At 43.0% G+C, this 144179-nt stretch overlaps 2 protein-coding genes and 1 pseudogene across 4 annotated transcripts; 2 read left to right on the top strand and 1 right to left on the bottom strand.

Annotated features, from left to right (window-relative positions):
* Window positions 1-1732: 1732 nt before the first annotated feature.
* On the top strand, window positions 1733-2671 carry LOC112135407 (elongin-B-like). Its single transcript, XM_054525443.1, has one exon. The coding sequence runs from the start codon at window positions 1894-1896 to the stop codon at window positions 2371-2373; it is 480 nt and encodes a 159-aa protein (XP_054381418.1). The 5' UTR covers window positions 1733-1893; the 3' UTR covers window positions 2374-2671.
* Window positions 2672-33324: 30653 nt separating this feature from the next.
* PRDM10 (PR/SET domain 10) lies at window positions 33325-137594 on the top strand. Of its 3 annotated transcripts, NM_001132156.1 has the most exon segments (22): window positions 34068-34181; window positions 74448-74562; window positions 74565-74633; window positions 77638-77802; window positions 79992-80051; window positions 89979-90126; window positions 92274-92515; window positions 94676-94879; window positions 99647-99719; window positions 102097-102214; window positions 105085-105214; window positions 106048-106290; window positions 112085-112432; window positions 113889-114044; window positions 118607-118786; window positions 120082-120192; window positions 121462-121662; window positions 122304-122618; window positions 125105-125206; window positions 126669-126849; window positions 131582-131685; window positions 134794-137594. In NM_001132156.1, coding segments are annotated over 20 exon segments (3354 nt in total). In that variant the 5' UTR covers window positions 34068-34181; window positions 74448-74562; the 3' UTR covers window positions 134998-137594.
* A 5610-nt stretch (window positions 137595-143204) lies between these two features.
* LOC112135406 (small ribosomal subunit protein eS24-like) lies at window positions 143205-143650 on the bottom strand (annotated as a pseudogene).
* Window positions 143651-144179: the final 529 nt, after the last annotated feature.

Here is a 144179-nt window from a genome sequence, read left to right as displayed (position 1 = left end):
CATTGCACTCCAGCCTGGGCAACAAGAGTGAAACTCCGTATCGATCGAAAAAAAAAAAAAGGAAAAGAAATTGTACAAACGGCTGTTCCTCAATTAGAAGAAATTAATAAAGAAATAGCAACTGAGTGTTAATTTTCCTAACGTTAGACAATTTAGTGAAATGTAGTTTGAAAAGCTTTAATGGTCATTTAAACTTGAACTGCTAATTATTTTCTTAGAAAGACATAAAAATAAATGAAAGAAAGAAAACATAAATGAAAGATCTCCATAGACTATTAAAGGCTGCCTATTCTTTACAAATATCATGGAGGTCAACATTTAGCAGTTCCGTCAACGCTATTCTGGGAATTGGATGAGTCAAGACTATTAAGAGAATAAAAAAATTACCCAATTTCAAATTAGCATATGCATTTGTAAATTTAATGATATAGTAATGATTTTACAATCATACTGTCCTATGCTATTATATGTATGCCAGCCATATAAGCAAGTTGACAATTTTTATCAGACCCTTTAATTATATACATATAGACATTATTTAAAAATTAAACTAGGTACAAAAAAACTAGGAAAAATATTTGTAGCTAATTTGACAAGAGTTGTTAGTACAGTGTTACATAAAAAAGCTATTAAGATAAAACACCGTCTCCAACAGTGCTGACGGGCAAAAGGCATGAAAAGACAAAGGAGTTAATATGATTAACAGATAACATGGAAAAGTTATTCAATTTCAACTTCACCAGAAATGAGTATACCAGTTTTTGCTAAGCAAATTAGCCAAACTTAAAGAACTAGTGACATCATCCAAAGCTTCTAAGTATGTGATAAAACAAGGAACTGATATATGTTTGGTGGCAATATAAAGTTTGTACAATCCTCCAGTGTGGCAGTAAGTATATGCAAGGATCTTAAAAATGTTCATGCTTTTTGGTAATTTAACTTCTGGAATCTATACTTAGGGAATGATCCTAAGTGAGAAAAAAAATGTACATTATGCAGAAAGACGTTTGTCAAAGTATTATTTATGGTTGCAAACCACCTGAATGTTGAGCAGTAGGAGAACACAAGATAAATTATTATATATTTATTTGAGGATATATTTATATAAATAGATATGATGTTTATTAAATATTTATTTGAGCAAATATGAATCAACATGGACAACTTCCATAATCATAATGCCGAGAAGGAAATAAAAGCAAGTTGTAAAATACTTTATACATTTCAGGATACCAATTATATAAAGCTTGAAACATGCAAATAATATTACATATTACTTAGCAATATATACATATGTGGTAAAAGTATAAAGAGTAGGCTGGGCGTGGTGGCTCGCGCCTGCAATCCTAGCACTTTGGGAGGCGAGGCAGGCGGACTGCCTGAGCTCAGGAGTTCGAGACCAGCCTGGGCAACACGGTGAAACCCCGTCTCTACTAAAATACAAAATAAATTAGCTGGTGTGGCCGTATGCGCCTGTGGTCCCAGCTGCTTGGGAGGCTGAGGCAGGAGAATTGCTTGAACCCAGGAGGCAGAAGTTGCAGTGAGCTGGGATCACGCCACTGCACTCCAACCTGGGCCGCAGAGTGAGACTCCGTCTCTACAAAAAAAAAAAAAAAAAAAAAAAAAGTATAAAGAAATGCATGGGCTGAATAATCACCAAATTTCAGAAAGTCGTTACATATGTTAGAGATGGAGGGAGCTGCAAATGAGGATTACACAGAGGGTATCAGCTGCACTGATAATGTTTTATTTCTTAAGCTCTGTGGGATACATGGATGTTCATTCCATTATTCTTTTTATCTTTTAGTATGTCTTAAATCTTTCATGGTAACCTTACAATATTATGTAGCTATAAGATAGTTCCATAGAAAGCCAATATAATAACGTGGAAAAATGAGTCTTCGCTGGGGCAGGAGGGGCCGCGCGGGGCATGCCGGGCCGCGCGCGGGCTGCAGGGAACGGGGCGGAGCGGAGCGCGGCCGCGCTGGCACATCGAGGGGAGAGGCAGCCGCCGCGATGGACGTGTTCCTCGTGATCCGGCGCCGCAAGACCACCATCTTCACTGACGCCAAGGAGTCCACCACGGTGTTCGAGCTGAAGCGCGTCGTGGAGGGAATCCTCAAGCGGCCGCCCGACGAGCAGCGGCTGTACAAGGACTACCAACTCTTGGATGATGGCAAGACACTGGGCGAGTGTGGCTTCACCAGCCAAACAGCACGGCCGCAGGCCCCCGCCACGGTGGGGCTGGCCTTCCGGGCAGACGACGCCTTTGAGGCCCTGTGCATCGAGCCGTTCTCCAGCCCGCCCGACCTGCTCGACGTGATGAAGCCCCAGGACTCGGGAAGCAGTGCCGGTGAACAAGCTGTGCAGTGAGGACCCCCGAGAGGCCCATTACCCCCAATGAAAGAGATTTGGGAGTCTGAAAAAAAAAAAAAAAACATGGAAAAAGTTTGTACTATGACATTAAGTGAAACAAATTATCTATTCAAAATGATTACAACTACTTGAAAGCCATCCAAAAATCTTGCAAAGAAAATCCCCGAAGTTACTGTTTTTCACATTGGATGGTGATGTTACCTCCTTATTTCTTTAAAACATTTCCTCTATTTTCTCTTGTGATTGACACTACAAATATAATTGAAAAGCAATAAACCTATTTTAAAAATAAGCATGATATATTTATTACTAAGCCATTTGTACTGTTATGTCACATTTGATTTGTAAATTAATGTTCTGCTTAGCTTTGAGTCTAGCATCATGTGTAAGATGTGAAAGGATGGAGAAGACCGGAGAGAGAGGAGGTTGGCAGGGACCTGAGTGTGTTGACAAAGGATGAAAGCAGAAGGGGCTGGACGCAGTGGCTCATGCCTGTCATCCTAGCACTTTGGGAAGCTGAGGAGGGAGGATCACTTGAGCCCAGGAGTTTGAGACCAGCTTGGGCAATGTAATGGGACCCTGTCTCTACAAAAAATAAAAAAATTAGTCTGGCATGGTATTGTGTGCCTATAGGCCTAGCTACTCAGGAGGCTGAGGCAGGACAATTGCTTGGGTGCAGGAGTTTGATGCCGCGGTGCTCATGACATTGCATCACTGCACTCCAGCCTGGGCGACACAGCGAGATCCTGTCTTAAAAAAAAGAAAAGAAAAGAAAGCAAGGTGGGCCAAGGCTTGCGTTACAGATTCCTGAAGTGTTTAAGGAAGATTATTCTGATTGTTACAGGTAATCCAGGTTGGCTTCCAATGAGACTTGAAGTAGCAGCAAGGTTCCTTACATAAAAGTATGGAACATAAAATAAATTCACTTTGTTGAAAGAAAGAATGAATGAATGGAAGAATAAGTCAGAGCTAATATTTGAGGCTCTTAATTCAAGCTTAAATACTGTTATTTCAATGATTTCCCATGGATCTTAGAATTTTAGAACTGACATAGGTCTTTGAGAACATTTGTTTTAACTTATGTTACAGTCAAACTAAATTCCAGAGAAGCTGAATAACACCACCAAGTAAATAAAAGAGGGTATTTGGACTTTTCTTTCATCATATCATTAGCTTTCTTAAAAGAAAGCAGGTGGGCTGCGCTCAGTGGCTCACACCTGTAATCTCAGCACTTTGGGAGGCTGAGGCGGGCAGATCCTTTGAGGTCAGGAGTTCGAGACCAGCCTGGCCAACATGGTGAAACCCCATCTCTACTAGAAATACAAAAATCAGCCAGGCGTGGTGGCAGGTGCGTTTAGTCCCATCTACTCAGGAAGCTGGCCTGTAGTCCCAGCTACCTGGGAGGCTGAGGTAGGAGAATCACTTGAACCTGGGAGGCAGAGATTGCCGTGAGCTGAGATTGCACCACTGCACTCCAGCCTGGGCGACACAGTGAGACTTCACCAAAAAAAAGAAAAAGAAAAAAAAGCAAGTGGGGGCCTAATCTTTTTACAAGAAAATGTACTACAAATTCCTTGGCCTGACCTTTGCCACTTATAGAAAACCCCTGACAATCTGGCTCCAACGTATCTTTCCACCTTATCTCCCACTAATCCTCCAGAAAAGCATGGAATTTCTGGTATCCTCACCAATAAGGCCCTCCACCCTTCTCTCTGCCTATCTAAAACAATTCATCTTTCAAGGTACAACTAGAATACCAATAGTATAATCCAGAGGTAATGTAATGAGTGCGTGAATTTGATTGACGTGTGCGGAAATGAAGTAGAATGGAAAAAGCTTGTGCTTAAGAAAAGGGAGAACAAAGAAGCCATGGGGAATAATAATAATAATAACAGTATTACTAATAATGGCAGTGTTAACTACTAACATTAAATGCATGCTTATGATATGCTAGGCCTGTGTTAACCATTTTTATGTTCATTATCACACTTAATAATGTTCTCAGTAACTCTGAAATGGTATATCAGGATTGCGTTACGTGTAACAGAAAACCCTATCATAAGCAGTCAGGTTTTTTTTTTCTTCCATTCAATAAGGAGGCCAGTCCAGTTTTGTGTGACCTTCATGAGAGGTCACCAAGAACCCAGGCTCATTCTATCTTCTTTCTCCACTATTCTTAGCATATGTCTTTCATTTTCAAGGTCATAATGTAACTTTTCAAGACATTATATCTGCCTTCCAGAGAGAAATGCAGTGGGTATCTCTTTTCAAGGACTTCTGTCAACATCTCTTTGATGAAAGCTATGTTACCTGGCCACTGCTAGTTGCAAGGGAGGCTGGGAGACCACCAAATGAAATTCTGTTAGTAAAGAGGAAGAAGGGATGGATATTTAGGTAGGGAGCCTGCAGTGTTATCCTTAGTTTATAGATGAGGAAAATGAGGCACAAGAATGCTAAGAGCCCAGCGAGGTGGCTCACGCCTATAATCCCAGCACTTTGGGAGGCGGAGGCAGGTGGATCACCTGAGGTCAGGAGTTCCAGACCAGCCTGACCAATATGCTGAAACTCTGTCTCTACTAAAAATACAAAAATTAGCCAGGTGTGATGGCATGTGACTGTAGTCCCAGCTACTAGGGAGGCTGAGACAGGAGAATTGCTTGAACCCAGGAGGCAGAGGTTGCAGTGAGCCGAGATCGCACCACTGCACTCCAGCCTGGGTGACAGACTCCGTCTCTTATAATCCCAGCACTTTGGGAGGCCAAGGCAGGCAAATCACTTGACACCAGGAGTTCGAGACCAGCCTGGCCAACATGGCAAAACCCCATCTCTACTAAAAATACAAAAATTGGCTGGGTGTGGTGGCGCACGCCTGTAATCCCAGATACTCTGGAGACTGAGGCAAGAGAATCGCTTGAACCTGGGAGGTGGAGGTTGCAGTGAGCTGATATCATGCCATTGCACGGCTGATATCCAGCCTGGGTGACAGAGTGAGACTGGGTCTCAAAAAAAACAATGCTAAGAAACAATGGGACAAGTAGATCTGACAGCATGGCCCATGTCCCCAACAGTTTGCATTATATGGCACAATTTTTTTTTTTTTTGAGACGGAGTCTCGCTCTGTCATCTAGACTGGAGGGCAGTGACACAATCTCAGCTCACTGCAACCTCCACCTCCCGGGTTCAAGTGATTCTCCTGTATATGGCACAATTTTTTAAATGGCTTGGTCCTACTCTCTACTTAAGGTGTGGTATAAACAATATCAGAACACATTTTATACTACTGTTTCCCTTCTTTGGTAGCTTCTCTTCCTTTCCCCTGCTGTCTTTTTCTTTCAGATCTCAGAGGGGAGGCTGCAAGTTTTGGTTAGAGCTGAAAGGAAAGAAACTAGTGTCAGTCTTTTGTTTCCCATTTGAAATAGTGGCTAACTCTAGGAAACAACAGACAGGATGGTTTCATAAGACTTGGTAAATGATTAAGTGTGGAGCTTGATGTAAAGTCAAACAAAATAATAAGGTTTTGACCACAAAGTTGTTATATGGACAATGGAAGATACATATTAGTAAGAAAGGAGAATTGTTGGTTTACTTTTCTGTGTTAAGTTTCAGATGTTGGCAAAAATTCCTGATAGGTATCACTAAATCTTGTGTAAGTCAATCATAATGAGCAAGTGAGAAGAAAAATAAGGCAGACATACTTTTAAAAAAACATGATGATCCTGTCCCTACTAGAATAATAAAATGTATTTGTTTTACCTATTTTGATACCTGTTTATAATAAGGCTTTGCATACCTAAAGATGAAAGAAAAGGCCGGGTGCGGTGGCTCACGCCTGTAATCCCAGCACTTTTGGGAGGCCGAGGTGGGCAGATCACAAAGTCAGGAGATCGAGACCATCCTGGCTAACATGGTGAAACCCCGTCTCTACTAAAAATACAAAAAATTAGCCAGTGTGGTGGCGGGCCCCTGTAGTTCCAGCTACTCAGGAGGCTGAGGCAGGAGAATAGCGTGAACCCGGGAGACGGAGCTTGCAGTGAGCCAAGATGGCACCACTGCACTCCAGCCTGGGCAACAGAGCAAGACTCTGTCTCAAAAAAAAAAAAAAGCAGTATTTCACAGTTTTGAAGATAAGGCAACAATGACATTAAAAAAAAATGACCAGGTTGGGCACGGTGGCTCAGGCCTGTAATCCCAGCACTTTGGGAGGCCAAGATGGGCGGATCACGAGGTCAGGAGATTGAGACCATCCTGGCTAACATGGTGAAACCCCGTCTCTACTAAAAGTACAAAAAAATTAGCCAGGCATAGTGGCACGTGCTTGTAGTCCCAGCTACTCGGGAGGCTGAGGCAGGAGAATGGCATGAACCTGGGAGGCGGAGGTTGCAGTGAACAAAGATTGCGCCACTGCACTCCAGCCTAGGCGACAGAGCAAGACTCCGTTGCAAAAAAAAAGCAGAAGCATCATCAGTTTCTATCTATGTCTGCACTTGGGGGACAGATGGCATTTTATTGAATTCCCACAAATGAAGTCTATAAATTGGGTGGATGGAATAAACACAAAAAGTTGGGAATTCAGAGAGCCTCCATGATGTATGACATTGGCAAAAATCAGCTTCAGACCTCTAAATAGTGGTGAGTGCTGTAACTTTTCATCTCATGGATACACTGTTTATTTGAAGTGTGGCAGGCCGGGCACAGTGGCTCAAGCCTATAATCTCAGCACTTTGGGAGGCCGAGGCGGGTAGATCACGAGGTCAGGAGTTCGAGACCAGCCTGCTCTATATGGTAAAACCCCGTCTCTACTAAAAATATAAAAATTAGCCGGGCGTGGTGACACACGCCTGTAGTCCCAGCTACTCGGGAGGCTGAGGCAGAAGAATCGCTTGAACCTGGGAGGCAGAGATTGCAGTGAGCTGAGATCGTGCCACTGCACTCCAGCCTGGAAGACAGAGCGAGATTCCATCTCAAAAAAAAAGTGTGGCAAAAGCCAATGCCAGTAAATGTTTAATCTTGTCTTTGCTGAACGTTAGGGTGTATTGACAAATATGGTATTAGAATCTTGTTAATGGGTGGAATGTTCTGAACTCTGCATACCCTCTTTGGGTGTGTGATATATTTTTTCCTATGACTTAAAGTGTGGTCCATGGACCAGTAGCAACATCACCTTGGAATCTGTTACAAATGGAAAGTCTCAAACCCTATCCCAGAACCTCTGAATTATGATCTACATTTTAAACAGAATCCCCAGATGATTTGTATTCGAATTACAATTTGGGAAGCACTTATATAGCCAATTAAGGAAGTTTATGGCTGTAATCCCTGCATTTTAGGAGGCCAAGGAGGGAGGATTGCTTGAGGCCAGGAGTTAGAGACCGACTTGGGCAACATAGCGAGACACCTCCCTAGCCTCCTCACCTACAAAAATAAAAAAAAATAAAAAAAAACCATTTAAATTATCCAGGCGTGGTGGCACATGTATCTAGTCCTAGCTACTTGGGAGGCTGAGGTGGGAGGATTGCTTGAGGCCAGGAGATCAAGGCTGTAGTTAGCTGTGATTGTGCCACTGCATTTCACCCTGGGCAACAGAGCAAGGCCCTGTCCCTAAAAAATAAAAAGTTTTTAAAACTCCTATGTAATTAACATAAAAGTCCCTTGGTTTTCAGTAATTATGAGGCAATGATTCTTTTCTTTTTTCTTTTTTTGAAACTGGGTCTGGCTCTGTCACTCAGGCTTGAGTGCAGTGGCAAGATCTCGGCTCATGGCAACCTCTGCCTCCTGGGCTCAAGCCATCCCTCCACCTTAGCCTTCCAAGTGGCTGGGACTACAGGCACGTGCTATCACACCCGACTAATTTTTGCATTTTTTATAGAGATAGGGTTGCACCCTGCTGCCCAGGCTGGTCTCGAACTCCTGGGCTCAAGTGATTCTCCCTCCTTGGCCTCCGAAGGTGCTGGGATTACAGGCGTGAGCCACTGCACTGGCCAAGGCAATGATTTCTAGTTTTTTTGTTTTGGTTTGTTTCTGTTTTTGTTTTTGTTTTGAGATGGAGTCTTGCTCTGTCACCAGGCTGGAATGCAGTGGCGCGATACAGGCTCACTGCAACCTCTGCCTCCCTGGTTCAAGCGATTCCCCTGCCTTAGCCTCCAGAGTAGCTGGGATTACAGGCGCACACCACCATGCCTGGCTAATTTTTGTATTTTTAGTAGAGACGGGGTTTCACCATATTGGCCAAGATGGTCTTGATCTCCTGACTTCGCCCACCTTGCCCTCCCAAAGTGCTAGGATTATAGGCGTGAGCCTGTAATTCCTAGTTTTTATGGGGTCTTGGACTCTTCAAGGAGAATGTGCTAGAAATTATTATCTCTCCTCAGAAGAAATGCACATATGAATTTGAACACAGCACTTTGCATACACTTTAGAGGGATTCAATGTTAAAAACTAGGGTCTTATTTTATTCTCTAACCTGGGGGAACACTTAAACAAATCACACGTGGATGAACTGAACAAGTAGGTCATGAACACAACATGAATAGTTGAGATGTTCGTGTGCGTATGTGACTTTTGTGTGAAGAAACAAAATTTAAAAATATTTCTTCTAGGCCGGGCGTGGTGGCTCATGCCTGTAATCCCAGTACTTTGGGAGGCCAAGGTGAGTGGATCACAAGGTCAGGAGTTTGAGACCAGCCTGACCAACATGGTGAAACCCCGTCTCTATTAAAAATACAAAAATTAGCCGGGTGTGGTGGCACGTGCCTGTAATCCCAGCTACTCAGGAGGCTGAGGCAGGAGAATTGCTTGAACCTAGGAGGCGGAGGTTGCAGTGAGCCAAGATCATGCAACTGTGCTCTAGCTTGGATGACAGAGCAAGACTACATCTCAAAAAAAAAAAATTTCTTCTAGAAACCTAGTCACCAGCAATGATTGCATTTTTAGGTATCAGTGATTAATGCTTCTTCCTGGTGAGGAAATAAAATATGTAAACTTAAAAAAATTTGATTGTGTCTTGACTACAATGAAAAGCAATTGGGTGCCATATTGAAATTTGAAGAGAAGACTTGAAAGGGAAGACTCTTAGTTCTCAAGCTCTCTGCTGGTTTTTTTAATATGGTAAGAAAGAACAGTTAAGAGAACATTTACATTCCATGACCACATGAGTAGAGTAAATAAAAAACACTGCTAAGGAGGAGAAAACGTCTTAAGATGAAATCCATGCAGGACCAGTCTGTCTCTTGCTGTTTGCTGAGAGGGAGCAACAAGCTCAAGCAACTTAAAATCTAAACATGAAGTATCAGCCGGGCTCAGTGGCTCACACCTGTAATCCCAGCACTTTGGGAGGCAGAGGCAGGCAGATCACCTGAGGTCAGGAGTTTGAGACCCAGCCTGGGCAACATGGTGAAACCCCGTCTCTACTAAAAATACAAAAATTAGCTGGGCGTGGTGGCGGGTGCCTATAGTCCCAGCTACTCAGGAGTCTGAGGCAGGAGAATCACTTGAACCTGGGAGGCAGAGGTTGCAGTGAGCCGAGATCATGCCACTGCACTCCAGCCTGGGTGACAGAGTGAGACTCCGTCTCAAAACAAACAAACAAACAAAACCATGAAGTATTATGGTATGTATCAGGGTACAGTGGAGTTTCTCCTCATTTCTTGCTGTCTGTTTTAATGAAGTGTGGTTTTACTAACAGAGAAGGATTATTTTTCTAACCAATAGCACTTAGTTTCCTCTCAGTCTTTAAAACTTTGCATCCATGTCCCTCAAGAATGTCACTGTTGGCTGGGCACTGTGGCTCACACCTGTAATCCCAGCACTTTGGGAGGCGGAGGCAGGCGGATCACCTGAGGTCAGGAGTTTGAGACCAGCCTGGGCAACATGGTGAAACCCCGTCTCTACTAAAAATACAAAAATTAGCCGGACGTGGTGATGGGCACTTGTAGTCCCAGCTACTGAGGAGACTGAGGCAGGAGAATTGCTTGAACCCAGGAGGCAGAGGTTGCAGTAAACTGAGATTGCACCATTGCACTCTAGCCTGGGCGACAGAGCGAGACTCCATCTCAACAACAACAAAAAAAGAATGTCACTGTCTTTTTAGTCTTCTCATAGGCTTTATTGCCATATGTGCTGGAAAAATCCATCCAAATTTTTTTCATCTGATTTGCATGAGCAATATCTATTTCTGAGGATTATTCATGGATTACCCATAAATATTCAGAACAATGTTCCTGTAGATCTTAATCTTTGCTATATTTGGCTTAGGGTTTTGTTTTCTAAAAAATTTTCCATTTCCTTCCTCCCATTCATCATAAGATTCTCCCTAGTTTACCATTTGGTCAGCCACGATATTTGCAATCTCACTTGGATCAAATGGGACCATGCATGTGGAAGGCTCTGTGTGTTATAGAACACTATACAAAAAGAAGGGTTTTACTCAAGATAGAAATATTTTGCCCTGTATTGAGTTTTTAAAATTAAGCTTTAAGTAAACAACAAAAAAGATGTCTGAATGTTTCATCAGTGAAAATTCTTAGAAAGTATTTTCTATACTGGCTGGGCACTGTGGCTCAAACCTGTAATCCCAGCACTTTGGGAGGCCGAGGCGGGCAGGTCACGAGGTCAGGAGATCGAGACCATCCTAGCTAACACGGTGAAAACCCGTCTCTACTAAAAATACAAAAAAAAAATTAGCCAGGCGTGGTGGTGGTTGCCTGTATTCCCAGCTACTCTGGAGGCTAAGGCAGGAGAATGGCATGAACCCGGGAGGCGGAGCTTGCAGTGAGCCACTGCACTCCAGCTTGGGTGACAGAGCAAGACTTCATCTCAAAAAAAAAAAGAAAATATTTTCTATGTTTTTGGGGAGCTGTCATTTGAAACACGAATCATTCATATCTTCTTAGCCTACTCTACTAAAGGTTTTGTGCTTGTTTTTGTTTTTCTCTTTCCATTTTCCTTCCCAGTACTACTTCTCTGTTCCTGTTTGTAAGGAAAGCAAGCAAACCACTGGCCCAAAATCTACAACTGTTTTTCTCTTCCATCCCTATTATGTTCTTTTATCATTTTCCCTATTATTGTTCAGCTAGCCATCAAGCCGAATTATAAACAAGGTGGAAGAAGATGGCAAAAGGCCACCGTTTGTTTAAAATAGCCTGGAAAGCAACCTTCTCCAACAAACAGGTAGCAATCCAACACAGGTGAAAGCACACAAAGGGGCTGCTGGGCTGCGACCCATGAACTCCCTTGGGACCAACTGGTGTGATCAGAGGAAAGAGAATCACAGATTGCTCAGTTGTGTTTCCTGCTGTCAGTGAGGAGTAGAGAGAATCAAAACTAGGCTTGGCAAGTGAACAGACCATAGGCAAAGTGGTGGAGCCAGTCAAGCGTGTCTGGGGCAGAAGCCTTGATCTCAGGCATTCCAGAAATCATTTCTAACAATTGAGTCATCTCACACATCTCATTTTTTTAAGGATCAAGTTAAGTGCATAGTAGGTTCACCATAAACTTGTATTTTTCTTTGGCATTTCCTGTAATTTTTGTTACTATTTATGGAAAACTATTAATTTGTATTTTGTGTCTAGTCGCCAAACTCTCTTGTAGACTTAATTGTATACTCTGCAAGTAACGATAATTTTGTTTTCTCTTTTCTAATAATTATCTCTTATTTTTGTTCTATATTTTATTGCATTGGTTGAACGTCCAAGGCAGTGCTGTTTGTTTGTTTGTAGAGACAGGGTTTCACTCTGTTGCCCAGGCTGAATGCAGTAGTATAACCACACCTCACGGCAGTCTCACACTCATAGGCTCAAGCAACCCCAGCCTCAGCCTCCAGGGCAGATACTACTACAGCTATGTGTTACCATGCCTGCCTAATTTTTCAGTGTTTTGTAGAGAGTGGGGTATAGCTATGTGTCCGGAATTGGTGGGTTCTTGGTCTCACTAAGAATGAAGCAGCGGACCCTCGAGGTGAGCATTACAGTTCTTAAAGGAGGTGTGTCCGAAGTTTGTTCCTTCTGATGTTCGGATGTGTTCGGAGTTTCTTCCTTCTGGTGGGTTCGTGGTCTCGCTGGTTCAGGAGTGAAGATGCAGACCGTCGCGGTGAGGGTTACAGCTCTTAAGGCAGTGTGTCTGGAGTTGTTCGTTTCTCCCGGTGGGTTCGTGGTCTCGCTGGCTTCAGGAGTGAAGCTGCAGACCTTCCCAGTGAGTGTTACAGCTCTTAAGGCAGTCTGGACCCAAAGAGTGTGCAGCAGCAAGATTTATTGCAAAGACAGAAAGAACAAAGCTCCCACAGTGCGGAAAGGGACCCACCGACTCGCCACTGCTGGCTCGGGCAGCCTGCTTTTATTCTCTTATCTGGCCCCACCCACATCCTGCTGATTGGTAGAGCCGAGTGGTCTGTTTTGACAGGGCGCTGATTGGTGCGTTTACAATCCCTGAGCTAGACACAAAGGTTCTCCACGTCCCCACCAGATTAGCTAGATACAGAGTATCCACATAAAGGTTCTCCAAGTCCCCACCAGGGTAGCTAGATACAGAGTATCCACACAAAGGTTCTCCAAGTCCCCACCAGGGTAGCTAGATACAGAGTATCGACTGGTGCATTCACAAACACTGAGCTAGACACAGGGTGCTGATTGGTGTGTTCACAAACCTTGAGCTAGATACAGAGTGCCGATTGGTGTATCCACAATCCCTGAGCTAGACATAAAGGTTCTCCAAGTCCCCACCAGACTCAGGAGCCCAGCTGGCTTCACCCAGTGGATCCCGCACCAGGGCTGCGCGCAGTGCACCCGCACTCCTCAGCCCTTGGGTGGTCGATGGGACTGGGCACTGTGGAGCAGGGGGCGGCACTCGTCGGGGAGGCTCGGGCCGCACAGGAGCCCACGGAGGGGGTGGGAGGCTCAGGCATGGCTGGCTACAGGTCCCGAGCCCCGCCCTCCGGGAAGGCAGCTAAGGCCCAGCGAGAAATTGAGCACAGCAGCTGCTGGCCCAGGTGGTAAGCCCCTCAATGCCCGGAGCCGGTGGGGCCGGCCGCTCCGAGTGCGGGGTCCGCCGAGCCCACAACCACCTGGAACTCGCGCTGGCCCGCAAGCGCCACGCGCAGCCCCGGTTCCCGCCGGCGCCTCTCCCTCCACACCTCCCCGCAAGCTGAGGGAGCCGGCTCCGGCCTTGGCCAGCCCAGAAAGGGGCTCCTACAGTGCAGCGGCAGGCTGAAGGGCTCCTCAAGTGCCGCCAAAGTGGGAGCCCAGGCAGAGGAGGCGCCGAGAGCAAGCGAGGGCTGTGAGGACTGCCAGCACGCTCTCACCTCTCAGCTATATTGCCTTGAATATAGAGTCTTGCTCTGTGGCCCAGGCTGGAGTGCAGTGGCACCATCTCTGCTCACTGCAAGCTTCGCCTCCCGGGTTCACGCCATTCTCCTGCCTCAGCCTCCTGAGTAGCTGGGACTACAGGCGCCCACCACCACGCCCGGCTAATTTGTTTGTATTTTTAGTAGAGACGGGGTTTCACCGTGTTAGCCAGGATGGTCTTGATCTCCTGACCTCGTGATCCGCCCTCCTCGGCCTCCCAAAGTGCTGGGATTACAGGCGTGAGCCACTGCACCTGGCCTTCACCTCCTTTAAAAAAAAAAACAAATAGAGACGAGGTTTGTTGCCCTCGCTATGTTGCCCAGGTTGGTCTCGAACTCCTGCACTCAAGTGATCCTCCCGCCTCAGCCTACCACAGTGCTGAGATTACAGATGTGAGCCACCATGCTTGGCTCTATTTTTCTTTTTATCTCTTTTTTATAGGAATGCTTCAGTTGATTATCATAAGTAGGATATTGTAGAGGGTTGAATTTTATCCCCCTAAAAAGATATTCAAGGTCTAATCCCCCTCCTCCTCCTCATACCTGTGAATGCAACCTTCTTCAGGAATAGGGCCTTTGTAGGTGTAATAAATTAAGATGAGTTTATACTTGATAAGGGTGGACCCTATATACAAGGATTGTTGTCCTTGTAGGGAGAGGGAGATATGGAAATGAATACAGTTCAGGAAAGACGGGCAGGTGAAGGCAGAAGCAGAAAGTGAAGTGATGGAACTGCAAGTCAAGGAATTCCAAGGATTGCTGGCGAACACAGGAATTTACGAAGAGGCAGGAAATAATTCCTTCCCAGAGACTTCTGAGGGAATACAGCCTTGCCGATAGCTTATTTCAGCCTTCTAGATTTCAGAGCTGGAAGAGAATGAATGTCTGTTGTTTCAATCTTCCAGTTTATGGTAGTTTGTTCCTAGGAAACTAATACATATATTGTTTATCTTTGAAAATAGGTATTTAAGAACATTTCTACTTCTCTTTGACTAGGATATTTTGTAAAATTAATAAGGAATAAGCACTCTTTAATCAAATGAGTTTTTAGCATCTTGCTTGCTAAAATGTATGCATTTTTTAAAAAGCATGTATTTTAGTTTTAAAATTGTCTGTATATGTATATGCACATAAATTTAATATTTTATATAAATCCATAAATGCAATCATGTTATATATCTTGGATTTTATGTTTTTCATATTGTGGTCTTTTTCTTCTCGTTTCCTTCTTGTTTGGCTTTGCACTCTGCTCTTCTCCTGCCCGTCTGCCTGCTTCACCCTAATCCACATACCCAGGTAACTGTATATTCACAGATGTTTATATATTTGCATACACACACACACACACACACAGATTTCTTTTTTCGTCATTTGTTTTACAAAATGAAATATCACACATGTGATGGTCAATTTTATGTGTCAATTTGGTTATTCCCTCAGTTACTAATCTAGCTATTGCTGTGATTAAAGTCCATAATCAATGACTTTTAGTAAAGGAGAATATCTCAGACAATCTGGTTGGGCCTCATCTGATCAGTTGAAAGGCCTTAAGAGTAGAACTGAGGTTTCTGGAAAGAAGAAATTCCACCTGCGGGTAGCAGCCTCAGCCCATGCCAGAGAGTGCCACCTGCCCTTTCTTGTGGCTTGCTCTATGGATTCAGACTTGCCTAGCTAGACCCAATGATTAATCGATCAATTGTGTAATTGAATTTCCTTCAACAAATCCCTTATGATGTCGCCTGCTGTTTCTGTTTTCCTAATTGAGCCCTGACTGATATAATAGACTTTTTCTCATTTTGCCTTTTTCATTCAGCAATATATCTTGGAAATTATTCTAAATCCACTGACATAGCTATTGTTCATCCATCTTAATTGCTGCATACTATTTTATGGTGTAGATGTGCCTTTATTTTTTGACTGTTTCCAGTTTCATGCTATTATGGAAAACACTGAATTAAATGCCTTATATTGGTTCTTGTCTTTCTTTAAGATAGAATCCCAGAATGGAGAACTTTTGAGTTAAACAGTTATACAAATATCTCCTATAATATGTATATAGTCATAGTCATCCCTTGGTATCCTTGAGGATGGGTTCCAGGACACCTGTGGGTACCAAAATCCACAGATGCTCAAGTCCCTTATATAAAATGGCATAGTATTTGCATATAATCCACACACATCCTGCCATATACTTTAAATCCTTTCTAGATTACATATTACAATACAACATAAAAGTGGTGGTCAATTTTATGTGTCAACTGGTTATTCCATTGACTACTAATCTATGTGTTGTTGTGATGAAAATCTATAATCAATGACTTTTAGTAAAGGAGTATATCTTAGATAATCTGGGTGGGCCTCATCCAATCAGTTGAAAAAAGTGAAGGGAAGAACTGAAATTTCTGGGAAGAAGAAATTCCACCTGTGGATAGTAGCTGCAGACCATCGGCCTCAACAACAATACAATGTAAATGCTGTGTAAATGGTTGTTATATTGTATTGATTCTTTTTTTTTTTTTTTTTTTTTTTTTTTGAGACAGAGTCTTGTTCTGTCACCCAGACTGAAGTGCAGTGGAACAATCTCCACTCATTGCAACCTCCGCCTCCTGGGTTCAAGCAATTCTCTTGCCTCAACCTCCCAAGTATTTGGGATTACAGGCGTGCACCACTACGCCCAGCTAACTTTTGTATTTTTAGTAGAGATGGGGTTTCACCTTGTTGGCCAGGCTGGTCTCAAACTCCTGACCTCAGGTGATCTGCCAGCCCTGGCCTCCCAAAGGACTGGGATTACAGGTGTGAGCCACTGCACCCGGCCTTGGGTGGGGACACAACCAAACCATATCACCACTCTATACTTGATTCTTATTTGTATTATTTTTTATTTTAGTATTATTATTTTTAATTGCTTTTTTCCAAATATTTTCAAATATTTGCTTGGCTGAATCCATGGATGGGGAACCTACAGATACAGAGGGTGGACTGTATACTTTTATACATATTTAATTTTAATTGATGTTACTACCTCCCTTCCTAAAAAGCTGAAACAATTCATAACACCACTAATACTGTATGAAAATACAAAATCATAGGTGCTACTGTTCTTTTTACCTTTTTTCTGTCTGATGAACATAAAGTGATATTTATAATAATAATTAATTTCCATAATTCCTGATATGTAGTTTGAGCATTTTAAATACAGCTTCTGGCATTTGGATTTGTTTTCCCTAAAATTTTCATGATATTCTGTGTCTATTTTATCATTGGGTTGTTTGCCTTTTCTTATAAATTTGTGAGAAATTCCTCTTTGTTCTCTGGCCTTGCTCGGTGGCTCATGCCTGTAATCTCAGTATTTTGGGAGGCCAAGACTGGTGTATTACTTGAGCCCAGGAGTTCAAGACCAGCCTGGGCAACATAGCAAAATCCTCTCTCTACAAAAAACAGGCCTGGCTCAGTGGCTCATGCCTGTAATCTCAGCAATTGGGAGGCCACGACAGGTGGATCACTTGAGCCCAGGAGTGTGAGAACAGCCTGGGCAATATGGCAAAACCCTACAAAATAAAAGATAATAAAATTAGCCAAGCATGGCAGCTGCACCTGTAGTCTCAGTTACTTGGGAGGCTGAGATGGGAGGATTGCTTGAGCCTGGGGTGTCAAGGCTACAGTGAGCTGTGACTGTGCTACTGCACTCCAGCCTGAACAGCAGAATGAGACCTTGTCTCAATTAAAAAATAAATAAATAAAAAGAAATTGCTCTTTGTTCTATCGCAAAAATTTTAATGTACTGTTTATTGAATTTATTTATGGTATGTATAGCTAAAGTTTTTGTTTAGCTGTATGTAAATATGCCTATTGTCTTCATTATAGTTTTCGTTTGTTTGTTTGTTTTTACAATTACAGTTTCTCGGCTTCAAAAGTTGGGTAAAGAAGGTCACCATTGACCCTAGAAGAGATGGTATGGGTAGTATCTTACATTGTCTTGCAAGATGTTTATTTATTTATTTATTTTATTTTTTTTGAGATGGAGTCTCACTCTGTCACCAAGGTTGGAGTGCAGTGGCGGGACCTCGGCTCACTGCAAGCTCCGCCTCTTGGGTTCACGCCATTCTCCTGCCTCAGCCTCCCGAGTAGCTGGGACTACAGGCGCCTGCCACCGCGCCCGGCTGATTTTTTGTATTTTTAGTAGAGGCGGGGTTTCGCCGTGTTAGCCAGGATGCTCTCAATCTCCTGACCTTGTGATCTGCCTGCCTCGGCCTCCCAAAGTGCTGGGATTACAGGCGTGAGCCACCGTGCCTGGCCTTGATGTTTATTGCTTTATTGTTGTATTTGTCTTTAATTTAGTCTTTTTAAAATTATATATTCACCAAAAAAACCCAAGAGACCATAATAAATCTTAATCATATTTTAAACAAAGGGAGAAGTAAATTCTCCTTTTCAAATTCTTAGCCAACTTAAAAATGTTCTTCGATTATTATAATTTTCAGAAATTCCAAAGCAATTTTAATAGCACTATTGAGTTATAATTGACATATAATTTCAAAATGTTGCCTTTGGAACTTTTGCAATCCCTCCCCTGCCAACCTCTCTTCACTCCCCAGGCAATCCCTGATCTGCTTCCTATCACCGCAGATTAGTTTGCATTTCTAGGATTTAATGTAAATGGAATCATGCAGTAAATACTCTTTTGGGGAGTCTGGTTTATTTTACTTAGGATAATTATTTTGAGATCATGTTGTTGCACATGTAACTAGTTCATTTCTTTTTATTGCTGAATAGTACTAGATTGTATGTATATACCACTTGTATTGGTCCATTTTCATGCTGCTGATAAAGACATACCTGAGAGTGGGCAATTTACAAAAGAAAGAGGTTTAATTGGACTTAACAGTTCCACGTGGCTGGGGAAGCCACACAATCATGGCGGAAGGCAAGGAGGAGCAAGTCACGTCTTACATGGATGGCAGCATGCAGAGAGAGAGAGAGAGAGAGCTTGTGCAGGGAAACTCCCCCTTATAATACCATCAGAGCTTGTGAGACCCACTCACCATTGCAAGAACACCATGGGAAAGACCTGCCTCCATGATCCAGTTATCTCCCACTGGGTCCCTCCCACAACACATGGGAATTCAAGATGAGATGTAGGTGGGGATACAACCAAACCATATCACCACTATATACTTACCCATTCAAATGTTAATGAACAATCTAGTTTTTGGCTATTACCAAATACAAACATTCATATACAAGGCTTTTGTTTTTTTTGTAAGATAGGGTCTTATTCTGTCATCTAGGCTGGAGTGCAGTGGTGCAATCATGACTCATTGCAGCCTCAACCTCCTGGGCTCAAGCAATCCTCCCAACTCAGCCTCCTGAGTAGCTGGGACTACGTATGCATACCACTATGCCCAGCTAATTTTGTATTTCTTTGTAGAGATGAGGTTTTACCATGTTGCCTAGGCTGGTCTTGAACCCCTGGGCTCAAGGAATCCACCTGCCTCAGCCTCCGAAATTGGGATAGCAAGCATGAACCTCATATACAAATTTTTATATGGACATATGCTTTCATTTTCTCTTTGGTGAATACCTAGGAGTAGAAGGACCAAGGCATATGATAGGTATATGTTTAATGTTTTAAGAAACTGCCAAGCTTTTCCCAAATTGCTCATACCCTTTATATTTCCACTAACAGTTATGACAGTTCCAGTTTCTCCACATTTTGTCAATTCTTTTTTTTTTTACATCTATTGTGCACTTTATTTCTATTATTACTACATTGTAATACATAATGAAATAATTACACAACTCATCATAATGTAGAATCAATGGGAGTCCTGAGCTTGTTTTTCTGCAACTAGATGCTCCCATCTTGAAGAGATAGGAGACAATGACATATCATCAGGCATTAGAGTCTCATAAGGAGCATGTGACCTAGATCCCTTGAACGTGCAGTTCACAATAGGGTTTTCACTCCTACGAGAATCTACTGCCTTTGCTGATCTGACAGGAGGCAGAGTTCAGGTGGTAATGTGAGCAACGGGGAGTGGCTGGAAATACAGATGAAGCTTCACTCGCTTGCCTGCCACTCACCTCCTGCTGTGCAGCCTGGTTCCTAACAGGTCATGGACCTGTCCGTGGTTTGCGGGCTGGGGACCCCTGCAAGGATCCAGATTTAAATTCAGAAGAAGCTTCATCTACTTCTGTAGTTCCATTTGCTTGCAACACCTGCTGCAGCAAACTTGAACATTGCAGGATTTTCTCAAGCCGCTCAATTTGGTCATCTTGCTTTTTTATAGTTTTTCTTATCTTGGCATTTTCTACTTCAAGCCTTATTTTGTGTGCTGCTTCACATTGTATTTTTGTGCATGGCCTTCCGTCTCCATAGTACATCTTATAGTTGCTGTAAGTTGATCCTGTATTTCTTGAAATGAAGGACATTTTCCGGGGTGTCCATGGCCAGAGGACGCTGGCCGGCAGCGGCCAAACTTGAACCCATTTTGTCAGTTCTTGATGTGGTCAGTCTTTTTATTTTTGGACATTCTATTAATAATAGGTACACACCTATTAGTGGTATTGCATGTGGTTTTTTTTTGTTTTGTTTTGTTTTTTTGTGAGACGAGTCTCGGTCTGTTGCCCAGGCTGGAGTGCAGTAGCACAATCTCAACTCACTGCAACCTCCGCCTCCTGGGTTCAAGCAATTCTCTTGCCTCAGCCTTCTGAGTAGCTGGGATTACAGATGTCCGCCACCATGCCCGGCTAATTTTGTATTTTTAGTAGAGACAGGGTTTTTCCATGTTGGCCAGGCTGGTCTTGAACTCCTGACCTCGTGATCCACCCACTTTGGCCTCCCAAAGTGCTGGGATTACAGCTGTGAGCCACCGTGCTCAGCCTGCGTGTGATTTTAATTTGCATTTCCCTAATGACTGATGATGTACAGCATCTTTTCATGTGATTGTTCACCATGCATATATCTCCTTTGGTGAGGGGTCTATTTGTTTTGTTTCCAGTGAGAAGCCTGCTGTGGTTCTTACTTTTGTTTCCCTATATGTAGTTTGATCACTGCTCTGCTGAATATTCAAGGGGGCCTTCTGTACATCTCCAGAGCTCTCTTTCTCTCTGTGTAGCTCTCTTCTGACACTGTGCCCTGCAAACTCGAGTCTCCCTGGAAGCCCAGTCCTGTCTCCTCAATTCAGAGAAATTGCCAAGCTCCTCTGGGGTTTTTCACCCTGCACTGCAGTGTGTCATTTTCTGCAGGAAGCTTATGAGAGTTTCCAGAGCTTACTGCAGAGAGCAAAGCGTACGTACTGCAGCTCTAGTTAGCTGGAGCTCTAGTTAGCTGTGGCGCAGGTCTCCTCTCTTTGGTTTCTATCCTTTGTTCCCTTATGTTCACTTTCTTAAACATTGTAATTTTAAGTACTTTGTCTGATTTTTTTTTCTTAGTTGTTTTAGGTGAGAGAATAAATACAGTCCCATTTTTCCGTCTTGGCTGAAAGCAGAAGTTCTTTACCAAAATGTTTCTGAATTTATATAAAAATAGTACAAAACAGTGTATATGTTTTCTCATGAATTAAAAACTTTTTTATCTTTCTGTAGTGGCCCGATTTATCTCTGGCAGTGCTTTCTGTCTTAAGATCTATTTTGTCTGACAGTAATTCTAGTTTTCCTTCAGTTAGTGTTTGCCTGGTGTCTTTTTCTATATTTTAACTTTCAGCCCTTGCTGTGTCTTTTTTTTTCCTTTATTTTTATTTTTTAAAGTTTTTTTTACCCATGACAACTACCCAGGAGGTCCTGAAAACATGTGCCCCTGTGTCTTTATTTTTTAGGTGTCTTTTTAAAAACAGCTTGTAGGTGTGTGTGTTTGTATATACATTATTTGTGACTATCTTTTTCTTTTTGTCGTATTGTTTAGTTGCTTTACATTTATTATGATCTGGATTTATTATTATTATTATTATTGAGACAGACTCTCACTCTGTCGCCCATGCTGGAGTGCAGTGGCGCCATCTCGGCTCACTGCAACCTCCGCCACCTGGGTTTAAGTGATTCTCCTGCCTCAGCCTCCCGAGTAGTTGGGATTACAGGTGGACGCCACCATGCCTGGCTATTTTGTATTTTTAGTAGAGATGGGGTTTCACTATGTTGGCCAGGCTGGTCTCGAACTCCTGAGCTCAAGAGATCCACCTGCCTCGGCCTCCCAAAGTGCTGGGATTACAGGCGTGAGCCACTGCGCCCGGCCTCTATTATTATTTTTAGACCGGTTTCACTTCTGTCGCCCAGGCTGGAGTGCAGTAGCGCGATCTCGGCTCATTGCATCCTCTACCTCCTGGGCTCAGGTGATTCTCCCACCTCAGCCCCCTAAGTAGCTGGGACTACAGGCATGTGCCACCACGCCCAGTTAATTGTTGCATTTTTTGTAGGGATGAGGTTTCACCATGTTGCCCAGGCTGGTCTTGGACTCCTGACCTCAAATGACCTGCCTGCCTTGGCCTCCCAAAGTGTTGGGATTACAGGCATGAGCCACCATGCCTGGCCTCTAATATATCTTTTAGTTTAATTTTTTAAATATTAAAAATTGTTTTAGAGACAGGATCTCACTGTGTTGCTCAGGCTGGAGTACAGTGGCTATTTACAGGTATGATCACAGGATACTGTGGCCTGGAACTCCTGGGTTCAAGTGATCCTTCTGCCTCAGACTCCGGAGAAGCTGGGACTACAAGTGTGAGCCACCACACCTGGATATTTCTACAATTACATGCTGTTCTTTTGCTCTACATTTTTTTCTCTTCCGTGTCTTGCCTTTTTTGGATTGACATTTTTAATTTTTCTCTTCAATTCTATTTTTACTGTACTGTATTAGAAGTTGTGCCTCTGTTTATTTGCTTGCCAGTCTCCCAATTAAACATGTATTACTAATAAAATAGAAAATGAAGTATTTACCCTTCTCTCAAATACTTCAAGACTTTTAGGATACTTTACTTCTGATCAGCCCCCTCTGTAAGTGTGTGCTATTCTGTCTAGTATCTTAGTTCTATCGTGTCATTAATGCTACAGATAGACATTATTGTTTTATATATTCAGTATTGGTTTAGAATTACCTACATATTTTCTAATGTTCTGCCTTACAATTCCTTTTTAATTTTAATTTTAATTTTAATTTTTTTTTTAAGACAGAGTCTCATTCTGTCACCCAGGCTGGAGTGCAGTGGCGTGATCTCGGCTCATTGCAACCTCCACCTCCTGGGTTGAAGTGATTCTCATGCCTCAACCTCCCAAGCAGCTGGGACTGCAGGTGTGCACCACCACACCTGGCTAATTTTTTTTGTATTTGTAGCAGAGATGGGGTTTCGCCATGTTGGCCAGGCTGGTCTTAAACTCCTGGCCTCAAGTGATCTTCCCACCTCCGCCTCCCAAAGTGTTGGGATTACTGGCTTAAGCCACTGCACCCACCCTAAAATAATAATAATCTTTTAAAGAATTTAGGCTGGGGCTGGGCACGGTGGCTCACACCTGTAATCCCAGCACTTTGGGAGGCTGAGGCAGGCAGATCACGAGGTCAGGAGTTCAAGACCAGCTTGACCAACATGATGAAACCCCATCTCTACTAAAAATGCAAAAATTAGCCGGGTGTGGTGACACGCACCTGTAATGTAATCCCACCTACTAAGGAAGCTGAGGCAGGAGAATCGCTTGAACCCAGGAGGCGGAGGTTGCAGTAAGCCGAGATCACGTCACTGCATCCCAGCATGGGCAATAGAACGAGACTCTGTCTCAAAGAAAAGAATTTAGGCCGGGAGTGGTAGGGTCACACCTGTAATCCCAGCACTTTGGGAGGCTGAAGCGGGGAGATCCACCTGAGGTCAGGAGTTTGAGACCAGCCTGGCCAACATGGTGAAACCCCATCTCTACAAAAAATAAAAAATTAGCCTGGCGTGGTGGCATGTGCCTGTAATCCCAGCTACTTGGGAGGCTGAGGCAGGAGGATCACTTGAGCCCGGCAGGCAGAGGTTGCAGTGAGCTGAGATCTCGCCCCTGCAGACCAGGCTAGGAGAGACACAGTGAGACTCCATCTGGCAAAAAAGAAAAAATAAATAAATAAATAAATAAATAAAAAATGTTGTGTTAATTTTGGTAAAACATACATAAAATTTAGTATTTTAACCATTTTAAAGGTCTCACTCAGTGGCATTAGTATATTTACATTATTGTGCAGTCATCACCACTACCCATCCTCAGAACTTACTCTGTAAAACTGAAATCACAATTCCTCCTTGCATTTTAAATCTTCCACCTGTGATTGTATTTGTTTTGCCTCATTTAGTACCAATTCTAGTATAAAATATTTTGGTAGTCAATTCTTTTAACTCTCATTTGTCTGAAAATGTTTTTATTTTGCCCTTGGTTGAGAGAAGCAAGTTTCTCTGATGGATCTCTCTTTAAGGCCAGTTTACTTTTTATTCACCCTTACACTTATTATATCATTCAACTTGATGAAAGTATCTTCTCTTAGGCTTTATATTTTGAGTGGGCCCAAGACTATCACTGTCTCCTACCTATACCCTGTATATCCTTAAAATAGAAACTCAAGGTGTTAGTGTTCTGCAGAATCCCTTGATGAAAGCCAGCTTTGATGCAGGTTCATCTCCCAGGAGTTCCACTTTGGCTTTAAATTATTATTATTATTTTTTGAGACAAAATCTTGCTCTTGTCCCCCAGGCTGGAGTGCAATGGCACGATCTCATCTCACTGCAACCTCCGCCTCCTGGGTGCAAGCGATTCTCCTGCCTCAGCCTCCCGAGTAGCTGGGATTACAGGCGCCTGCCATCACGCCCAGCTAATCTTTGTATTTTTAGTAGAGACCGGGTTTCTCCATGTTGGCCAGGCTGGTCTCGAACTCCTGACTTCAGATGATCTGCCTTCCTCGGCCTCCCAAAGTGTTGGGATTACAGGCCTGAGCCACTGCGCCTGACCAATTTTTTTTTTTAATGATCATAGCTTTATAATATATGTTAGCAGATCATATCCTCAGAAACCTACAAGCTTGTTTCTTCTTTCCTAATCCTTGTGTTCTTTTTCTTTGTCTTATTTGCATTGGTTAATCTCTCAGGACCATGTTAATTAGGAGTAGGGGAACAGCATCCATCACTTGTTCCTGACATTCAACTGGAATGCTTTTAAAAGTTTAGCAGTAATTGGCTGGGTGCGGTGGCTCACACCAGTAATCCCCCCACTTTGGGAGGCCGAGGCAGGCGGATCATGAGGTCAGGAAATCGAGACCATCCTGGCTAACATGGTGAAACCCCATCTCTACTAAACATACAAAAAAGTTAGCCGGGCGTGGTGGTGAGCGCCTGTAGTCCCAGCTACTTGGGAGGCTGAGGCAGGAGAATGGCATGAACCCAGGAGGCGGAGCTTGCAGTGAGCCGAGACCATGCCAATGCACTCCAGCCTGGGCGACCGAGCGAGACTCCATCTCAAAAAAACAAAACAAAACCAAAAAAAGTTAGCATTAATTATATTTGTTGTGATGGCTTTTTGGACCCAGTTTTTCCTTTTCCTTCTCCTTCTCTTTCTTCCTCTCCCTTTCCGTCTCCCTCTCCCCCTCCCCCCCCCCCACCTTCCCCTTTCTCTTCCTGTTCTTCTCTTTTGAGTCAGGGTCTCGCTGTGTTGCCCAGACTGGAGTGTAGTGGTACGATCTCTGTTCACTGCAACCTCCACCTCCCAGGCTCAAGTGATTCTTGTGCCTCAGCCTCCTGAGTAGCTGGTATTACAGGTGTGTGCCACCAGGCCCGGCTAATATTTGTATTTTAAGTAGAGATGGGGTTTCCCCATGTTGGCCAGGCTGGTTTTGAACTCCTGACCTGAAGTGATCTGCCTGCCTTTTCCTCCCAAATTGCTGGGATTATAGACATGATCCACCACGCCTGGCCTTTGGACCCAATTTCTATTATACTGATGAAATATCTCCTTATTAAAAATCTCTAATATCATAAAATTTGGGTTTCTGCTTAAGGCTTTCTCATATTAATTGAATTTTACTCTAAAATTTAATTATCTGATGTGCTATGAAATATGAATTCCTGCTAAAGCCTTTCCTAAATCCAAGGTATTCATAAGGTTTTAATGAGTATGAATTCTTTGGTGTCAAATGTGGCATGACTTCTGTTTGAGATATTTCATTAGTTTTTTTCATTGGTATTGGTTCTCTTATGTAGAGCATTGGGTAAAAATGGACAGAAGGCTTTTCCACACATTTTACGTTCATACTTACGGGTTCTTACATGTACAATAAGCAGTATGATTACAGAGAAAACTTTTGCACCCTTAGTATAGGGTGTCTCCCTCGTCATGAATATTGTAATATTTAATGATGAATAGCTCCTGCCCGAAGATTGTTGCACTTTCATTATCTTTACAGGGCACCCCTCAGATCTGAATTTTCTTTTCTTCTCTTTTTATTTTTTGAGACAGGGTGTCACTCTGTCACCCAGGCTGGAATGCAGTGGCGCGATTACGGCTCACTGCAGTCTCCGCCTCCCCAGGCTCAGGTGATCTTCCCACCTCAGTTTTTGTATTTTATTTTTAGTAGAGACGGGGTTTCGCCATGTTGCCCAGGCTGGTCTTGAACTCCTGTGCTCAAGTGATCCACCCACGTTGGCCTCTCAAAGTGCAGGGATTACAGGCATGAGCCACTGCGCCTGGCCTCAAATCTGAATTTTCTCATGCCCAGTGGAATTTGATTTGCCACTGAGTGCTTTCTCACCTTCCCTACTTGCGTAGGGTTTATCTCCAGTATGACCTCTCTGGTATGAAGTTTGACTTCTGAATAAAAGCTTTTTTATACCTACTACATTTATAAGATTTTTTATATGGATTATCGATGAATAATGAAGTTTTCCTTTTGGCTGAAGATTTTCCACATTTCTTACATTCATACAGTTCTCATTCTTTACAGTGTGAATGTTCTGATCTTTAATGAAGTATTTCTTCTAGCTAAGACACTTCCACATTGATTCCATTCCAGGCTTTCTTTCCTGGATGAATTTTTCTCATTCTCTGTGAGATGTGATTTGCGACTGAAGGCTTTCCCACCTTCCTTATGTGCATAGGAAGGACAGTCTCTCCAGCATGTCTTCTTTGGTGTCTAATGAGACTTGACATTTTAATAGCAGCTTTTCCACATTTATCGTTGTTATATGATTTCTTCCCTGTATGGTTTTCCTTTTCTCTCTCTTTCTCTCTCTTTCTCTCCCTTTCTTTCTTTTTCCTTCCTTCCTTCTTCTTTCTCTCTCTCTTTCTCCCTTTCTTCTCCTTCTCTTTCTTCTTTTTTTCTTTTTTTCTTTTTGAAATGAGGTCTCACTCTGTCATCCAGGCTGAAGTGCAGTGGCACAATCATGGCTCACTGCAATCTCAAACCTTCTGGGCTCAGATGATCCTCCCACCTCAGCCTCCCAAGTATCTAGTATTACAGGCATGCGCCACCACGCCAGGCTACTTTTTTCTTTCTCTCTCTTTCTTTTCTTTTCTTTCTTTTTTTTTCTTTTAAATAGAGACGGGGTTTCACCATATTGCCCACGCTGCTCTCAAACTCCTGGGCTCAAGTGATCCACTTCGGCCTCCCAAAGTGCTGGGATTAACAGGTGTGAGTCACTGTGCCACCTGGCCCCAGCTAGTTTTTCATTCAAATCTTTTAAAAACAAAAACACCCAAAACTGTTGCTATCTTATAAATACTCATCATCCCAGCTATCCACATTCAGATAATTCCTCACTCTCTGCCCTTCTCCCCCACAACCCCAAACAATCTTGTACCACATAATTTCTTACTTAATAATGTTAATTAGTTTCCCATGGCTGTCATAACAAAGTATCACAAACAGGTAGCTTAAAACCTTAGAGATGTATTCTCTCTTGGCTCTGGAGGCTAGAGGTCTGAAATCAAGGTGCCAGCCCTGTTCCCTCTGAAGCCTCTAGGGAAGAACCCTTCCCATCTCCTTCCAGCTTCTGGAGGTTGCTGGCAACCTTCAGCATTCCTTGGCTGGTGGACGCATCACTCTCTGTTGCTGTTTTTAGCCTTCCTATTCCCTCCCCTGTGGATCTATGTCTTTGTTTTCTCGTCTTAAAAGAACACCAGTTATAGGTTTTTAGGGCCTACTTTATCCAGTATAACCTCATCTTAATTAATTATATCTGCAAAGGCCCTATTTTCTTTTCTTTTCTTTTTTTTTTTTTTTTTTTTGAGAGGGAGTCTCACTCTGTCACCGAGGCTGGAGTGCAGTGGCGCGATCTTGGCTCACTGCAACCTCTGCTTCCCAGGTTCAAGCGATTCTCCTGCCTTGGCCTCCTAAGTAGCTGGGATTACAGGTGCGCACCACCACACCTGGCTAATTTTTTAGTATTTTTAGTAGAGACATCTTGGCCAGGCTGGTCTCGAACTCCTGACCTCAGGTGATCCATCTGCCTTGGCCTCCCAAAGTGCTGGGATTACAGGCATGAGCCACCATGCATGGCCCCTATTTTCAAATAAGGTCACATTTATAGGTTCTAGATATGAATGTTGGGGACACTATTCAACCCAAGACAAATGTCAAACACCCAGTTACACTCTTGGTCAAGCACACCCGGACCCTTATCTTAGTCTGTTTTGTGCTGCTATCACAGAATATCTGAGACTGGATAATTTATAATAAACAGAAATTTACAGCTCGTGGAGGCTGAGAAGTCCAAGATCACGAGGCTGGCGTCTGGTGAGGGCCTTCCTGCCGCATTATCCCATGGCAGAGGGGCAAAGAAAGCACAAGAGAGAGCAAGAGACTGAACTTGAAACCTCAAGCCCTTTTATCATTGCCATTAATCTATTCATGAGGGTGGAACCCTCCTGGCCTAAACACCTCTCATTAGGCCCCACCTCACGGTGCAATTGCATTGGGGATTAAGTTTCCAGTGTATGCTTTTTGGGGGACACATGCAAACCAGAACAACCTTCTTTGGCTTCTTCCTCAGCCACCTGTACCTAGGCTTGAAGCTCTGAATAACTCTGGCTGGGTCACAAACTCCTTGATTCTTTGTCTGCAGCCTACAGAGTTCTCATATCAGACCTTCACTTCTGTCATCTCCTTTCTTCATGGTGCAGAGGCCTGAAGACAAATGGCTGACCTTTTTTGGTTTTGTTTTCACTACTATCTTGTTTTATTATTTTGACCTCGCAGAAAAGTTGCAAAAGTTAATACAAAAATTCCCATACACCTATCACAGAGGATCCCCATATGTTAACATTTTAACAATGTTTGGTTTTTCATTTTCTCTCTTTGCGTTTGTGTGTGTATATATATATTTTTTCTTTTTTTGAACTGTTTGAGTGTAAATTGCAGATCTATTTCCCCTTTACTCAGTGTGTTTTTCCTAAAAGCAAGGACATAGTTCTATAAATTCATAATACAATGACCATAATCAGGAAATTAACATTTATGCATTATCACAGTATCATCTAATCCACAGACCTTACTCCCACGTGACCAGTTAGTTGATCTACTAACATCCTTTATATCTGTAAGAAATGCTTTTTACTGATCTAGGATCAAATCCAGGGCATATACTTCATTTAGGACTTTTTTTTTCTGGGACAGGGTCTTGCTCTGTCACCCAGGCTGGAGTGAAGTGGTGTAAACATGGCTCACCGCAGCCTCCAACTCCCAGACACAAGTGATCCTCCCACCTCAGCCTCCCAAGTAGCTAGGACTACAGGTAACATGCCACCACATCTGGCTAATTTTAAATTTTTTTGTAGAGACAGGGTCTTACCATGTTGCCCAGGCTGGTCTCCAACTCCTGGTCTCAAGCTCCTGCCTCAGCCTCCCAAAGTGTTGGGATTATAGGCATGAGCCACCATGCCTGGCCTAGTTCTGTCTTTTTATTCTCCTTTAATCTGGAACAGTTTTTCAGGCTTTCTTTGCCTTTCATGACATACTTTTTTTTTTTTCTTTTTGAGACGGGGTCTTGCTTTGTCATCTGGGCTTCAGTGCAGTGGTATGATCATAGCTCACTGCAGCACATTAGTTGTTTTCATTGGCCTATCTTATCTGCTATACTGTTGACAACAGATGTGACTCTTCACCTCCTATGCTTTCTTCAGGCGACTCCCAGTAAACTTCGTAGCTCTCCCTTGAAGCTACTATTGTCAAAGTTACCAGCGATTTCCACCTCTGTCTTTCCAGATCCACAGGTTAACTGTCGTTATCATCAGCTCTCAGCAACATTTGCTGCAGCTGGCCACTACATCCTTCTTGAAACCCTGTCTTCCCTTGGCTTCTCAGAGACCATCCTCTCCAGGTTCTCCTCTTGTGTTATTTCCTTCTCAGCCTTTTGGATGGCTGCCTTCCTATTATCCACCTCTAAATTCAGCAGCTCCCATGAGCTGAGTCCTGGATACACTTGTCTTCTCTATATACACACTCTCTCTCATCTCATCCTAATTAGATGACCCCACCTAATTCTATGTATTTAGATACAATGTATAATCTGATGAACTCTATTTCTATAATTATATTTCCAGCCCTGATCTCTCTTTTGGATTCCAGCTGCCTACCTGGGGTGTCTAGTTGGATTTTCCAAAAGATATTTCCAATTTAACATGGCTACAATACAAGTCTTGATTTTCTAACCATTTATCTCCCAGTGTTCCTAATCTCAGTTAAGGCATCAACATTCATTGGCCACTCAGTTTTTAACCTTAGAAGTCATTCTCGATTACTCCCTTGTCACCAGGAGCAACTTACACTCTGTCCCATATCTTACTCATTTGCAAGTTCTGTGGCTTCACCTCCAAAATATATCTGGTGTCATACACTTCTCCCCATTTAAGCTACTTCTATTTTAGTCAAGATGGGCCATCGTTTCTTATTTAGAGCATATTGGCACAGACTCCTTGTCTCTTGCCCTGTCCCCAAACAAAATAAGCACCTAGAGCAGCCAGAGGTATTTTGAAAGAAAAAACTGTGTTACTCCCTTACTTAAAACCTCCAACTAGTTTAAGCTGCGCTTTTTTCTTTCTTTTTTTAAAATTACCACACTTAGTCAATGCTCCTATTAAGTTGCACTTTCTATAATAATTCCAATACCATAGCCTTCAAAGCCTTATGTGGTCTGTCCCAGACATATTGCTCCAAGTTTTCTTGTTATCACTGTATCCTTGTATCACTACACTCTTTCTTGTATCACTCTGTCCTGTGTTCCAACAACTCTGGCCTTCTTACTGTTTCTCAGTGTATTAGACTGAAAGCTCAGTCAAGGCATGGATTTTTGTGTTGTGTTTTTCCTTTTGTCTATAGTGTTAACTGACAAATCACAGAGCATCTAAGACAGTGCCTGGCATTTGGGAAGCATTCAATGAATATCTATTCAATCGAAGAATGAATATGTGCATGCCATATTAATTTTTTTGTTGTTCACCTCATGGTCTTTACTTTTGCCATTCTCTTAGACTGGAATGTTCTCCAAGATCTTAACATGGCTGACTTTTTTTTTCCCCCCCATAACTCAAGGCTCAGCTCAAATGTTAATATCTTAGAGAAAACTTCTTTGGCACCCTATTTAAACTGCCAGCGTTCTCTGCCTTTGCATTTTCCTGGTTTACTTTATAGCACTTATCATGACCTGGAGTTATTTATTTTCTTCTTGTTACCTACACTAGAATAAAGCTGCATGACAGCAGGGCCTTTTTTGGTTGCTGTTGTTCCCTATTCTATCTTTATTGTTTAGAAAAGTGAGTGGCACACAGTACGTATTCAATAAATACTTCTTGTACACCCCAGTGAGTGAATTTTACAGTGTAAACTTTAAAAATCATTTAAAAATCCACATGTCCACATGAAAAGCAAATTCCTGAGGTTCACTCCAGACCCTCTGAATAAAAACTCTGTGGGGAGGAATCTCCTTGCACATATTTATGTACTTAGAAGTTTTAGAACATTAAAGCCATGAGAGTAACTCAGGCTCTCCAGTTTGAATAGCCCCATTCCCCATGGTGCGTTCTCTTTTGGGTTCTGTGGTGTTGTTTCTGGTCAGTGGACCTCAGTTGGGACCATCTCAGTTCATCAGCAAGGATGTAATGATGTTAAATCTAAAAGTGAGCAGTTCTTACTGAGGCCAGGGGTATGTGGAGTGGCAGTTTTTGCAAGGACACAGAAGGACCTGTCCAACCTGCGGCACTGTTCATCTACTCACAACATTAAAAGGGAGCATTCAAGTGACTCTCTTAGCCAATGTGATCTTTCCTTAGGCAACTGACTTCCATGTCTATGTTGCCAGAGAAGGGCTACTAGTGTCTCTCACTAGCTATGTTAAGGTCGGCCTCATCTAAGCCCAGTGCCACCTGTACAGTGGTTTAAGGAAGAGCAACACAGGGCCTAGATGCGAAGTTGTTTACAAGGTGGTTAAATGTCTGAAGTTTCTTGTTGTTGTTGTTTTGTTTTTTAAAGACAGAGACTTGCTCTATCACCCAGGTTGTAGCGCAGTGGCACGATCACAGCTCACTGCAGCCTTGACTTCCTGGGCTCAAGCAACCCTCCTGCGCAGCCTGACGGTAACTGGAACCACAGATGTGCACCGCCATGCCTGGCTAATCTTTTTGGTTTTTGTACAGAGTCTCACTGTGTTGCCCAGGCTGGTCTCGAACTCCTGTGCTCAAGCGATCCACCCGCCTCGGCCTCCCAAAATTCTGGGATTACAGGCGTGAGCCACCGCACCCTGCCACGAAGTTTAAAAAAAAAAAAAAAAGCTCTCTTTTCTTTCCACGTTGTTTCCAGCTATTTAAAGAAACAAAATGGTAGACTAGGAGCGGTGGCTCACATCCGTAATCCCAGCACTTTGGAAGGCCAAGGCGGGAGAATCACTTGACGTTAGAGTTTGAGACCAGCTGGCCAACATGGGGAAACCCCATCTCTACTGAAAATACAAAAATTAGCCGGGCGTGGTGGTGCATGCCTGTAATCTCAGCTACTAGGGAGGCTGAGGCAGGAGAATCGCTTGAACCCGGGAGGCAGAGGTTGCAGTGAGCCCAGATCTCACCACTGCACTCCAGCCTGGGCAACAGAGCGAGACTCCGTTATCAAAAAACAAACAAAACAACAAAACAAAACAAAAAAACAGTAAAGAGAATACTATTGAGTTAATTTTACAGTTTTTCCCGCTGTGGGTGTTTTCTATTCTCGTCTTTTGCTTAGCTGTCCTGTCTCCCTCTTTTTCTCAGGTAGGCAATAGTTTAGGATTTTTGTAGATTATATTGTCAGTACTTCTCATTTAAGTTCCAGACAGTGTGCTAAGCAAAGCACTTTACTCGGTAAAGTAAGAGCTCACTTAATCTTCAAAATAACGTAGCAAGGTAGATATCACGAACGTAGCAAGGTAGATATCACGGAAGGGAAAACCGCTCCCTGAAGGTCCGAAGGTCCAAGGTCTCTCTGCCATCTAGCTGTCATGCGTATTGCCTGCCAGTGGGTAGTCGGAGCTGGGTATTTCTCCAAAGCTGGGCTCTTGGCTGCCCTTTGTGAAGGCAATTTTAAGGGACAACAGGATGTGGAAGCCTGCGGTTAAGGAGTGAGCTGAGTCATTGGGTAACCAGTGTTGAATAATGTTTCTCAGTGTTTGAAATGACACTCACTTCCTTTCCAGATTGGTAGAGGAGAAAAAAGAGGCGCAGTGAAAGCGCTCTCAAGGTGCGGTGAGTCAGGGTGATAGGCGGTGCCCGGCCGCTCCCTGGGGGTCTTGAGGGCGAGACCCCGGCAGGCTCCCGAGTCCGGGAGCCGGGCAGGAGTTCGGTTTTCGCCGGCGCTCCGCGGCCAGGCCACTTCGGAGGCAATCTGTGGCGGGGCAGGCGGACGCGAGGGCCGCCTCACCCCCGCGAGCCTTCCGGGACCCCGGGCCCTCGGGCTCAGCACGGGCGCAGGCTGCCCTCGGCGCACGAGACACCCAGGCACAGCTGGAAGCTTCCTCCCCGTCAGCTTGCGGGCCGCAGCGGGGGCTTGACCCCAATGCGAAGAGTCGGGTTTTCTGATTGGCTGAGAGTAGAAACGCAGGCGAGCGCCGCCTGAGACCCGCTCTACGATTGGGTTTTACACGAACAGCAGAGCACGAAATAAAGAGGCCTTCAGTCATTGGGCCATTGTGTGAATCTCCTTTTGGCTTCTCTGCAGACTGAATAAGCGTCTCAGGATCTTCGTCATGACTCCTAAATCTGGGCCTGTCAGTTCGCCCCAGCGTTTCTCGTCTCTAGGCACGGCATGGGGCTTACAGAGTTTAACCAATCATATAACGTCGAGATCAGGTTGCCAGGCAGATTATGCTAATAAGACCCCGCCTTTTATGCTGCTCCCACTCTGCGGCGGGAAGAACCACCTGGAGGTGGCGGGGGGGTTTGATTTCTATCACCCCTAGGGAGAGAGGATCGGGGACCCGCTGATCTTCCAGCTCCCCTCACCCAACGTCGTGTAAGTACCTAAAGGATTAAGGGAACCAGATAAGCCAGGGTCCGGACTACCCCATAGACTGGGAGGGTGTTTCGTCTTTGCTTAGTCCCACCCAAAATGGCGCCCAGCTCTTTCCGCGTCTCAGAGCCCGGCCGGGGCCAACCGACCGCGGACCCGGGTGGGGGGGGAAATTGATGGTGGTGGTGGGGGGGAGAAATCCCGGCGGCACCGCCCGATGGTACAGTCCAGCCGGGGCTGGGACGAGGCACCTCACTCGGGGTGGGGGGTCAAACCATCTGCACCTTCCAAGGGGAAAGGGGCAAAGCCCCCTCCAGCAGGCCCTCCTGGCGCCGCGTTCAGCGCCGGCCTCGGCGTCTCCTCGCCCCTGCCTTCGCCGCGCGCAGCCTCCCCCTGCGACCCCCGAGTGGCTCGCACGCTCCGCCGGCCGCGCGCACCTCTCCTCCCCTGCCCGCGTTGGTTGGGCCGGGACGGTGGTTGGGCGGCCTGCGCGCTCCGGCGGCGGCGGTTGCGCGGGCGCTCCGGGCGCGGCGGGCAGGTCTCCACCGGCCGGGAGCCGAGCACCGGGCGCCGGGGGCAGGGGGCCGGGGGCTGGGCGCCGGGCTGGGGATGGCGGCGCGGGCCGGGCTCCGGGGCTGGCCGGTTGCGGGCGCGTGGGGCAGAGGGTCCTGTTCGATGGGGCGCCCAGCTTTGTCTGCGGAGGCTGCGCCGCCTACCTGCCATCGATGCCTGGGCCCCCGGCCTGCCTTCCCAAGCTAGCGTCCGGGACCGGGGCGGGGGGCCGGCCCGCAGGGGTGTGGGGTGGCCCCTGCGGGTCTGTCCCGTGGCATCGTGTCGGGGCTGGCCGGGCGGAGGCCGAGGCCGGGGTCGCGGCCCTGCCCCAGTCGGCCTGCATTCGGGGTGCAGCGCAGAGGCAGGGTGAGGCAGGTCGGCGCTCGGGAGAGGGCTGATGGTGTGCACCTCTCTAGCCCCTCGCAAGCTTTTGTTAAGCAGGTTTAACCCTGCAGCTAGGTGTTGATACTCTACTAAGTAAAATGGAATATTCACCGTCTGCCCTCCAGCCACGCGAACGCAGCGCTGTTGAGTTTGTGTGCGCGCCTTTAGCCCTTGCTTGGTGGATGAGTTGGATTTCAGTGCATTTTCAATGTACGTGTACACTTAAGCACAAGGAGAGAGGTGGCTTTGTGCTGTCATCGAGGATTAGATGTGTGATGAGACCCACCCAGCTCTGCCCTGTGCCCTAATTCTGCTGCTTTGCCTGTTGAAACCCTGCCTGTCTTGTCACCCCAAATTCTCCAAAGTCAATAGTGCTTAACCTTTATTAAAAACAGCAGAATTACTCATGACTGTTTTGTGGCCTCTTTTTCTGACCTGTTCTCTTTGTTTCTATCACTCCACCATTGCTGTAAGGCAAGAAGGTGTATTATTACATTGTATTTTTTTTGTATCTTCCTACCATTCTAGCATCACAATAGCTTCCACTTTAATGAGCAGTATTTATTGGTTGTTCTAGAATAGAGTAAACAAGATTTTTTTTTTTTTTTTAAATTAGGATTGGTTGGGGGCAAAGCAGCGTTTAAACAGTGTTTATTCAGTATGGGGTATTTAGAAAGGAACTTTGCTAGGTTTATTTATTTAGGAGACAGGGTCTCTGGTTGCCCAGGTTGGAGTGCAGTGGCGCGATCTTGGTTCACTGCTGACTCGACCTCCCGGGCTCAAGGGATCCTCCTGCTTCAGCCTCCCTAGTAGCTGGGACTACAGGCGTGCACCACCACGCCTGGCTAATGTTTCTACTTTTTGTAGAAACAGGGTTTCATAATGTTGCCCAGGATGGCTTCGAACTCCTGAGCTCAAGCAGTCCTACCGCCGCAGCATCCCTAAGTGCTGGGATTGTAGGCGTGAGCCCCCGCGCTCGGCCTTTAGGTTTACTTTTACAATAAATTGAGGTGAAGTTGACACAGAATGAACCATTTTAAAGTGAACAGGGGCGTTTAGTGAAAGGATTACATTTTTGTTTGTTTTGGATCAAGACAAATGCCTTGTGCCTTCTACCTCGTAAGCTCCCACTCTGCTGTTCCTCGTTTTGCAAGGCAAAATTGTTTTGCTTTTTCAAAGTATTCATATTTAGTTTTTCTAATATTTTGTAGCATGCTCCACCACATATTAATCATATATTGTATATCTGAATGTAATTGAGTATATATTTTAGAAAAAGGAAGGTTCCTGTCTTCAAGGGCTCTGAATGGTTTTTACTTAGAAGTTATGGAGGTATAAAGGGTAGCACAACTCAATATAATCCCAAATCGATTGGCACTACCTAAGTTTCTGCTTGCCTGTTTTGTTTTTCCTTCTAGTTTTAAGAATAATGCGTGATCATTGGAGAAAACATAAAATTTAAGCCGGGCGCTGTGGCTCATGCCTGTAATCCCAGCACTTTGGGAGGCGAGGCGGGCAGATCACCTGAGGTCAGGAGTTCGAGACTAGCCTGGCCAATATGGTGAAAGCCCGTTTCTACTAAAAATACAAAATTAGACGGAAATGATGGCAGGCGCCTGTAATCCCCGCTACTCGGGAGGCTGAGGCAGGAGAATCACTTGAACCTGGGAGGCAGAGTTTACAGTGAGCTGAGATTGGGCCATTGCACTCCAGCCTGGGCAACAAGAGCGAAACTCCGTCTCAAAAAAAAAAAGAAAAAAATTTAGAAGCAGAGTGAAAAAAAACAAAACCCATAATTACCCAGAGATAATCTTTGCTGATACTTTGGTGTATTTCAAGTTGGTTTTGTGTGTGTATAAAATATTTGTACAAATGACATAATCTTGGTTTAATATCTAGTTTTTAAAACAAAACGTAAATAGGTGTCTAAAGACTTTGCTGATGATTGGGCACTTTCATTACTTCCATTATTTGAAGGGGCATCATGAAGTCCGCCGAACTAAAAGAATTATAATATTTTGATTTCTTGTAACTTTTTAAAAGCGTAATCTAATTGATAGGGATAGGTTTCTGGATAACAAACATAATTCATCAAAGGGCTGAGAACTACTGCGCTATAATTTTGGTTTCCTCAATTTTTCATTTTAAGCACTGGTAAACACCTCGTAACCGCGTAATTATATCTGGGAAAAAGAAACTGTTAAACATCCTGTTGTTGCAGTGTTTGAGTTGTTCAGTTTGTTTTAAACTTGAACGCTGATGTACTTTGACCTATTGCCACTAAAATACATAGTCTTCTCCCATCACATCCCACCCCAGATAGTGTAGCCACACCCAGTCCAGCAATTTGTTTTTCACAAGCAGAATTTATTGTCTACTATTTTAACTTATTATAGGTACTTTAATAGATCAATGAAGGAGAATTCTATTTGGTGTCTAGAAAGAGCCGAAAAGAAATGTTTGCTACAACCAAATCTTTGGAGAATGATCCCACTCAGATTCTCCTGGGGGATGGGGTAGAGGCGGGAGGGTGAAAGGGGAACTTTTCATTACTTATTTTGGCCCACATTGGTGACACTTATCTCTTCCCTGTTCAGTCATTAAACTGTTCTCATGGTTTAGTTGAATCACTGCTTAGGAATATCTGGCCTCTTTTCTTTTTTATTCTTAATGTTATAACACAGCTGGGTGTGGTGGCTCACACTTGTAATCCCAGTACTCTGGGAGGCCAAGGCAGGCAGATTGCTTGAGTCCAGGAGTTCGAGAACAGTCTGGCCAACATAGCAAAACTCTGCCTCTACTAAAAACAAAAAAGTTAGCCAGGTGTGGTGGCCCACAGCTGTAGTCTCAAGCTACTCAGGAGGATGAGGTGGAGAATCACCTGAGCCTGGGATGTCGCGGCTACAGTGAGCTGAGATCACACCACTGCACTCCAGCCTGGGCAACCAGAGTGAGACCCTGTCTCCAGAAAAAAAAAAAAAAAAAGTTATTACACCATTTTAAGACTTGTGTGGAGCACTCTGGACATATCTGTCCACCTTCCAAAATTTTTCTGTACCTTTCCACTGACCATCCCTGTGTAGATTTTAAATTTGTGTTGTAGAAAGCACCTGAAGGTAGATTCTTCATCTGTAACTTGGAATAGTTCAGGGAATGGGGAGCGGGTGAGGAAGTGGCGTGGAAAGAGTGAAGATATGGGTAACCCTAAGTATAGTTACAGCAAGACTAGTTAAAATGTGGTGAAAACAATTATAAAATCAATAGTGCACAATAGTTTTAGAACCTTGTATAGATTGCTAAAAGGTTACTGTCTGCTAACATAGTCTGTTGTTTGCTATTCATTTTTTAGTTAAACTCTCGTTTATTGCAAACATGAGAATATTGGAGTCAAATGCTCCTCCTCCTCCCTTTGTTTTTTTTCTTTTTTTTTTTTAACCCATGTGCTTCACTTTCACTGATGGTAAAGTTGTACTCCACAGCTTCTTTCCTGCTGTGATTTCTAGAAATCAGATCCCTTAGACCTGTGCTGTCCTATCCAGTAGCCACCTGTGGCTTTGAGCACTTGAAATATGGCTAGTGCTGTGAAGTGTGAAATACATATACTCAGATTTTGAGATTTAGTAGAAAAAAATAATATCTTTCAATTTATAAAATATTGATTAAATGTTGAAATGACAATATGTTGGATAGACTGGGTAAAATGCAATATACTATTATAATTAATTTCACCTGCTTCTACTTTTAAACAATATATATACTAGAACATTTTAAATTATGTATGTGGCTTGCATATTTGAACAGTGCAGCCTTAGTCAGCTAGGGGTAGGGTGTTCCCAGGTGGCATTAAGATGTAATGTATTATTTTTTGGTTTCTATAATTTGAATGAAAAGATACTGCTGATATGTAGATGTCTGTTTTTTTAGTGCTTATGATAGCTCTCACAAAAGCATGATTATTATTTTGAAGAATATCTTAATCTCAAAACCACTTCCAGATAATTGAGTTAACTGTTACTGAATTAATGTATTCAATGGATCATTTGAACTTAAAATAATAAAATGACATCAGTAAGCACATAATCCATTAAAAAAAGTTGAGCTAAGCATAATCAGCTAAATTTTCCCAAACTTGGTCTGTTACTTATACATTAATTTTTATAATTTACCATTTTTCAAATGTTTAAGAGAAAGCTGAAATTGAGAACATTGAACTTACATTTTTTTCTCCTGTGATTTAGAAAAAGACCACAATACTTTGATTCTAAAGGTGGAAGGAACCGTTTGGGCCAGCTCGTGAAAGAACTGTCTTTTTTTTTTTTTCTTTTCTGTTTTTTTGAGACAGGCCCTCATTCTGTCACCCATGCAGGAATGCGGTGGCACCATCATAGCTCACTGCAGCCTTGACCTCCCAGGCTCAAGTGATCCTCCCACCTCGGCCTCCCAAGTAGCTGGCAGTACAGGTGTGTACCACCATGCCTGGCTAATTTTTGTATTTTTTGTAGAGACAGAGTCTTGCCACGTTGCCCAGGCTGGTCTGGAACTCCTGTGGCTCAAGCGATCCACCCATCTCTGCCTCCCAAAGTGCTGGGATTACAGGTGTGAGCCACCGCGCCCAGTCAGGAGAACTGTCCTTTTAAACACAGTTGGAGAAACATAACCTACACGTAAAATCCGTATTTTTTTACTTCCATGTTTGCAAACATTGACAGTTTTGCCCTAACCTGCCTTTGTTGATGCCTTTCCTTTTACTGCTCTGTGTGGAGGTTTGATATGGTGTAGTATTCACAGCGTTGCCTCAGGGGCAAAGAGGTTCACTGCGGTGCTCAGCTTGCTGGCTGTGATCTTGGGCAAGTTACTTCTGTAAGCCTTGGTTTTCTTATCAAATCTTTCAGCTAGTTTCTTAATTATTACTAGGGATAATAACAGTAATCAACCTCATAGATTCCAAGTGAGGATGCCTGTTAATCACTCACCACAATTGTATAAATGGCTCAATAACAAAGCACACAGTTCTAAATGGTTCAAAAATTTGTTTATCTCTTTTGGAACTGCCACTTCAGCCAAACTGGTCTTCCCACCGTTCCTTAAATATTCGGGATTTTCTCTCTGTGCTGTCACACCTTCGTTTCCCAAGTGGAATGTTTCTTCCTCTCTGCTCTCCTTCCCCTCCTCTCCTAGTTCTGCCCGCCAGAATCCTATCCATCCTTCTTGAGCAGTGGCTGGAAAACTGTTTTTAAAGGACCAGGTAGTAAATTTTTTTTTGCTTTGTGGGCCATATGGTCTCTGTCAAAACGATTCCCCTCTGCCGTGCAATGTGAAAGCATGGCTGTGTTCGAAGAAACTATTCTGGACCTTGAAATTTCAATTAATATAACTTTCCTGTGCCAGGAAATATTCTTCTTTTGAGTCTTTTCAAATATTTTAAAATGTAACAACCATTCTTAGCTCACAGGCTGCACAAAAACAGGTGTCTGCCGCCCGCGGGCTGAGGCTCGCCATCCCCTGTACCAGAGCAAGCTGAACCCACACCGCCCTTGTTGAAGTGTCAAGACCATCTCATTTGAAAGTAATCCTTTTTGTCTCTGAAGGTCCTGCAGGATTTTGTACTGCTTTATAACAGTAACATTCAGTGCTTACGTTGTATTGTACTCCAATTATTTGTGCTTATTTCTTGCTTCCCAAACAGATTCTAAATTTCTGGAAGCTACAGGTGATTTTTAGCCCCCTCACGTAGAATGCAGTATAAATGAGTGCCATTTACTTACTGGCTTCTAAAATGTTTTGAGGGATACCTGAGTGAATTAAAATACTTGAAGTTGTTTGTAAAGTTTTCCTCCCTTTTTTTTTTTCTTTTTTTTGTTTTTGAGACAGAGTCCTGCTCTGTTGCCCAGGCTGGAGTGCAGTGGCATGATCTCAGCTCACAGCAACCTCTGCCTCCTGGGTTCAAGCGATTCTCCTGCCTCAGCCTCCTAAGTAGCTGGGATTACAGGAGCCCGCCACCACACCCAGCTAATTTTTGTATTTTTAGTAGAGATGGGGTTTCATCGTGTTGGCCAGGCTGATCTTGAACTCCTGACCTCAGGTGATCGGCCTGCCTCGGCCTCCCAAAGTGCTGGAGTTACAGGCCTGCGCTATGGCCCCTGCCTCTCTCCTCCGCCTTTTTTTTCCTCAAGATTCTTATTTTTGTGTGCAAATTCTACCATTTTCTTAGAATTGCTTGAAGATTTTGAGGCCAGTTTATTGGGGGTTATTTTCAGTCTTTCCACAAAACATGATTACAGGCAGTCTTAATAAAATGTCCATCTAATAGGGACTAGCTATCACTCCTTTAACTAATTATTGCTCTTTGTTTGACTTTTTAACTGTCCTCTCCAAGACACTTGTTTGCATTTAGTCCTCAACACAGAATATTGACAGAACCGTGCCCAGTTTTGCAAAGGAGAGAAGGTAGCTAGAGGGTCAGGGAATTATGTAAGTATGGGAGAGGGGTCAGAGCGCACGGGAGAAAAGGGTCTGGATCCTCAGCCCCAGGCAGGGGATGTGTATTAATAAGGTTTCAGTCTCTTCCATCATGTATTCATCTTCTTCATTCTTTTTCTCTTGAAGCTGATGAATTGAAAATTATTCCAGACTGTGTAAGTACTTCATCACTGGATAAATATAAGGACCCATGAATGGTAATATTTGGACACCACTTTATGTGACATGCAAGTTCTCTCAAGTACTTTAGTACTGAGGAAGTGTGAGATATTACTACAAAACAGTAATTCTGGAATTAAAATGAAATTATGTCATAGTAATTGGACTTTGATGAACTTTGTTTCATTTATACATTTTAAGAAAGTTTATGTTGGCCGGGCGCGGTGGCTCACGCCTGTAATCCCAGCACTTTGGGAGGCCGAGGCGGGCAGATCACGAGGTCAGGAGATCAAGACCATCCTGGCTAACACGGTGAAGCCCTGTCTCTACTAAAAATACAAAAAAAATTAGCCGGGCATGGTGGTGGGCTCCTGTGATCCCAGCTACTCGGGAGGATGAGGTAGGAGAATGGCATGAACCCAGGAGGCGGAGATTGTAGCGAGCTGAGATTGTGCCACTGCACTCCAGCCTGGGCGTCAGAGCGAGGCTCTGTCTCAAAAAAAAGAAAAAGAAAAAAAGAAAAATTTATGTTAACTTTTTAATATTTTTTTATTTTTTTAGAGACATGGTCTCACTGTGTTGCCAAGGCTGGTCTCTAACTCCTGGGTTCAAGCCATCCTCCTGTCTCAGCCAGCCGAGTAGCTGGGGTTACAGGTGCAAACCACCACCACCAGTTTCGTTTCGTTTTTTTTTTTTTTTTTGAGGCGGAGTTGCGCTGCGTCACCTAGGCTGGAGTGCAGTGGTGCGATCTCAGCTCACTGCAACCTCTGCCTTCTGGGTTCAAGCAATTCTCCCTGCCCCAGCCTCCTGAGTAGCTGGGATTATAGGCACCCACCACCACGCCCGGCTAATTTTTGTACTTCTTTTTAGTAGAGATGGGGTTTTGCCATGTTGGCCAGGCTGGTCTCAAACTCCTGACCTCAGGTCTCAAGACCAGGCTGATCTTGAACTCCTGACCACCCGCCTCGGCCTCCCAAAGTGCTGGGATTACAGGTGTGAGCCACAGCACCCAGCCTCAGTTTATTTTCATACTTATGTATACTTATCCCAAGCTCTAGGTATCTCACCAAAAACTTATGCATCATTTACAAAATATATTTTTTCAGATTCATGGTTTTAAATGGTTATAAACTATAACAGATATAGAAAATTCTAAAACCTTATTGAGTGGCTTTAAATAAAACCTAAATAAATGAAGAGCTCAGTGGCTCAAGGAGTGGAAGATTCAATATTGTAAATGTGTCAATTTTCTGGAAACTGATTTATAGATCTAATGTAATCCCACATTTAAAAAAATTAGACAAGCTGATTCTAAAACATTTGCCAAGGCCCAAGAAAAGGCAAAACACTTTGAAAAAGAAAAGTTAGGAAAACTTCTCTATTAGATATCAAGAAGAGTTATAATAATTAAGATAGTGTTGGGCCAGGCGTGGTGGCTCACGCCTGTAATCCCAGCACTTTGGGAGGCCGAGGCAGGCAGATCACGAGGTCAGGAGATCAAGACCATCCTGGCTAACATGGTGAAACCCCGTCTCTACTAAAAATACAAAAAATTAGCCAGGCGTGGTGGTGGGCGCCTGTAGTTCCAGCTACTCGGGAGGCTGAGGCAGGAGAGTGGTGTGAACCCGGGAAGCAGAGCTTGCAGTGAGCCGAGATCGCACCACTGCACTCCAGCCTGGGCGACACAACGAGATTCCGTCTCAAAAAAAAAAAAAAGATAGTGTAATATTGGCACTGGGTAGGCTAATAATGATGGACCAATAGAACACCATATGGAGTCCAGAAACAGTATCATGCATAGCCAGACACTTGATTTATGACCTGGAGGCATGGCAGAAAGGCAGGCAAAACAATAACACTTTTAGAATTAATATAGGAAGATACTCATGACCTCAGTATAGAGAAACATTTCTTAAACAAGATGCTACAGGCACTAATACAATAATGGGCAAAAGTCTTGAACAGGCACTTCAGAAAATGAGAAATCCAAATGTCTAATAAACATGAAAAAGTGTTCAACCATGTTAATGAAGGAAATGCAAATTTCAGCCACAGTGCCAGAACACTGTATACCTAAATTAAAGTTGGACGTTGAACAGTAGGGACTTTCATAGATGGCTGGTACAGATATAAATTCATATGACTACCTTGGAAAACAGTATTATCAAGAAAGTCCAAAACATGCACATTCTAATGCCCAGCAGTTCCAGTATTAGAGAAATGCATATGCCTGAGAGAACTAGAAAAAGTATTTGGAGTAATTTATTTTCATAATACTGATTCAATTAATATTTCAGGACTGCTATGTCGTGTTCTGAACACAGGTAGCTTTGTTTCTAGAACAATGGTGAATAAATGTTATTTATATTTTCCTTCTGTGCTGAATGTTTAAATAGTCCATCCAATGTCTTCTTCAATTCCTAAAACAATGCTGGAAACAGAATAGGCATTTAATAAGTATTCTTGTGTTTTAAAAAATTATTTGCATTTTTACAATGGGAGCCCTTCATCACGGCTTTGTAGTTACCTCAACTCTGGCTGTTGAGTAATTTGCTCAGTTAAATCTGTTTGTGGGTGTAGTGAATTACAACCTCCTCTGGTTCCCTCGAGATCAAGTCTAACCTGGTGATTGCGTCATCTGGTGGGAGAGCAAGGCTACAACAGCAGGTGGAAACCATGCTCGGGTCCTGGCCACTTTGCCTAGGATGAAAGCTATTGCGGCAAAGAGGGGAAAGAGCTTCAAGCTTTGTAGTAAAAGGAATCTGGGCTTAAATTCCACTTATCAGCACTGTGACCTTGGAGCAGTAATCATTCTTGGTTGTGGTGAGGGTTAATTGAGATCAGGTATTTAAAGGACATCTGACAGTGCCTGGCACAGGATAGGTGCTCCATAAATGCCTGTAGCTATAATTATTACTGTTCCACTAGCTGTTTACTTAAGTAACATTGAATTTCCACAGAATGCATTTCAAATCAGGTGGACTATGATTATACTGATTTTTAAAATAAAGAGCTGCATCTGTTAAAGGATTCTATTTTTGTGGTCTTTACTTCCTTCAGGGAATTTGCAAATGAAGCTAACATGTTGTAGGTACACCTGAGTGAAATAGTCTGGTTAAGCATTTACAAAGAATAGTTATGGCTAAGATTTCTAAACAGGAATGCTTCTATTTTGTGTCTCCTGTGGAAGAAAATGCTAATCACATAGTTTTTATTTTTGTATTTTTATGTTTTTGAGACAGAGTCTTACTCTGTCACCCAGGCTGGAGTGCAGTGGCGTGATCTTGGCTCACTGCAACCTCTGCCTCCTGGGTTCAAGCGATTCTCTGATTCTCCTGTCTCAACTCCCCGAGTAGCTGGGATTACAGACACCTGCTACCAGGCTGGTTACTTTTTTTTTTTTTTGAGATGGAGTCTCGCTCTGTCACTAGGCTGGAGTGCAGCGGCGCAATATCGGATCACTGCAACCTCCACCTCCCAGGTTCAAGCGATTCTCCTGCCTCAGCCTCCCGAGTAGCTGGGATTGCAGGCACGTGCCAGTGTGCCCAGCTAATTTTTGTATTTTTAGCAGAGATGGGGTTTCACCATGTTGGCCAGGCTGGTCTCGAACTCCTGACCTCAGGTGATCTGCCCTCCTGGGCCTCCCAAAGTGGTGGGATTACAGGTGTGAGCCACTGCGCCCAGCTGCTAATCACATAGTTTTAAAATTTTTGTCAATTTGAAGTTGAACTTTACATATTTTCTGGTGAAATACATCGGTTAAGAGAGAACCCAAGCCTGCAGTTAAGAGTGATCTATTCCCAAAACAATTGTTTAATAATGAAAATGTATTAAAATGTCTTTTAATTGAGAATAATTCTTTTTTGGATGAGACACCTTCATGATCTAAAACAGCCTGTGGTCCTCACAATTTAAATAATTGTTAGCATTTGCATTACACTCTATACTATTGAGCTATATTGTAACAGACATTATCCCACATTATGTTAGCAGTGAGCCTGTGATTTGCTTGCCTTCAAATCCTTTTTCCACTTCAAGAAATGCCTCAGCTAGCGGAAGGTGCCTTTGAATCCTAGACCAGTGAACATAGTCCTACGGTGGTGGTTTTATCAAGATGGAGGAGGTTGAAATTTGGTAGCTTGTAGGTCTTAATTATATGCCAGTGAGACAGAGTTTTTATGAAAGCAATAAAATGTCAATATGTTGTCTATCTGAGCTCACTGTCTTTAATAAAATACTTATTTTTCTACCATCTGTGTTTCATATTTAAAGGTATGAGAAATTGAAAATGAACAAAAAGTGAGGACCCGGGCATAGTGGCTCATGCCTATAAATCCCAGCACTTTGGGGGGCCAAAGTGGGAGGATCACTTTGAGGCCAGGAGTTAGAGACCAGCCTAGGCAACATAGCTAGACCCCCGTCTCTACAAAATAATAATAATAAAAACAGGTGAGGACCACATTAACATGTTTATAGGGAGTGTGAATTGGATATAAAGGGAATTACTTCAAACCGGTACGGTATCAATTTGCTTTTTTTTTTTTTTTTTTTTTGGAGACAAAGTCTCACTTTGTTGCCCCAGGCTGGAATGCAATGGTGCCATCTCTGCTCACTGCGACTTCTACCTCCCAGGTTCAAGTGATTCTTATGCCTCACCCTCCTGAATAGCTGGGATTACAGGTGTGCGCCACCACGCCCGGCTAATTTTTGGAATTTTTTTTTTTTTTTTGTGGTGTCTCGCTCTGTCACCCAGGCTGGAGTGCAGTGGCTTGATCTCAGCTCACTGCAAGCTCCGCCTCCCGGGTTCATGCCATTCTTCTGCCTCAGCCTCCTGAGTAGCTGGGACTACAGGCGCCCGCCGCCACGCCCGGCTAATTTTTTGTATTTTTAGTAGAGACGGAGTTTCACCATGTTAGCCAGGATGGTCTTGATCTCCTGACCTTGTGATCCACCTGCCTCGGCCTCCCAAAGTACTGGGATTACAGGTGTGAGCCACCACACCCCACGCCCAGCCAGTTTTTGGAATTTTTAATAGAGATGGGGTTTCGCCATATTGCTGAGGCTGGTCTTGAACTCCTGATGTCAGGTGATCCACCTACCTCAGCCTTCCAAGGTGCTGGGATTACAGGCATAAGCCACCATGCCCGGACTGAGTTTTCTTCTTAATCTTGTGTCTGAGTCATGGTTCAGTCTATTTGAACTAAAGACTGTATGTTTCAGGAGTCGTAGAGTGAACGAGTAGTTACACTGTTTTATATTACATATTGTAGTGTTAAATTATGAAAATTATGCTCTAGAATGATTTTCCTCTAAGCAATTTTAATAAGTTAAAAAGTTTTCCCTAGTTAAAACATTTTAAAGCACATGGGTTTATTGAGGAAACAGCTTACTACTTAAGATTGTGCCTCTATACATTAACCAGGAGTTTATCCTAACAACTTGGGTTTGTGATTTGTTGAGTCATAGGTACCACCCAGAACCATCTGGAAGGAAAGCTTTTCAGGCCGTGTAAGACCCACCTGAAAGTCTCCTACTTAATTACTGCACTGGCTAATTCAATAAAAGAGCTTGAGATATGGGGGCTAAATAGTGTTGGGTGCATGGGTGAAATAGGGTTTTACATTGTATCTGTATCCCCCACCAGCTGTCTTGTGACCGAATACTGCTGTTCAGAAGGGAGCTGGAGGATGTTTGAAGCTTTCTCAATTCATTATTCATCGCTGAGAAACATTCATGCTCAATGACTTTTTTTTCCCTCCCAGAGGCAGGGTCTTGCTGTTGCCCAGGCTAGAGTGCAGTGGTATGATCACGGCTCACTGCGAACTCGAACTCCTGGGCTTAAAGCCATCATTCGCCCTCAGCCTCCCAAAGTGCTGGGATTACAGACGTGAGCCACTGTGCTGGCGTGGAATTTGTCTTTCACCTAGCTTTCTAGGTTGCTCTGGTGCAACCAGTTCATGAAATGTGGGAACTGTAGACCAATTGAATAAAGTTTAAATTCTTCTACTTCGCCTGTGGTCTTTTATAGCCCCATCCTTACTACTGTTTGAGGCTTGTCTCTCATAGTTATTGGTCCCTAAGCATGCCCTCAATTTCTCTTGCCTCTGGAACTTTCTAGAAAGTTTGCATTGACTTGGCCGGGCGCGGTGGCTCACGCCTGTAATCCCAGCACTTTGGGAGGCCAAGGCGGGCGGATCACGAGGTCAGGAGATCGAGACCATCCTGGCTAACACGGTGAAACCCCGTCTCTACTAAAAATACAAAAAATTAGCCGGATGTGGTGGCGGGCGCCTGTAGTCCCAGCTACTCGGGAGGCTGAGGAAGGAGAATGGCGTGAACCCGGGAGGCAGAGCTTGCAGTGAGCCCAGATCTCGCCACTGCACTCCAGCCTGGGCAACAGAGCGAGATTCCGTCTCAAAAAAAAAAGTTTGCATTGACTTAACATCTCCTCTTTTTTTTTTTTCTAAGAACAGCTTTATTGAAATAAAATTTACATACCATACAATTCGCTTATTTAAGATGTATATGGTTCAGCCAAGTGCGGTGATTCATGGCTGTAATCCCAGCACTGTGGGAGGCCGAGGCAGGTGAATCGCTTGAGCCCAGGAGTTCGAGACCAGCCTGGGCAACATGGCGAAACCCCGTCTCTACCCACAATACAAAAATTGCCAGTCTCATAACCCGGTCTTATATAAATAAATAGATAAAAATTTAAAAATAAAGTGTACAATTCAATGGCTTTAATACATTCAAAGAGTTATGCAGCTGTCACTGTCACCACAATCAATTTTAGAACATTTTTATAACCTCCAAAAGAAACCCTGAACCATTTAGCTGTCACCATTAATTTTTCTATCTCCTCATAAGCCCTAGGCAACCACTGTTTATTTTTTGTTTCTATTAATTTGCCTATTCTGCAAATTAATATTTCATATAATATTTTACATAAATGGAATCGTTCAATGTGTATTTCTTGTGACTAGCTTCTTTCACTTAGCATAATGTTTTCAGGGTTCATCCATGTTGTATGTAGCATGTACCAGTTCTTCATTCCTTTTTTTTTTTTCTGACGGAGTCTTACTCTTTCGCCCAGGCCGGACTGCAGTGGCGCTATCTCGGCTCACTGCAAGCTCCACCTCCCAGGTTCAGGCCATTCTCCTGCCTCAGCCTCCCGAGTAGCTGGAACTGCAGGTGCCCGCCACTGCACCCAGTTAATTTTTTGTATTTTTTAGTAGAGACGGAGTTTCACCGTGTTAGCCAGGATGGTCTTGATCTCCTGACCTCGTGATCCGCCTGCCTCGGCCTCCCAAAGTGCTGGGATTACAGGCGTGAGCCACGGCGCTTGGCGTCTTCATTACTTTTTATGGTCAAATAATATATCATTATATGGATATACCATATTTTATTCATTTATCAGTTGATGAGTATTTGGATCTTTCCATTTTTTAGCTATTATGAATAATGCCACTGTGAGCATTCATGTACAAGTCTTTTAGGGACATATGCTTTTATTTCTCTTGGGTTTATTACACCTTGATGAGGAATTGCTGAGTCATTTGGTGTGTCTATGTTTAGCCTTCTGTGGAATTGCCGGGCTGTTTTCCACATTGGCAGCAGTGTTTTACATTCTCACCAGTAGTGTATGAGGGTTCCAGTTTCTCCTCATCCTTACCCACAGTGGTTATTATCTGTTGCCATATCAGAATTTTGAATGAAATTGAAAAGATGAAAATGCACTACAAAAATAAGCATAATAGAAACCAGAGTATCATTAATAAAGGCAGTTTTGTGTGGTTTGTTGACATGGCATGAAAGCTGTTGCCTTTATTGTTTAGAGCTCTCCAAACAATAAAGGATATAGATTAATATTTTGCTGAAATTGAGGCCAATAAAAGTATTATTCTGAAGCTACAATATGCTGTAATTTTTCTTAGCTGGACAAACCTTCCCTATTAGTGGAGAGTTTATAATCTGTGTGATGTGAATTTCAGGTATATTTTGACTACAGAATAGCAGACAAGAACTTGAGGTGCTTATTTTCATTTGGCTATTCTCATTCCTTTTAACCCTGGGAATGAACATGAATTGATAGGGAGAATTAATAAGTATATATTAATAAATACAAAAACCACAACAATGAGCACTGTTGAGTGTTCCTATGGGCCAGGTATAGGTTTTCATTTGCACAGTGTATTTCATTTATTTCATAGTTCTGCCTTAGGGAACTGGAACTATTGGTCCTGCTGTAACCATGTTATAGATGAAGTCTTGATGCCTTGAGAAGTAACTTCCCTCACCTGGGTCATGGAGCTGGAGCTGGCAGTTGAGGAGTCTCAATCTAGGCCCCCGACCCTAGAGCTTTGTTGCCCTCCACTCAAAGTCATGCAGCAGGCTTGGTGCGGTGGCTCACGCACTTTGGGAGACCTAGGCAGGTGGATCGCTTGAGCCCAGGAGTTCGAGACCAGCCTGGCCAACATGGCAAAATCCCATTTCTACTAAAAATACAAAAAAATTAGCCGGGTGTGGTGCTGCACGCCTGTGGTCCCAGCTACTCGTGTTTCTGAGGTTCAGTTGCTTGAACCTGGGAGGCAGAGGTTGAAAGTGAGCCAAGATTGTGTCACTGCACTCCAGCCTGGGCGACAGAGTGAGACCCTGTCTCAAAAAAAAAAAAAAAAAAAACAACAAAGCAAACCAAATTCATGCAACAGTGCTAGAGGTAGGGAGGAGGAAGTTTGGTCAGTAGCAGGCTGCTAGAAGGTCATGTTGAGGCACCTGCTATGACATGAGGACTTGCCACAGCCCGCTACACAAGGGAGCACTATGTGTGATTTCCAACCATTCTTGTTGCCATCCTAAGCCTCTGCCCCCTCCATTAACTAATATGGGTTGGAGGCACCGGGCGAGGAGGAGATCTACATTCTTGTCCTAGAACCACACACCCCAGACTCTGCCACACCGCCATGAGCCTGATGAGCCTGCTGTTAATCCACCACGAGCCCAACACCTCTGTGTACACTAAGAACGGAAGCATTGGGACTACTCTTGCAGCAATGGTATGGGAGGGCCACAGCTCATGAATATGAAAATATTCAGAGACTATATATCAACCTCAGGATCTATACCTTGGGTTATAAGAATTGGACTTCTTAAAGGATTTCTTTTATTACTATATATATATTTTTTTGTTTGTTTGTTTGTTTGTTTTTTTGGACAGGGTTTGTCTGTCACCCAGGCTGGAGTGCAGTGGCACAATCTTGGCTCACGGCAAACTGTCTCCCAGGCTCAAGTGATCCTCCTACCTCAGCCTCCTGAGTAGCTGGAACTACAGATGCATGCCACCACACCTGGCTAATTTTTTGTAGAGACAGGGTTTTGCCCTATTGACCAGGCTGATCTCAAATGCCTGAGCTCAAGCAATCCTCCCGCTTCGGCCTCCCAAAGTGCTGGGGTTACAGGCATGAGCCACTGTGTCCTGCCCAATACCATATTTGACTTACAGTGCGTTCTTTGCATTCACAAAGACTGGTTTTGATTTTATGTGGCTTGGGAGCAGCTGAGTTCCATGTACCTTGACAGTTGTATTGTACGAGATCATGTCATCTATCAATTGCATTTCCCCCCATAGTGTTGTTCTTTTCAGCTCATTAAAATTCAGTTATAAACATTGATATATATATATACATATCTATATATATGTATACACACACACACACTTTCTTAGCTGTGGAAGCAGTTAAATACCATTATTTTTAATGGCAATACTGTTGTTTGTTTATGAGAGTTCATCCTAAGAGGGTTTTGGGAAGTAACAAATTACCTCCTAAGCAGAAGACTGCACTATATTCATTCCATATGGCCTCCTGGGCCAGTCATGGTTGCAGGTGCTGGGGACACTCCCTCATCAGCTCCAGTGAGGTGATGCTCCTGCAGCGTCCTTCCAGCGAGAGGACAGGTAGTGCACACATACTGAACCGCCTAACTGACGGTAAATGCTTTGCAGAGTATTACAGCAGAATCCCATGAGAAAGGATGATCAAAAAAGCCTACTGAGGAGGTAGCATTGACCCTGAGATCTGGATAATGAGAAGGAGGTAGGTGGTGGACAGTGGCGGAGAAAGCATCCCCACAGAGGAGACGGCTGTTGCCACCCTAAAGGCTGGATGAGCAGAAGGAGAGTATGAAGCCAAAAACAAGAAAGAGGACCCAAGAGAGCCCAGCAGCATGACCTGTGGAGGTGAAGCCACCAGAAGAGGTTGCGGAGGCGTTGCCGGGGAGATGGGAGAAAAATCAGGAAGGCGTAGTATCAGGAATGAAGGGAAGAGATTTGCAGAGGGTGTGAGTGCCTTGTGAGGTCAGGGAGGATGAGAGCTGTGGGGGCGCGCTGGATTTTGCAGTAGACACTCTAGAATGTGCCGTCTCAGGGAGTGGTGGGGATGGAAGCCCGAGTTGGGTGGGCCGAGGCCGAGGCAGGGAGGGGACAGTGAGGCCGTGGGGCTGGACTGCAGGCCGCGCTGCAGAGCTTCAGTGTGTGTGGGGAAGAGCAGACAGATGGCGGGTAGGTGAGCAGGAACGTGGGCTCAAGGGAAGGTTTTGTTTAATGTAAAGATTTTGTTGAAATATAAGTCTAGAAAAGTGCACAGTTTTTTATTCTAATAAAGATAAATTCTAGCACATGCTAGCTGGTGCGCAGAGAAGGCCTGGAGGGTCCCAGAAGGCCTGGTGCCAGCCACCCAGGTGGAAAGGCCACCTCCGTTGAGTGAGTGCGGTGAGGACAGGGTGCTGATGTGGGAGCTGAGGGAATACCTGCCTGAGGGGCTCTCTTTTCCCGGGGAAGCGTGAGGCATCAGCTGGAGTCAGGATGGTGGAGGGGGAGCCTAAGGGGAAAGAGGAGGGAAAGGAGTAGTCCTTTTTGGAGACAAGAATCCAAAGTTCATTCCAAGGTGGAATAGGCGTGGGAGCCAATGTTGAGTGCTGCTTTGAGATCAGTGGTCCTGAGTTTAACGGGAGGCCCGGCAGCATCCATGTAGGGTTCCCTCCGGTGTGGATGTGGCAGAGAGTCGGTGAGAGGAAAATGGTCACATGAGGGTCACACAATGGCGGACTTCAGAATCTGATTCAATAACAATGTTCATGTTGCTTTCCTCTAGGCTACCTTGAGGAGTATGTTGTTCTTATAGTTTAGTCTAGCGCCACACTCAGGAAGTGGGAACGAAGGTCTCTTCAGTTTCACTCCTTTCAGTTAGTCTATTCCATCCTAAACCTTCTCCTGTCCTGTATACACTAAGCTAACTCTGGAAAAATCACCTCACTAGGAGTGAACCATTACAGTGTAATATTTTGTCAAAATAAAAATAGATTTTTAGGTCGGGCGCTGTGGCTCACGCCTGTAATCCCAGCACTTTGGGAGGCCGAAGTGGGCGGATCACAAGGTCAGGAGATCGAGAGCATCCTGGCTAACATGGTGAAACCCCGTCTCTACTAAAAATACAAAAACAAAATTAGCCGGGCGTAGTGGTGGGCACCTGTAGTCCCAGCTATTCGGAAGGCTGAGGCAGGAGAATGGCGTGAACCTGGGAGGCAGAGCTTGCAGTGATCTGAGATCGTGCCACTGCACTCCAGCCTGGGTGACAAGCAAGACTCTGTCTAAAAAAAGAAAAAAAAAAAGTAAAAAAAAGATTTTTAGACCAGGCGTGGTGGCTCATGCTTGTAATCCCAGCCCTTTGGGAGGCAGAGGCAGGTGGATCACTAGAGGTCAGGAGTTCGAGACCAGTCTGGCCAACATGGCGAAACCTCGTCCCTATTAAAAATACAAAAAATTAGCTGGGCATGGTGGTGCGCATCTGTAATCCCAGCTATTCCGGAGGGTGAGGCAGGAGAATCGCTTGAACCACAGGGGTGGAGGTTGCAGTGAGCTGAGATCACGCCACTGCACTCCAGCCTGGACAACAGAATGAGACACTGTCTCAAAGAAAAAAAAGTTTTTTAAAAGACTTATTTTGAGACAAGGTCTTGCTTGTTGCCCCGGCTGGAGTGCAGTGGTGCCATCTGAGCTCACTGCAACTTCTGCCTATGAGGCACAAGTGATCCTCCCACCCCAGCCTCCTGAGTAGCTTGGACCACTAGGTGTGCACCACCATGCCCAGCTAATTTTTGTATTTCTTGTAGAGATGGTTGGGGGGAGGTCTTGCCGTGTTGCCCAGGCTGATCTTGAACTCCTGAGCTCAAGTGATCCTCCCACCTTGGCCTCCCAAAGTTCTGGGATTATAGGCGTGAACCACCGCTCCTGGCTAAAAATAGCTTTTTGGGCCGGGCACGGTGGCTCATGCCTGTAATCCCAGCACTTTGGGAGGCCGAGGCGGGTGGATCACGAGGTCAGGAGATCAAGATCATCCTGGCTAACACGGTGAAACCCCGTCTCTACTAAAAATACAAAAACAAAGTAGCCAGGTGTGGTGGCGGGTGCCTGTAGTCCAGCTACTCGGGAGGCTGAGGCAGGAGAATGGTGTGAACCCGGGAGGCGGAGCTTGCAGTGAGCCGAGATCACGCCACTGCACTCCAGCCTGGGTGACAGAGCAAGACTCCATCTCAAAAAAAAAAAAAAAAATAGCTTTTTGATTATTAAAAAAATACAGCTTGAATACCATTGAAAAGTATTCAGAAAACATCAAAAGTTATAAAGATGTAAATTTACTTAAATTTAACTTTTCAAATGTAACCATGGTTAACATTTTGGTGACTCTTCCCTAAGACATTTCTTTATGTGTAAATGTATATGTATCTTTCTACATCATAAATAATTAAATTGGCGAAACCTCATCTCTACTAAAAATACAAAAAATTAGCTAGGCGAGGTGGTGGGCACCTGTAATCCCAGCTACTCGGGAGGCTGAGGCAGGAGAATTGCTTGAGCCTGGGAGGCAGTGGTTGCAGTGAGCTGAGATTGCACCACTGCATTCCAGTCTGTGTATACACACACACACACACACACACACAGACACACACAGACACACACATTTTTTTGAGACAGGGTCTTGCTCTGTTGCTCAGGGTGAGTGCAGTGGCACCATCACAGCTCACTGCAACCTTGACCTCCCAGGCTCAAGCAGTCCTCCCATCTCAGCCTCCGGAGTAGCTGGGATCACAGGCACATGCCACCACATCCAGCTAAATTTTTGTATTTTTTGTAGAGACGGAGTTTTGTTATCTTGTCCAGTCTGGTTTCAAACTCCTAAGCTCAAGTGATCCACCAGCCTCGGCCTCCAAAAGTGTTGGAATTATAGCTGTGAGCCACTGCACCTGGCCATATTTTATAATTTTTTTATGAGGATAAAAAAGAAAATTTCCATCAGGGGAATATTTATTTATTTATTATACTTTTTTTGAAATGGAGTTTAGCTTTTGTTGCTTAGGCTAGAGTGCAATGATGTGATCTCGGCTCACTGCAACCTTCACCTCCCAGTTTCAAGCAATTCTCTTGGCTCAGCCTCCTGAGTAGCTGGGATTACAGGCACACGCCACCATGCCCGGCTAATTTTTGTATTTTTAGTAGAGACGGAGTTTCGCCATGTTGACCAGGCTGGTCTTGAACTCCTGACCTCAGGTGATCTACCCACCTCGGCCTCCCAAAGTGCTGGGATTGCAGTCATGAGGCACCGCACCTGGCCCATCAGGGGAGTATTTAAATAAATGATTGGCACATCTGTCACATTGAAAGCAATGAGATTACTGCAGAGACTTTCAGTGTCTGAAAAGGTGTCCACAGCAAACTGTTAAGTTAAAGTATATTTCTATATATAAGATAATGGAAAAAAAAGTATGGTTACATTTCTCCATGAGTACATTATATATAAGATAATGGAAAAAAAAGTATGATTACATTTCTCCATGAGTACATTATATATAAGATAATGGGAAAAAAAAGTATGATTACATTTCTCCATGAGTACATTTGTATATAAAGACAGCTAGTTTATGTGTGTTGTATTTATATATGATAGATCAGTGGAAAGACAGACACTAAAACATCAGCAATGGCAATATCTAGGGAATGGGTTGGGGTGGGAGAGAGGGTAACTTTTACTTTTTATTTCAAATAATTCTGTACTGTCAGAATTTTTCCCCGATTCACTGTTTTTTTTAGCATACTTACAGATATGTACGACCATCATCACAAACAATTTTGACACATTTTTATCACCTGAAAAAGGAACATCATAGCCCGGGCACGGTGGCTCACGCCTGTCATTCCAGCACTTTGGGAGGCCCAGGCAGGTGGATCACCTGAGGTCAGGAGTTCGAGACCAGCCTGACCCATATGGTGAAACCACATCTGCACTAAAAATACAAAATTAGCTGGGCCTAGTGGTGTGTGCCTGTAATCCCAGCTACTCGGGAGGCTGAGGCAGGAGAATCAATTGAACCTGGGAGGCGGAGGTTGCAATGAGCCAAGGTCGTGCCACTGCACTTCAGCCTGGGCAACAAGAGTGAAACTCTGTCTCAAAAAAAAAACAAAACCAGAAATGTCATACCCTTTAGCCATCTCTCCATCTTCCCATCCTCTCCTGACCGTAAGAAATCACTAATCTACTCCTGGCTTTATAGATTTCCCTGGTTTGGACTTTAAAAATATAGTATGTGGTCTTTTATGACTGGCTTCTTTCACTTAGCATAATGTTTCAAAGTTCAGTTATGTTGTAGCATGGATCAATACTTTGTTCCTTGTTGTGGTCAAATAATAAATATTCCATTATATGGATATACCACATTTCGTTTATGCATTTGTCCACTAATGCCGCGGTCCCCAACTAGGACTTGTTTTGTGGGAGACAATTTTTCCATGGACAAGGGGTTGGGATGGTTTTGGGATGAAGCTGAGAATCTAACTAATGCCTCAGATCATCAGGCATTAGTTAGATTCTCAAAAGGAGTGAGCATCTTGATCCCTCACATGCGCGGTTCACAACAGGGTTCCTGCTCCTATGAGAGTCCAACGCTGCCGTTGTCCTAACAGGCCACAGGACTGGTACCTGTGTACGGCCCGGGGGTTGGGGTCGGAGACTCCTGCATTAATGCACACGTGGGTTGTTTCCCCCTTTTGGCTATGATGAATAACACTGCTATAAACTCTGTGTCTAAGTCTTTGTGTGGATTCATGTTTTCCTTTCTCTAGGGTCTGTACCTAGCAGTGGAATTGCTTGGTCGTATGGTAACTATGATGTTTAATTGTTCCAGGAACTGCCAGGTTGTTTTCCAAAGTGGTTGCACCCTTTACATTCCCACCAGCAGCCTGTGAGGGCTCTGATCTCAGCACATCCTGGCCACACTTACGTGACTTTTTGATTCAAGCCATCCTAGTGCGTGTAAAGTGGCATCTCATTGTGGCTTTAATTTACATTTTCCTGGCAACTAAATTCCATTTGGAAGTAAAATCAACACACTTTTAGTTAGGGGACATATGCCTAAGGAACTGAAGGTCGGAAGGGGCTGCTGAGAGGCAGAGAAGCCTGCAGAGCTCCAGGTGATCTCCTGGGGCAGAGGAGGTAAAGGATGGGGCCTGAAGGGCTGTGAAGGCAGTTAGAACAGGAGGGGCAGAATCCGAGGCTGGGAAGGGTTGGGGACCTGAGCCTCAAGTCCAGCACTGGTTTCTCCTTAAGGGCTTTGCTTACCAGACTGTGCTGGTCAAAAAAAGAAGTCAAAACACAGCCGGATAGAAGAGCGGGGTTTTCAGTAGTTTCAAGTTGCTGGGGAGACAGAAACTGGAGTAGAAGACCTGCCAAGGAGAGGGACCTCTAGGATGCACCTCACAGTCTCCCTTGCAACCCTGGAAGGTCACACCCTGGAGCTGACTGAGTCTTACAGTCAGAAAGACTGCAAACCAGCCTCAGGTGAGCTCCAGACTGCGCTGCTCTGCCCTCTGCAGCCCACCAGAGGCTGGGTGGATCCTGGGGAGGATGGTGGGTATCCTGGGGAGAGGGCACAGGAGCTTCTGGGTGCTAGTGGAGTTCTGCTCCTCGAGCCAGAGGCATTTCCTCTGAGAGCGGCTCTCAGGTTGGACGCTTAGGATTTGTGCGGTTTTTTTGCAGGCACGTGATGCACTCCGGTGCTTTGACGTTCCCACCTACTATCTTGTGAGGATAGAACAGAGGACCCCTGACAGATTTCTTTGTGAAATTGCCTTCACATTTTACCAGCCAACAAGCTGCTACTCTTTATAAAAAGAAAAAGGCAAACATCAAGGTTTATCATTCTTTAGAACTCTCACTGAATGTTGGTTCCTTTTGAACTCTCAAGGATTTTCATGTAGGATTGTCGGGCTAGGACCCCCAACAAGTGTCTCAGCCTCATGTTTCTTCTGTCTGAGTGAATGGCAGGAGCCCCTTTGAAGCACCTGATGGGGCTCTGATGCATCACTAACAAGCTCTCAGATGGGATGGGAGGATCGGGCTTTGTTTTTTGGGACATGAAAAGTTCTTAATTGAATTACGGAAAAGTCCACATTTCTTGGGTGAACACGAAGAAAGATTTGCTTGCGTGCCTCCTTTGAGGCATAAAGAAAGGTGTGCCACACCCTGATGGGAAACCTGAGCTGATAGTCTCTGTAGCCCTTTGTGCACAAGGAAAGTAGGAGGCGTTACTGCCTGGTGTGAAGATTTCTGCATGGGAAGTGGCAGGGCAAAGGGACACCTCATGGAGAGGGAGAAGCAGACGGAGGTCACTGTCTCAGACCTGCCCGATGGGCTTCACTGCTGGGCTTGTTTCTGTCATCCTGTGTTTTCTCACCCGGTTGGTTTGGTTTGAAGCCTCAAAACCTTAGTTCAGTTCTCTTCTGGTTATACAGTATCTTCCTTGATGACAGCCAGAGACAAGTCAGGAACATTTCTTTAGGACATGCTACACACTAGGTTTTAGATTGTAACACATAGCTCAGTCTCATATCAGAAGCATGACTTTCTCTGAAATGTATCTGCCATTGCTCACCCAGTTTATGAAGGCTTTTTTGGAGTTTTTTCCCAGTGGCATAAACTCACATCATCTGGAGGAGTCCTGCACCTTGGAGCTTCCAGAGCTCCATCATGTGCCTCACGGTCCACACTTGAAACAACTGGTCAATGTGAGTGGCCCCTAGACACGCCTGGAGTGTCCCAGCATTATCACAGCCTCGTTTCTTTTATCTTTATCTTCAGACCTCTCTGTTTATGTAGAAATACCCCACATCCATAATGGCTTAACCGAAAGGCAAAACAATTTTATTTGCAACCTAATCAAAGGCTTACTAACTTTTCTTAAAAAAAAAAATTGTTGAAATCCTTTATGAAAACCTGGTTTCCCTGCTTTCTTTCTTTCTTTTTTCTTTTCTTTCTTTCTTTCTTTTTTTTTTTTTAAAGACAGGGTCTCTCGCTCTGTCGCCCAGGCTGGAGTGCAGTGGTGTGATCTCACTGCACTCACTGGAACCCCAACTTTCCGGGCTCAAACGATCCTCCCACTTCAGCCTCCCCACTTAGCTGGGACAACAGGTGCACACCAGCATGCCTGCCTAGTTTTTTGCATTTTTTTGTAGAAGTGGTTTCGAACTCCTGGGCTCAAGTCATCCACCCTCTTCATGCTCCCAAAGTGGTGGGATTATGGGCATGAGCTACCACGCCTGGCCTCCCTGCTTCTTTACTTCAGTTCCTCAGGCGTATTTCCCCTAACTAAAGGTATGTTTAGTTTACTTCCTAGGGGAATTAAAAAAACATGTTAGGCTGGGCGCAGTGGCTCACGCCTGTAATCCCAGCACTTTGGGAGGCCAAGGCGGGCAGATCATGAGGTCAGGAGATCAAGCCCATCCTGGCCAACATGGTGAAACCCAGTCTCTACTAAAAATACAAAAATCAGCGGGGCATGGTGGTGGGTGCCTGTAATCCCAGCTACTGGGGAGGCTGAGGCAGGATAATCGCTTGAACCAGGGAGTCGGAGATTGCAGTGAGCCGAGATCGCGCCACTGCATTCCAGCCTGGCGACAGAGTGAGACTGCATCTCAGTGTGTGTGTGTGTGTGTGTGTGTGTGTGTGTGTGTGTGTTTATTTTAGTCATGTTATTCTGCTCCAGTTTCTAGGCTTTAGTAGCTCTTTAGCTGGGGTCAGAGTGGTACGATAAGAGGGGCACTGTGCTCTGTCTGCTGGAGGGACTCAGGCTGGCCAGACCCTGGACAGCGGAATGAGCAAGTGGCGTTGCTGTCTTCTTTCTCTGTAAGATGTAGAGAAGGAGGCCACCTTGGCTGTGTCACGTGGTGGGGGTGACGGGCATGTGAAACAGCATCTGGGAGGGCTCTTGGAACGAACCTTGCCAGGCAAGGTGAAGGGAGTTGTGTTTTTCATAGCTAGTCATTTTTATCTTTTCTCAGGAGTGCTAATGGTTGGTTGGTAATCTTTTAAAATTTGAGAAACATGTGATGGAGGATTTGGGCTTCCCCATCTCATATGGGGAATTTGTGCTGGAATTTGTATTATTTTGTTCTTTGTTCATGACTAATTCTGCTGCCAGTTTCTATTCACCATTTAGAACTAAGTCCATTATTTTTTCTTTTCTGAGTTCTAAAATTATTTGTTCCAGAAATCAGTTAAATGGAAACTCTTTCCTTCTATTATGTTCCTTCCTTCCAAGTGAATGAACATAATAGAAGCTCTTTATTTTCATTCTTCTTGATCTGATTTTGTAGCTCTGTGATTTAATGTGACACCTCTCAGTCATGTGGTCGTCAGCAGCTGCTCGGAGTAGAGCACTGGCTTATTGTTCTGTACTGTCATCTGTTTTCTGAACATAAGTTTTAAACAACTTTATTGAGTTGTCGTGACCATTAAATGGACTGAACTGATGAATGTTAGCTACTTAGACCAGGGCCTAGCACGCGGTAAGCACTCAGTTCATGTTGGCTGTCCTCACATCCCGTCCCTCTGATGGGTCCTGTACCCACTCTCTTCCATGCTTGGGGCCATGCTTGGGGACACAGTGCCAGAGCGACAGCTTTTGCTTGATGGTGGGTTCTAGTTGGCCAGTGGGGTACGGAGTTTCACAAATCTTGTATAAAGAGCATGGAGCGACACCCAAGGTGAATCTGGTCAGAGATCCAAGAAGTAAACCTAGAATCAGAGCCTCAGAATTTATGGCTCAGGAAACCAGGGGATGGGGAAAAAGAGGAGCAGCTGGAATAGGTCCACGGGATGGCCTGTGCTGATCAGGCCTTTAACAGGAAAGGACCCATCGGTGAACTGGACAGGACCTTCCATGTCACTCTCTAGTTGCTCTGCTTCCCTTTACCCTGAGAAGCCTTAGAGATACCATGTGTGGATGAGATACTGTAGGAGACCAAATATCATTGCCTCTTCCCCATGACTCCACCTTTAGTACAACTAAATACACCAGCTTAGGAAGTGGGATAGTGAGACTGGGGTTTGATAGCACGTTGGCAATAACAGCAGTCACTGCTATTGATTGTTCACCTCCTATGTGCCAGGCACCTTGGAAGACACTTGGTGTAGCCACCCTGTTCCAGGAGCAGTGACTGGCTCCCAGCAATTCCAGAGGGGGGTGGGTTGGAGACCAGCTCCTCTGACCTGAGCTGGGAGAGAGTGCAGTGGTGGCAGGAAGGGAATGGTGTCAGTGTGGCTGGGCAGAGGAAGGGCCAGTGGGAGGCAGGGTTTGCCTTGAATGTGGGCAGTAGTGGCCCTGGGGTGGCAAGGGTTTATTCATTGTCCTGATGGGAAAGGTGCCAGTGAAGTCTCATTCCCACCATGGGGGAGTGGGATGGTCATTACTACCAGGGCCATCTCCAGTAGTTTTTAATTACATTTTTTATAGCAGTAAAATATATACAGAAAGTGAAATTTACCGTTTAACTATTTTTAGGTGTAAATTTTTTTTTTTTTTTTGAGATGGAGATTCACGCCTGTTATCCAGGCTGGAGTGCAATGGCATGATCTTAGCTCACTGCAACCTCCGCCTCCCCAGGTTCAAGCAATTCTCCTGCCTCAGCCTCCCGAGTAGTTGGGACTACAGGTGCCTGCCACCACACCCGGCTAATTTTTGTATTTTTAGTAGACATGGGGTTTCACTGTGTTTGCCAGGCTGGTCTCGAACTCCTGACCTCAGGTGATTCACCTGCCTCGGCCTCCCAAAGTGCTGGGATTACAGGCGTGAGCCACTATGCCCGGCCTAGGTGTAAAATTTAGTGGCATTAAGTACATTCACATTGTTGTGCATCCATCACCATCACCCATTTTCTGAAGTCTTTTACCCCAAGGAAACTCCATCCTCATTGAACAATAACTCCCTGTTCCCCTGCCCTGGCCCCTGGCAACCACTGTTCTACGTTCTGTCTCTGGAGTTGCCTATTCCAGTTACCTCATATAGGTGGAGCCATACATTACTTGCCCTTTTATGTCTGGCTTATCTCACTTTGCGTAATGTCCTCAAGGTTCCTCCCTGTTGAAGCATGTGCCAGAATTCCCTTCCTTTTTAAGGCTGAATAATATTCCGCTGTATGTACAGACCACATTTTGTTGACCCATTCCTCAATGGATGGGCACCGTTGGCATTTTGAAGAGCAGCATATCAGGCACTTTATTGAGGTGCCGTTTGTGTCTTCAGGCGTCTGAGAATGGTGGGCGCCCAGCAAGTGTCCGCATATCCTCGTCCTCAGATGTAACTGTGGAGTGGATTTCAACTCAGGAGGTCTTGCTCACATGGGAATGATCTTTTAGACTGTTCCACTGTCACTTCTAATTCCTATCTAGTTAGCTCAGAACAATCTGATTCATGTTTTCTCTTTTCTTTAGTTTTTCTTTCTCTCCCTCCCCCTCACCTTCTACTTACTCTGTTCACTGTTTATCCAGTTCTTTCTTTCTTAGACTCCTCCCCACTCCCACTCCATTTATTCCTCTTGTCCTTTCATGTCATTTCCTCTAGATGTTATCGCTGTCTTCTGGAATACTCTCTTTTCCTTCTGTTTTTCCATTGCTTTTTTCTCTTTTCTTCTCTTTCCTTTTGTATTCCTTTCTTTCCACTAGTTAGTTTCTTTGTGCTCTACCATTTAAAATTTGTGTCTCAGAAATGACCCTGGTCATTATTTCTTTCATGTAACATATATAAGTGCTTACCATAGTCTAGCCTCTGTTCTCAGCACTTTGCAAATATTGTATAATTTAGTCCTCTTTACACCTCTATGAGGGAGATACTGTTCTTGTCTCCATATTACAGGTGATAGAGTTGAGTCACAGAGAGGCTGGGCAATTCGTACCAGGTCAGCTGCTGGTGAGCTGGAGGCGGAGCTGGAAGCCGGGCTGGGTGGCTCCAGTGGGTGCCTGGCCCCTCCACTCTGCACTGCTGAGCGCGCTGGGAGTGCAGAATGCCGGAATGCCTTGCGCTAGGCTCGAGGCAGAGGAATGTTGTAGTTCAAAGTCAAATCAAACATAGTGAGTTCTTGTCCTACCTAGCTCCAAAATGTTTAGAATTTTGGATGCAAGTCTTCTGGATACAAGTCTCATCTTTATATCTACATAAGAGTCTTCATCGATGTTTTATCTTACACTGTTCTGTTTCTTCAAGTACCATGATTTTTTAAAGAAATCGTTTCATGTCAATTACAGAGCTGAAAAGGTACTTTGATGAGCTTATTTCACAAAGGGGTAACTGGTTTGTCTAAATGCATTTAGTTTTGTTTCCTTGCTTTTTTAAATCACTGACATTGTAACAGATGGTTGCTTAAATTTTTATTTTATTTCAGCATAATTTATTTCAATTTAATTATGAGTAAATGCTTTTCTATTTTTCTGGGAATCAAAAGATGGTGTGTAACATAGTTTTAAAGGGCGTATACATTCAAAATGTCATCAAATAAATTAAAATCTGCATTTGGAATTTAATTCATATCTAAGTTGTCTTTTGTCTTGTGCCAGTTCTCGCTGGGAAGGTTCTAGCTTGGTACCTCTTACCTCATTGGTTTCCTTAGCTCAGTTATGCAGGTCCTCATTCATTGCCAACTAGCTTAACTTAATTCACTGTTTGTGGTTCACAGACCTTGAACATTTGCATAGAACTGTTAACAGACATTGCTTAATTTTCACCACTTTTTAACCTAGCAGGTTGCTAATTTGGGCCTTCCTATGACACTACTTTTCTCCTTCATTACTCTGCATCAAGCTTTTCTTTGATGTGTGGTTGTTATTCGGAGCTCTTATAATCTCATAGGATTATTCTAAAATTTTCAAAGTGGGTATTTTGTAATGAGCTAATTTGTATCCTAGAACTTTTATCCTAGACAAAAAGAAAGAAAGAAAAAATAGAAATAAAGGAAGAAAGAGAAAGGCGCTAAAAAAGTGAAAAACATTTTTGTAACAAGGAGGGAGGGCTCGTCTCTTGCCAGGGGACCATCTTCAAAGGCCTTGCATGAGTTTTATGTCCAGATCACTGCCCTCTCGAATCTCATTGGCTCTTAAACAGAGGTTGCTGACTTTGCTGGACTATTGTGATGGCTGGTAAAGCACTTTTCCTTGACTTGGGCTACAGAGTGCAAGACTGTTTCTCTAAGCGGGCAGTCAAGGGCCACAAGCTTAAAGAAAGAAAGACAAAGCTAAGATAAACAGTGTTATGCAGAATCAGGAATCTCTTGTTGAAGACTCCTCTAAATCCTTTCCATGATCAGTCCTGTGGCCACACTCTGACCTGGGGTAAGAGTGTTAGAAGTCTCAGCCTCTGATTCTGGTGTTGCCTTTTGCTTGCTGTGAACTTGACGTGATTCTATAAAATAGAAGTTGTTCTAGATGATCTGTCCTCAAACTATCCTCCCTAAAACCCTAGTGTTCTAGAGCTGGACAGAGGTGTCTTTCATTTAATAGAAATCACGGATAGAATTTGTTTAATTTTGAATTTTCAGTCTCACAAAATTTTGTTAACTCTTTGTTGCTATTGTTGCCAGTCATTTTAGCCAGCATTAGGATGTGACAAGTGAACAACTGGCAAAAAAGTTGGTGGAAAACTTAGGAATACTTAATCTTCCTTCATTTAACACTTAAAAAAAAAAATAAGTGGGCCGGGTGCAGTGATTCATGCCTGTAATCCTAGCACTTTGGGAGGCCAAGGTGGGTGGATCACCTGAGGTCAGGAGTTCGAGACCAGCCTGGCCAACATGGTGAAACCCCGTCTCTACTAAAAATACAAAAAATTAGCCAGGCATGGTGGTGGACACCTGTAATCCCAGCTACTCAGGAGGCTGAGGCAGGAGAGTCGCTTGAACCCAAGAGGCGGAGGTTGCAGTGAGCTGAGATCACGCCACTGCACTCCAGCCTGGGCAGCAAGAGCGAAACTCCATCTCAGAAAAAAAAAAAAAAAAAGTAAAGTGAGGTTGGATATGATTGTTACATGGCTCATTAGTGGAGTCATTTATACTGGAATCATCATGCAGGTCCAGTGTCCTTAGTTTGTGGGAAGAGAAGCAGTGTAGATTTGTGGCTGAGCATGTGGGCTAGACAGCCTCGTGCCCAGGTTGCTTTGTAGCTCCTCTGCTTCCTAGCTCTGTTACCCTGGGCAAGTCACTTCGTCTCTTTCTGTCTCCATCCATCACCTATAAAGTAGAGATACAATGTACCTACTTCAGAAGTTATTGTGAGGATTAAATGAACCAATATGTGTGGTTAGTATAATGTCCTCAAGATTCCTCCCTGTTGAAGCATGTGCCGGAATTCCCTTCCTTTTTAGGGAGCATGCCTGGTTCACAACAAATGCTGTTCATGTCAGCTGTTAATATTTCATGGTGCTTTGTCTTCAGGGTCCCTGTCATCTGAACATATTTCAGAACTGTGGGCCTAGAATTTCTCTTCTAATTCTGAAAGTAGTTTCGTTATTCTATGCCATAGAATTTGATTTCCTATTATCTTCCCCCTTTTTATAACTCAGTATCTTAAGATGCGTTTTCTCTATACACAGAGTAAAATCACTTATTTTTTTAGTTACCAGGTGGAATCTAATCCTAAGTATGAGTTTAGAAGGTGTGTTTTCTGTTTCTTGACATAGAGATGTTTTGTGTTACGTAAAATTTACCATTGTTTTCTATTTGTTTTTTGTTTTTGTTTTTGTTTTTTGAGACAGGGTCTCACTCTGTCACCCAGGCTGGAGTGTGGTGGCACAATCTCAGCTCACTGCAACCTCTGCCTTCCAGGTTCAAGTGATTCTTGTGTCTCAGCCTCCTGGGTAGCTGGGATTACAGGCACACACCACCACGCCCGGCTAATTTTTTTTTTTGTATTTTTAGTAGAGATGGGGTTTCACTATGTTGGCCAGGCTGGTCTCGAACTCCTGACCTCAGGTGATCCACCCACCTTGGCCTCCCAAAGTGCTGGGATTACAGACATGAGCCACTGTGCCAGGCCTTCCTATTTGTTAAATATTTAATATTCTTAGTTCTTTATCTTTATATATGAAGAAGGTGGAGCGCAGAGAGATTAAGCAAATTGCCAAAAGCTGCAAGTGGCAAATCCAAGCTTTGAAGCTAGGCTGTCTGATTCCAAAGACGACTCTAATACAAATATGTGCGAATCCAGCCCAAGGCCTGTAGTATTTATGGTAACTCACTTAAACCAAGCCCAAGTATCATTTCTTTAAATGGAGACTAATTGCTATATAAATATTCCTGAAGAATGCTCTTTTTATGCTTGGCAGCAAAAATCACCATATAGCTAGTGCATATTCGTTGAAAGAAAGGTGAAATATTAAATTTTTAAAAATGAGCGATTGCTTGTATATCAGGCCAGAGTCTCTGGGTCAGCCACTCCTTTTCCCCTAGAGGAACTTTCCTGTCGGAACATATGTTTTTGCTAGCTCTGCAGTGGGGGAGTGTGTGGCAGGAGAGTGCCCAGCACCTTGCCAGCCTCCTGGCACCTGCTATTTACACCCTACCCAGCCTTTTTTGCTGCCTTGAGGTTTTCCCACTGCCAGGCAGCACAGAGCTGGCTGCTGTGTTAATTTTGTTGTTGTTATTATGATTTGATTTTTTGCACTCATCTTTTGCCGTGTTTCTATATTGCAGTGTTGATGGGTGCATCAGCAGATACTGCTTAATTTTTGCCACATTTTACCCCAGCAGGTTGCTATTTTGGGCTCCTGAGTCTTACGTCCTGGGGAGTTCTGGATGTTGGCTTTCGCTGAGAAGGGCTTAGTGATGTTAGGAATGAGGCTGGTGGGTAGTGAGGGCTAGGATTGCGGGGTGGGTGGCAGGAGCTCAGGGTAATGTCAGAGAGAGAACAACAGAAAAATTCTGCCTCCGCCCCCCAATCTCTTCTGTGGAATCTGGTCCCCGTCTGTCTAGGCTGTTTCCTGGGCCCATCCACAACTCCCTCCCCAGACTGGCACTCACCCTCCTCCGTTTTTGTCCTCACAGTTTTTATGTTCATCTTGCAGGCTCATCAATCTCCCTATAACTTCTTTCCGTAGCATGTCTACAGTTGGATTTCAGGGAGAGAGCCCACAGTTTGTGCTAGTTAGTTCATAATGAGCCGGAAAAGTTTATTTGTAAGTGCATTGTCTGGAATGTGGTACACTTCTTGCCTTATCAATAATGACGTGTCTGGCATTTGAGGTGCAAGGCCAGTACAGAAACCTTTGTTGCTTCTTAATGTGTCTGAGGTTAATAATGTACCAGCAGTGCTGTGGAACTTAACCACTGTGTGTCACAACATTTTAAGTGAAATTGTATTTGTAGTTCAGCCTGGGATTCCAGGTACTCATCTACCTTTGAAGGTGAATCTGGGCCTCTTCCTCCACCTCTGTTGCAGATGATGAAGACAGGAGCTCCTGCATCCTAAGTCCCTGGGAGTTCTGGATGTCGGGTTTAGCTGAGAAGGGCTTAGTGATGTTGGGGGCGGGGGAGGCTGGTGGATGGTGAGTGGGTAGGGCTGTGGGGTGAACGGCACAATGGGAACTCAGGGCTCCTAGGAGGGCAGGTGATGGTGGAGGCTGGCACACCAGGATACTCCATTGTCTGGTGCCTGCCCAGCCTTATTGCTGAACTAGCTGGAAAAGTAGGAGTTTATCCTTCCTTTCTACTTCCCCTCACTCTTCATCACTGTCACTCTCACCCTGCAAGTGTCGCCATGGGGTGAGCTGCAAAGTGGGGTGTTGTCTTTCCAACTAGATTGTGAGTTCTCTGGGAGCAGAGTTTTTTGCTCACCTTTTTCTCCCCAGTGCTTGCCATGTACTAAAAAATGTGTTTGATGTTCACCAAGCATGAAAAAAATTGCTACCCTTTCTTGAATGTTCATCACTGTTATGTGATCACAAATATTGCCATATTTTATTGAGTCTAAGATGTTGATGGTAAGATACACAGTGAGTTTACACATTAGTAAGAAAGAAAAAAATCTTGCCAATTGTACTTCTGACACAAGTGTTTTTTTTGTTTGTTTTTTTGTTTTTTGTTTTTTGAGATGGAGTCTCACTCTGTCACCCAGGCTGGAGTGCAGTGGCGTGAACTCAGCTCACTGCAACCTCCGCCTCCCTGGTTCAAGCAGTTCTCTGGCCTCAGCCTCCCGAGTAGCTGGGATTACACGTGCACGCCACCACGCCAGCTAATTTTTGTATTTTTTTTTAGTAGAGATGGGGTTTCACCATGTTGGCCAGGCTGGTCTCGAACTCCTGACCTCGTTATCCACCCGCCTCGGCCTCCCAAAGTGCTGGGATTACAGGCATGAGCCAGCGCGCCCGGCTTCACAAGTGCTTTCTGTCATTTAGTATTTTAATTATATACTTACTGAAAGAGCTCTTCTGGATTTGTTTAGACATTGATTTTTATCATATCACTCTTCAGCATACAAAAGAATGAAAATATAAAGAGAAATAGATTGACTAAGATATTCCTAAAATTTCTCCAAGAGTCTGATTCTTCAGAATCTTTTTTGACTTGGAGTTCTTGATGTGGGTGGTTTTCCACACAGTATCATTCTCTGTGCCACCAAGAGCATTGTTGATGTGGCGTTTCTTAAAAGAGGGCACACCACTGTCTCCAGGAATCTTCTCTAAGCATCTATTACCTGTTCTGCAAGTTTTAATCCTGCTGTTTTCTCACTCAACCTCAGGCCATTTTTTTCCCGTGAATCTCAGTAATAACAACACATCATGCAGCTTCATCCACTTGGGCTGTCTTTTATACCTAGGTTCTGTAAGGACTTCGGTGGTTAAGGTCATTTTTCCAATGGTAGATATTTGCTTCTCTAATAAAATTTGTGCCCTGCTACTGTTCCCATGTCTTTTGGTTTTAATACCAAGTTATTGGGTAATCTTTTTGAAGACATTTGAAGTGGCAGTTAGGCTCAGTATGTCAACAGTGCACATGACTCAGTCGAAGTGAGATCACACATGAGTGGGCAGTGACCCTATGTCCTGACTGCCACCTGGATGACAGTAACTGCAAGATGCCACTGATTGTGAAATAGATCCCTGTTTCAGAAATGTTAAAACATGGGGGGAAAGTGCTTTATAGACTCGATGAAATACATAACATGTAGTTAATTTTTACAGCAACCATGCAGGGCAGGTAATTTGGATTTTTTTGTTTGTTTGTTTGTTTTGAGATGGAGTCTCCCTCTTGTTGCCTAGGCTGGAGTGCAGTAGCTCGATCTTGGCTCACTGCAACATCCACCTCCCAGGTTCAGGCGATTCTCCTGCCTCAGCGTCCTGAGCAGCTGGGACTACAGGCACACACCACCAAGCCTGGCTAATTTTTGTATTTTTAGTAGAGATGGGGTTTCACCATGTTGCCCAGGCTGGTCTCGAACTCCTGACCTCAAGTGATCTGCCCGCCTCGGCCTCTCAAAGTGCTGGGATTACAGGTATGAGTCACTGCGCCCGGCTGGTAATTTGGATTTTTAAGTGAGGATACTGAAGATCAGAGTGTTTGGCTGACTAATGCCCCAACTAAGTACATGGAAGATTTGGGAGCTCAGAACCCAGATTTGTCTGATTGTAAAGTTCACACTTTAGATACTGTACAACACTGTTCAGGAAAAAAAGAACTAGAGTAGAAGCTGCAAGAAGCCAGGGATTTTTTTTTTTTTTTTTTTTTTTTTTTTGGTAAACGTGTTTCTTAAGGACCTAGAACAGTGCCTGGCACATACCAAATACTAATAAATACTTGTTGAATAAAGTCAATCATTAGAGAGAAAATAGAAATGCAACCATATCATTCTCTTCCTGGAAATGAAATCTGTAACTCTTTTAGGACAAGGGGAAAAGGACAGAAGATGGCTGCTGTTTTCTAGACAAGGTATAGTTGTGGCTGTCCATTCCGTCAGGTCTGTAGGAGACTCAAGAAGGTGAGGGGTGAGAGTCTATCCCTTGTTACCGGAGCCATCAGCACCTGCCAGCCGGACAGCGGTAACATGGCTCCTGCCCCTGGGATTCTTCTTCTGTCTCCTGTAAATCAAAATCAACAGGGTTATAAACATTGTGGAGTTAAAAAGAAAATTAATAAAGGAAAATCAATATGACAAGTCTTACTAGCAAAGATATTCATGTACAGGGAATATATTGTTAGATTTCTTTTCTTTCTTTCCTTTTTTTTTTTTTCTTTGAGACAGGGTCTTGCTCTGTCGCCCAGGCTGGAGTGCAGTGGCACGATCTGGGCTCTCTGCAACCTCTTCCTTTTGGGTTCAAGCAATTCCTGTCTTGCTGACAAAATCTTCAGCCTCCTGACTTGCTGACAAATCCTCAGGCTGACCTCAGGCTGATTTGCCCGCCTCGGCCTCTCAGAGTGCTGGGATTACAGGCGTGAGCCACCTTGCCCAGCCAAATTGTTAGATTTTTAAAGAGTATAAAGTGTTTTGAAAATTCTGAAGCTCTGTATGGCTCGTTTGTGAAATATGAAAATTGATATATTTAATCACCTACTATGTACTAGACCTTGTGCCTAGAGTTGTTACATACATCATTTAACCCTCACAATAAAATTATCTCCATTTTACATATGATAATCACTTTAACTGCACTAGTATCTTCCCTCAGAGATTCCAAAAAATGTGGGATACTAACACATAAAATGCAAGATACATTGTAAAGCAATGTATGTCCAAAGTTCTCATCATAGTGCCACATGTAATAGCAAAATATTAGAAATAACCTAAGCGTTTATGAATGCAAGATTAAAAATATGCAGCTGTAATGAAGAATGAAGAATGTCTGCATATATATGGAATAATATGAAAGGTATGATATTACATGGGACAAACAAGATAAAGAAGAAATGCTACCTTGTATGGAATCAGTAGTATGCATCTATTTGTGGTTGGAGAGGGAGAGAGTATGTATATGCTTGTGTGTATGTACACAAAATAATTTTTGGAAGAAAATACAATAAATTGATAATATAGGTTGCTTCTGAGGAATGGCTAGGGCATTCCAGGTAGAGAGATTGTCCACTGTATACCTTTTTGTGCCTTTTGAATTTTGAGCCAGCTGCATTTACTACCTATTAAAAGAGATACAAATAAAATTAAAATAGAAGAAATAAAGTATACCTTTCTAGAAATGAAAACAAAGACAAAAAGACTCTCTGGGCTGTGTGCATTTTGTGAGGGCATGGGCTGTACCTGCCGATCCCCGCAGCACCCCAGTGCCTAGCATAGTACACACCTGAGCATTTGTGCTATCAGTGAGCCAAGCTGAAGGAAACAAGCCACTCAAATTCCTCTATCGGAAGGACACCACATCTCTTCTGTGGTGTCTCTGCTAAAAATACATATCCTGAATCTAACCATGAAGAAACATCAGACAAACTTAAATTGAGGAGCATTCTGAAAAATAAATGACCTGTGCATTTCACAAATGTCAAGGTCACGGCAGACCAAGAAAGAGCAGGGAACCATTTGGGATTGAAGGAGACTGAAGGGCAGGACAGCTGAGTGTGCTGTATGCAATACCGGATTGCATCCCAGGCCAGGAGGAAAAATGTTGTATTCTTTTTAAAGGACATTCATTAGAGTTGACAAAACTTGAATAAGGTCTGTGAATTAGGTAACAGTACTGTTTCCATGTTAACAGCCTCATTTTGATAGTAGTACTGTGGTTATAAGAAAATCTTCTTGTTTTTAAGAATTAGGCACTTAGGAATTTAGGGGGAAAGGGGCATTGTGTTGGCAACTTACTCTCAAATGGTTCAGGTGAGAAAAGGGAGGGAAAGAAAGAGAAAAAGGGGAAATAGTAAACATGGTACAATGTTAACATTCAGGGAATTGGAGTGAAGAAACACAGGAATTCTTTGTACTATTTTGACAACTTTTATGTCTGAAGTTATTTCAAAATAACTTAAAAAAAAAGTTTCCTACATGGAACATGTTATGACTTCTTTCTTCTCTTCTCTTCTCTTCTTCTCTCTTTTTTCTTTCAGCAGGGTCTCTCTGTGTTGCCTTGGCTAACCTTGAACTGGGCTCAAGTGGTCCTCCCCCTCAGCCTCTTGAGTAGCTGGGACCACAGGTGTGTGCCACCACGCCTGGCTCTGATTTTGTAATTACTGAGCCTCTTATGTCCTTTTGTGCAATTTTGTAGTTTTCTTCTTATAGATCTTTAGATGATTGGTGACATTTATTATTGCTTTCTTTTTTTTTTTTTTTTTTGAGATAGAGTCTCACTCTGTCACCCATGCAGGAGTACAGTGGCGTGATCTAGGCTCACTGTAACATCCGCCTCCCAGACTCAAGCGATCCTTCCACCTCAGACTCCCAAGAAGCTGGGACCACAGGTGCACACCACCGCACCTGGCTAATTTTTGTATTTTTCGTAGAGATAGGGTTTCATCATGTTGCCCAGACTGGTCTTGCACTCCTGGCCTCAAGTGATCTGTCGTCCTTGGCCTCTCAAAGTGCTGGGATTACAGGTGTGAACCACTGTACCCAGCCTATCCCTTTCTTAATACTTTTTGTTTCTTTAAATAATGGCTTTGTTGAGATATAATTTATATACCATATGAAACTCACCCTGAATATCTTTGTATATATTTTTAAATAGTACTGCTATGTAAGGAAGGTATGCTTTAAAAAAATCAACTTTATTAGGGTATAATTTAAATGTAATAAAATTCACATATCTTAATAGGTTGATGGCTTTTGACACACATATTCCTTATGTAACCACCACCTCAATTCAGATACAAGATACAGGATATTCCCGTTTCTCCATGAAGTTACCTTGTGTTCCTTTCTTGTTACATTCACCTGTTGGTGGACGTGGCATACTTTCAAGTCCCCCCCAAATGGGGATTGGAAGAATAGGGTGCATGCAGGGTGAGTAAGTGTGGTGGGGGGCCCTACAGGGTGGGGATGAGAATGATGATGATGAGGCGAAGCAGGAACAGGCACCTGGATGGCTCAGAAGATGGACATGGCATCCCCTCTTTTCCAGAGTTGGGCACAGACTTTCGAAGTTCACGTACCTTCTCTTTCTTTCTTCTTTGGTCTTTATTCTGGCGTTGTGGCTGCTGCCCTGTTCACACAGCAAATGTCAAGTGGACTTTTAAAATACCAACATTTTATCATCATCAAAAGGGAAGACTGACTACCTTAAAAAGCCTATTTTGGGAAGGAATAAGACTTTGAGGTGCAGATATTGTGCATGTTGAAGTTTAGTAAGGCTTTTTATTTGGCCGCTAATCACTCCAACACTGACCATGTGAGAAAAAAAGTTTGTATTTGCATTCACCAAATTTTTTACGCAGAAAATGTAGCTCCCTCCACTTGCCACTTTCCTCTCATCTTGAGACTTATTATTCTGCTGTTCATTTTGAGTAAAGGTGGTATGGGAAGTTAGTGTCTACAAGGAAAGAGCCTGCATTTGGCATCTGAGAAACTCATTCTCCTCATGAGAACTAAGATTACCTTCAGTATTTTTAATGAGGATTGCATTATACAAACATGCACACATTTATGTATACACAAATATATATGCAAATATATATAATTTTATAAGATATTATATATACACACACACCCCCCCAGTGAGTGTTTAGAACATAGCAAGCATGCAATACATTATATTATTATTTTTTTAAATTTCTTTTTCTTAAATAGAGATGGGGTCTTGCCGTGTTAACCAGGCTGGTCTCAAACTCCTGGCCTCAAGTGATCCTCCCATCTTGGCTTCCCAAAGAGCTGGGATTGGCCAGGTGTGGTGGCTCATGCATGTAATCCCAGCGCTTTGGGAGACCAAGGCAGGTGGATCACTTGAGCTCAGGAGTTTGAGACCAGCCTGGGCAACATGGTGTAAACACATCTCTACTAAAAATATAAAAAATTAGCTGGGTATGGTTGCTCATGCCCATAGTCCCAGCTGCTCAGGAGGCTGAGGCACGAGAATTGCTTAAACCTAGGAGGCAGAGGTTGCAGTGAGCCTAGATCGTGCCACTGCACTCCAGCCTGGGCAACAGAGCGAGACTCCATCTCAAAAACAAAAACAACTCCCCCCACCCCCCCAAAAAAAACCCAAAGAGCTGCGATTACAGGTGTGAGTCACTGTACCTGGCCTATATTATTATTACAAATAATGTCTTCATTTTTACGTTTTTTTGCCCAGGTGTGCTGCTTTTTGACAAAGCTTTTTTTTTATTATTTGTGGTTGAAATTATAATCTACTAAAATGTATTTATCTACTGAAAGTCTTGGTTTCTTTTCTGTGTTTTCTCAGGCACGCTGCAGACAGAACTTTCCGTCCTTCATGAACACACGTGTGGTAGACAGATGACTGTCCTGTACCCTGTGCTGCTCTAGGTGTGCCAGACGTGGAGCTGTCCAGCTGGGAGAAATGGATTCCAAAGATGAAAGCTCGCATGTGTGGTCGACATCTGCAGAGCATGAACAGAATGCTGCACAGGTGAAGACTGGTCTTTTACAGCTTGGTATTGAGAGGTTTTCAGCTGGACACAGTTTGCTTACAGCAAAGAAATACAGCTGCTATCTAGTAGTGACTAGTTGTTAGAAGCCGACATGAAAAACTCGTACACAAGGAATAGGGGCTGTTTTGGCCCCTTGAATGCCCCATCGATGTGGCTCACCATGACTTAGGAGAGCTAGACCACCAGCTATAGGCTTCTCTGCCTTGTCTGCAATTTACTGTCATAATCTGTTTTACTACCCCACTTTATTTATGTTATTGGTGCTGAAAACCTCAAACTATAGTTTGTTTCTTTTATGTTATCCATAGGAGTTTGGTCCTTTGTGTGTAATGAGTACAGGTATGTCTATAAAGTGAGTGGCCTTTTCTTTTCTTTTTAAATTCAGAATGTAAACCTCTAAGTGAAAGTTGTTCCATTATGAGTCAGCCACTTTAGAGGTTAGTCACTTGACCAAATGCTGCTGTCATCGATGAGCTTTGCCTTTCAGATTGCTGCTAGAACCAACCACATGTTATTTTGACTGTTCTTAGTGAAGGCAAATCTCTGCATTTTTGGTATGGAGCTGAATTTTGGGATGATTAGCAGTCATATGGAGCCATGTTTTATATGTGACCAAAGTATAAAACTTAATTTTTAAACATTGTAGTAAACATGCACATGTAATATTTCATTAAATTACATAACCATAGTACTAGTATCAAAATCAAGAAGTTATATTGAAACACTTAAGTATGCAGATTCTATTCAATTTAAGCAATATAATAAATATACAATAAATAAAATTGGTCATCTGGTATGATTAAAAAGTCTCAGTATGGGCCAAAGATGGTGGTTCATGCCTTTCCAAGCAGTTTGGGAGGCCAAGGCAGGAGGATCGATTCAGTCCAGGAGTTTAAGACCAGCCTAGGCCACAAAGTGAGGCCCTGACTCTACAAAAAAAAAAAAAGAAAAAAAAAATTAGCCAGACATGGTGGTGCATGCCCGTAGTGGTGCAGTCATGTCTCCAGGAGGTGGAGGCTGCAGTGAGCCATGACTGCACCGCTACACTCTAGCCTGGGTGACAGAATGAGACCCTGTCTCTAAAAATAAAAATAAATAAAGGCTTAGTCTGATTGCTTAAAAAAGTTCCACCGATGTTTTCAGCAGAGTATATGAGAATTCTGTTTTGTTTCTCCTGGAAATCATTTTGAGGTCACTTCCATGCAGCTATGTATTTTGGTATATTTTATTTATAAACAAAATTGTAGTTCATTGAAAAGCAAAACAAAAGAAAATCTGGTTGTGACACTGCATGACCAGGGCCGTGTCTGTGGGTAACCAGATAGTAGATAGCCAAGGTCAGGGTCCCCGTGGCACTCCTTCCTCTCAACTGGTTCTTCCGCCAGCTGGGAATTCTGATTTAATGAGTGATGAAGACCAAGCAGAAAAGCTTGGATAGCTTGTCTGGAGGAAACATGTTTTCCCTTCTTAAGCACTGAAACTAGTTCAAGGCTTTGATGTTAATGAACAAATCTAAAGTCACGAAATTGTCTTATAGCAATTAAGGCTGCTCAAATATGAGGCTAATTTTTCCAATAGACAAACTTTATCTTCCCAGACAAATCAAATTTATGTAGAAGCCAGACTAATCATTTAGCGTAGAGGTCGAGGTTTGTTGTATTTCTGTGGTGTTTGATTACATTTTGTCTCTTAGGTTTCCTTCTGGGGATTAAATTAGTTTATGTTATCTTTGGGATCTACTATCCTTCACTAGAGAAAACTGACATAAAAAAGTTAGGTCCAAAGCCAAGGCAGTATAAGAGCAAGGATTCCACCCTAAGAGTGCCTGACTTCGATAGCAACACATGCGTTATTTCTCTCCCAAATGTGTGCTTGGGCCATCTGCTTGCAGACCTTCAATATCAGGCATCAGGCCATGTGCCAAGCTCAGGCCTTCAAGAATTCAATCCTCCAAAGCTGACCACTCAGAAAATGTTTTACAAAACTTGATTTCTGCTTTAGTTCTTTAGGTCTTGGGAGAAAATTATTTACCCTGGTGAGAGCTGAAATAGTTGTCAAGAACCCCTTAAAAGTTCTTTATTAGAATTTTCTGTGTCTTCACCTACCTGGCAAGGAAGAGTTCTATTCCATTCATTGATTCAGCAAGCATTTACTGATATGCCTCCAGTATGTCCTTTGTGTATGAAACAACTTGCAGGAAAGAAAGTGACCTTATATTATTTTATTTTATTTTATTTTTGAGATGGAGTTTCACTCTTCTCGCCCAGGCTGGAGTGCAATGGCGCGATCTCGGCTCACTGCAACCTCTGCCTCCCGGGTTCAAGCAATTCTCCTGTCTCAGCCTCCTGAGTAGCTGGGATTACAGGCGCCCCCCCACCACACACCCGGCTAATTTTTGTATTTTTTTAGTAGAGACGGGGTTTCACCATGTTGGCCAGGCTGGTCCTGAACTCCTGACCTCAGGTAATCCACCCGCCTCGGCTTCCCAAAGTGCTGGGATTACAGGTGTGAGCCACCACGCCTGGCCAAAAGTGACCTTATTTTAATGTGTCTGCTGAAAGACACTATTAGTTATAAAATAGAATTCTTACGATGTGTTGACAGCAATTGGCTTTTGAGTCTTGACGTATTTTTTCACACCACAGAGTAATTTCCATGTTTTATTCTGATAGTGTTGTCAAGCAGGAATCTTCAGTGTCATTTCCAGGATCAATTAACCATGCCCTTATTACTCCCCAAAAGAGTTATCTGCATTGGACATTTGAGGCAAAGGGGAATTTAAGTTGGTTACCTAACATTTAGCAGTAAATCAATGACAAGGTCCTTGGATCCTCCCCTAGTCACCACCTCGGTGTAGACAAAGGTGTATCCATCCCCATTCTCCTGTCACTGGGGATGTTTTAGAAACCCAGGTGTGCTTGTTGATCACTTACCTTCCCGAGACTGATTTTGTTCTTTGTACTTGTCTCCTTTTTATGCCAGGTGCACTTTGTTCCGGACACCGGAACAGTGGCTCAGATCGTCTATACCGATGACCAGGTTCGCCCACCCCAGCAGGTGGTGTACACGGCAGATGGTGCCTCCTACACATCAGTGGATGGTCCAGAGCACACGCTGGTGTACATCCACCCGGTGGAAGCCGCACAGGCATGTGAAGGATTATCTGTTTATAATTTGTTAATTAACTAATTAACCAATTACTTGTGTTTACTTTCTGTCAGTCATTGTGCTAGGTACTGGTGATGCAGAATGTATTCAGATAAGATTTGTGCTCTCAGCCAGGCGCAGTGGCTCATGCCTGTAATCCCAGCACTTTGGGAGGCCGAGGCAGGTGGATCACGAGGTCAGGAGTTCAAGACCAGCCTGGCCAAGATGGTGAAACCCTGTCTCTACTAAAAATACAAAAAAGTAGCCGGGCGTGGTGGTGGGCACCTGTAATCCCAGCTACTCGGGAGGCTGAGGCAGAGAATTGCTTGAACCTGGGAGGCGGAGGTTGCAGTGAGCCGAGATTGTGCCACTGTACTCCAGCCTGGGTGACAGAGCAAAACTCTGTCTCAAAAAAAAAAAAAAAAGATCTGTGCTCTCAAGGAGCTTGTAACCAACTTGGCAGAGGAAGATGTGATTTATTTCTTGACACTAAATGCAATAAGGAGTTACAGCATGGGTTCGTATATAGCTCTTCTCTCCAGTTGACTAGGTTATGAATTTGTTATTATTCCTGCGTGTCAAGAACCAGGCCAAAAATGGCTCTGTGAAAACATACAGATTATTTCAGCTCAATGTGTAAGAAAGCGTCCTGCTAAGCTTATTAGCTACCACTTCTTAATAACTTACTGATTTGCAAGGCTGTACTAGAAGCAAAGATGTTTACTGGTAAAATCTGTACAATTATAGCTGCTTTTATTTTATTTCTTTGCCAGTGACTTGCAGTATAGCTTCCAAATGAGTGACGCCAATATCCCCCAACATATAAATGTTAATTTACATTGTTAGCACTTTACAATGTATAAAGTACTTTGAAACGTATATCTTTAACATCTAAATTGCATACTTTTTTAGTAGCATCTTCGTAATAAAAATTTGCCCTCACTTGATATTTAATAAAGAGGCTCAGATCACTCCCAAAAAGAAATGAGGCCTGCCTAATCAGTGCCTTTCAAATCTACATAAGTATGAAATCACTGAAGGCTTAGTGGTACTTTTGGAATACCCCTGCCTATATTAAAATAAGATTAGTTTATGTAAGAATGTCCTGTGACCAGCTTTCAGTTTGTTACAATGTTACTAAATGTCTGAATTTGGATAATTTTTATTTTGTTTGCTTATTTTTTATTTTTTTTGAGACAGAGTCTTGCTCTGTCTCCTAAGCTGGAATACAGTGGCGCAATCTCAGCTCACTGCAACCTCTACCTCCCGGGTTCAAGTGATTCTCCTGTCTCAGCCTCCCAAGCAACTGGGATTACAGGCACCCACCACCACAACCAGCTAATTTTCATATTTTTAGTAGAGATGGGGTTTTGCCATGTTGGCCAGGCTGGTCTCGAACTCCTGACCTCAGGTGATCCGCCTGCCTTGGCCTCCCAAAGTGCTGGGATTACAGGCGTGAGTCACCACGCCCAGCCAGATTTTTAAAAACTTTAGAAGAAAGGACGTTTTGACATTTTTCTGGATTAGAGATATTAACTGTGGTGCCCTGGCTACAATAGTTTCGAAGAATTTTCTCTAGTTAGCTTTGCTGCATCATGAGCCAACTTAGTTTATGATGATTAATTTTTTTTTTAAATTATGACTTTACTGACTATCCAGAAAAGAACTCATGGAACATTAAGTTCAATTTATTTTCCTTCTACTTCTCTTCTGATAATAAACATGCACTTACATTTGAAATAGCTGGAATCCTTGAGTATGTAATCCTCTTCTGGATGCCTGTCTATCCCCATCCATTTTCATTTAATCACAAGTCTACTCCTGTGAGCAGTGTTGTGTGTGAACCTGTGAACCCTTGTTCATGTCATGTCTCTTTTGTTTTCATGAGATGCCTTTTTAATTACCTGTGATATTCAGTCCCAAGAGAGGCTTTGTTTAGGAGTGAAATTGTGAAGTATGTTAGCCATTGGGATGGTTAGCTTATACAATCTCTTTGGAGCAATGTGAATGAAAGGCTTTAGCTAAATTTAAGATTACTCTCTTTATTTTCTGTATTAATGAAAGATTATTACTGGCTAAAATGGGAGTTAACTTTTCTAAAAATTGGTGCTTAGCAGTAGGATAATTTTTCTGTGTAGGCAGGCTATCCAAAGAGCTGCTGATAATTTTTTGTTTGTTTGTTTGTTTAGACTCTGTTTACAGACCCCGGCCAGGTAGCTTATGTCCAACAGGATGCTACAGCTCAGCAGGTAAGGAATTGCCTTTTTCTTGTTTGGGGATAACACTGTGAATGCCACTGCACCTGGAATGTCCCCATCCCTTTGCACTGCACCATCTCTGGATGTTTGTTATGTACTAAGAGTGTTCTCCAGCTCCTTTAATGAAAACAAAGCAAAATGCAACATAATATTGACGTATTTCGATAAGTATATACTGGAATAATCTGGTAATAGAAAGTGACTTGTCAGAGAAATTTTTTAAAATAAGCATATAAACAGGGTATTTGTTCAAGTACCAAAGAATAATCATGAGGTTTAAAAGTGTCTCTTTTTTTGGAAATTGATATAGCTTTTGTACTTGCTCTACTTCTAAATACTGAAAAAAAAATTCTTGCTTAAATTACATATAAATTTGGTTCCAGTTTTCCTCGTGCCAGCTTCTAAAAAGTCGAGTTCTTCTTGGTGTTCTTTTAAAACATTTCTTTCCCATTACCTTCATTCCTGATATATCCTACTTGGCTTTGATGACTTCCTCCTTATTTTCTGCAAGAATGTGAAAGTGATAAAGAAGGTGTGGGAGCAGCTGGGCACAGAGGCTCATGCCTATAATCCCAGCACTTTGGGAGGCTGAGGTGGGAGAATCGTTTGAGACCAGACTGGGCAATATAGCGAGACCCCATCTCTGCAAAAAATTTAAAAATTAGCCAGGTGTGGTGGCACACACCTGTGGTTCCAGCTACTTGGGAGGCTAAGGTGGGAGGATCCCTTAAACCCAGAAGTTCGAGGCTGCAGTGAGCTTTGATTGCACTCCTGCACTCCAGCCTGGGTGGCAGAGTAAGACCCTGTCTCAAAAATAAATAAACAAAAACCAAATAAGTTTACTTTCATGTCAGGTAGTGTGACTGTAATTTGTCTGTATTACTGAGTGCCATGACTGATTAATAATTAAATTATTCTCATTAAGAAGCACTTTCTGGCCAGGCGTGGTGGCTCACACGTGTAATCCCAGCACTTTCAGAGGCTGAGGTGGGCGGATCACTTGAGGTCAGGAGTTCGAGACCAGCCTGGCCCACATGGTGAAACCCCGTCTCTACTAAAAATACAAAAAACTTAGCCGGGCATGGTGGCGGGTGCCTGTAATCCCAGTTACTTGGGAGCCTGAGGCACAAGAATCACTTCAACCTGGGAGGTGGAGGTTGCAGTGAGCCAAGATTGTGCCACTGCACTCCAGCCTGGATGATAGAGCAAGACTCCATCTCAAAAAAAAAAAAAAAAATTAAATTAAAATTTAAAAGAAGAAGCACTTTCTGCTTTTTTATTTCTTGGTAGAAGATTTGTATACTTCTATTTTAAAATTTAGAAAATGAACAATAGTTATATTCATATCATCTGAAATATAGAGAGGGTTGTTAGGAGCCTTTGTTGTATAAGTTGGGGTTAAATTCATTCATGACTGGCAGTGAACAGCAATGTAGTGGGGTCTTTGAACTTAAATAAGAATTGTTATTTAATAATTTTTTGTAATAATTAGGTATATTCTTGACCCAAACCAACCAACTTATTGATTCCATCAAGCAAGCAATGGATTATATATATATATAATATATATATTTATATATATTAGGATATACTATTATATACTTCATTTATTATTTTACATGTAGATTATTTCCTTTTTTTTTCCTACTATAAAGAATGCTGTCATGGATATCATATCAGATTATTTCCTTAGGATAAATACCCCAAAGACAAATGGTAGAGACAGAAGATATTTGTATTTTAAGTTAAGAACCAAACTTTTTGTAAAAGTGGAAAAAGATACAAATATAAAAACCAAACCAATGAAATAAAAACCCAGAATTCTAAATTTGAATTGGAATATGAATATGGACTTATAATATGTTTTCTCTTAAAAAACATGTTTTCTGGCCAGGCACCTGTAATCCCAACACTTTGGGAGGCTGAGGCAGGCAGATCACTTGAGGCCAGGAGTTCGAGACCAGCCTGGGCAACAGGGCAAAACCCTGTCGCTACAAGAAATACAAAAATTACCTGGGTGTGGTGGCTCATGCCTGTAATCCCAGCTACTCTGGAGGCTGAGTCTGTAGAATCACTTGAACCTGGGAGGCGGAGATTGCATTGGGCTGAGATCGTGCTACTGCACTCCAGCCTGGGTGACAGAGCAAGACTCTGTCTCAAAAAAATAAAAAACAGTGTGGGCATGGTGGCTCACGCCCATAATACCAGCACTTTGGGAAGCCAAGGCAGGTGGATCACCTGAGGTTAGGAGTTCGAGACCACCCTGGCCAATATGGCGAAAACCCGTCTCTACTAAAAATACAAAAATTAGCTGGGAGTGGTGGCTCATGCCTGCAGTCCCAGCTACTTGGGAGGCTGAGGCAGGAGAATCGCTTGAACCCAGGAGGTAGAGGTTGCAGTGAGCTGACATCACACCACTGTACTTCAGCCTGGGTGACAGAGAGAGACTGTCTCAAAAACAAAGCAAAAAACAAAAAAAGGAAAAAGACCCATGTTTTCTAGTTCTGGCCATTGAAGTAATTTAGACATGATGATCAACCCAGCAGCGGTGAGTATCCCTAATGCTGCGATGTGGTCTCTTAAATACAATTCACCAGCAAAAGGAGTTAGGGCTTTTTGGAGAAAAGACAGATTCTAGCTCTGGGGCAGGGAATGTACCGATGAACTTGGAGCATCTTGTCTTCTTAGAATGCAGGGTTGCTATTAAAAACTTCTGGTTTCCTATGGCAAGAACTTGAAGGGGCCAAAATGGGTCAAATTGACCTGTAAAAAAGGATAACATCTACAATAGATTGAAGTACCTAAATATACATAAAGTCCACAAGTTCATAGTGATACTAAAAGAAATAACTTATTGGATTGGTCACTTTTTGAGGATGCTAGAATTTACCATATTATTCTAAAAACTGGCAAATGGAGAAAAAGAATCCGGCCTTTCTCCTTGAAGGTACTCAGGTAACCAATTACTTGATGAGGGAAATTTCTTTATAGAAGCATTCCTACTAATAAATAAAGAGGGGATGATTGACTTAGAATATCACCATTTTGCAGCCCCTAATGACATACAGACCTAGGCAATGATTATCAATGGTAGCCTGAAACCATCAGGAAAAAGCTGATGAGGAACGGTATAATGGATAGATCCGAGTGATACTATCACCAACAGTGAGACAGCCATTCATGATATGCCTCCTGATATTGTGTACTTCCTATTGCGTTATATCATATATGAAGTATTCTTCCCCAGAAATCAAACTGGAACCTGATTGAGTGTCTAGATTCAAGTACTAGATTGAGTGTCTAGATTCAAGCATGGTAGACAAAATGGAACAAATTAAAAGATACACACAAATGCAGTCCGCAAAACCCAGCCTGTGGGAGATTCTCTAGGACAAATAGTTTAGTTTCTTTTCCAAATAAATTGCAAGAGAAAAGAAGAGGAAGGGGAGCTTACGTATTAAAGGAGACTTCAGAGGCATATCAGTCATATCTGACTGATATGTGCAATATGTGGACCTTGTTTGGATCCTGATTTGAGCAAGCCAACTGTAAAAAAAATATGAGGCAATTGGGGAAATCATAACACTAAGTCGTATTTTATAGTGTTAAGAAATGACGGTTGGGGCCGGGCGTGGTGGTTCACGCCTGTAATCCCAACACTTTGGGAGGCCGAGGTGGGCAGATCACGAGGTCAGGAGATCAAGACCATCTTGGCCAACATGGTGAAACCCTGTCTCTACTAAAAATACAAAAATTAGCTGGGCGTGGTGGCGCATGCCTGTAATCCCAGCTACTCGGGAGGCTGAGGCAGGAGAATCGTTTGAACCAGGGAGTTGGAGGTTGCAGTGAGCCGAGATCACATCACTGCACTCCAGCCTGGTGACACAGCAAGATTCCATGTAAAACAACAACAACAACAAAAATACACAGAAATGATGGCTGGATGCAGTGGATCATACCTGTAATCCCAGCACTTTGGGAAGCCGAGGTGGGCGGATCACCTGAGATCAGAAGTTTGATACCAGCCTGGCCAACATAGTGAAATTCCATCTCAACTAAAAATACAAAAATTAGTTGGGCGTGGTGGTGGGCACCTGTAATCCTAGCTACTCAGGAGGCTGAGGCAGGAGAATCACTTGAACTTGGGAGGCGGAGGTTGCAGTGAGCTGAGATCATGCCATTGCACTCCAGCCTGGGTGATAAGAGTGAGACTTTGTCTCAAAAAAAAAAAAAAAGACTAATTTTAATATTTTAGGTATGATAAGATATGCAATCTAAAAGTCATTTCATTGTACTCAACTATTTACAGATGAAAATGTATAATGTCTTGGTTTTGCTTCTCCCAGTGAGGGAGGAAGTAGGTAGGAGATGAGTTGAAATAAGATTGGCCATGAATTGGACAGGCACGGTGAATCACATCTATAATCCCAGCACTTTGGGATCCCCGAGACAGGAGGACCACTTGAGCCCAGGAGTTAAAGACCAGCCTAGGCAACATAGTGAAGACCCCTGTCTGTACAAAAACTAAAAAAATTAGCCAGGCATGGTGGCACGTGTCTGTAATCTCAGCTACTCAGGAGGCTGAGGTGGGAAGATCACTTGAGCCTGGGAGGTTGAGGCTGCAGTGAGCTGTGATTAAGCCACTCTGCACTCCAGACAGACATTTTGTCTCTTAAAAAAAAAGATGTTGATTGGCTATGAATTGATAATTGTTGAGCTGAGTTATGGGTACATGAGGTTTATTATACTACTCTATTTGATATTTGTGTGAAATTATTTTGATAATTGATTTTCTAAATTGCTTTTCAGACACTGAAAATATTTGTATTCCCACCAACAGTATAGTATACAAGAGTGCCCCATTTCCACACACCCTTGCCACACTGAGTATTTGCATTCTTTTCAAATTTTGCCAATCCGATAGGCAAATTTTTGTTGTTTTAATATTAAGGGATAGTTTTAATTAAAGGCTTCGTTGCCATTTGCACTTCAAAGGGCCCTTCATCTTTTCCAATCTCCAGAAACAATCTGCTTGTTTCATGTTTTGCTCAAAAGGAAAGTTGTACTCAGCTCCACAAACCCTGACATTACAAGACAGTGTAACTATTGGCTTAGCATCTTTCTTCATTGCAGTTTCCTTTCAACCAGCACAGTTTTTATTTCTGGTTATAACACCTCAGCGGTTGTCAGTTTATCTGGTGACCTGGAAATTCTGGATAGAAAGTTAGATTGAGGGTTTAACACAGATGATGGTTTTTTTTTGGTTTTTGTTTTTTTCTTAGCCAAAAGGTTCCTATTATATTTGCAGTTGTTTTTAGTGGGGGCAGAATGTGCTTTGAAGCCTTTTTCATGTATGCATTCCCTCGTCGTTAAGAAAGGCATCAGTGGTCTCCAGGCATAGTCTCCTCTTTGTTTTTGAAAATGAACATGTGTGACTCCCCACACGCTGAGAGGAAAATATGCTGCCCTGATAATTGGTCTCAGTAGGAATCAAGAAGCATTCTGTTGTGTGTGCTGCTGTCCAGCGTGGTCGTTTCATGTTTCACTTCTCAGATAAATTGTATCCTGAAATGCATTATGTCCTTTCAGAAATAATTACAGAGAGTGGTATTAAGTGGGAAGGAGAAAGTATACCATAAGTTTATAGATTCTTTTTGCTTTTACTGTATTTTATTGTACATGACAAAATGCACGGGATTAAAATGGTTTTGCTTCGTACTCTTTTCCTCTAAGTGAAACAGACACACACTGCTTGCCAACCTACTGCCTGGCTATGACCCCAGGAACGTGTGGTTGGTTACTTTGTTGCCCAGGTATTCAAAGCGTGGGTGACGTTTACCGCTTACCGCTTCTGCCTCCCTCCTTGAATAGACTGAATTCCATAGGGCCATTGTGATGCAGTGGAAAAGGCAGTGCAGAGTCAGAATTTAGACTTCATCTCTGCCACTTAGGAGCGTTGTAACATCACCTGGCCTCAAAGGAATTCAAATACGTGCCTAGCACTCAGTAAACACCAGCTGAATGTGGTTCATTAAATTTGTAATGCATGCCTGTTGTGTTTTAAGGTTTGTGTTGTGTAGAAGTGTACAGTTCTTATCTAGAAACGATGGTCACCAGCTCTTTCCGTCCCTTTTCAGCAGCAGTTTGCATGTTTCTGGTAAATATCCAAACTCCGCTTTTAGCGTCAGCCCTTAAAGATGATGCTGGAGTGTTTAAGCATTTCCTTTTGCCACAGTCTGTTAGGAGAGAGGTCCAGCATGGGGAAGTGAAGGCTGGTTTCATCTTGATGTCAGCTTTCTCAGCAGTGGCAAGAAGCCAGTCACGTTGCCAAACCAGTGTCTTTCTGACAGCATCTGTTGGGAAAAAAAATACATCGCGGTTTTACTAGAATAACTGAATTGCTGAATTCATTCTTTCAGGTTGGCTCTGCAGAGCGAGTTTATGAGGAGTAGAGGTGTACATATGCTTTGGTTTGTTCAATATGTGATAACATTTATCACTAACCCTGGCATAATGCTTAAGCGCTTAGGACAAGGGGCAGTATTGTAAGCTGTGCTCTGAGATGGGGAGCAGGAATACAGTCACTTCCTTGCAGGTTCTGGTGAGGAGGTTAAGGGGGAGGTGGCCACAGCAGCTGCACTGCTAGAAGTTCTCTGTGGAGTCCTCACCCTCACAGGGCATTTTATGCTCTTTTTATTGAAGCTGAGGCAGAAGTGTCTTCCCGAATTTTGGCCTCCCACGTAAAACTTCCTAAAACACCCTGAGTTGCAGAAGTGGAATGTCAGGCAAAAGTTAAATGAGCATGTGTTAAGTGTGCAGATGAAGTTTGAGATAACCGGTTTGATCTGCTTTCTGGAGACCGAGTGTTTCAAATGTTGGGCAATGCTCTTACACTGCCGTTGCAGGTCAGGCCCTCAATAAACACACTCAGGACCGTTTCTTTAGAGTTCTTTTTTTATTATTCTTTGAGACAGGGCCTTGCTCTGTCACCCAGGCTGGAGTGCAGTGGCACCATCACAGCTCCCTGCAGCCTCAACCTCCTGGGCTCAAACGATTCTCCCATGTCAGTCTCCTGAGTAGCTGGGACCACAGGCACATGCCACCACTGCCCAGCTAAATTTTGTATTTTTTGTAGAGACAGGGTTTCACCATGTTGCCCAGGCTGGTCTCAAACTCCTGGGCTCAAGCAATCCTCCTGCCTCAGCCTCTCAGAGTGCTGGGATTACAGGCATGAGCCATCACGCCTGGACTCTTTTTTTTTTTTTTTTTTTTTTTTTGAGATGGAGTTTCGCTCTTGTCGCCCAGGCTTGGAGTGCAATGGCGTGATCTCGGCTCACTGCAACCTCCGCCTCCTGGGTTCAAGTGATTCTCCTGCCTCAGCCTCCTGAGTAGCTGGGATTACAGGCACCCGCTACCATGCCCAGCTACTTTTTTTTGTATTTTTAGTAGAGACAGGATTTCACCATGTTGGCTAGGCTGGTCTTAAACTCCTGATCTCAGGTGATCTGCCCACCTTGGCCTCCCAAAGTGCTGGGATTACAGGCATGAGCCACCATGCCCAGCCACACCTGGCCTCTTTTTAGAGTTTGATAAGTTCTTCCATTAAGATGCACAGCATAAAAAGGATGTTTCTGTGAGTACCGCAAAGACTTCCTCTAGAAGCCTGAAGGGATTGGTATTATTTCCCAAAAGGCCAAATATATTTCAACAAATTAATCTTCATTGAACACCTACTTTATGCTCAGTGATCTTTTAAATTTGAGGAGGAAGTATATGATATCATCGTGGTCCTTAAAGAATTTAGGATAATAATGATTAATACTAAGCACTTACTAAATGCTATACACTCTGCTACTGGCCTTATATACGTATTGTTTCACTTAATACAACAACCTGAGGCGTGTATTACTGTGTCCATTTTACAGACAAAGAAACTGAGGTTCAGAGAAGTGCAGTAACTTGCTAAGTGGCGAGGCAAGGATTTTACTCTAAATGCCTGACTCCAAAGCCCATAGTCTATTTCCCTGAGGTGCAGTTGGAGAGGCAAGATGGACTCATGTGAAAACGCATACTCATCACCAAAATAGATGGTGTTTGGCAATGGATGCAAAGCTGTAGGGATAGTTAATGTGTGAGATGTCTGGATCTAGAGTCTAAAGATCTTGGCAGATGGGAAGAACAGATAAAAGTAGTGAAATGAAATTTACTGGAGATAAATGCAAAATCCCCTGTTTAAGTAAAAATCAGCTCTTGAAGTCCTGAGGGGAAAAATGGTTTAATAGCACTCTATGAGGGGAAAAGAAGACTTAGAGATTTTAGTTATCTGCAAGTTCAAGATGGATCTGCAGTAGAACAACGTGGCCAACGTAAACACTAATGCACCCTGATGTTGTATTAATAAAAATATGGAATCCACTGCGAAATAAATGAAGACAACAAGATGATCAGGGAGCTGGGAGTTTGGTCACGTGAGAAATGACTGAATGAATTAGGGTTTTTTGGCCTTCAAATATTTGATTCTTGTGGCGGAAGGGTTACACTTATTCTAGCTACCTCCAGAGGAAAGTCCTGGGCCCTAACCAAAGCATGGAAGATCTGGGCTCCACAGAAATTGTCATAGAACTATTCCAGAATGATTCAGGCTGCCTGGTGAGGTCGTGACATGTGGAAGCAGATGCTGAGTGCTGCTGTGGAGTGGGATTCTATGGCTCCAAGGGCTGCAGGAGTTCAGAGCAGAGGAGACTCAGGGAGGGCTGGAGGCATCAAAGGCGGTTCACTGGGAAACCGGAATGTGGTAGGATTTAGAAGGTAGCTGAGGAAAGAGTATTTTAGGTGAGGAAAACAACATATGAGAAGATAAAGGGAGTGGCATTTTTAAAAACTTGCTTTATGTATTGAATAGGACATGGCTTGAGTATGACCTTGTGCTAATCGCGCAGGAGGAGCAAGATTGCATAAAGGGATTCTAGGCCAGTGTATAATCCCATAACACTTAGATTGCAGGCAGGATAACTTTTTAAGGTACCATTGTTATTTTCTGCCAGGATATCTGATAAGATAGCATTAACCTAATACATGACCCAAACTGTGTCTTGTTTGCAGGAGACTGACTTCAGCATCATGAAACAAACAGGCATCTCATCTCTTTCATTCTTACTTAAAAACCTCAGCCTGCCCGAGCTGTTTAAAAGGAGAGCTGTGAGCTATTAAACTTTGTTAACCATGTGTTGCACGACGTGTTTAGTTTTAAAAGACAAGTGGTTGAGGATAGGTCAACTCATTTACCCCCTCCAGTGTGGTATGGCTACTCTGGAAAGGCAAGAGGGACCCCCACCCCAGGTTTAGTTCAGATGTGGAAACTGATGATACTTCACATGTGCACACATCGAAACGGTCTGTTGCTTACCTATTTGAAGTCTCTGGGAGACAGGGCAGGCCTCTTCAGCAGTGTGAAACGGCTGAATGAGCCAGGAAGAGGCCAGGTTTTATTAAGTTTTAGGGGTGGGGTCAGGACGCAGGTGGTCAGGGCCTTGCCAGTTTTGAATCTCCCACTGCTGCCAAAAGAGGGAGCACCTGAGCCTTCTTAGCAGCCTGCCCAGGTGTGGGACAGAAGGGGCAGAGGGAGGGCAGAGGTTTAAAGGCTGTGAGCAGTCAGATCAAAAATGAAGCCAGCTCTTCCTCACAGCCTGTAGATGGAAGTCATTTTTCCAGGGCCTGGAAGGAGTTGGTATGAAGACTAGATTTCACCCAGCCCTTGCGCCCTGTTTGTGCCAGCAGGCACCAGCGAACCGAAAGCAGGTGTCCGTGTCTGCTTACTCTGTGCCTTCAAATTTTGCCCAGGCCTCATTGCCAGTGCATAACCAGGTGCTGCCTTCCATCGAGAGTGTGGATGGGTCCGACCCTTTGGCAACTCTGCAGACCCCTCTAGGTAGACTGGAGGCCAAAGAGGAAGAGGATGAGGATGAGGACGAGGACACTGAGGAAGATGAGGAAGAAGACGGTGAGGACACAGATCTGGATGACTGGGAGCCAGACCCACCCCGGCCCTTCGACCCACACGACTTATGTAAGTGTGGGCACTGGTCTCCCCCAGGGAAGCTGTGTCCATCTTGTGTGTGTGTGTGTGTGTGTGTGTGCGTGTGTGTGTGAACATAGCTCCTGTGCATCAGGTCCTTCCACGTGCAGCCAACTGTGCTATATTCTCTGCTTGCTTCATCCCACCCGGCCTTCACTGCAGCCCTTTGAGAGACACTGTCCTTCGTTTTCTGATTGTACTGAGGAGTAAACAAGCTCAGAAGATTGGGAAGCTCACTCGGCGTCACATAGGGATGAAGGGGCATCAGGCAGCCGAGCCCAGGTCTCTCACACCAGAGCTTCAGCTACCAAACCACCATGGTAGATTTGCCCGATCCTGCGCTCTTCAGCCACTTCAGCTTTAACAAGTTTGCCTTGCTGCTTTGCCTCTTCCATGATAGCCTTTTAAGAATGCTGTTCTATCCCAGGCATGAGTGCCCTGTGTCTACTACCTCCTTTTTGCCCTCCATGGCCCTACCATGAGGTGGGTAGCTTTCCCAGGGCTGTGCCAATAATTTGAGGGTCAGGACTCCAGCTCAGGCAGTCTAGCCCCTCGGCAGTGCCCTTGGTCATTCACCCCACCCTACTGCTTGCTGGGGGTTCAGATTCCACCACCAAGAAACCATCTTTCTGTGGATTTTCTTGCTTATGTGGCAAAGTGCTTACTCATTGATTTGCATCACCGAGGCTCTTCAGAGCTTTGTGCTTTCATCCTGTTTCTCCTGATCCTTCTGTATGGTGGTGGTAAAATCTGTCTGCTTGGGCCCAGTGTTCAAGCTCTGCATCTAATCCCAGTTCAACAGAGAACTTGCTCGTTTTGGTTTTCCTTGAATTCATACGTTTTCTTTTCTTTTCTTTTTTTTTTTTTTTGTTTGTTTTTGTTTTTTTTGTTTGTTTGTTTTGAGACAGGGTCTTGTTCAGTCTCCCAAGCTGGAGTGCAGTGGTTCAAGCTCGGTTCACTGCAGCACTCTGCCTCCCAGCTTCAAGCAATTCTCAAGCCTCAGCCTCCGGAGTAGAGTAGTTGGGACTACAGGTGTGCACCACCACTCCCAGCTAATTTTTTTTTGTATTTTTAGTAGAGATGGAGTTTCACCATGTTGGCGAGACTGGTCTCGAACTCCTGACCTCAAGTGATCTGCCCACCTCAGCCTCCCAAAGTGCTGGGATTACAGGCTGAACCACTGCACCTGGGAAAAATTCATACATTTTTGAGGCAACTCCTAAGTCAAATGCACAGAAAATCACTTTATCTTTAAAATATTAATACAAAGTAGCTCTGTTATTTGAGAATTGTAGAAATTAAAAGTAACTATTTCCTAAACCAGGTCACCATGCAGCCAGAGTAAGGTAAAGCATGTTAAGTGTGTTAAGGGTTGTGGGCATGGTCTGTGTGGTCCATTTGCTCTCCTCCGTTTTGGGGCTGTACCTGTCTCGTTCTGGCGGTTAGCTTACAGGTGGGTGCTCCTGGCAAAGAGGCAGTGCGTGTGGCCAGACTGGTGCAAACTGAGTGCTCTTGGAATGGGCAGAAAGTGTTGTGTCATCCCAGTGAATGAAGGAAGGGATTCTAAATTTGTTTATTTTAGCATTATCTAATCAGACAGTATGCACTGAACTCTCAGACTGCACAACCCTTTTTCCGTTTGAGTTAGGCTGAGATATAAGACTTCTGTAACTCCCTTTGAGAAAATTGATTCAATAGTATTGTCAGGGTTCCTCCCCGGCCCCAGAATAGTTTTATTGAGATAATTGGCATACTATAAAATTCACCTATTTTGCCTCATCAGATAGTGCAACATTTAGCCTGATAAGCTCTTTTTACTCTTCAGACATGTTGTTGTAATTGATTTGTAAATTTAGTGGCCACTATTCAAAGGACTCTCCAGCAAAGAAGTCAGTCATGGCCTGCTAGTTGTTTTTGGCAGGCATAAGCAAATTCTGTCTGATTTTAGAGGAGAATTACAGGATTTTTACTGGTCTACCAGAGAGAATGTATTGCCGTTGAATGGGTAGCGCCATTAGGAGTTCATTGAATTTTGGCTTGAAAATGCAGACGGGGATTTTTCAGGTCAGAATTTTTTACCTCACATCAAGTCACACTGAGGAATTGGACTTTTCTTCAAGACTCTCTCTCTTTTGCAGGGTGTGAGGAGTGCAATAACGCGCATTCTTCAGTGTGTCCAAAGCACGGCCCCTTGCACCCAATTCCCAACCGGCCGGTGCTCACCCGGGCAAGGGCGAGCCTCCCCCTGGTGCTCTACATAGACAGGTTTCTGGGCGGCGTGTTCTCCAAGCGGCGCATCCCCAAGCGCACCCAGTTTGGCCCCGTGGAGGGGCCGCTCGTCAGGGGCTCGGAGCTGAAAGACTGTTATATTCACCTCAAGGTAATTTATGCTTTATCACACTTCACTCCTGTTCTTTACCAGTGTTTCAAGGAGCACTGCGTTGTCTACTGAGCCTCTTATTCCTGTTTCTTAGCAGTTGTTTGCTAGTATTCTTCTTTCTATCTTAACTTGGTTAAATGGAAACTCACTAATAAGATGGAGATTGCAAAGATTGCAATTTTTTTTATTTTTTATTTATTTATTTTTTTCAGACGGAGTCTCACTCTGTCGCCCAGGCTGGAGTGCAGTGGCGCGATCTCGGCTCACTGCAAGCTCCGCCTTCCGGGTTCACGCCATTCTCCTGCCTCAGCTTCCGGAGTAGTAGCTGGGACTACAGGTGCCCGCCACTGCACCCAGCTAATTTTTTTTTTGTATTTTTAGTAGAGACGGGGTTTCACCGTGGTCTCGATCTCCCGACCTCGTGATCCGCCCACCTCGGCCTCCCAAAGTGCTGGGATTACAGACGTGAGCCACCGCGCCCGGCCGAGATTGCAATTTTAGTCCCTGAAGGCGTTATATGAATTATTCTGAGGGGCTGCAGTAGTTTTCTAGGGTTGCCATAGTAAAATACGACAGACTGGGAGGCTCAAACGACAGACATTTAGTTTCTCACTGTTCCGGAAGCTGGAAGTTTGAGATCATGGCGTTGGCAGGGTTGGTTTCCTCTGAGGCCTCTCTCCTTGGCTTGCAGAAAGCCACCTTCTCACTGTCCTCACAGGGTCTTTCCTCGGTGCTTGCGTGTGTCCACGTCCTAATCGCCCCTTCTTATTTGTTTATAATGTTTGTATTTTATTTTATTTATTTTTTGAGATGGAGCCTCGCTCTGTCGCCAGGCTGGAGTGCAGTGGCGCAATCTCAGCTCACTGCAACCTCTGCCTCCCAGATTCAAGCGATTCTCCTGCCTCAGCCTCCCGAGTAGCTGGGACTACAGGTGCCTGCCATCACTCCCAGCTAATTTTTGTATTTTTAGTGGAGACGGGGTTTCACCATGTTAGCCAGGATGGTCTCAATCTCTTGACCCACCCACCTCAGCCTCCCAAAGTGCTGGGATTACAGGCATGAGCCACTGCATCTGGCTAATTTTTGTATTTTTTATGGATACAGGGTCTCACCATATTGCCCAGGTTGGTCTTGAACTCCTGAGCTCAAGTGATCTTCCTGCGTTGGACTCTCAAAGTGCTAGGATTACAGGCGTGAGCCACCTCTCCTGGCCCATCTTCCCTTCTTATAAGGACCAGTCCTGTTGGACTAGGGCCCACCCTAATGACCTCATTTTAACTTAATTACCCCTTTAAAAGTCCTGTCTCCAAATGCAGTCACGTCTGAGGTACTGGGTGTTAGGGCTTCAACATGGATTTTGAGGAAGACACAGTTCAGCCCATAACAGGGGCTTGCTTTCTTTATTTAAAATAATTTTGACTGGAATGCAAAGAGAATTATGTAGGCTTAATGTAATCTGCTGTGTGCCAGTAACGCTTGCAAGAAAACCACTTTCCAGTTTTGAAACAGGTCTGACCTGTAGACTCTGGTTAAAGAATAGCTCCCTGTATGATGAAGTATGTTTATAGTCATCTCTTTACAGCTGACCCTTTTGTTTCTGTCCAGCCCTCTCTGCTACTTGCTTCGTGGATAACCACTCCAGAGAACTAGGAAAGGGCAGTGGGAAGTGGTGAATACTTGGGATGTGTGTTTTGACAGCTCATCTGCTGTCACGGGGAGGTTTTCTTTGCGTTCTCAAAATCTCCAAGCAAGAATATTACTTTGTAAAGAGAAATGCCTATCCCTGGGCTGCCTATTATAAATGAATGCAATGAAACCCCAAAAGAAGGCAAATTGTAATGAGCTAGAGAGTATTTTGCTTGCATTTTCTGGCATATTTATAGCATTTTTATCATGTTTTGTGAAATATTAACTAAAGCCATGCAATTAGATTAACTTTCAGATTTTGCCAGCTAATTTTCCTACAGCTGAGGCTTCAGAAAGTATCTTTTCCCTTTGACATTTGGCAAGTCATAGGTCTAGGATTTTTGCAGATACAAAGGAAAGAGGCAGGATGTATGGTTAATTTTAGGAGCAATATTTTGCATATTGTGACATTATAAAATGTGTCTCATATTGAAGGTTTGGTTTTGTTTTTGGTGTGGCTTTTTTTTCGTGCAGGTTTCTCTTGATAAAGGGGACAGAAAAGACAGGGATTTACATGAAGACCTATGGTTTGAGTTGTCTGATGAGACGCTTTGTAACTGGATGATGTTTGTACGGCCAGCCCAGAATCACCTGGAGCAGAACCTGGTGGCTTACCAGTATGGCCACCACGTGTATTATACAACCATAAAAAATGTGGAGCCCAAGCAGGAACTGAAGGTACGGTGCTGCCAGACCCGTGCTGCTATTTGCTAGCAAGAGTGATTGTTTAGGGATTTTTGCAACTTTATTTTCCTAAAGTGGGTTTGTTTAAAAAAAAAAAGGGGGGGGGGTCATTTTCTGGTTATTCACATACTTATTGAGTAGCTACCATGTAGTATACACTGTCATAATCCTATAAATAGAATGAAAAGTATATAGCTTTTATGCTTATCAAAGGGCCTATGTGAGGCCGGGCTTGGTGGCTCACACTTGTAATCCCAGCACTTTAGGAGGCTGAGGCGGTTGGATCACTTCAGGTCTGGAGTTCAAGACCAGCCTGGTCAACATTGCAAAACCCCGTCTCTACTAAAAATACAAAAACTAGCCGAGTGTGGTGGCGGGTACCTGTAATCCCAGCTACTTGTGAGGCTGAGGCAGGAGAACTGCTTGAACCAGGAAACTGCGCAGAGCCAACGTGAAAGCATGAGGCCCGGGGTAAGGAGGTGGTGGTTTTGGGGAGTAGACTGGTACAGATGCTCTTCTACCTATGATGGAGTTAGATCCCAATAAGCCCCATTGTAATTGAAAATATTGTAAACTGAAAATGTACTTAATACACTCAACCTACGAATATCATACCTCAGCCTGGCCTGCCTTAAATGTGATCAGAACACTTGCATTAACCTACAGTTGGGCAAAATTATCTAACACGGTGCCTATTTTATAGTAAAATATTGACTATCTCATGTAATGTATTGAATACTGTACTGAAAGTGAAAAGCAGAATGGCTGTGTGAGCACTCAGACGATTTCTACTGAACACGTCTCACTTTCGCACCATTGTAATGTCAAAAAATTGTAAGTCAAACCATTGACAGGAATGCGTCTATATCTGTGACGGAGTGATTAAAGATGTTGGTTAACTTCATTTACACACTCCGTAGTTGGGAAACAGATGTTTAGATGTATGGGCAAGATGTTTAGATGTATGAGCAAGATTTTTTTCTTTGTATGAATGTTTTACTCAAAGAATCCTATGTGCTGACTTCTGATTTCATAAATATATTTTGGGGTAATAACTATTGAAATTTATCTAAATAATAATTCTTGATGACATAATAAAATTTTGCTATGATTCTAAATGAAAATTCCTTTTTTAAAATAAAGCTTATATTAAGAACATCCCAAAAGAGGGGATCAAAATACTCTTTAGCTTCTTGATATAAATGAAAAATAGGCAAGAAATGATCATATAAGTACACAAACACTGAATTGCACAGTGCCTCCATATGGTACAAATTAGAAATGGATACCTCTTTTGATGGAGAAAGAATCCTGGATTTTGTTCAAAAGGTATGCAGAACCTCTGTTTTTGAAACCATCAGCTAGAGAATCCATAAACCCCAAAGAAAACATGTAAAAGGAGATTCGTATCTCATACCATGTATCCCAATAAATTCCTGATTTAAAAAAAAACTGAGGTGAATATTTTTTAACTGTGAAGGGCAGATTCTCTTTTAAACCAGTAGATAGAACTATAAAGTTGGAGAGAAACAAATAAGAATATAATAGTTCAGTCTAATGAACAACCATAAAACAAACAAAAAGGAAACAACAGAACGGGGGAAATATTTAAAAGGTTCAACTTTGAAAACTGACAGACTTCACTACACCCAGATGGACAAATGAACAAATGTCAGGAATTGACTTTATCTGGAGGAGGAAACAAATAGTAAAAAAAGAGTTTTAAAACAGAAAATAGCGAATGCATTCTGGGCTTAATACCTACATGATGTGTTGACAGGTCCAGCAAATCACCATGGCACATGTTTACCATGTAATAAATCTGCACATTCTGCACATATACCCTGGAACTTCAAAAAGTTAAAAAAAGTTTCAACATTAATAATTTAAAAAATCCTCAAAATAACTATGAGCTACTATTTAAATTAGCAGAAATAAATGGATACAGTACAATGAATGTGAATGTTTAAAAAAATAGGAATGTTAATTATAGAATTGCATTTCATAAAACATTTCTGGACGTATATAGCAAAAATGTTCTTGGCTGAGTAAATCTAATCATCGAACGTTAATCAGAGGAAACAGTTATAAAAAGAAGACAGTACTAGACTCTACTGCATTTCACTGACCCTGATACCAATGACTGCAGGATGCATTATTATTTTATGCACCATTAAGAAAAAAATGCTACCTATTAAATTATAGTGCTTTTTAAAAATAAAAAATGGTTAGAAGGAGCTATTTTAGATTTATTTTGACATAATTTTAAAATTACATCATACTTGTGCATTCATAAAAAGACACATTGAAGCAAAATAAATTGGTTGAGGTATAAACCACTTTGTGTGCAGAGCCTGAATTCTTTTTTCTGCATCACTGTTTGACTTCACTGTGGATGTTTGTGCTTTTCTGTATGCTGTCATCTTCTGTGCCATTGAGAGTGTTGATGCAGCTGCAATATTTTAAAAATAAGTGTTCTGCTGTTGCCCCTGGCATGTTCCCTCAAGCCACTGATCACCTTCCTGCAAGTTTTGATACTGTGCTTTCCCATTTGATTGAACTCATCTGTGTCTTTTCCTCAATTGAATCACGTATCCTTGGAAGTGGAGAGGCTTTGGATCAAGCCTGTAGGAAGTTTCTGACAGCTGATGCCTTGCTGAGAAACCCTGCAGGACGCACGCCAGCCTTGCATGGCTTTCAGATTTCTTGTGTTCTGAGGGAAATGGCAGATCTTTTTGGCTGTCATTTGCATTGCTTGGCAAGTGTTCACTCATGGGGTGTCAGTGGGCTTATAGCTGAATGAGGTGAGAACAGTACAAAGAGCTTGACCAGGTTTGTGCAGGAGCAGTGAGCAGGTAGCAAGAGCTCCATCGTGGCCATGACTGTAGAAGCCCCTAGAGTGTGAAACACATCCTGACTTCTGACCTGTGAAAATATTTAAAAATATACCTTGGAATTGATTAGGGTAGGATTTATAATAGTAAAATGATAATCCATCTTAAAGTACAACTACAGGGGCATAGTTAATTAAATTATAGAATACAGACTATGTAGACTATTATTCCACAGTAAAAAATAAAGTGTCTTTATAAACATTTCCATATATTTAAAATAATCCATAAAAATTATATATGATTAATTCATTTAGTAATTGATATATTAAACTCTTACTGTGTCTGAGACCTTAGAAAACATAGACCAGCTCCCTATGTTCAGGGAACCTGTATTCTAGAGCAGACATGGACAGAAAGATGTAAACAAGCAAATAATAACTCATGGGGTAAGTTCCATGAAGGAAACAGATGGTGCAGAAAGAGCAGGTAACAAGAAAGGGACCGATTTTGATGTGATGGTTAGGGAAGGCCCTGCTGATGAGGCTGTACTGAGGCTGAGAACTATGGAATGGGGCCAGCACTACAGAGGGTTAGGGCAGGGGTGAGGGCAAAGAGCCCAGCACTCGTGGGGGTAAAACAGCAGGGCTGAAGGCTTGGGGTGGTGAAGCACTTGGCATGTTTGAGCAGCTGAACGCAGGCCCTGTTGACTGAAGCGTGTGTCAGGGAGATTGACAAGGACTGAGGTTGCTTTTCCAGGTTGGGGAGATTGTGGAGCCCTTTGGAGATTATCATCAAGCATTTCAGGTTTACTATGAGACGAGAAGCCGTTGACTGCATGACAAGATCTGATTGTGTGTTCTTTTTATTGATACATATTGGTTGTACATATTTTTGGGATAAATGTGATATTTTGATGCCGGTATATGATGTGTAGTGATCCACCTGGGGTAACTGGGATTTCAGGAGGCCACTCTGACTACTGTGTAGATTGCAGAGCAAAGAAGAGGCCAGTCAGAAGGCCAAGTGGTCATCCAGGCAAGAAATGGTCTTGGCATATGCATCAGGGTGGCAAAAGCAGGGATGGAGAACAATTGAGGGAGCGGTAGTCCTTGCTAAAGGCATATAGAAGCAAGCAGAGGAATCAAAGGCACCTTTCAGATTTCAAGTCTGAGCAACTGGGTGGAAGGTATTCATCAAGATGGGGAAGATGGGTGGAGGTGTGAGTTGGAAAGCATTGAGAATTCCATTCTGGACATGCTAAGTTTGATCTGTTTATGAGACATCCAAAACATCCAGTCAAACACACTCAGAGGGAACAGAGAAAGAGGGTCTCGGATGGAGATATTGATTTGGGATTCATTAGCATAGAGTTGGTTGGAAATGACTGTGGCCACCTGAGGTCAAAACAAGAAGGCCCTACACTCTGACTAAGCTTTGAGCCACACCAATATTTAGAAGTTAGGGAGAAAAAAAAAGAGACAAACAGAGCGAGCAGAAGTAGCCAGTGAGTGGGCGGGAGAAGGTGGTTGCCTTTGAAGTTGTCATTGGTGACCCCAGTAGGGGTTGTTTGGTGGCAACCACTATGACTACGACCCTGTAAAAACCGGTGTTTAAATATAGATAAGAAATCAGAGGAGGCTGTTTTATTTAGTTGAAGAGACTATGATTATAATTCTTGTGAAGTTATTCTAGTAACAGAAACTATTTTCTGAAAAAGAAAACAGGCAGTGCGTCTTGGCAAATGAACTTCCTGACTGATCTGCTGGAAAGGTATTGCAAAGGGAGCTCACAGCATGATCTTTTTTTCCTTTGTTAATGGGCTGTGGAAAAGCCTGAATTGTTTCCTGTAAGCAGGAGAAATAATTTAAGCATGCAAAGAACATCTGGTGATGTCCCCAGTTCTTGATGATATACTTGCTTCTTGCAGGTGTGGTATGCCGCATCCTATGCTGAGTTCGTGAACCAGAAAATTCATGACATTTCTGAGGAAGAAAGGAAAGGTGGTTAGACGTTTATGTTTTACATTTTCTATATGAATTCTAAATTGTATATATCACATCTTTATGAAACCTCTAATTCTTTTTGTCTCAGTATATTTCAGAAGCTATTCCAGTAGGTTTTTTAGAGACACACATCTCCATCTAATTCAGTGTCAAATTACAATGACATTTACATTTCTTTCATGTGTGCTGGAAAATAATATTGAATATAATGAAAACTTCCAAATACCAAATTAGAACCTAGATCAGAGGATGATTCCTATCCAGATTTTATCATCTCTGAGGATATACCAAGGGAGGCATTGGCTTTGTTTTTAATGCAAATGTCACTGAAGTACAATCTACATGCAGAAAGCTGCACACATCATAAGTATACGGCTTAAATTTTCACAAAGTGAACACACCCATATAACCTGCACCCAGATCAAGAAACAGAGCATTACTGTGCCCCAGAAGTTTCTTTGTGCTGCCTTCTAATTCCTACTCCCAAGTGTAACTCTCTCCTGACTTCCAGTGCCACACATAAGATATGCTTGTTATCGAATTGTGCATAATAGAATTACCTGATGTGTACACTTTTGGTGCCTGGGCATCTTTTGCTCAACATGGTATTTGTGAGATTCATCCACATTGGTGTATATAATTTATTTATTCTCATTGTTATTTGGTATTCTAGTGTATAAATGTAAAACAATTGATTTATCCATTTTACTGTAGATTTGGTTGTGAAATGCAATTCTGACACTAACTGTCCAGAGTTAGGTCAAGTTTCACAGGCTCAGGGCAGTCAAGACACCCCTGACTTCAGACACCAGCTGGAGGCTCTGGAGCTCCCAAGCCCCAGACCAATTAGCTACAGGTTAGGAGCTTCCCAGTAGCTCCTCAGGTTTGATAATTCACAAGAATGACTCACAGAACTCGGAAAAGCACTACTCTTTTTTTTTTTTTTGAAACGGAGTCTTGCTCTGTCACCGAGGCTGGAGTGCAGTGGCGTGATCTCGGCTCACTGCAAGCTCCGCCTCCCGGGTTCACGCCATTCTCCTGCCTCAGCCTCCCGAGTAGCTGGGACTACAGGTGCCTGCCACCATGCCTGGCTAATTTTTTGTGTATTTAGTAAAGACAGGGTTTCACCGTGTTAGCCAGGATGGTCTCAATCTCCTGACTTCATGATCTGCCCGCCTCAGCCTCCCAAAGTGCTGGGATTATAGGCGTGAGCCACCTCGCCCGGCTGAAAAAGCACTATTCTTAACGATGGCCATTTTGTTATAATCCTTTATATTTATTATAATATATAGATCTATATATCTAATATATAAAAATGTATGATTTTTATATATTAGGGCCAGCCAAATGAAGAGATGCATATGGTGAGGTCTGGGAGGCCCCAAAATGTCCTCAGGACATGCCACCCTCCTGGTACATTGATGTATGATTCCCAACCGTAGAAGCTCACCCGAGCTTCAGTGTCCAGCATTTTTATTGAGACATCATTACATAGGCATGACTGATTCAATCATTGGCCGGGTGATCAAGCTTGACTGCCAGCTCCCCCTTCTCTCCCTCCTTCCATGAGGTCAGGCTGATAACCCCTGGCTCGAAGCCCCACATTTCCAATTACATGGTTGAGCTTTCCTGCATGGCCTGTCCCTGCTCTGAAGCATCTCATTAGAATAAATTTGGGTATGTTTGTGGGGTGGGACACCGTGAATAACAAAGACACTCCTATTACTCAGGAAATTCCAGTGACTTAAAGGTTACCAACTAGGGACAAAGACCAGGCAGATTCTTTATTACACGATGAGATTGTTTCTAGTTTTTGGCTATTTTGAAGAGTGCTGCTGTGAGCATTCTTATGTGTCTTTTAGTGAACATATGTGCACATTTCTGTTGGGTATGTATCTAGGAGTGGAGTGGCTGGGTCATGGAGTATGCCTATATTCAACTTAGGGGATGCTTCTGAACATTTTGCTAAAGTAATTATACTGGGCATTGACTTTTAAGTTATTTGTGCTAAAATATACCCTCAGATTATGAAACTTGGATCTGAATCGCTAGGTTATCTGAATACAGATCTTTGTAACATCTTACGTGTTTTCGGTGCGGTGAAGTCGTGTGTGTATTTTGAGGGCTGTGAGAGGGTGAGGGTACTTGTTCCTTTGATGTCTTGCATGGATGCATTAGAAAATAAGATCCTAAAAAGCAACTCTCTGCCAAATTTTAGCTTTTGATTTGATAAAGCAGTAATGCAAATAGCAGATACTGTATACTTATGAACTCTTTGGGCTGCAGCAAGATAAGCATGGTGGGGATCACAGGCATTTGAGTTTTATTGGTGTCTATTGATCATCAGCCTTTATGATTTCTCTCCTGTGACTAGTTCTTCGAGAGCAAGAGAAGAATTGGCCCTGCTATGAATGTAACCGCCGATTTATAAGCTCGGAGCAGTTGCAACAGCATCTCAATTCTCATGATGAGAAACTAGATGTGTTTAGCAGGTATGTATGAGGGAGAAAGGCTCACAGACTGAGTTTATAAAGGTTCAGAATCATTTCTATATTGTCCACTAGCTAATGAGTGTCTCCGACTGTCATGTATAGATAGGTAACCAGGTGGGCTACTGAGGGAACAGTGTTACCTGTCCTCTCCTTTTCCCTCTGCTCCTCATTTACTATTATCCATCTTTTCCAGCATAACCAATACCCAGCAATGGGAGATCCTTTCACCTTTGGTAAATCTCCCTTAATTGGAGATTCCGAAATAGGAATTTTTGAGATAGCACATACCTTTAAAATAATCTGCATCTGTGATTTTCAGACTTTTTTCAGCAGTACAATTACTTAATCAAACCAAATCATATGTTTATTTCCACTATATAAAAAAGACAGATGAGGGGAGAATCATATGGGATGAAGTGGGCAGGGGCCAGATCAGGTAGGGCCTTATGGGAAATGGTAAGAAATTTAGATTTTATTCCAAGTGTGATGAGAAGTCTTTAGAGGGTTTTGTTCGGGGAGTATTGTGATGTTGATTGTATTTTTTTTTTTAAACCATTTTGGATAAAAATAACACCTGGAAAAAAATAATCACTAGCTTATATTGGAGTAAGAGTGAAGACAAGGAGTCCTGTTAGCATCTATCACAATAGTTTGGGGGAGGAATGAGGGTGGTTTGGAGTAGGGTTGTGCCAGGGGGACAGATGTAGGGTTGCCAGCTTTTCCAGGGTTTGGAAAGAGAGGAGATGTGTGAGATGGTAGTTGGGTAAGTGGGAAAGCAAATGTTCTAGGGAAGTACCATACAATTGCCCACTCTATTAAATGCCCACTTGGGGTTCATGGTTATGAAATGAAAGTGAGCCCACTAGCATGGCTGTGCATTGTTCTCCAGCTTCATTCAGCTGCAGGGATGCTGGTGCAGAGCAGGCAGGGAATTGAATTACACAGGGCTGTGGCTTTGCCAAGTGCTCATAACACACATTGAGAAAACAGAGCAGCCGTGGGATGGGAACTGAGAGCACGCACAAGGGAGTGGTTCCAGTGGATGACCTTGCAGTGTGTGCTGTGGAGGAAGGGGAGAGAACATCAAGGCAGTGATGCAGAGCTGCACAAAAGCACCAGAAGGATTGGATTGGAGATGCTCGCATGGCTGAAGGGTTGTTGAGTGCTGGGTACTAGAAGGAGTAAACTACAGAGCCAGGATAGTGTCCGAGTGGGCAGTGCATGGGACTGGTGTGAAGAGGCTTACAAGGGTGACAGGGTCTAGAATGTGACCACAGGGGTAAATGTCTAAGCGGGGGTGGACACAGTGAGATTTGAGTCACTCCTGGGAATCTCCAAAACTCTGTTCGTGGCTCTATGGTAGCATTTTTTTATTTTATATTGTGATTTTTGGTTTATATGCCAGCTCCCTCTTCTAGACCCCTGAGGGTAAAATCTGTTGCCTGTAATCTGATGTCCTTAGTGCCTAGCACAGTATGTGATACACAGTAGGTTATACGTTTGTTAGCCAACTGTTAAGAGAAACCTGGGACAACTAGGAAGATTTGAACTTTGACTTGATATAATAATACTCAGCAACTCTCAGATATTTCTCAGGTGTGATAATGGTATTGTGGTCATATATATATATATAAAGAGTTCTTATGATTCAGAGACACATGCCAAGATATCTAGAGATGAAAAGATATCTGGGATTTGCTTCCAAATCATCTACTGGGTATGTGTGTGGGCAAGTGGTGGGGATATAGATGGAAAATGTTGGCCATGGGTTGAAAAATGTTGGAATTGGGTTATGGGTTCATTGGGCTCATCATGCTATTCTCTACATTTACCTAGGTTCAGAATTTTCCAACATGAAGAGTCTTTTAAAAGTTCCTGGAAAAAATATATAGTATTTGTTAAATTATTAAATAAATGAGTAGAAGAATAAAATTTGATCTGATTGACGTTGTACACTTCCCACATACATATCTTCTAAAAGAAGCTTTCATAACCTACTTTTTTAAGCCTCTTTTATTAAGGAATTTGTGTTTGTTGGCAATTCATGCCAGGCATGGTGGCTCATGCCTGTAATCCCAGCACTTTGGGAGGCCCAAGAGGGAGGATTGCTTGAGTTCCAGACCAGCCCAGGCAACACGGTGAAACCCCGTCTCTACAAAAAATTAAATAAAATTAGCTGGGTATGGTGCTACATGCCTGTAGTCCCAGCTACTTGGGACACTGAGGTGGGAGGCTCGCTTGAGCCCAGGTGGCTGAGGCCACAGTGAGCCATGATTACATCACTGCGCTCCAGCCCGGGTAGCAGAGCAAGACCTAGCCTCAGGAAAAAAAAAAAAAAATCCATTAAAGGGGACGCAAAATTTAATTGATGTTTACTAGGCATGTTATGAAACAATTGAATTAGAAATTTGTTCTGACCTTCCAGAAGCTTGTAGTAAAACAAGAAAGCTGTTTGAATTTGGCCACAGTTCTTGGAAGGAATATGAGGTGAGGCCGGGGAAAAAGAGAGAAATAATGGGAATCTTGTCTCAGATGACATCTCCTGGGAACACGCTCAAAGGCTTAGCATGTTCTGTCCTGTCTGCCTTTCTCACAACATTTCAGAAGCAAAATATTGTCAGTGCTTTGAATTTTTATAGCTCTTTTCTTTAGAATAATTGAAGACATATCTTTAAGCTGTCATAGAGGGGAAGGATGAGGCATTCAGAAAGTGTATATTAGTAAAACAGTTGTTTCCATTGGAGAAAATCTGGGAAGGTAATAAGGTGAGAGGAATCAAACTCTGGGGTTAGTAAGGATCATTTAGGTCGCTACTTGTTATGGAGTATTATGTAACCATGACGACCTGTAACCCAATCTCTTGTCCCCAGAACAAGAGGCAGAGGAAGGGGACGAGGCAAGAGGCGATTTGGTCCAGGTCGACGGCCGGGGCGTCCTCCAAAATTTATCCGCCTGGAAATCACCAGCGAAAATGGGGAAAAGAGTGACGATGGGACACAGGTACGGGGGGACAGGAAGGAGCCCTCCTTAGATGCTTGTGTGGAGGACTCACCAGATCCCTGACGAGACCTAAATACAAAGACCTTCCCAATGTTTGTAGACCTTTCCTATCAGACCTTGCTGCCTGTTAATTAAAGCATGATTGGAGAATGCCAGAGAAGAATGTATTTTCGAGTGTTACCTACAACAAAAACCCAACTTTGCTGCTCTAAAGATTTAAAATTGACCAGAGTTGGCCGGGCGTGGTGGCTCATGCCTGTAATCCCAGCACTTTGGGAGGCTGAGGTGGGCGGATCACGAGGTCAGGAGATCGAGACCATCCTGGCTAACACGGTGAAACCCCGTCTCTACTAAAAATACAAAACAAATTAGCCGGGCGTGGTGGGCACCTGTAGTCCCAGCTACTCGGGAGGCGGAGGCAGGAGAATGGTGTGAAGCCGGGAGGCGGAGCTTGCAGTGAGTCGAGATCGCGCCACTGCACTCCAGCCTGGGGACAGAGCGAGACTCTGTCTCAAAAAAAAAAAAAAATAAAATAAAATAAAAATAAATAAAATTGACCAGAGTTAGTAGAGGTGGACTTTGTTTAATTAGTTTAAACAATTAAAATTATTGATATTCCAGAAAAGTCAGATCACAGTCTTTTCCTTGTTAAGTGGTCTGGAGCCTCTCCTGCTTTTGCCTTCTGTGCATAGTTACCTAATTAACTTTCCCAGAGGGAGAATATTTTTTCTGAGTATTATGAATCTAGTCATTCCGAAATAAGCAGCAATTCTAAATCTGAGCCGACAGTCCCTCTGGCACTGATCTCTATTCCTGGTTATTGCAAATTTCAGGACTTGCTACATTTTCCCACAAAGGAGCAATTTGATGAGGCTGAACCAGCCACTTTGAATGGGCTGGATCAACCAGAACAGACCACTATCCCAATCCCTCAGCTGCCACAAGAAACCCAGTCTTCCCTGGAACATGAACCAGAAACTCACACCCTGCACCTGCAGCCGCAGCATGAAGAGAGCGTGGTGCCCACCCAGAGCACGCTGACAGCCGACGACATGCGCAGAGCCAAGCGCATCCGAGTAAGTGGGGAAAGCCGGCGGCTCCTTGCACCAGCCGCTCATCTTCCTCCCACCACCAGCTCTCTGGTGATTTTCCAACCTATTCACCTTCCACTCTGAAATCTTGCATATAGCCTGTCACATGCTCGATCCCCTTTGAAAGAAAGTATTCACTATTTCTCAGTGTCTCTGTGTCCTGTGGCAGGTTGGCATGGCTGGTCCTAGATTCGACCAATTTAGTGATGACACAGAGGCCTAGAGGTTGGCAGCTCCTGGACTAGCTCTCTGCATCCCTCAATTCACAGATTGGAAGTGGAGAAATAAGTACATTTAGTTATAATAATCATTTACATTTTAAACCAGGCTAATTTGTGCCTAATCGTAGCTCTCAAGTTGATTTTGGGTAACTAAATGTGCTTATCTACAGCTTCCCAGGGGAGAATGGCAAATGTCATTACTCATCAATGTAAAGAGACCTGTGTCCAAGTTGATATGGTAGGTACAGTTCACACACCTGGGGACAGCTTGAGCCAAAGCTGTCAGTTCGAGAGTTAGTCAGTGTCTGAGTCACGGCACCTGTGTCTTGGCCTCAGCCCATGCGGCTGCAGGGCTTTCCTGACTTGCAGTTTAGATGTGTTTTCTCTTATTATTTCACAAATAGCATGTGACTCTGAGTGAGGAACTGCAGGGGATTCGTGTGGAAAACAATATGGCTTTGTGGGATAAGTGTGTGTGCTGATAAAAACCAATGACTTAAAACCCATGTTTGTGGCAGCTGAGTGCATAAAGACTCATTGGTACTTTCCGGTAGATGAAACAGACATTTTGTATAACTTCCCAGGCTTTACAATTTCTACATGCATGATCGTTCAGCGTATGTTTCTTTTGGTCTTCTTATTTGCCTATAGGCTAGAAGGGACCTTGAAAAATAGTCTAGTCCATGCCTTCATGTAAAAACACATTTACACATTTGTAGTCATATGATAGCTTTGAAGGGCTCTAAGACCTCTGAGGCTAAACAGCTTTTATGAGGGCCCTGTAATCGAAACATATAAAACTCTCAGCTCACTGTATATTATTTCACAAGAGTATAGCAACATACAGAAATATAGGCCAGCAAGGAAAAAAAGCTATGAATTAATATCATCCCATCCGTCCTTCTCCTTTAGTTCCTAATCTGCACTTCTTTCTCTTGCTCAATTACTATATTTTCTGCTTTGGCCATTCTGATTTTTTTTACTAAGTCCAGATAAATGCTTGCTAGTTTTTTTTTTTTTTTTTTGGAAGGAAAAAAAACCGAAGCCTACACATGCAGTGAAGTTGTGGACGCACAAACACAGTCCAGCCGTAATTGTACTTGCATTTTTGAATGAGCAGGGTTACTGGTTTTGGTACAAGGTTCCTTGTGTCAAAGCAAAAGCCATATGTATCTGGCTTTTGGAGGTCAGTCTTAGTTGAGCTATTTTGTTTTTTTTTTCTCACATGTTCTAAAAAGTAGGGCTATGTATTTTTTCATCTTTTCTATCCAGATTGGTAATGACCAACTGAAGGGAAGTCTTCCAATCCAATTGGTAATGTAACTATTTTTCTCTCCTCTAATGCTGCCTGCTCAGTTGGAGCTGCAGGTAGGTTTGTTTCCTGTGTTTCACATAACAGAATGTTACTTAAGTGTTTGCCTGACCTGCTGTTCTTTGCAACCTGTACTTACTAAATCCTGGTGTAAACCACAATTTGGTTGCTACAGTAAATGCAAATTAATGAATAATGATAATTTATTTGTAAATAGATCAAGGAATAAATTGTGGGCTGCAGGTTCCTCATATACAAAATGAAGGGTAGGACTAAGTGATCTCCAAGGTCCCTTCCAGCGCTAAAACCACTGGAATGACTTATGCAATAGTGTTGAGTTCTAACTGTCTATTTGGCACTATGCTAGGTACACAATAGAATTTTCACTTGAGCTTGCAGTCTAAATAGGAAATCAGTACTAATGTAGGGGAGTTTACAGTTAGGTGTTAAATGTAAAAGTATAACTTGGAAGAGTGAAAGGTCGAAGTAAAATAGAGGAGTCAGTAAAAATTCTTGGATAAGGTGAGACTTAGACTAGCCCTTGAAAGAGAGAGAGGAGGAAGGTAGACTGTTTCAGAGAATGATAGCCATAGGATCAGAGGCCCAGACACAGGAGGTTCTTGCTGTGGTTCGGACAGTGCAGACATGAGCCTGGCCCTAGCAGGGGTGCAGTGGAAGGATGGTGCAGAGTGAGCTGAGTTGGGCAGGGCTGGCCAACCAAAGGCTTTCAAAGTGGGCAGAAAATTGTCCAAAGGAAAGTTGTTTAAAAGACCCCAAAACTGCCAGGCATGGTGGCTCACGCCTATAATCTCGGCACTTTGGGAGGCTGAGGCAGGTGGATTGCTTGAGCCCAGGAGTTCGAGACCAACCTGGGCAACATGGTGAAACCCTGTCTCTACTAAAAAAAAAAAATACAAAAAATAGGTGGACATGGTCGCATGCACCTGTAGTCTCAGCTACTCAGGAGGCTGAGATGAGAGAATCCTCTGAGTCTGGGAAGTCGAGACTGCAGTGAGCTGTGATTGTGCCACTGCACTCCAGCCTGGGCGATGGAGTGAGACCCTGTCTCAAAAAAAAGTCCCCAAAACCCCAAATCAACAAACGTGATTGTTTGATTTCCTTTTTGTGTCAGGATTAAAATAATATAAAAATTGATCAATAATTTAGGTTCTTTTAGCTATTAATATCAAACTTTAGAAACATTTTAGCCAGGCGTGGTGGCATGTACTTAGAAGTCCCAGCTACCCTGGAGGCTGAGGTGGGAGGATTGCTTGAGTCCAGGAGGTTGAGGCTGCAGTTAGCTATGATCATGCCACAACACTCCAGCCTGGGCGATGGAGCACGACCCCATCTCTAAAAAACAAACAAACCCCCTAAACTTTAGAAACATTTTATAATCTCTGTCCACAAATAATCTGTTGTCTCAGAATTCATTGCAATGTGAGTTGCATTCCAAATCACAGAATTTAGCAACAATACGATTTTGGTATCCCTAGAGTAGCTGATGTATATGTATAGTGTGGTGGATTGCCTGACGAACTCAGGAAGCAGAAGAACTAGAGTGGATCTGTGTGCTGTCTCCGACATTTTTCATCATTTCTTCTAGAAATGTGTACAGGTTGTGGCTCTGAGCTACAGAAGACACCTTAGAACAGAAATGGCCTGCAAGTGGGTCAAGGGGTGGGAACACTTTCAGCATTTTTACGACCTTGTAATATGACGATCCCATTAGTATCATTAGATCAGAGAAATACAATCTAGTTCTTGAGTACAGACAATGTTCAGGGCTCCATGGAAATTGAAAAGATGATAAGGTTTGTCAATAGAGCCAAGAAAGTGGAGCCAGGTGGTGGCTCAGTTTAAATCAAGTGTCTGAAGGTACTCACGCTAATCAGAAATGACAGAAGACTGATTAGCATAATGGACCAAAACAAAACTGAGTTCTGGATTTGGCACCCAAGGAGAAATGGCATCCTCAGCAGGATCACAATCAATGTGCATTGTGTCTGTTCTTGGACACTTCAATGAACTTGGATAAAGGAAAAGATTCCTATATGGCAAAAGTGCTCTGAATCTTGCATCTTTGAACCTCAGAATAGTATCAGTTCATCGGCAATATTTCCGTAAAGTTTTGAAAGTAGACAAAATAGTAAAGCTTTTATGTAAAATTAGTATCCAGACAGAGTTAAAAAGATGAGGTCACTGCTGAACTGTGCACAGAAGTGAAAGCAAGCAAAGCAAGCCCTGTGGCTGATTTGAGAAAAAACTATGCTTTTTTTTTTTTTTTTTTTTTTTTTGAGACAGAGTCTCACTGCAACCTCCACCTCCCAGGTTCAAGCGATTCTCCTGCCTCAGCCTCCCCAGTAGCTGGGATTACAGCCCTGGGGTACAGGTGCCTGCTACCACGCCTGGCTAATTTTTGTATTTTTGGTGGAGACAGGGTTTTACTATGTTGGCGAGGCTGGTCTCAAACTCCTGACCTCAGGTGATCTGTCCACCTAAACCTCCCAAAATGCTGGGATTATAGGCGTGGGCCACAGTGCCCAGCCAAGAAAGACCTATTCTTAAAAATCTCTGCAGATGCTGTAGAAAAATCCTTGAAATCATTTTTTTGAGTTTCATATGAAATATATTTCACTGATTCTCAAATTACTTTTGAAGACTTCCTATAAGCTAAGCAACTTATTAAGGGATCTGTATACAAAGGAGAATAAAGTATGATACATCCCCTGAAGCAGCCCCATCAGCTGAAGAAGACAACAGAATTGCTGTTTATCTACTCAAGATAAATGAGTAGGTAGCAGCTTAAAAATCTTTCTCCTAGCCCGGTTAGAGAAGACCTGAGAAGGAAATCTCCTGTTACATAGTAATTATGTCTAGAAATTTCACTAAATCAAAAATAATTATTTTATTTTCCTCACATGATGATTTCACATTAAATTTAGTTTAAAAGTTGATGCTTACAAGTAATTTGAAGTTAAGAGTGTAAGCATTGTTATCACTGCACTTTCTTCATTACACAAATCGCACTAAGATCTCCATTAATCCTTCAATTACTGTTCATTTATAGCTACATAGGCACAGCCATTCACAGATATACTTGAAGGATTTCCCCCCCTTGTAGCAATCTAGAGCTTTCCCTCAGTGTTTTGAGGAACTTATGAATGAGTCTTCATTGTAAGCATAACTGAAAGATTGATTCTGCATTCTCTGTGTGAGATGATTTTGTCGATCTGCTCTCAGTAGAGCATGAGTAGTTTTTCCAGTAGTGGTGATGGGTTTGCACTGAGTACCCGTACTCTCCCACTTGGACTCCCTGTAACAATTGCATGAATTTACAAGATGGCTAATCAGCATTACAAGTGCAATCTGTGCCTGAAAACAAAGAGCAGAATTGCCTGGTCGAGGCGGGAACAGTGTGATGAGCTTAACGTTGTTAGCATGGCATTCTAACCAGTAGAACTAACTAGCTATGCTGGGACCTTATCTTCTGTTTTCTAAGTAGAAAGTGATGAAATGCATATATTCCATTTACGACGTGTGCTTATGTCTCAGTCACATAAATCTGAATCCTTTCAAGAAATTCTCATGGTATAAAATTTACCCTTTAAAGTGGTTTTTAGAACATTTCTGAAGTTGTGCAATCTTCACCACTCTCTAATTCCAGAACACTTCCATCACCCCCAAAAGAAACCTGGTATCCATTTCCTCCTCCATCCTGCCACTGGCAAGGACTACCCTTCAGTTCTTTTTATTGTCTTTTTTTTTTTTTTTTTGCTAAACGTTTTAATCAAGCTTCAAATTCTTTTTCTCATGGATTTCAACAAGTAACATTTGGCTGACTTGCTCCAGCCTGATTCCTGCATGTGTGACTTAGACCCTAAGTGTTTTCCTCCAAATCTTCCATTTTTATCCTGTTCCACTGTGGGATTTGTTTTATTATACAAGTCTTCTATTGGGAACACTTTTTTGTGTTACTTAAACCCTTTCAAAAGAAAACCCACATACATAGATGTAAAACAAAACACAAAAAAATTTCGTCTCTGCAAGATGAACTTCTTTGAGGATGGCGTCATTTTCAGTGTCTTCACCAGAAAAATCTCCTTTCAACTGTGTGTGTCCTAGAGTTGAACTTCTATGGGAAGTCTGTGATTGCAGAGATCATCCTCTCTTTCTCTGTAAAAGTGTGATCCAGTTGCACTCTTAATTTCATCACTAAATGATCACATTTGTGTATGTCTTTCAGAATGCAGCTCTTCAGCATCTGTTTATTCGGAAGTCCTTCCGGCCTTTTAAATGCTTGCAGTGTGGGAAGGCCTTCCGGGAAAAGGACAAACTGGACCAGCACTTACGCTTCCATGGGCGGGAGGGGAACTGCCCACTGACCTGTGATCTCTGTAACAAGGGCTTCATCAGCAGCGCATCCTTGGAGAGCCACATGAAGCTCCACTCAGACCAGAAGACTTACTCTTGCATTTTTTGCCCAGAATCCTTTGACCGCCTTGATTTGTTGAAAGATCATGTGGCCATTCATATCAATGATGGCTACTTCACCTGCCCAACTTGTAAGAAACGGTTCCCAGATTTTATCCAGGTGAGTGTCTCCTGCTGAGATTCCTGTCTGCTTCCTTCTTTTGGTAAAAGAAACTTCGAGTTTTGGAAAACCGAGACTGCCTAGCACCTGCATTTTCATCCCTTCTTTGAAACAACTTTACAATTGAGAACAATATTTCTTCAATCAAACTACTTTTATACACAAAAGATTATTATGACCCTTAATTGTCCAGATCAGACATTGACATTAAAGTGTTTAAGTTACGTTACAAGTAATAAACACCCAGATCTATTATAATTTTTAAAAAGTCTTTCATAACCCATGTCAATGTCTATTGCTTATAAAATATGCAGAGCCTGTAGAAGGCATACTCCCATTTCGGAGGGGCCGGGCGCATCTCCCTACTACTACTGTAGTTCCTGCTTGCTTTAACCAAGGCCATACATTTTGGAAGGAAACAAAGAGAAAGTTGGTATATAATATACTTTTGTATCAGGAACCGACCGCCTCCTCGCCTGTAGTGTATTCTTTGTTGGAGCAAAATGGGTGAAGATAAATTTCAGAATACTCATGATTTCATTTGTACTTTAAGCGATAAGATTTTCCTGTGCTAGTCAGTGAATAACGAAACATTTTGTAAAAATACACTTTTTCAATTACCAAAGGAAAAGAAGACTAGGATTTAATTTTAGTTCTGCTAGTGTTGAGAGTCTTGGAAATTTTCTCACTTCACACAAACTAGTAGAAAGGTTGCTTTAAGGCATAATTTAATGGCAAAAGAAACTCCAAAAATAATGAAGCAAACTGTCTTATAGGAATAGTTTAGTAAGACTCGCTATTTAGCTTCCATCCTCAGCTCTTTTTCATTGGATATGTGTGGCTAAGAGAGTTCAGAAGCCCTATTCCTTTATTTATCTAAAAGTAGGGGAAGTAAGTCCCAGTTGAGAAGTGACGCCAGCATCATATTGCTCTCACAAACCGGTATTGTCTTCTGTATCCACTCATTCATGTCTTTAATTCTTCACAACTTGATTTTATAAGAAGATGTAAAAGGATCAAAAGGGGCTAAATTGCTTCTATGCAGATTAAAGACGGAGAAAAGTAAGGAAGAATTGGTTTTTGTCTTCCTATAGATCCTTTTTAGCAAGATTTCATTTAAACCCAAAGGAACTTTTTCTTTTTATCTTTAAAAAAATGGGCTCCAAGTGATCAGGGCTTTGACCAAGCAAGCACTCTCTCTCTCTCTCTGTCTCTCATGTTTCAAATCATCGGGGAGGTTAGGATTTCTAAGGCTTTCTGGCTACTTGTTTTATTTCTTTGTGACAGGGACAGTATGTGTTATTGAGGCCAATTATCACATCTGATTGGATTCCTCGGCGGGGTTGATGAAAACCCATGGTAATGCATTTGGCTCCCTCTAGCGTTGACAAGCTGCCTTTGGTCATTTCCTTTGGTGCCTGCGTCCCCTGAATTTTCCTGTGGTTCTTACCTCCAGGTGAAAAAACACGTGCGCAGCTTCCACTCAGAAAAGATCTACCAGTGCACAGAGTGTGACAAGGCCTTCTGTCGCCCCGATAAACTGCGACTCCACATGCTCCGGCATTCGGACCGCAAAGACTTCCTGTGTTCCACCTGTGGGAAACAATTTAAGGTATGACACCAAGACACAGCCCAAGGTGGTTCTCGTGGCCACTGTGATTATAGCAAGCTGAGGGTAAATGCCTGTTCCTTTCATCGGTTTATCACCCACCTCTGATGAACTGGACCTGAGATGCACTTTGGGCCTTGTGTTTGACTTAGTTATAAAAGTAAGGGGGAAAACTTACTCGATTCCTCAAAATAGTTAATTCAAATCCCCAAACAAGTAGAGTAAAAATGCATCATCTCCTAAAAGAATCCAAATGTATAATGACGAGTATAACTAAATCGCTATTGAGATTTCCTAACAAACCAATACCCTTACTTAACATTCAGATCAAGAGGTTTTTGTTGAGCACTGATTAAGTATAAGAGCCAGTAATTGAGCCTCGCAGCCAGCAGGACTCTCATCTAATTCAGGTGGGAAATCTGAAGAATGCTGAGAAGGCTTAGACTACTTTGGAGAATGTTAATGACCTCAAAGATTAAAACATTATAAGTATCCGTAACCCACCTGGAACTTAGAAGAAGCCAAGCAAAACCCTGCAGGGGACCCAGAAATAAAAGTTAAATAAATAAATGTAAAAACAATGAAATATGCTTCATTGGGAAATCAGGTGATTCTGCAAAAATGTCACTGGAAGACATTCTGCTGAAAATGATTATAGGTCACACTCTCATAGAAACTGGAAAAGAATCGGAAATGGATTCAGGAGAGGAAAACTAAGGGTATATTTGTAACAGATGCAAAGAAATTAAAGAGAAATAGAATTTTCAAAGCTGGTTTTATGGTAAGTGTGTTATAGAATATAATCTAATGGCTTTTAATATATAGTAGCACAATTTGGAATTCTGTAGAGAACTCCAATATGAAAAGTATAAATAGGTCTGGGATTTTTCTGTTCTTAAAAGAAAATCATATCTAAAAGGATTCCTGTTTTGCGATACTGTTTGGCCATCCATCCATCCCATCCAGCCAATGTTTTTTGATTTTTCATTTTGTGCCAGATACCATATTTCAACACCCTGGAATATTTCTTTAACATTTCTTTGCTTGCTTTCATTTTCTCTTTTACTTTCACCCAGTATATTCAACACAGTTCAATCAGGGAAGCAAAGCTACTGTGAGTGTTACAGAAGAAGATTTTCTTACAGGACTAAGAACTTAATTATAGGAGAAGACGGAGAAGTGAGGGTTGAAGGGAGAAGCTGGGAGGTCGGAAGTCAGCAGCATGCCCACAGAAGCACTGGTCTGGGTGGTCAAATGGGAACTTACCTGGGAATCTGGGAACCGAGCCCTTCCGCCTGCAGAGGGGCCCAGGAAGGAGAGCTGGTGCGGTCTGTGGAAGACTGTGTCACTGCATCTGGTGGCGGATGTGGAGCTGGCCAGCAGGGCTGGCAGTCAGGAAGACAGCTGATGGCTGGGTGGGAAAGAGACGATAAGTAGGGACCCACAGGTACCTCTATGTGACACCATCTAGAGCAGCACGGAGCTGCTTCCTTTCCACCTTCCAGGCTGGTGGGAGTTTCTCTTTGGCTAACCCCAACTCGGAACCATGCTGGGAAGGAGACTCCCTTCAAATGTAGTTCCCCTTAGCCAAGTTGACCCACCACAAAACCACTACCACCTACCTTCCTGGCATATTTTCAAACTAGAATCAGAGTAATTTTTCTAGAGAACAGCTCTGATGTCATGTCCTTTCTGAAAAACTCTTTAATAGCTCTTCACGAAGATAAATCCCGAAGTTCTTGTTACTTCTAAGATGCTACAAGATCGGGCTCCTGCCAGCCTCTCTGTTTCCCACCTCCCTGTGCACTCAGGGTGACCTGTGTATTCAGGTCACACACATAGCTTTACCCAGATGTGGCATACTCTCTCTCCTTGGGCCTTTGCCCTTGCTCTCACTCCTCCTCCTGACTTGAAATGCACTTCAAACTGTCATATTCCTTCACCTGGCTAACGTCACTTCATATGGGGCATTTCCTGATGCCTGGATTAACTGCTGCTTCTCCCACAAATTCCCACAGGGCCTTTTGCTGGTGACCCTGTCATAGCATTTGTGTATTGCATTTGCCTGTCCTGCTAAGTATAAGCTCCATGAGGGCAGCACTGAAGTTAAGGTGGGACCTTCCGACTTTAGGGAGCTCACACTAGAATAGAGAAAAGAATAAAGTGGCCAGGTGCATTGGCTCATGCCTGTAATCCCAGCACTTTGGGAGGCCAAGGCGGGCAGATCACCTGAGGTTGGGAGTTCAAGACCAGGCTGACCAACATGGAGAGACCCCGTCTCTACTAAAAATATAAAAGTAGCCAGGCGTGGTGGTGCATGACTGTTATCCCAGCTACTCAGGAGGCTGAGGCAGGAGAATCACTTGAACCCGGGAGGCGGAGGTTGCGGTGAGGCAAAATCATGCCATTGCACTCCAGCCTGGGTGACAGAGCGAGACTCCGTCTCAAAAATGCTGTGAGAGGGATTCACTGATTTGGGGTGTAGGGGAGACCTCATAGATATGGTGACACTTTTGAATCCACTCATGGGTGGGAAACAGTTTGCCAGCTAGGGAAAGGGAGAGGTGAGGAGTGAGGGAGGAATATCGGCATCTCAAGCAGAGGGAGCAGCAGGGAGTGGTGATGCCGCATTGGGGAGATTGGGAGAAGGGGAGTGATGGAGGGCGTGGCAAGAGGAAGCCAGGGACTCAGGTTAAGCTAGCGTACTGTGCTAAGTAATTAGACTTACCAGGAAGTGAGCCCTAAGCATTTCAGAGCTGGGCTAATTCAGGCCGAGGCAGTGGGTGTGGAGAAGAGGGGCCATGTTCAAGACAGGCGTCGTGGGAGGCTGACAAGACCTTGCACTTGGATGGAAGGGGGAAGGGTGGACAGCAAGGAATGGAGATTTGCAGCTTGAGAAGCTAGATGTTTGGGAACACCGCTGATACCAAAAAGCACGACTTAGGCAGAAGGAGTGGGGGCAGATAGCGGATTTGGTTTGGGGGATGTTAGGATGGAAAGGCCTCATGGAGATTTGGCATCCAACAAATGTGTGCCCGTCACGATGTGCAGAGCATGGTGTGGTATTTGTGTTAGGCTTTGAAATTTACGTGATGATTTGGTTAAGGTCAACTGGTTGTTTAAAGGGAATAGACAGGGGAACTAGTGAATGTTGATGCTTAGAAAAAAGTGGGAATGCGAGAGGAGTTGGAGGAAAAGGAAAAGAAAAAAAGTGGCAATGCAACAGTGCTTTGCCATTGTATCTACACTAAAGAAAGATACTGTCATTTAGGGCAGTGTCCTTAATCCAAATCCTACTGTAGCCTACAAAGCGCTGAACATTCCCTCCTGGGCTTTCCAGAAATGAAGGCAGGTGGGATAGGAAGAAAGAGCAGTTGGGTCATATGCATTGTAGCAGAAGAGGCAGGTGGGTGAGGGAGGCCCAGCATTTGAGCTCGGCCCTTATCCTGCTCCCTGATACTTGGTACGCACTCAAGGAATATTTGTTGAGTAAATGTGCTGAAAAATGAAGTCCTTAAAAAAGTCCCTGTACCGAAAGGTGGGAAGAACTGGGTTTGTAGAAAGGCTCAGAGTCTTTACGAGACTAATAACAATTTATTCATGTGTCCCAGAGCAGAAAGCCTCACTGGATCAGGGAGCTGGCACTTTGTTTTTATTCAGGATGGGCTCTGCCTGATTCTCTCCATGGACTCACATCAGCATGTGTCACTAAATAGTGAAACCAGGAGCTGAGCCCTGGGCCCTATGCTCCATCATAGTGAACAATGGATTTGTTTACTTGAACTTCTAATTCTGTGAGGTGAGAAGTTCTAAATCTGTAAGATAGAGATTCTTACTTAAATTCTTTTGGGATTTAGAAAAATATAATATTTGCTGAAAGGTGTGGGAATTGAGTATACACATGGCGTTTTTTTTTTTTTGACAGAGCCTTGCTCTGTTGCCCAGGCTGGAGTGCAGTGGCGTGATCTCAACACAGTGCAACCTCCGCCTCCCAGGTTCAAGTGATTCTCCTGCCTCAGCCTCCTGAGTAGCTGGGATTACGTGTGCCACCACACCCAGCTAATTTTTGTATTTTTCATAGAGACAGAGTTTCACCATGTTGGCCAGGCTGGTCTCAAACTCCTGACCTCAGGTGATCCGCCCTCGTCGGCCTCCCGAAGTGCTAGGATTACAGACGTGAGCCACCACACCCGGCCTACACATGGTTTCTAAAATCTAATATTACCTATTATCAATTTGTCTTAAGTTCTTTTATACCAGCCTTATTCCATGTTCTCTTTAATCTCCTCACATAAATGCACCATCTTTATTCTCAAAAGTCGGTATGTATCTTTCCTATTTAATGGTCATTTTAAACCAGGTTCATTGGAATGCACATATTTGCTAGTGAACAGAGTAACTCCCAGCCACTTTTAACATGTCTATGTCCTAGTGTTCCAGCAACTCAAATGTCTCTTGGAGACTTGTGGTGACTGCTAATTTGTATTGATTTTTAAAATTATCCCTTCAATTAAAAATTTTCTACCCCCATGTCTACCCCGTTTTCAAAAATTCTCTCCAAATAGCGAAAAGACAAACTACGGGAACACATGCAGAGGATGCATAATCCTGAGAGGGAGGCCAAGAAAGCCGACCGCATCAGCCGCTCCAAGACGTTCAAGCCCCGCATCACGTCCACAGACTATGACAGCTTCACGTTCAAGTGCCGCCTGTGCATGATGGGCTTCCGGCGGCGCGGCATGCTGGTCAGTGCCCAGTGACTGCGGGTTCCTCTGTCTTCCCAGCATACCTCATTTCTGTCGATGGTGACTTTTGTGTTGTATTCTGTCCTGAGTTATATCGATCAGTGGTTTTGTCAATGTCCAGGGGAAGAAACAGAGGCAAACAATTCCCAATTTGGAGTTCTGTCTTTTCTAGTCTCCCTTTGCCCTCTCTTGCTGCTTTTTGGGTCAATTCTTGCAAGAGGTCTTTTTCTTTTTTTTTTTTTTTTTAAATCACTTTTCATTACTAGTTTTGTTTTTCTTTACTCCTCTCAATCTCTGCTCTCACCTTGTTTTATTTCCCTCTTTTGTGTCCCTGAATGTATTTTTTTATGGGGTATTTGCTTTCTCCCCAGCTGTTCCCTTTTATTTTATTTATTTATTTTTGAGATGGAATTTCACTCTTGTTGCCCAGGCTGGAGTGAAATGGCATGATCTCGGCTCACTGCAACCTCCTTCTCCCAGGTTCAAGCGATTCTCCTGCTTCAGCCTCCTGAGTAGCTGGGATTACAGGTGCCCGCCACCATGCCTGGCTAATTTTTGTATTTTTAGTAGACACGGGGTTTCACCATGTTGGCCAGGCTGGTCTCAAACTCCTGACCTCAGGTGATCCACCGGCCTCAGCCTCCCAGAATGCTGGGATTACAGGCATGAGCCACTGTACCCGGCCCCCAGCTTTTCCTTTTAATGCCTCTCTTTTCCAGATATCAAACAGCAGTAAAAGGAAGCTTTCCGTCAAAGCAGGGTGTGTGCATCCAGGTTAGCTGAAGCATCAGATAGCCAGTGCTCTGCTCTCAACTCATTTTGACCTTGTTACAGATGCAGAATATATTTCTGCCAGGAGCTGGAAAGTCATAGAGCATTATTTAAAATTCAGAACGTTAGTCTGTATCTCATTCCATGTTCTTAGTAAGACTAGGGCATTAAATAATGAAAGACAGGTTTGCATGAGGAGAACTCATCAAAGAAATTCGTACCAGTGTAATTTTCCTTTTTCCAATAGTAGTTCTTTCAGCCAAAGACAGTTGATGACTGAATTCACCACAGTGAATCACCTTCAATTGTTTGGTGAATTATTGTTAACTCCTGTTAACCATGACTGTGAGTGCTTTGGTGTCAGATGGGGTCTGGTGATGCTGGTTCTGGCCAAATGCCTTATTATTTGGGGGCGTTGCTTCAGAGAATTTCAGCTTCTGGCAGTCATTATCAGAGGCATTCGTGTAGCTTCTGTTTGGTTAATGGGGTCTCTTTTTCTCATTTGTTCTTTGTTTTCCCTTTAGGTAAATCACTTATCAAAGAGACACCCAGACATGAAGATAGAAGAGGTGCCAGAGTTAACTCTACCCATCATAAAACCCAATCGTGATTACTTTTGTCAGTATTGCGATAAGGTAAAAGGGAAATATTCATATTGGTATGTCACTGGGGTTCCCTGCTTAGAGCTGACTTGTCCGCATTTATAAATATATACTACGATTTTTTTGTTAGTCTTACCAGATGGTTCCGTGTCTCTCAGTAGTCTCCATTCAGACAAGAAAGGACTAGAAATACAGCCTTATTTTAAGCCAATTTTTTTTTCTTAAGAAATAGTTGACTTCATTTTTCTTACTGACCCTTCTCTCTGGGATTTTTGTTACACAAGAAGAGGCTGAGTGCCTAGTGTATGAATTAATTTCAAATTCCTAGGCTCTAAAATGAGAGCATTTATCATTTATCTATAACATATAGGGTAGATTTGGGGTTTCTATAAGGTGGAAGGGGTTGGAAAAGCTTTGTGGTGGAGTACTCTACTTGTACTGTTCCATTATTTTCATGTAGTTACAGAAAAGACACAGAATATATATTTATTATTCCACTGTAGTATCCTTTCTTTCTTTTTGAGATGGAGTCTTGCTCTGTTACCCAGGCTGGAGTGCAATGGCATGATCTCAGCTCACTGCAACCTCCGCCTGGGTTCAAGCGATTCTCCTGCCTCACTCAGCCTCCCGAGTAGCTGGGATTACAGGCACCCGCCCCCACGCCCAACTAATTTTTGTATTTTTAGTAGAGACGGGTTTCACCATGTTGGCCAGGATGATCCGCCCTCAGGTGATCCGCCTGCCTCGGCCTCCCAAAGTGCTGGGATTATAGGCATGAGCCACCACACCCGGCCATCCTTTCCTTATATAATATAGCTATATCAGCTTAAAAGTGAGAAACATTTTTTAACATAGATTCCCCACTATAGATAGCAGTTGCTATTGACGTTGCCATTTGGAAGATTCTCTGGCTCCTGGTCTTCAGCTGCATACATCATATGAGAGCTTTCACAGGCAGCTCTCATATGAGGTGGATGGGCCTTAAAAACAATTATTTTCCTCTGTCTGTGTATCATATCCAAATTTTAAACTTTAGGATAAAGGGTATTTTCACAGCTATTATCTTAGATTTATAGATTAAGGAAAGAAACCTATCATATCTACATTATGTTCTTATTTTATTCTAATTTACAGTATATCCTTGTTGTCCTTCAATAGATCTGTTAATATACATATTAATATATTTTATTTGGGGCTACATGAATACTTTTCCTCATTTTCTTATAATGAAATTGTTAGTTTGCTTTAAGCAAGAAAGTGGAACTGTATACTGCTTTCATGGCAAGGCGCTTACATTTGCAGGTTTATAAAAGTGCCAGCAAGCGCAAAGCCCACATTCTGAAGAACCACCCAGGAGCAGAGCTCCCACCGAGCATTCGGAAGCTCCGGCCCGCTGGTCCTGGAGAGCCAGACCCCATGCTGAGCACACACACCCAGCTGACGGGCACCATCGCCACCCCTCCCGTCTGCTGTCCCCACTGCTCCAAGCAGTACAGCAGCAAGGTAGGGGGAGTTTCTGACTAAAGCTGAGGTCAAAACCGCCATGTGAGGAATCTCTTAGGGAAAGGTGGCTTCTCATCCACATGGCCTGGACGGCTCCTTCTGAGTTGACGGGAGACTGAAAGAGATGTTGTCCTAGTCACTGTAGACAGGGACCACAGCAGAGAATGCAAAGAGAATACTGTGGACCTCCCCAGAATTAGTGCCATACAGCAGCCCGAGCAGCTGGCTGTTTTCCTTTTCCCTTGGCCTGCGGAGGGCCTCACGTTTGAATGTTCTGTGCTCGTAGTCGGTGAGTTCAGGCTTTTGGAAGCACCACATAGAAAGTTAAGTGGTGGCTTTACAAAGGAGGTCATTTCGGCTGGGGGGATTGTGATTGATTGCTGCAGGTACTAGTTGGGGGGGATATTGAGACCTTGCTGATGGTGTGAGGTCAGGTGAGGTTTTACTTCTTCCCCACCCCCTTCCCTGCTTTCATAGCATTATGTTACCCCAGGAAGTACAGGCATACAGTCAGTGTTGCTCTGATTTTTCTTTTTTTAAGACATAAAAGACTTCAGGAATCTTCGGAGGATTTACATATAAGAAAAATGGAAAATCACAAATTCTAATAATTATTCTTGTTTTTTGCCTTGCTTTTTCAGACCAAGATGGTCCAGCACATTCGAAAGAAGCATCCAGAGTTCGCCCAGCTCTCCAACACCATACACACACCGCTGACGACAGCTGTGATCAGTGCCACCCCAGCGGTTTTGACTACGGACAGCGCCACTGGAGAGACTGTGGTGACGACGGACCTGCTCACCCAAGCAATGACAGAACTGTCCCAGACCTTAACGACAGACTACCGAACGCCACAAGGGGATTACCAGAGAATTCAGTACATCCCTGTGTCGCAGTCGGCGTCTGGCCTCCAGCAGCCTCAGCACATACAGCTTCAAGTGGTGCAAGTGGCCCCGGTACTGCGTGCCTCGGTTTCCCTTTGCCTTATGAATGCCGTGTTGCCACCAGCGCCTCATTCTCAGAGCTGGGGCTGGGATCTATGTAATGTCCTTCCGCGTGGAAGTTCTAAGCCTTGGGCATTTTACAAATGCCCCTTCCCCTTGCAGGCTGATGAGGCCTCTGGCCTTAGCAGTGTAAGAGATTTCTGTCTATAGTAGTCAGGAAATTTTAGGTTCCAGCATATATAAGCCTCCTGTGCTGTGGCAGGACAGTAGCCACAGCACCTGTTTCTGACCCTCTTCTGATCCTTATCTTTAGCCATCCTGGTTGGCTGCTTGGTAATGAGCCAGTTTGATAAATCATGACCTGCGTATCAAATGTCTTACATCAAAGAGAGGTTGTAAAGCATAATATTGATGGCTGGGCACAGTGGCTCACGCCTGTAATCCCAGCACTTTTGGGAGGCCGAGGCGGGCAGATCACTTGAGGTCAGGAGTTCGAGACCAGCCTGGCCAACATGGCAAAATCCCGTCTCTACTAAAAATACAAAAATTAGCTGGGCGTGATGGCGGATGCCTGTAATCCCAGCCACTCAGGAGGCTGGGGCAGGAGAATTGCTTGAACCTGGGAAGCAGAGGTTGCAGTGAGCCAAGATCACACCACTGCACTCCAGCCTGGGCGACAGAACGGGACTTCGTCTCAAAAAAAAAAAAAAAAAATTGATTCAATCTCTGCATATCAGTCAGTGCCTTTGTAGTATAGAGGTATAACTGTGTTCCTTCTACCAGATAATGAATAACTCATTCTTACTGACTAAGGAACTAAATGAAAGTGATTCTCCCAGAACTATTGTTTCATTTAATTACGCTGAGAAGAAGTGTCCCCAAGGCACAAATGAACAAACTTGTTGCTTTGAAATCATTTGGTCTCTGAAAATTTAAAACTAACATGGGGACAGGAAATTGGAAGTTGCCACTGTTGTTGACTATTCTTTGTCTTATTTTTCTTATGGAGGGTTTTTAACTTCAGGCTTTGGAGGAAGCTATATGAGTCCCTGAAGTTGCCTGTAAATTATGATGTATAGGTACATTGTTCTAGAAAAAGGGCCTATACTTTAGCTGCTTTTTCAAAGATGTTTATGGTACATAAAAGGTTAAGAACCACTGTTGTAGTGGGTTAATGGTGACAAACTAAAAGCAAATTCTCTTCTTTGATCTCTTTTAATTGATAAAGGGTAGATCATTAAATGTAACTGAAATTTTTGATTCCTGACGACTTCTTTTTCAGCTTATTGTCAGGAACTATCTTCCCTCTCTCTCCTTCTCTTCCAGAATCTAATAGTGGCTTATGTGTTAGAAGCATATTTCTTTAAACGATCTTTTTCTATCCTGTTATCTGGCTTGGTCTAGGTGTGGGCTATCTGCTAGTGTAGCTTTGGAGCTGAAATCTCTTCCATTCTTCTATTTCTGTTGGTATATATTGGGATATTGTTTTTGCTTTTTTTTTTTTTTTTTTTTTGAGACAGGGTCTCACTCTTGTCACCCAGGCTGGAGTGCAGTGGCACAATCATGGCTCACTGCAACCTCCGCCTCCCAGGCTCAGATATTCCTCCCACCTCAGCCTCATCAGTAGCTGGGATTACAGGCATGCCACCATGCCTGGCTATTTTTTTTTTTTTTTTTTTTGAGATGGAGTCTCGCTCTGTTGCCCAGGCTAGAGTCCAGTGGCACGATTTCACCTCACTGCAACCTCTGCCTCCCAGGTTCAAGTGATTCTCCTGCCTTAGCCTCCCGAGTAGCTGGGATTACAGGTGCTCGCCACCACACCCAGCTAATTTTTGTATTTTTAGTGGAGACAGGGTTTCACCATTTTGGTCAGGCTTGTCTTGAACTCCTGACCTCAAGTGATCCCCCCGCCTCAGCCTCCCAAAGTGCTGGGATTACAGGGGTGAGTCACTGCACCCGGCCGCCTGACTAATTTTTTTTTTTTTTTGAGATGGAGTCTTGCTCTGTCACCCAGGCTGGAGCACAGTAGTGCGATCTCAGCTCACTGCAAGCTTCGCCTCATGGGTTCACGCCATTCTCCTGCTTCAGCCTCCCTAGTAGCTGGGACTACAGGCGCCTGCCACCATGTCCAGCTAATTTTTTTGTATTTTCAGTAGAGACGGGGTTTCACCATGTTAGCCAGGATGATCTCGATCTCCTGACCTCGTGATCCACCCGCCTTGGCCTCCCAAAGTGCTGGGATTACAGGCGTGAGCCACCGCGCCTGGCCATTTGTATTTTTTGTAGAGACAGGGTTTTGCCATGTTGCCCAGGCTTGTCTCGAACTCCTGGGCTCAAGCGATCTACCCGCTTTGGCCTCCCCAATTTCTGGGATTATAGGCATGAGCCACTGCACCCGGCCAGGATATTGTTTTTAACGGAACCTTTTCTCTGGAAGGATTTCCCTTAACCTCAATCAATATATGTCTGGTTTCTGGGCCTGTTTTTTCTCCTTCCAGGCTACTTCCCCTCACCAGTCACAGCAGTCCACTGTGGATGTTGGCCAGCTCCACGATCCTCAGCCCTACCCCCAGCACGCCATCCAGGTGCAGCACATCCAGGTCAGCGAGCCTACCGCCTCGGCCCCGTCCTCCGCCCAGGTACCCTGCTCCGCAGACTATTTGGAGGTGTTAGCATGGCCTCAGGGACTATCAGATTTAATGAGAGGGGGGACATTCTCTTCAGACCTAGTCTCCTTAGCTACTGTTATTTTTGGATTTTTACTAAAGGATCTTACCTTTGCCTCCAATTTTTATATTGGCCTTGTGGACACATTAAGCTATTAGCTGCTTCTGCCCTCGTAGAGTCCTGTGTTATGACATCCTAGAAACAACAGTGGTCTTTGCTTTCATTCTAAATGCAATGGCTAAGTGGCTTCTATGGTTTGGAACAGTGACTTTGTGGAGTATTATAGTATATTGTATGTTACTGTGTTTGTATGCTTGAGTCTGGAATTGAGATACATAGATAAGTTCTCAGAGTTTAAAGAGGGAGAGATTAGGTTTAGGAGGGAATCCAGGGCATTTTTTAGAAGAAGTGGTCTTTGAGGTCTTGAACAAGGGGTACGGTTCTGACATAGTCGTTGGGGAAGGCAGTCTGATCTGAAGAAGCTCATGCTGCGATGGAAAATGTACATTTATAGAAAACGGAGTTATTCTGTTTAGATTACTAACAGGAAATGATGTTTGGAAAGGAAGTTGGGAGGGTAGTTTGGAGCGGGATTGCAGTGTGGCAGGCTGGAGAGCGCTGGCCTCATCCTGTTTTCAGGAGTGGGCCTCTTCACCCACCTGTGCTGAACTCCACCAGCCAGGTGGGCTTCGCCAGTGCTGGTGAATGGAAACGATGAACTTTGGGTTCCATTTCATTTTGTGTTCCAGATTAGCTTTGTGACACAGGCAAGTTACTTCACCTTCCATTATTTTTAACCTTATATAATGTAGGTAATTGTATTTTCTTTCATTTATCTTTCCAACGGTTGATTGAAATTAATTTTTTTGTATACTCTGGTAGAGAATCCTTTGAAAGCAAATTAGAATTTCATAGTTATGCTTGCTTTTCATTGATTTTATTCTCATTTAAAATATTACTTTTCATAATAGCAATGATAGGCCGGGCGTGGTGGCTCATGCCTATAATCCCAGCACTTTGGGAGGCCGAGGCGGGTGGATCACCTGAGGTTGGGAGTTCGAGACCAGCCTGACCAACATGGAGAAACCCCGTCTCTACTGAAAATACAAAATTAGCTGGGCGGGTTGGCACATGCCTGTAATCCTAGCTACTTGGGAGGCTGAGGCAGGAGAATCACTTGAACTCGGGAGGCGGAGGTTGCGGTGAGCCGAGATTGTGCCGTTGCACTCCAGCCTGGGCAATAAGAGTGAAACTCCATCTCAGAAGAAAAAAATAGCAATGATAGTTTCAGTGTTATAATTCATATGAGTCTGATGTACTTCCTTCAGTTATTTGTGAGTCTTCACTGTATTAGAAGCTCATAATTCCCTACCATTGCTTTCTCTTTCTCCCCAGGTATCTGGGCAGCCATTGAGTCCCTCAGCCCAGCAGGCTCAGCAGGGGCTCAGCCCCTCCCACATCCAGGGCAGCTCTTCCACACAGGGGCAGGCTCTGCAGCAGCAGCAGCAGCAGCAGCAAAATTCCTCTGTGCAGCACACGTACCTGCCCAGTGCTTGGAATTCCTTCCGTGGCTATTGTAAGTAAGAAGGGACGATGCCATGTCGGTCAGGGGTGGGGGATCTCCAGCTATGTGTCATAATTCTTCAGCTTATGATAGATTTTTAAAGTATCTCTTGGCCATTTTTTATACTCTCTATGCATGTACTTCAATGAGTTTCATGACAAAACTCAAGGTGTAGCATTCTGATTTCACAGAGCTACCCTGATAGGACATTTTCGAAACGTCAGGTATATTGCTGGAGGAAACGTAGCTATGTAATTAAATAGTAAGATAGATGGATATAGGCTATGTTGAGTCATCCCTTCCACCAATATTTGTAGAATGCCTGTATATCAATTGCTGTACTAGACCCTGGCTATACCAAGGTTAATATTCTCATTAGTATCAGTAACACCACACAATAATAATGTTAACCAACTTTCATTAAGCTCTTACTATATTGCCAGGAATGATTCCAAACCATATATATCACAGTCAGTATTCACAACAACCTATGAGATAAGTACAATTGTTATTTGCATTTTACAGATAAGGCAATTTCCACACACTCACTTTTCCAAGAGCTAGTAAACAGAGGATTTGGAACCCAGGCAGTCTGGCTTCAGAGTGTACACTCTAAACCACCCCACTGTGCTGCTGACCATCATCTAGTAAAGGAGAGAGATAGAAGAGTAGTTGATTCCAAAACCCTGAGATTCGTGCTATGGAAACAGTAGCAGGCTGGCTGACAGAGGTCGGAGTAGGTAAACCCCTTGGTGGGGAAACAGCTTTGGGTGCAGGCCAGGAAGTATGAGACCTTTATCATGGAAGATGTGGAAGGAATAGGAGTAGATGTTAACAGACCTCAGTAGTAGAAACTAGGAGGAAGAGGTGCTGAGAAGGGAAAGGGTCAGTATTGATCTTTCTTCTACCGTTGATTTATTTTTGGGGGCCCGTCTTTGTCATGATTGATCCTTGGCTATGTTACATAGATTTGCTATGGAGTCAGGCTCAAACTCTACCATCTAGTTATTTTTACAATCAATATTCTTTTTTTTTTTCGAGATGGGGTCTCGCTGTGTTGCCCAGGCTTGAGTGCAGTGGCGCAATCTCGGCTCACTGCAACCTCTGCCTCCCGGGTTCAAGCAATTCTCCTGCCTCAGCCTCTCGAGTAGCTGGGATAACAGGCGCCCACCACCACGCCCAGCTAATTTTTGTATTTTTAGTAGAGACGGGGTTTCACCATGTTTGCCAGGCTGGTCTCGAACTCCGGACCTCAGCTGATCCACCCACCTCAGCCTCCCAAAGTGCTATAATTACAGGCGTGAGCCACTGTGCCCAGCCACAATCTATACTCTTAAACATTGGACATCACAATGAGGGCTGGGTCTAGTTTCCAGTCAGGGAAGGACTCTCTTACCACTGGAATCTGGTGAATAGACTGACCTCTGTACTCAGTGTAATTCCTGTGAAAGAAAGTGGAGTGGGCCGGGCGTGGTGGCTCATGCCTGCAATCCTAGCACTTTGGGAGGCCGAGGTGGGCGGATCACTTGAGATCAGGAGTTTGAGACCAGCCTGGCCAACGTGGTGAAACCCCATCTCTATTGAAAATACAAAAAAATTAGCCAGGTGTGGTGGTGGACGCCTGTAATCTCAGCTACTCAGGAGGCTGAGGCAGAAATATCGCACCACTGCACTCCCGCCTGGGTGACAGAGCGAGACTCCATCTCAAAAAAGAAAAAAAAAGTGGAGTGATGGAGATATTCATGGTAATAATAGGATGAACTAGCATTCTAACCTGTAGAAAAGATTCTGGGACTGAAATTTATTAGGGAAAAATGTAAAAATATACCAAAGTAGAGAGAGGAGTGTAACGAACCATCCTGTACCCATTGTCCAGCCTCAGCAGTTACCAACTTACACCCAACCTTGTGTCATATATGCTCCCATTATGGTCTGCCATCCTCCAGCTGAATAATGATCCATCATATCACCTCATCCATAAATATTTGGTACATAACTCTAAAAGAAAAAGACTATTTGAGACAGGGTTTTGTTCTGTCGTCCAGGCTGGAGAACGCAGTGGCATAATCGTGGCTCAGTGCAGCCCTGACCTGGACTCAAGTGATCCACCCACTTTGGCCTCCCCAAGTGCTGGGTTTACAGATGTCAGCCACCATGTATAGTCTAATGTTTGAAATTTTTTTAGAGCTAAGATCTCACTATGTTGGCTAAGTCGATCTCAAACTCCTGGGCTCAAGTGATCCTCCCGCCTTGGGCTCCCAAAGTGCTGGGATTACAGGCATAAGCCACCGTGTTCAGCTGAAGACAACTATTTTTTAAAAACACAACTCCATACAACATTATCACACCTAAGAAGAAATGACAGTAATCTTTTCTGTATTTATTTTTTAAGAGACAGGGTCTCATCTGTCACCCAGTCTGGAGTACAGAGGTGTGATCATAGCTCACTGCAGCCTCCAACTCCTGGGCTCAAGCCATCCTCCTGCCCCAGCCTCCCAGTAGCTAGGACTACAGGCACATACCACCATGTTGGGCTAATTTTTTTTTCCTTTGAATTTTTTGGTAGAGATGAGATCTCGCTGTGTTGCCCAGGCTGGTTTTGAAACTTCTGGGCTCAAGTGATCTTCCCATCTTGGCCTCCCAAAGTGCTAGGATGACAGGCGTGAGCCCCTGTGCCCAGCCAACAGTAATTCTTTAATACCCACAAATATATTTAAAATACCCGGTCAGGGTTTTTATATTTCTATGATTGTCTCAGAAATTTTTAAAAAAATAGTTGGTTTGCTTGGCCGGGCATAGTGACTCACGTCTGTAATCCCAGCACTTTGGGAGGCCAAGGCAGGCGGATCACGAGGTCAGGAGTTCGAGACCAGCCTGGCCAACATAGTGAAACCCCGTCTGTACTGAAAATACAAAAATTAGCTAGGCATGGTAGTGCGCAGCTGTAGTCCCAGTTACGCAGGAGGCCGAGGCAGGAGAATCACTTGAACCCAGGAGGCGAAGGTTGTGGTGAGCCAAGATCGTGGCACTGCACTCCAGCCTGGGCATCAGAGCGAGACTCCATCTCAAACAAAAAAGTTGGTTTGCTCATATTGGGTTCCAAATAAGGGCCATACATTGCAATTGATGATGACTTTTGAGTTTCTTTTAATATATGTGTTCACTCTTTTAAGTTATAATTTCTGTGTTGAGGAAACCGGCTCATTTGTGCTGTTTTCCACATTCTGGATTTTGCTGGTGGGATTCCCATGTTACCATGCAGTGAACATGTGCTCTTCTGTTCCTTTCATTTCCTGTAGACTGGCAATTCGAGCTACAGGCTTGCTCAGGTGCAGTTTGTTTTTTTCCTCCTGATACTTCATAGCTGGTGTGTGTACTTCTATCAAGAGCACATAATGTTCAGGTGTCTCTCTTTTTGTGATGTTAGGAGCCATCGATGTTTATTCTTTAGCTCCATTATTTCATTAGGGCTTGCAAAGTTGTGATATTCTTTTTTTTTTTTTGAGATGGAGTCTCTCTTTGTCACTCAGGCCTAGAGTGCAGTGGTGTGATCTTAGTTCACTGCAACTCTGCCTCTGCCTCCCAGGTTCAAGTGATTCTCCTGCCTCAGCCTCCTGAGTAGCTGGGACTAGAGGCACCTGCCACCATGCCTGGCTAATTTTTGTATTTTTAGTAGGGATGGGGTTTCACCATGTTGGCCATGCTGGTCTCGAACTCCTGACCTCAAGTGATCCGCCTGCCTTGGCCTCCCAAAGTGCTGGGATTACAGGCGTGGGTCCATGTGCCTGGCCATGATTCTAGTGCCTTATTCATTAATTAGCTAGAAAACTTTTATAAAGAAAAAAATTTTACCTTAACTACCAAGTTACTCTCAAGTACAGTTTGTACAAGAAAGGCAGGATAAACACTTTAAATACCTGATTCATTTCCTTTGTTTACCAGTTTTCACAAAATGAATTGATTTCTTATGCTATCCAAGGTGATAGGGTTGTGTGTGCCCGTCTTAGTGTGGTTATGTACCCATGGATTTCAACGCCTGGTGTGTTTCAGCCGATTGCAGGTGTGATCCTTACCGATGCTCGAGTGATCCCCTCTCTGGCTTGTAGGAGCCTCTTCTAACTGGCTCCTGCATTATTCTCACGTGACCCGATAGCCTTTCATCACATCTTGTGTGCTGGGAAGACACAATGCCCCACAACTGTCTCACAAGCTTTCTGCCCAGGTCCGGAATCAGCCATTTTCCCAAGAAACTCTCATTCCTTTTAGTAGAAATATTATTTAGAGACTATCAACAAGATGCTAGGGTGGGTTTTATTTTTAGTTTGCTCTAATAACACTGGTGGTGAAATAAAATTCAAGTTGGATTAAATTATAATAGCCAAGTGTGGATACATTTGTGTCACAAATTCAAATCTGAATATAAAAGATAAAAATATTGATTTAAAAGGTAACTCTTTGTGGCTTATTTGAAGGTTTTAAAAATTGTTGAGTATTTGTCTTTGTGGACATTGAGAAACCACATTTGAAGGGGAATGCACTGATTGTCTCTGACACTGGGTAGCTGCGTACCAGCCTCTTCTCAGTTCGTAGCAGAGATGCTTTCACTGTACCAAGAAATCACATCATTGTAAAACTCTCATGGCAAGCAAATCAGTGGGGACTGTGGCTACTGGTTATGTTTTTGTTTCTAAGACTTATGTTAAAATCTGAGACCACTGAACTATGAATATTTCCTGTTTTTTAGCATCTGAGATTCAAATGATGACGCTTCCCCCGGGTCAGTTTGTGATTACAGACAGTGGTGTGGCAACTCCAGTTACTACTGGCCAGGTGAAGGCGGTTACTTCGGTAAGCTACGCTACTCGGTTGGGTTTTTCCTGTCCAACCTGTGGTGCTGTATAGTAACTCTTATCACCACTTATCTCTTAATGATTGGCTTACTCTGTTTTCTCACAGTAGATGATGAATTCTTTGAAAGCTAGGTCTTGGGCTTTATCACTTTATCCTCAGTGCCCTGTCCAGGAGGCTAGGATATAGCAAATGCTCAAGAAATATCTGTTCAATTAATAACTGTAATGGTCCTAGCTCCATTCCTATGAGCCATATTTTTTTTTTTTTTTTTTTTTTGAGACAGAGTCTTGCTGTATCTCCAGGCTGGAGTGCAGTGGTGCAATCTCGGCTCACCTGCAACCTCCGTCTCCTGGGTTCAAGTGATTCTCCTGCCTCAGCCTCCCGAGTAGCTGGGATTACAGGCATGTGCCACCACACCCAACTAATTTTTGTATTTTTAGTAGAGATGGGGTTTCACCATGTTGGCCAGGATGAGATCTTGATCTCCTGACCTCATGATCCGCCCACCTCAGCCTCCCAAAGTGCTGGGATTATAGGCGTGAGCCACCACACCCAGCCCTTATGAACGTTTTTATATGCTTCTTGGACAGATTGAGTCCTCAAGACAATTGGCCCTCAACTGGGTTGGGAGAGAATATAATGAATCAATTATGGAGCTGTATTAAACATTTCACCCACCCGAAAGTGAAAAACATTGCCATAAATTATCTAAGCTGGGCAGGTACAATGTTGATTGTATCTCCCTCTTCTGTTTTTATCTTCACTGGTTTGTTCTGGCCTGCCTCTTAAGTTATTAGAAGACAGAGTACATACATGTGAATTTAGAAAAATACTCTTGGCTGGGCTCAGTGGCTCACGCCTATAATCCCAACACTTCGGGAGGCCAAGGCAGGCAGATCACTTGAGGTCAGGAGTTCAAGACCAACTTGGCCAACATGGCAAAACTCTGCCTCTACTAAAAAATACAAAAATTAGCTGGGTGTGGTGGTGCATCCCTATAATCCCAGCTACTCAGGAGGCTGAAGCATGAAAATTGTTTCAACCTGGGAGGCGGAGGTTGCAGTGAGCTGAGATCATGCCACTGCACTCCAGCCCGGGCAACAGAGTGAGGCTCTGTCTCAGAAAAGAAAAAAAAGAAAAATACTCCTGGGTGGATAGGTTCTGGAGATCTTGTGTACAGCATGCTGGCTGTGTTCATAGTGTATTGTATACTTGAAAACTGTTAACATAGTATAGATAATGTTTTTGCCACAAAATAAAATGGTAAGTGCATGAGTTGATGGATATGTTAATCAGGTTGATTTGTTTAATTATATCTTAATAAAGCTAGAAGAAAAAAAAGGAAAAATGCTCTTCAACGGCTAGGAATATTGAGATATTACCAAGGGAAGATTTTCTTAAGAGGTGTCAGAGGGTAGCTAGCTAGTCTTGTGGCCTCAAAAACCTGATTTTTTTTTCTTCTTTTTTTTTTTTTTAGTATACTGAGAGCTCACTTGTTTCTCAGCACACGAGGTCACATTAACTAGACTTAGGAGATATATGTAAATCCAGAGTAACACTATTAATTGTCAGTGAAAACAGTGACGAATGTAAAATGAGATAATCATATTGGCATGATCAGGACATTTTTTGTTCCCTGTAGGACCCATTGACTTTGACCTTTTTCTGGCCTGGAACTCATTTGAGAATGGTTTTAGCCAAAGTTATTTCTCTCCCCCTACTACAGTGTATGTGCACACTAATTTAATGTACACTTTTGGGGGTTCATGCATTTTTTGCAGCCAACCTGTGGACCCTCTAGGAGTCAATGGACCCTAGGTTGAGAAACAGCCTCCTCCCCACATGGAAAAACCAATCATAATCATAACGTTGCCTGGTGGGGGTGAACTCAGAACATCTGGCCCTAGTGGAATCAAATGGGTATTTGGCGATGGCTCTTTTCTGGGCAGTGCAGACAGACTACTGCCTGACAGTCTCTCTGCGACGTCTCTCTTCCTCTGTTCTGTAGCTGACCAACCCTCCTTCTGACTGACAGACACATTTCTTTAAAAATGTTAATGTAACAAAATAGCCAGCTACAGGTCTATGAAGACGTTTTCATGATGAGGAGAAAAATAAGAAAACAAAGACAATGTGTAAGTTTTCATAAAGCTAAATTTATTCAGTGTAAGGGATTTCATTCTGAGATCCTGTTGTTCCTGTGCTCTTGAGTGTTAAAATGTCTATTTGATGGTAGCATATTTTAAATGCCCTTACTTGACAAAATAAAATTTGGGAACCATTTATTATTATTATTATTATCGTTATTATTATTATTATTATTTTGAGACAGAGTTTCGCTCTTGTTGCCCAGGCTTGAGTGCAATGGCACGATCTCGGCTCACTGCAACCTCTGCCTCCCAGGTTCAAGAGATTCTCCTGTCTCAGCCTCCCAAGTAGCTGGGATTATAGGCATGCACCACCACGCCTGGCTAATTTTTTTTTGTATTTTTAGTAGAGACGGGGTTTCTTCATGTTGGTCAGGCTGGTCTCGAACTCCCGACCTCAGGTGATCCGCCCACCTTGGCCTCCCAAAGTGCTGGGATTACAGGCGTGAGCCACCACGCCCGGCCTCCATTTATTATTTTTTAAAATTTTGCTGGTCTTTTGAAATTCTGAAGTCTGAGAACCATTGACTTGACTACCTGTCTTCAGGGTCATTCTGCCTCTTCAAGGAGACTTTAAATATCTCTTCTTGGATCCATTCTGTATTAATCTTAAGATCGAATGGACAGTTAACTATCTTTTCTGAATTTGTAAATTATTAGGAGCATTACAACAGCACGTTTTCTTTGCCACGTATGTTACCACCATGATGCAAATTACTGTACCTGAAGTTGTTCACTCTATCATTTGGTGAAACTGCTAAGGTGCTCCTTTAAGGAGCTTACCTTTGTAGTCAATTACTGTGACTGATCCGCCCTCTCTAAAGGACCTAGGCAAAGCCTCTCTCGTAGAAACCTATTTTGGGTCCCTTGTGACATTTTGCATCTCTCTCCTTCCCCAGTAGCTTCACCCTCCCTTTAAGGCCCCAGGTTTTTAAAGATCCTTTTCTTCTTCCTCTAGGGTCATTATGTGTTATCAGAAAGTCAATCAGATTTGGAAGAAAAGCAAACTTCTGCCCTCTCTGGTGGAGTCCAGGTCCAGCCACCTGCACACAGTGACTCCTTGGACCCCCAGACCACCAGCCAACAGCAGACCACACAGTACATCATCACCACCACCACCAACGGGAACGGAAGCAGCGAAGTGCACATCACCAAACCATGACTTCCACCCTGGAGCTCGAATCCAGCACCCACCTCATGTCTGTTCTCATAAGTCTGAAAGCTCTGACACTTAGAGCTCTTTTGTAAGATTTATTATTCACTCAAGAGTTCAGAAACCACAGTTTTGTCTCTCATCCATACACTGCGGTTTATTTTGCCAAGGTCATCTTTATCAAATTGACTCTTCAAACCTTCAGTTTTTGCCACAGAACAGAGATCTTTCAGGGGAAAGTAGATTTCGAGATGGAGAGAATTTGCCTTGCTCTTGAGTTGGTCTTTTAACATACTGACGAGCCTTACTTTTCCTTTGTGGAAATATTAAGTGGCGTATTGTGTTCATACCAAAGGTGGAGACAGGATGTGCCAAGTCCATGGTTACTGGACTTCTTATTCCAAGCCATGGCACCGAAGGAGAAGGGGCATTTTGTGGGTGTGTATTAGGTCTGAACTGCTTTATCTTGTTTTAGTTTTCAGTAATTTAACAAAGGGAGCCTGCTGAATAACAAAATTAAAATGATGAAACAAAAGTTTGACAGTGATGTTCTGAAGCAAAAACTGTCATCTAAATTTTTCTCGCTGATTTTTTTTAACTTCCCTATTTTAGAAAACTATTGTTGGGCTGTTGGTAGTGCTTTCCACAGATGCTGGTCCTCAGTGGATTAGGTCAGAAGCTCATGTTCTGATAGTTCTTCACTATTTCACAAAGGTGGACTACCCGAAAGAGAAAAGGCTGCTTGATGTCAGCAGAATCTAAACCCCTACATTAAAGCTTTGCCTCCCATCCTCTGGTTGTGGTGGTGGTAAGAAGGAGATATTGGTACCAAGAAAAATTACCAAAACTACTGAGAGAGAGAGAGAAAGAGAAAGTATTGAAATTTTGTTCTGCCTTGCAGAATCCATTTATCATTCATTGGTAAAGGATATATTCCTTGTTCTTACCAAGTGTACATTTAACTTTTGCTGACATGTTCGGTGTATTTTATTACTTTAAATGCTGTCTTAAAATGAACATTCTTTAAAGTTGGATGGAAAGGAGGCATTTCTTATTTCTTAACATTTTTAACTTTAAACATATTGTGACTCATCTAGACCTTTTAATAAGATGATCAACTTCACACTTAGGGAAAAAATTAAAATGTGGGGGCCACTTATAATAATTCAGATAGTTATAAGGGATCTGGAAGAAATCCAGTCTTTATGAATATACTATTAGTTGGGCATTAAAAAATCATTATATATTTTAACTTTTTGTGACATGCTAACACATTTTCAGAATAATTATTGCATAGTAGAATTTATTACTCCAGAACAGAAAGACCTTACTTCATTTCAAATGAAGTTAATTAATTTACATTTCTGGGTAAAAACTGGTTCTATAAATTAAGTAGAGTAGCTTCTTTATGATAAAGACACTTTTCTGAAAGGTGAACAATTCTGTTAAAAGAACTTTATTGATATGTAGATTTCGCACTTTATTTCTGAGACTGCGTTCATGTAGTTGTTCCCCAATGTTTGAGTACTAAGAGAACTTGAGAAAGTTGCTTCATAAATATATGGAAACTGAAAATGGACTCTCTTTGTGACAAAGATATTCAACAGAAAATATTGACCTTGCATTACAAAATACAGGCTCGGGTTCCCTAAGTCCTACAGTGTAATGATTACAAATATCCTAGTGTCCAGTCTAGAAAGACTTTCTAGGGGAAGACTAGTAGACTTTTCTAAAGGTTCAGTTTTAGCTTTTATAACTTAAATTTGGCCCTGTTACGTTCTTTTTAATTTGAACCGTAAGGTATCTCCCCTCCCCTCAGGAATAACTTACTGGAAAACTGAAAAGAATCACTGAATGGAGTGTTCATTTTACGGCAGTTGTTTTAAGTTTTAAAATACACAGAGGAAAATATTGTGGAAGGACCTCTTTGTTGCTTTCCCTTCTAAGTTTTCTTCTTCTTCTTCTTCTTTGGTTCTTAAGTGAAATAAAGACTCTAAAACTAATTTGTATATTATCAGCCAGAGATGCGGACGGCAGTCGAGCCAAGTCACATGGCTTTCAGATCAGGTGTTCTGCACATTCATTCCAAGGTCATAGATGTTTTAAAGGACCTGGATTTGAAGAGATGGCAAATGATGAGCCATCAGAAAACTTAATTTGGAAAACATGTATGTAGCCAGTGTGGATATTGCGGCCTCTCTCAAGAGACACTGACACTGTAGACTTCATTCAGTGCAGTGTGAGTACTTCGGAGTAGGTTGGATGTAGATTTTGTTTTTATTGTTGATTTGTACCGACAGAAATAGACATTTCATCATGCAAAATTCCTGTTATTCTGGAAAAACCTATTGTTTTGATCTTCTTGTTTTCTGACTTGGAAGTATCCTTTCAAAAAAACTCTTAAGGTATCTAGGTCTAAAAAGCACTTCATGAGATGCTAAAGCTGACCCACTGGTTGAAAATGTTGACCCTATCCTGTTATTTAAATGTGAACATTTATTGTACATTCAGTGAGTTATAGTGTTAATAGTCTTGTGCTATGCAGCAGGTGTAAAAAATAATAAATATATTTTTTAATAAACATGTTTGTTTGTATGTGTGAAGCTACAAGAGCTATTTTTTTTTCTTTTAAGAATTGCAACTTTTGGTTTCCAGCGTGGCGTGCAGGAAGCTTGGAAGTTGTCTCTCCATCCTAGCAATAAGTAAGAAGCGGAGCAAATGGAAAGATCAACATCTCTCCTTAGATCCGTCAGAAAGTTGAGCTCACAGGACAAACTGCTGTCTCCAAAATTGGAAAGACAAACAGGCAAATACAGAGAATCATAGTTTATAGAACAGAAACCCGTGAGAAAAAAATCCACGAGCAATAACCTCTGTGAGAACCAGCGCCAGGTTAGGAAAACTTGAGCTATATTTGATGAATTGCTGCAGGCTCAGCGTGGAGAAATCTGAGAGGTTAAAAACTCCAGGGAACTCAGTCTCACTGGAGGCGGGGGTCAAGGGAGATCCACACTTTTGTGAGTTTTATCCCCAGGAGCTTGACTAGGTTCTCACAGTGAAATTTGGAGAAAAATCCCCTCATGCTTCCAGCAGAGGAAGGGGAGAAGGAACCATTTTGAAATACTCCAGAGCTTTCTCATCTTTCTATTATAACAAGCACCTAAACTGCTGAAGTTATAGCAGAACCTCAATCACCTGGAGGAAGGGAAATAGCCAGCCCCAGCCCATTCTAGCCATCGTCCCTCATCTAAGAGGGGATAACTGCATAGCACTCATGACGTTCACAGTCCAGAGGCACAGGCTCACCAGAAGACTGAGGCCTCCTTTAGGAATACAGAATGCTTCCCCAACCCCAACACCTGACCACCACATTGCTAAAGGCCCACTTACAGAAGCTCTGTCTACCTGGCACATCATGGCCAGCTATCAAGAAAAACATTACAAGGCATACTAAGAGGCAAAAGACACAAGTTTGAAGAAAGAGCAAACATCAGACCCAGAATTAGATATGGCCGAGATGTTGGAATTCACAGACTGGGAATTTAAAACGACTGTGATCGATATGAAAGGGGCTCTACTAGAGAAAGTAGACAACAAGCAATAACAAACAATGTAAGGAGAGAGATGGAAATCCTAAGATGAGCTAAAATGCTAGAGATAAAAAACGAAGAGTAGGCTGGGCACGGCAGCTTACGCCTGTAAACCCAGCACTTTGGGAGGCTGAAGCGAGTGGATCATTTGAGGTCAGGAGTTCAAGACCAGCCTGGCCAACATGGTGTAACCCTGCTTCTACTAAAAATACAAAAATTAGCCAGGTGTGGTGGTGGGTGCCTGTAATCCCAGCTACTCAGGAGGCTGAAGTGGGAGAATCGCTTGAACCTGGGAGGTGGAGGTTGCAGAGAGCCGAGATTGCGCCTCTGCACTCTAGCCTGGGTCACAGAGCAAGACTCCACCTCAAAAAAAAAAAAGAAAAAAAAAAACAACAAAACACGACAAGTAGCTCTGAAAGGCTAAATGGTAGACTAGACACATCTTAGGAAAGAATCGCTGAGCTTGAGGCTATCTCAATAGAAACCTCTATAACTGAAAGACAAACTATCCAAAAACTGTGAGATGATGAAAAAACGGTATAACTGTGCCTCATGGGAATACTAGAAGAAGACAGAGAAAGGAACAGAAGAAATATTTGAAGCAATAATGATTGATTATTTCCCCAAATCAATATGGAACATGAAACCACAGATCCAGGAAGCTCAGAGGATACACAGGATAAATGCAAAAAATCCTTCAAAACCAAAAAACCAATGAACAAAAAATGACTTTTCTTCAGAAACTGTGCACACAAGGAGAGAGTGGAATGAAATGTTTAAGGTGTTGAGAGAAAAAAGCAGTGTCTAACCTAGAATGCTGTAGCCCATGACATTATCCCCCAAAAGTGAAGGGGATTTGTTGCCAGTAGACCTGCCTTGGAAAGAATGTTAAGTTTTTCAGAGAGAAGAAAAATGATAAAAGTCAGAACCTCAGATCTACATAAAGAAGAACATCATTATTACCTTTAATAACTGAAGGTAAAAGAAAAGTCTTGCTTTTTCTTATTCATCATTGATTTATTTTTCTTTTTACTTTTTTGAGACAGGGTTTCACTCTGTCGCCCAGGCTGAAGTGCAGTGGTGCAATCACAGCTCACGGCAGCCTCGATCTCCCTGGCTCAAGCGATTCTCCCACCTCAGTCTCCTGAGTAGCTGGGACTACAGGCACGTGCCACCACACCTGGCTAATTGTTTGTATTTATTTTAGTAGAGATGGGGTTTCACCATATTGCCTAGGCTGGTCTCGAATTCCTGGGCTCAAGTGATCCACCCATCTCAGCCTCTCAAAGTGCCGGGATTACAGGCATGAGCCATTGTGCCTGGCCTCTTCATTGATCTAAAACATGACAGTTTGTTCAAAATAATAGCAATGATATATACTAATATATCTGTATATATGTTCATATGTAAGTGAAATGAATGACGGCAATGATATAAGGGATGGGAGGGAGGAATTAGGATTATTTTGTTATAAGATATGCACACTATGGCCTGGTGTGGTTGCTCACACCTGTAATCCCAGCACTTTGGGAGGCCAAGGCAGGCAGATCACCTTAGGTCGGGAGTTCGAGGCCAGCCTGACCAACATGGAGAAACCCGTCTCTAAAAATACAAAATTAGCCGGGCGTGGTGGTGCGTGCCTGTAACCCCATTTACTTGGGAGGCTGAGGCAGGAGAATCTCTTGAACCTGGGAGGCAGAGGTTGTGGTGAGCCGAGATCATGCCATTGCACTCCAGCCTGGGCAACAAGAGCAAAACTCTATCTCAAAAAAAAAAAAAAAAAAAAAATGCACACTATCAATGAAGTGGGATAGTGTTATGTGAAAATGTACTTGGATTAATTGCAAATGTATATTGCAAACTCTAGAGCAACCACTAAAAAGTAAAAAAAAAAGCATTGCTGATATTCTAAGAAAGTAAGGAAAATGGGAAAATAGAATCATATAAAATGTTCAATTAGAACCACAAAAGAGTCCGGGTGTGGTGCCTCACACCTGTAATCCTAGCACTTTGGAAGGTTGAGATTGGGAGGATCACTTAGAGCCAGGAGTTCAACACCAGCCCAGGCAACACAGTGAGACTGTCTTTAAAGAAAATAAAAATATATATTAGCAGGGCGTGGTGACATGTGCCTATAATCCTAGCTACTTAGGAGGCTGAGGCAAGAAGATCACTTGAGCCCCAGAGTTTGAGGCTGCAGTGAGCTATATTGTGCCACTGCATTCCAGCCTGGGTGACAGAGTGAGACCCCATCTCAAAAACACAAAAGGCAGAAAAGGAGTAGAAGACAAATATAGGAGCAAAGAACAAGGGAACACATGGAAAACAGGAACAAATATAGTCAATATTAATCCAAATATATCAATAATCACTTTGAACATCGATGTTCAAATGCACCAGTTAAAAGAGATTGTCAGGCTGGGTCAAGAAACAAGACCCAACTATATGTTGTCTATGAGAAAACCACTTTAAATATAATGACATGTAGGTTAAAAACAAATGGATGGAGAAAGATATACCATGCTAACACTAATCAAAGAAGGTGGGAGTGGCTATATTAATTTCAGACAGCAGACCTCAGACAAGGAAAGTTATCAGAGATAAAGTGGAGGCATTATATAATGATAAAGGGGTCAGTTCTCCAACAGAACATAAGAACCCTTAATGTGTAAGTGCTTAGCAACAGAGCATCAAAACATGTAAAGCAAAAACAGAAGTACCAGGAGAAATAGAGGGTCATTGGTCTCCAACTATAATGGTGGAGTCATCTCTCAGAAATGTACAGATCGAGCAGGCAGAAAATCAGTAAGGACATAGTTACACTCAACACAGAGATCAATGGGAAATAATATCTATAGATTACTTCATCTAATAATAGAGTGCATATTGTTATCAAGCATATGGAACACTAACCAACATAGGACACATTCTGGGGCATAAAACACACTTAACAAACTTAATAGATATCATACAATGTCTGCTCTTATACCACAATGGTATTAAACTAGAAGTAACAAAGACAGCTGTAAATTTTCAAAATACTTGCTGATTAAACACATTTCTTTATAACACATGAACCAAAAAAGACATCTCACATTAAAAAATAATTTGGGCCAGGCACAGTGGCTCATACTTATTATCCCAGCACTCTGGGTGGCTGAGGCAAGAGGATAATTTGAGACCAGCATGGGCAACATAGTGAGACAAAAAATAATTCTAAAAAATTAGCTGAGCACAGTGGTCACAGCTACTTGGGAGGCTGAGGTGGGAGGACTGCTTGAGCCTGGGAGGTCAAGGTTGCAGTGAGCTGTGATTGTGCCACTGCACTCCAGGCTGGGTGACAGTGAGACTTCGCCTCCAGAATTTTTGTTTTGAACTAAATGAAAATGAAACATACAAATGTTTGGGATGTTGTACTGAGAGGGAAATTTTATTATTGAATGCATATGGTAGAAATTAATGATCTAAAATCAATAATCTGAACTTCCACCTTAGACGACTAGAAAAAAAACAAATCCAAAATAAATAGAAGAAAATAAATAAAAATTAGAGCAGAAATCAATGAAATTGAAAACAGGAAATCAATAAAGAAAATAAATGAAACAAAAATCTGCTTCTTTGAGAAGATCAATAAAATTGATGTCTCCAGCCAGGCTAAGAAAAAAGACTCAAATTACTAATATCAGAAATATATAGGCCGGGTGCGGTGGCTCACCCCTGTAATCCTAGCACTTTGGGAGGCTGAGGCGGCCGGATCACCTGAGGTCAGGAGTTTGAGACCAGCCTAACCAACATAGTGAAACCCATCTCTACTAAAAATGCAAAAATTAGCCAGGTGTAGTGGTGGGAGCCTGTAATCCCAGCTACTCAGGAGGCTGAGGCAGGAGAATTGCTTGAACCCGGGAGGCGGAGGTTGCAGTGAGCTGAGATGGTGCCACTGCACTCCAGCCTGGGCGACAGAGTGAGACTTGGTCTCAAAAAAAAAAAAATATATATATATATATTTATATATATATACATATATTAGGGTATATATATATATTAGGGTATATATATATATTAGGGTATATATATAATATATATATAAGGGTATATATATAATATATATAAGGGTATATATATATTAGGGTATATATATATAAGGGTATATATATATTAGGGTATATATATATAAGGGTATATATATATTAGGGTATATATATATAAGGGTATATATATATTAGGGTATATATATATTAGGGTATTAGGGTATCTATATATATATTAGGGGACTTCACTACAGATCCCATGGACATGAAAAGGAATACTATTTGAACTGTATGCATGCAAATTTGACAACCTAGATGAAATGGACCAATTTCTTAAAAGATATAGTCTGCCAAAACCCATAGAAGAAGAAATAAACAATTGAACAGGTCTATATATATATATATGAAATAAATTGAATCAATAATTAGCCTTTCAAAACACAAAGTACCAGGCCAGATGTGTTCACTGGTGAATTCTACCAAACACTTAAAGAAGAAATTATACCAATTATCTACAATCTTTTTCATAAGATAGAAGCAGAGAGAATACATCTTTTTAAAAAGTTTTTAGTTTATTAATCTTGTGAAACATCCCCAATGGCTGCAGATAGCATCACTGTAGCACCTTTACTCCTTCGGCTTTCTGCCAGCACTAACAGTGGCCTTTGCAATTCCCCTAACTTCCTTCATTCTGTTCTTGCATTTCTTTTGTTGCTTTCTTGAGGTCTTTTTCTTCTCATACAGGCCATGTCTTGGAAGTCTATGTTTGAGTTCATTTTTCTTTGCATAATCCAAGGAATCATAAAGCATGCCAAAGCCAGTTGTCTTGCCACCACCAAAATGAGTTCTGAATCCAAATACAGAAATGACATCTGATGTGGTCTTGCACATTTTGGCTAGTTCCTCCCGAATTTCTGTCTTAGGCACTGTTGCCTTCCCCGGGTGAAGGACATCAATGAGCATTTGTTTCCTCTGAAGTAGTCAGTTGGTCATGAACTTTCTAGTTTGCGCAGTTACTGTATTGTTCATGATGGCTGGTCTATCCTCAGATAGCCAGGGAGGAAAAGAGGATTTTAACTCATGCTATGAGGGCAGCATCACCCTAATACTAAAATCAGACAAAGACATTACAAGAAAAAGTACAGACCTATATAACTCAAGAATATTGATGCAAAAGTCCTCAATAATGTGTAAAAACAATTACATACCACAACCATGTGGGATTTATCCCAGGTATGCAAGCCTAGTTCAACATTTGAAAACAATTTAATGTAAAACATCATATCAACAGGCTAAGAAGAAATACCACATGATCATATCAATGGACACAGAAAAACATTTGACAAAACTCTGAAACCTACCTATGATAAAAACTCTCAAACTAGGAATAGAAGGGCACTTTTTCTACTTGATAAAGAAGATCCACAAAAACCCTACAACAAACATCATACTTAATGGTGAGAAACTCAAAGCTTTCCTGCTAATATCAGGAACCAGGCAAGGATGTTGCTTCTCACCACTGCTTTTTACCATTGTACCAGTAATCCTAGCTAATGCAACGAGACAGGAAAAA

Source organism: Pongo abelii, chromosome 9 (genome assembly GCF_028885655.2).
Source record: "Pongo abelii isolate AG06213 chromosome 9, NHGRI_mPonAbe1-v2.0_pri, whole genome shotgun sequence".
NCBI lineage: Eukaryota > Metazoa > Chordata > Mammalia > Primates > Hominidae > Pongo > Pongo abelii.
The sequence above is the reverse complement of the archived record's forward strand: the minus strand, read 5'-3'. Positions and strand labels throughout refer to the sequence as shown.

Excerpts from the sequence above, each read along its gene's own strand:
- LOC112135407 (XM_054525443.1), top strand. The coding sequence starts at position 1,894 with ATGAGTCTTCGCTGGGGCAGGAGGGGCCGCGCGGGGCATGCCGGGCCG.
- PRDM10 (XM_009247255.4), top strand. The coding sequence starts at position 74,565 with ATGGATTCCAAAGATGAAAGCTCGCATGTGTGGTCGACATCTGCAGAG. Across the intron at positions 105,215-106,047 it reads AGAGTGACGATGGGACACAG|GACTTGCTACATTTTCCCAC; the intron begins GTACGGGGGGAC and ends TGCAAATTTCAG. Across the intron at positions 118,787-120,081 it reads TCCGGCGGCGCGGCATGCTG|GTAAATCACTTATCAAAGAG; the intron begins GTCAGTGCCCAG and ends TTTTCCCTTTAG.